The sequence below is a fragment of the Medicago truncatula genome, chromosome 2 (genome assembly GCF_003473485.1).
Source record: "Medicago truncatula cultivar Jemalong A17 chromosome 2, MtrunA17r5.0-ANR, whole genome shotgun sequence".
NCBI lineage: Eukaryota > Viridiplantae > Streptophyta > Magnoliopsida > Fabales > Fabaceae > Medicago > Medicago truncatula.
This window is the reverse complement of record NC_053043.1, coordinates 47,733,488-47,866,770: the sequence shown is the minus strand read 5'-3', so window position 1 is coordinate 47,866,770 and position 133,283 is coordinate 47,733,488. Positions and strand designations below refer to the sequence as shown.

The window sequence follows — 133,283 nt, the reverse complement described above, 5'->3', positions numbered from 1 at the left end:
TATTTGTATGATGTTACTAAATTTTTTCTTATTTATTTTTCTCAATTTATGTGAGTCTGTGTAAATTTCTTTCTTTGCGCTTGTGCCCAAATAACAACTGCTCTAAGATCTTAAAGAGCAATCTGACCATGCATGAAAATACCTTAGCTAGTGCCTCTGTCTTCAATTACTCATTTTCACCTTTATTTTATTTTTGCATTTTTTTTACTACATTTCTGTTTTTTGAAGTTATAATAAACACACCAAACCTCAATGGACAATGGTCCATTCTAAAAGAAAAATGTTACATAGACACATTTTATTCTCATACATCCTTGTACACCCCATATATTAGGAAGAGAGAAGAGGAGATAAAAGAGAAAATGTGCGTTTATGCGAGATTTATGTGGCTACGTGTCAGATTTTTATATAGGTGTCAAAAGGTATATTACCACCTAAAAATGTCCATGTATTATAACCTCTTCTAAAAAAAAATGACCCTTTTTCAAATTAGTCAAAAGAGTTACGAATGAAAAAGACAACCAAGCAACCTTTTTTTACGTACTCCCCTTTTTCCATTTCCATGCAAGTAACTAATATAGGCTGGCATCAAGCTTCGTAAAAAAGAGGCCTTAGTATATATCAATTTAAATAGTCGTATCACTGCCACGTAGAAAATATTTTGGCTTCCTTCCAAAAATGGGGCCCTTGAATTGTCATTTTATCTCAATCGTACTCACAAGGACTACTAATAGATGCGATAAAAATCAGATTAGATTGTTGTACATTTTGTACAATATGAAAACTTTGCTTTGTCGGTAGATGAAATGTCAAATATCACATGAAACTCTCACACTTCTCTAAAAAAAAATGAAACTCTCACACAACTATAAATTTTAAGTTTAATCTAAGATGAATGTGTTCAACTTAATAATATCAATATTATCAGTTGAGATAAATTATAGAGATAATAAGGAAAGTATTTGTTACCATTTATACATGTATTTTCATATTTTCTTAACTGCAAAAAAAAAAAAAAAAAAAAAACATTTTGACCAACCTTTAAAACCAGATATATTTGAAATCAAATGAAACATGTTTTAATATTTTTGTTGCTTATAAATTGGGTATTTCAATGTGCAACTTACTGATTTCTTGAATCAATTAAAATTACAATGGTAAATAAAGTTATCTCTCAAGAATTTTAACATTACTACATTTTCAGATCTGAATGGATTCGAATCCAAAGAGACTTAAATCATTTAATTAATCCAAACTTGTTCGAAATATTTGTAATATTTGATTTGCAGTATAATAATGCTAAACAATCTACCATAGCTAATTAAGTGAAAACAGATGATAGGAAAGTGCAGAAGCTCATTCCTTATGTGGAATTTAATAGTAACTCCTCCACACCTAGAAACCGAAAACGACAATTCTATAGAAAGAAAATGTGAGGTGAATTCGCTAGGCATGGTTGGCGAAAACACATTGCTTCTGGAAGAAGTTACACAAAGAAGATGGATTTGGATATGAAGCAATTGCTGGATGTTCCCACCCTGAGCCCGACGTCAAAGATGAACTCCTACTACCCTCATCTCTATAATTGCTATTCTCTGATTTAAGAGCTTGAAATGTAATGTCTGCATAGATTAATGGCTTTGGAGATAGAATGAGTGGTGATAACAATGGAATAGCCTTTGAAGAATCACCAAAAGGGTTAGAGGGACGATCATCGTGAACCTTATCAATGTCAAGAGAGGTTGGTGCATGCCTTTGTAGCCTTGTAGGGGGTCTATTCCTCTTTACCAATAAATCACCTTTGTTCTCCATTAATTAATTAATAATGTAAAATGAATGTATTACAACAACTCTACAATGTTTAATTTTGTAATCAAGTTTTAAGAAGCTTTATACATATACAACAATAAGAATTTGAATAACCCTCATATATCATAATATTGTTTTTTTGTCCAAATGTAGTTAGATTTGATTTAACGGAATGTGTCAAAAATGGACAAGACAGAAAGGATGGTAGACTTGACTTTCCTTTGTTAACGGGTACCAATTGTAAGTTAACAACAAAATTAACCTAAGTTTGGGTAGTTTATAGCATTTGTAGGAGTATTTATCCCAACAATCTTTATTTGTTCATATTGAAATTAGTCATGGTTTTTTTTTTTAGTTCATTCAATTAATGTTATTTCCCCAGAAAATGTGGAGGAAAACGGAAACGTGTGTTTATTTTATGCTTCTACTTCCTCAGTCATGATTATAGATAAACATTACAACCGGTTACTGTTAATAGGACTGAAAATTTCCAATAAGTTCTATTTATACACTATTTACTTTTTCGAATGGAAATAAGGGTTCCATGAAAATTTAGCTGTCTTGCAATCTTGTCAACGTTTTTACTTGTTTTTCGTTTTTTAACACTCAAGTCATCATAAAGGTTTTTTTAATAATGACTTTTAAAAAAGAACAATTAGTCTAATTATATTTAGTGTCTGACGCGCCTCTAATAAAATTATTTTTATTGGACCGAACTTATGAAAAGAAAAAAAAAAAAGAACAATTACATCGATGACAATAATTAAGTTACAACAACCAAAAAAACTATATCTTTAAATCATTTTTTCTCTAATGAATCATTATTTTTTCCCTTTATTTTACATTCAAGGAGAATAACTATTTGATAAAATATCTGTCAAAAAAAAAACTATTTGATAAAATATCCATAATATATAGTAACTTCAGCATTATAGGATTTTAAAAGATCTACAATATGTACGTAAATATGTGATATTTTTTTTTTTTTAAACAGTCAATGTTATCGTGTTAATCGTTAATTTTGTTAATATTTATTGAAGATGGAAATCAAACTTGATATCACTTTTAACACCCAACTCCTTACTCATCCACACCACCAAGCCAATAACTCTCAAGCAACAACTATTTTCTTAATGTGTCTAAATGTTGCTTGAACCCAACATTGATACATTGAAAAAAATATATCCATAATAATGTGTTTAAATGTTGGGTTCAAGCAAATACTATTTCCTTAGATTCTTAAAAAAACAAAAACTATTTGTTTAGATATGTATCAATGTAATTATGAACTAATTAGTAAGAACCCTATTTGTATCATTAGTACCAATGAGTTGATAGACATGGTTATTTGATGTGTTAGACACGTGTTTGAATTCGAGATTCATCGCTTATCAATCTAAGGTTTGTGATTCCACCATTAGGCTAATTGACATCAACATAAAAAAAAGTAAGAACGTCATTTTGTGGATATGTTTTAAATTCTTTTTCAATAACATATATTAAAAATAACAATTTCAATAAAAAAAAACACACAAAAGATCACGGATCAACCAAACTTAAATCTTCACATGGTTCCTTCGTGTAAGCTCTAATTTCTTCGTAAATCTTGGGCCGAATAAAACTTTCTTAAATATCTTAGTATGTTCTGACCAAGGAAGGATTCAACTCGATTGATACTTTAGGACTATAATGACCAAATATTGAGAACATGGTTCTCACGTCCTCGAAGTTCCTAAGCTTCATGCGTGTGAACTGAACGCTTCCATTTGAGTTGGTCGATGGACAGTGATACTCAACATTGTTCATCCTTCATGTGTCCCTGTTGTTGAGTAAACGATTGATTTGGTCCAGCTGATACTTCAACTCAGCTAATACTCAACATTCCCTCGTTATAGTAAAATGCGGTTAACTTGGTATTCAAATTTACTTGATAAGTGTTCATGGTTCTTTGTTGTCTTTTATAACAAATGAAACAAACACGTCAATTTATAGAAGTTTATGTGCGTCGTGGATTACATAAAGTGTCAGTGCAATGGGAACCACAAAAAAATCTTGTACTCGAATGGTTTGGATTATACAATCTGAAATGTCATAAACCCTCCAAAATACGAATTTTATCACAGTCTTGCACCCGTTTAGATTATATAACATGTAAAATTCTATATGGTTCCAGATCATATAATCTGAACCAGCTTAGAATATGGGCGGTGTCTTGGTCAACAAGACTGGCTCATTTTGACCCCATTTTTTACGTCCCTTGATTAGTTAGATTTTCTTGACCATACCGGTTCAATGAACCAGACCAGTTTGAACCTTGTGACCCTCCTGATATAGAAAACGCTTCCAACCACTGAAGCACCAATTGTTTTAGTGTTTAATGTGCATTCGATATAAATATAATAACATATGTTTTGGATAAAGATCATTACCAATACTAGCATGGACACCCGTGCCAAGCACGGGCTAGAATTTCGTCATCCTTAAGGGAGAGAATGTTGTAAAGTATTAAATGTATGTTAAATCTCAATATTGGATAAAATATTGGAGGTTGAAGAGTAAATAAGTGAAAATAAACTCATATACTTAAGACTTTAAATTTTGGATGAAGATGTAACATCATTATCACTCGTGTGATTGCTCTTTATGCAATGTGTCGATTCACACAAGCGTTGGCTCCCCCATAAGTCCCAATGGTGATATCATATCTGCTTTAGCGTGTTTTGTCCTCACTCGCACGTTTACCGGGAAACTTTCCGGTAGGTCATCCATCCCAAAATTGCTCCAAGTCAAGCACGCTTAACTGTGGAGTTCTTATGGAATGAGCTACCGAAAAGAAGATGCATCTTGTTGATATAGATAGTACCAAACAATTCTTATAAGCCTTCCTTCAACCATGCAGTCTCATACCTGCACGGCCTCAAGAACCCTCTCATTCCGGTGTGATTCAGTTCCTCTAGAAGCTGTCAGGAGCCGCTCATTGTCGTGCCTTGTGCACCGGCGACCACTCCCCGCCCTCGTCATCCTTGGGTGTTACAGAATGCAATAGTAGATGTTGAGAAACATATATATGATATGACTCATGTATCTAATGTATTAAGATTTTGGGTGAAGTTGTGAATCAAATAAGAGTAGATAACACTTGAGGGAAAGACGTTAATGTGTCATGTGTCATTTAAACTTATACATTATATGTAAGAGTAGATATTGAGCAACATATAAGTGAGATGACTAATATATCCAATGTCTTAAGGTTTTGAATTTAGATGTGGTGTGAATTTCACGTGTAGGGTTTTTCTTGATCAAATGCGATGATCAAACCTATTGTAGGCACTCTAAGAACTCTGAACATCATGATTAATAGTTTTGTTAAGTTTTGAAATTATTTTGTTATGTTTTGCAATTCGTTTGCATAATTTTTTATATTAAATATACGTTTTTTTATGTCATTTACTTTCATGCAAATGTTTTTATCCAACCTTTATTATGTAAAATACCTTCACTTTTGCTTTTTGGTGGGATCTAACAATGAAAAAATGCATGTTTTTGCTGAGTTGACAAAGCGACACTTTAAAATCATGTGTCATTTTTTTATTGAGTTTATTTATTTTTTGGGTAGAATGAATACTCGTTCAACTAAACCATAAAATTACCAATAACTCGCTCTATTTTCAATGTTTCCACGGACAAAACAATCACTACTTTTTTCTATCATTTCTCTCATTTTCAAATTACTTTTTCATATTCTTTCATTTTCTAATTTCATTTCTCTCTTTTCGTGAAAGTTAGAATCATAAACACTTCTCCATAAAATCACCATCAATCCACCTATTTAACCATGTTATGCCTCTGTTTTACCTTATTTGATTATGTCACCAAATCACTGACGCAAAAAGTCTCTTACTTAAAAAAGATATGTTAATGTGTCAATTGTGATTTAAAGTTCCATATTAGATACAATTGTATATGTTGAGACACATGTAAATGTGATGATCAATGTAAGAGTATATGTTTAATTTTTATATTAAATTTAAATTTTTTGTTGTTGTTCGTTTTCCTGCAATTTTTTTAATCAATACCTATTATTTTAAATTTTTTCATGTTGTGTCTTTGGTTAGATTTAACCATAGAAAAGTTCTAATGTATTATGTTGAATTAACAAAATACGTGTTTATTAGAATTTCTTAAATGTTATTGTGTTTTTTTTAAATAAATCTAATTTTTGAAAAATTAATTACTCAAAAATATTAGTGAGATGGCCCATATACCTAATGTCTTAAGGTTTTGGGTCAAAATGTGGTGTCAATCTCATTTATGGGAATTCTCTTAGCCGAATATGATGATTCAACTCATTGTATACTCCCGCAGAACTATGAACATTACGATGAATTGCTTTCTTATCTTTTTAATGTCATTTGCCTAAAAAAAAAATATATTAAATAGAAAAATTATTTAAATTTTTACTTTATTTTAAATTCCTTAATTTTTTGTCTTTTGTAGGAAACAAACAATGGAAAAAAGTCAATGTCTTATGATGAGTTGATAAGATGCATACTTATATTATTTTAAATTTCTTCACTTTTAATCTTTGGTAAATGAGTTACATACGTACCCAACAAAAAAAAAATGTACAAATTTTGATCTTCAATAGATGTAATATGTGGGAGTGCAAATAAAGAAAATAATGGTCAGTGTTTCAAATTTAAAAGGCAAGAAAAAATCCGCATCCTTATTTACTTTAAAATACATTGAAATTGTTTGATTGTCAGCCTGAAATATCTAGTTTGAAAGTTATATGTAATATCGAGGGATAAATTAAATAGAAAACTCTGAAGAGCTGGAGACGCTTTTTGACTGAGCAAATGCATCCGAAGAATCATGCTAAGCAGCACCTGCTACTTGTTTGTTCTAAAGAACTTTAGGAGCCAATCTTTGACACTCAATTTGGAGGACTGCCTATACTCGGAATGAATGTAGCAAGCAATTTGTATTTAGTTATACTTAAATTAATCATATATTGATTTTGAAATAGGTTTGGTAAAATAAAAGCATATCTGGAGTAGTGTTTGATTAGATCATTGTGAATCTTACCGACAATCTGCATTTGATAAAAACATAGCTTTATTCATAAATTCAACATCCTTTAATAATTGATTTTAATTAAGGAGAAATTTTATTCACAATTTCTGTTACTAACTACACTTAGTCCATAATCATATTGCTCGTTGATGTAGCTATTAGTAATTAAAAAACCTACCAACCAACCAAACTACCTATATGAATTGCAATACAACAGTTAAGACATTAGAAGAAAAAAGTGTAAAAAAAAATAGAACTAATGCATAAACAAATGGGAAACATCAAAATTTACCGTGTGAGAAGCTGTGACTTATAACACAGCATGAGGTTTCCTCTTGATCAACTCAAACTCATAAATAACTTCATCTGATAGATTGTTTTCTCTTGCAAATCTAAAGAATCCAACGTTATTTGATTGTTGTTCTATGAAGGAGATGAAGAAGATAATAGAAACAGTTTTGTTAAGAGGAGAAGAGACTGAGAGAGGAGAAGTGAGAATGAGAGAGAAAGAACAATTGATAGAGAATAAGAATAGTTTTGTGCTGTAACATGTGCATATGCATGGGAAACAAACAAATATGATGAGTGGAGAGCTTTGTGTTTTCAATGTGGGATGACAATAGTTGGAAATTAATGCAGTTCATTGTATCAAGATGGCAGGTTAAAAATGGGAGGAAAATAAGGAGAATTTTTCTCTGATTCCTAGCATCATATTTTTTACCTCAATTATTGGGATTCATTTTGAAATTCAAATATTTGGCTTTAGAGGAAATTTTCTAGGGTTATCACTAACAACATTTAATGCAATAGATTTAGAGGAAAAATGCAAACTTATTAATATTAAGGAGTAAGACATAAGGCATAATATGTGACTGAATATTTATAAGGGTATTTATATGACTTTATACATTCGTAATCCTTTAGGTATGACAGACAAACAAACAAATGTACCAACATAGACTATTTCCGATAAACATAGAGTAATAAATGTAAAAAGAATGGCACATTCTTTTTATGTGAATGTATAGGGAGGGGAAGTTTAACAGACGTTGCTCTTCATTGTTTATGTGTAGTACTACTTTCTCATCAATTAAAAGCATTTGAAGGCTACTTATTATTGGACTTTGTTATTCTCCTTATTGCTATTCCATTATCTATACACGCATGGTTACAACATGATTCTTCAAAAAAAAAAAAAACATGATGGCTAACTGATGTGTGTTGGATGTATATATATAGCAGAAAATTGAGGTGCTGCATTCGATGCATCTGAGTGGGAAAATGAAGAGTCAGGCTGAGTTGTGTGAAATGTGCAATTTACATGGGTTACCGATGAAAAATATTAATTGCAGTGCATCGTTCAAAGAGAGGAGAAATTTTAGCATAGTTAACCAAAAGGAACGGAATGGTTTTGGATTAATTCACTGAAAATATTTTTGAAATTCAAATTGCAAATGCCTTAGGAGGGAAATATTTTTAGGTTAACCTCATTAGCATTAAATGCTGCAATTTTAGAGCCAAAAATTTAGGGTTAAGTTGTGGCTAACCTAACAACTTTGGTGTGTTTGTTTCAAGTTATAATTGTTGATTCCTAGGAATAAAATGATAGAAATGTATATGCCTATGTTTGTTACAAGTTTACTAAAATTTATTCCTTGGTATAAAATGTTCCTGGGAATAGAAAAAATTTCCCAAGGAAAAGGGTGGGAATAAAGTTCCCATGGAGATGGGAATAAATTCATAAATAGTTTACCTATTATAATCCCTATTTTTATGGTTCTTAGGAATATTATAAAGTTAACCAAACATATTTTTCCTAAATTCCTTGAAATAAAATTCCCATCTTTATATTTCAAGGAATGTTATTCCTAGGAATAAATTTCAAGGAGTAAGGGATTTGAATTCAATTATTTGGTTCATGTATTAGTCATATGTAGTAACATATTAGTTATGTTTACCAATGCTTCTTATCAAATGTACTTTATTTTTTATACTTTAAAGGATAATGTTTAATATCGCGACAATAATTTCCCAACCACTCGGAATATATAGCAGCGCCGTTGTTTAAACTATATATTAATTTTTTTTTTTTGTCAAGTAGCCTAGTGGCTAGAGAAATTCACCTTAAAGATGAATAAGTGGGTGTCCGGGGTTCAAACCCCGACCCCTACACACATTGTGCATTATCCCTTGCCAAATGAGCTTAGCTCATGGGGACAATTTCTTTATTTGCTAGTAAAACAATTCTTCTTATTTTTTTTGTTGATAATTATTAAAAAAAAATGAAACTATATTAAAACAATTCATTAAAGCAGTTTATTTAGGTTCTAGTAAGTTAAAGAGAATTTAAATATCCGTGGAGCTTGCTAGAGAAAATATGCTTATACAAAATGCTATCTTTTTTTTTTTATCTACCATCTGAGTTACTACATCCCCTATATAAGATACTATCTTATAATAGCATTTGAAATTGGATATGAGAAAGGAAAAAAAAAGTCTCTAGTCTAAAGAGCATCAAATGATTTTCGTTGACCAATAAGAAGAGTGAATAAGAAGATTGTCTTAAAATTATCACAAAAATTATTGTACAAATATCATTATTCTTTTCATTATTACCACTCCAAAGTAAAAAATCACTTTGAGTTTGATCTCGATTCAAACGTTTTGTGAAAATGTGATGCATTTCTTCTTGCCTACCGATTTGTTTCCTTCTCAAGTATAAATAAAGAAAAATCAAATCTAAGCACAAAAAGAAAATATAAAATAATAAAATATTAAAAAGTAAAATAACAACATTACAAATAGAAAAAGCAGCGAGTATTAAGGTATTAAAATAAAATAGAAGGGAGCAGAAAGTGGTTATATTTGAACCCAGTAATATAAAATAGAAGGGAGTAGAAATTCGTTATATTTATTGTTAGATTAATTTTTACTAATTCTTTTAAGTTTGAACCACATACCTCAAACTTCTTATAGACATATTTTTTTGGTGTAAATATCTTTACTTTTTTTTAGGGAGTAAATATCTTTACTTATAAGTCTTATTTATTTTTTTGTCAAATATTTTAGTGGCTAAAAATTCTTCTTTTTAACTTATTATGCAATGTCCCTTCCAATTGAGCTAAGCTCATGGAACACTTATAAGACTTATTTAAAAGCCACATTTTCAATCTTTTTTCTTGACAATAAAAAAACACATTTAATGCATATAAATTAATGTGGTTGAACGTGTTTTAATGCACAATATTGTTGTGTATGGTTTGCTGTCTTGAAGCAAATTTAAATGAGTTATTTTACTAATTAATTGTGTTTTTTTAGGAAATTAATTAATTGTGTTTAAAGGGTGGAAACTCAGCTGGTATGGACAATGCATAAAATATGTAAGATCCGGGATTCAAACCCCGACCACCAAAAAAAAGGTAGAAACTCGCCCACAACAACTTAAAATAAAGTAGTGGATAAATATCAAAAACTTTTAATTTCATGGACCAATGAAATGCAAGTTTTTTTGAAGTAAAGTTTCATGATCTTTTTAAAAGAAAAATCAAAATTTTATAGCTACATTCTCAATGAACCCACGTTCACCTATTCTTGACTCAAGTAAATGACAATTAATATCCATGAAGAAAAATTTGAATATGTAATAAATATTATACTCTAAATATTTTTGTTTTTTTTTTTTTTTTGTTTACATCGTTTTTATTTAAAGAATTCTTTTTCGCATTACCTTATATGAATGCAAACAATGCATGGAAATTAATACTCCCCTTATATTTCTTCTATTTTCTATGATGATTCCATGATTCTAGATGTGAATTTCATGTAACAAATAATCGGGTTAAAGGTAAATATTTTTTTTTGGGCAAAAATTTTATGTTATATATGACTTTGGTCATCTCGTTGTTGGCTTTGTGTAATTCCCTAATTGGTTATAATTAAATTGAATTATGATTCATTTATGTCTTGAAAATTAGTAATAGAGAATTCACAGAAAATGCAATTTGAAGCTAAAAACCATTGCTCATTGTGAGTGGCTGTAATTTTGGTTCAAACGGGAACAAAATTAGAACTTCTGACTTGCGAGAGAGCAATATCATGAAGAGAACACACATGAATGATAATAAGTTAATGAGAAAAAAATTGGAATAAAGGAAGGATAAACTCTAACATCTGTAGTAATATTTATTAAGTCGACATATCAATTGGAATAAATTGGAAGAAATGAGAAAATTTATAGATAAAAGCTAAATAAATTTATTGATATTAGTTTTTCGACATATCAATTCATTAAGTAATATTCAATCAACATAAGGTATATAAACTTTAACATCTTGATTCTATATCAAATACAAAACATTGCCTCGACTAAAAATGGTATTGTTGATTTTGAGCGCCTTGAAGTCAAATAATATAGACACATGCTCTTCAATGGGATCCTGAGAAAGTAGAATTAACGATTAACAATAAGATACACAAAAAATAAAATCAACCCCAAAATCTACAACCAAGTGATTAAACTTCTATGTTTTTTTGTTTACAAAAAACTTCCATGCTTTTAAAACACAGAATATACTTTTTTTTTTTATGAATTTGTTTATGGAGGAAGAGATGGGGAAGAGACATATGAAAACAATGAAAAACAAATTGTCAATATATAGGAAAAAAATCATGACATGATCAATTTTGATTGACCGATGAAAAACTATAAAGTATCATGAATCATTTTGATTGACTAATAAAAAATAAATAAGTCATAATTCAATTTGATTGGATGATAATAAAACATTAAATGCACCTTTCAATATAAGGTTGCCACATGTACTATCAAAATAAAATAGGGAAAATGTTTATAATAAAGATACCATCTCGTCAGAATATTTTATTTACTATAAAGAAATTAACTTTCAGTTTTTTTTTTTATAACACCTCACATATAAATTGTATATAATCGTTGTAAAAAACAAGAGCATATATTATTATTTCAAAAATAGAACATAAACATATATATTATTAAGCTCAAATATTTTATTTAAAGCTCATAATAATTAGTTTACGAAATTATGTTTGTTGGATATTTATTTTTTATTATATGTGTTATTATTTTAGTTTTTGGAGTGACCGAGTCACCGATTTAATCTACAAATTTAATCTAAACACTTGGTTATCTTACCGAGTCATCCGGTTTGATCTGATTCAGTCATGCAGTTCAACCAAGGATCCGAAGGTTCGACCAACGACTCAGTGACCCAGTACCTATACCTAATCGATGACCGAGTCGAGTTTTAAAACTATGGTTTCATCTCATCTCACATTCTCTCCTCTTTTATAGTAGTGTTCATGATGTCGATGTTTCACTATACAAAAAGTCCTCTCGTATTGTGGACAATATGAATGGTCAAAGGGCAATGTCCAGAGGCGGATGTATTCATAGGCTATGTGGGGCTAAAGCCCCACATGCCACTTCCCTAATTTATATATATATATATATATATATATATATATATATATATATATATATATATATATATATATATTATAAAAAAGGTAATAGCTATTTTGGTCTCTGGATGTGTAAGAAATAGTCATAATAGTCTCTCAATGTATTTAAATTCTAAAATAGTTCATGATTTTGTACTTTTTTAGACATAATAGTCCCTGAAGTGACAATAAATAAGTATATTGAAGGGCTAATATGACAATATTAATGAAGTATTTTAATGTTAGAGACTATTTTGAATAACGAAGTATACAATCAGAGACAATTTAAAATTTTGATATATTAAGGGTCTATTTTAGCCCCACATATATCAAATGTCTAGATCCACCCCTGACAATGTCCCACTTTATAAGTTGGCACCCTCCGTCTAGATTTAGGTTGCTCATCATAGTCTCCTTCTCCTATCTCAGCCTTCTGAGGATGTGCGAGAGGAAACAAACCTTCCCCTAGTCTCCTTCTTAGGTTGTGCGAGAGGAAACAAACTTCTATCCTTCCTTCCTCCTGCATCTTATTCTACTACAAATTTAGCTTTAGATGTCTAATAATTTATTGTGATAAGCATTACTACTATGTAAATGTATTATGAAATATTGATCAATACTAAATCTGTTCAAATATTGACATTTTGTTTCTTGTCTCTATAAATTTGTCCTGTTTCTTTTTCAGTTATTTATGTCATTTTAATAATATATGTCATTGTTGTTACGAAAAATTGATTGAAAAACTATATAAACAAATTTCGAATTTTATAATCTAAAAATCCTTATAGAGGCATTCAAATCATATAATTCGAACAAAGATATTTTCGAAATTCAATAGAAGACGTGAGAAGAGAGTATGGTGAAAAAAGAAATGGTCATTTAACTTTCTTAATTTTAAAGTTATTGATGTGGATCAGAAATGAATGTACACTCAACGGGAAAAATTGATCCAATCTACACTCCATGGACACCAAAGAAAGTACGACAAAACCCTTACTAGGAAAAAAATTGGTCCAATCTACACCCCCTACTATACACAATATCACTTCCTTTTATTTATTGAGGTATGTTTTCTCACCAACCATTTTTTGACAACCTATGAGACAATAAAAAATATACAAACTTGTATGAGTATTGACACTAAAATCAAGAATAACGAAATTGCATGATGGGTTGTCTATTAGATTGTTTCAAAATGATTGTCAAAATATTTATTTTACTATCATTATCAAGTAGTGCCCTTTTTTTAATTGATTGTTTTTTATCCATGTTATAAGTATTGTTTAGCCTTGGCTAATCTTGGTAAAATAATTTGTTGACACACAAATTGGGTTCCAAATCAAATTGGTGCTCATCTTAAAAGAAAATCTTCTATTTTTATTTGTGTTTTTAAATTTAAAATAAAACTAATTATTCTTTCATTTTTATTTTATAAAGTCAAACGTTGAAACTCGCACATTAAGTAGGAAGAATGACATTGTTGGTAAGAACCTGCGACCTAACACTCAAATCTCCTTGTTGAGCTACATTAGTTTAATACCTTTATCTCCTAAATTAGGGAGAGAATTGTAAAATACACATAGAAGATATTTGAAAAATAACACTCAAATCTCCTTGTTGAGTTACATTAGTTTCATATCTTTAGAAAGAATCGTAAAATACACAGAGGATATTTAAAAAATGCTCCTATATGATATGTATAATGTTTTTAGGCAAGTGCGCATGGTGCACACAATTCTGAATAATCATGTCTGACACACTACATAGTGAGTACTTTATTCCATTCAACCTAATTTTATACAATGATGAAAGTGATCTTTTTAGTCTAATTACTGGGCACATTTACAGAAAAGGCCGGAAATATATGTAAGGGGTACAAATAATGATCTACAAAAAATGTAAAAGTATAATGTACATATATATATATATATATTGCAAGGACTTTTAATTTGTCTGAAGAAGTCTCCCACGGTTCTCAACTCCTTGACCAACTGCAAAATGTGGAACGATCACATGAATTATTGTCTTTCTGTAGTCAAAGTATAATTTCATATTAGGATATAATATAGGAAAATTGTTTAAGAAAACATGTTATTTACCTTCTTGAGTAGTGTTGTTTCTTTGTGAAGAATTAGTATGTGTTATAGGATTTTTTACAACATTTTTCTGTTGTGGTTGTACATCATTTCTTAGAAAAGAATTCACAGCTCCTTTCACCTTCTCTATCACACCAATACCATTAGAACTACTTCTTCTAGGACTCATTAATGCTTGAGAAGGATATGAACTTTTAGGGCTAATAGTATTCTTCGCACTCGATGGAGCAGATGAAAATGAAGATGATGATGATGAATTTTGCATCATTGATGAACTAAGAGGAGCAACAGGGGTTATAGAACAAACACCATATTTTGAGGGTGCAGAATGAGATGATGCATTTGATCCTTCAACGTTGGATAGTGTTGGTTTCTGATTAGTCATTGTCATGTTCTGATTTGAACTATTTGTAGTTATTGGTGCAAGTTGAGGAAATGTTGTTCTTGTTGTTGGGGACTTGATAGGACTAAGTGCATTTTCTTGATCTTGCTCTCCTGGTTTCACTATCTTCAAAACGCGCTTCTCGGATATTACTGGATTCGCTCTTGGATGTTGTCTTGCATTTTCTTTGTATTCATCTGGTGCCAACTCTGATTCATAGACTGAAATAATGGAATATGCATTGTTCACATTAGAGTTATAATATATACATAGAAATAGAAAAGATGATTGTGAAAATTAATAAATTTAAGACTAATTAAGGTTTTAAATCACGGTAGCATTTTGTTTGTGATCCTTGATTTGTTATATAAAATTATTGTCAATCATGAACGATGTGATCATAATTGCAGTCACAATTGGAGATGAGACCATTTTTTAAAATGTTACTTAGAAATTTAATAGTTATGTGTACTTTACTTGGAGCTCCAAGGTACTCGGCATCTTCTTCTTCTTCTCCTTCTTCGTCTTCTAAGCTAACGCCCCAAGATGGAGTGATATTATCGTCGTCCTGTCTTTTCCTGCTGAGGCTGTTACGCAATACTAATTTCCTGGCCCTCTCCTTCACTTTGGCGAGAACAGATTTTCTCTGATAGAGACTTTGATCTTCTTCAGGGTCATGGTTCTTCATCCTCTCAAAGAAAGGAGAAGAAGGGGAAGGAGAGGTGGGAGAGTAGGTTGGTGACATCCTAGAGGAATCCCCTCCTGCACATGGACACATAACATAAATCAATATAATTTGTGCATGACAAAACTTAATTAGGTGCGCACTAATTCACATGTGTTGTTTGCCATGTTAACCAATTCAATTATTATTATTATTTGTACAACCATTTTTTTGCGACAATTACCTCGGAGGAATTGTTCCATGGTAGCAATTGTAGGACTTCGTGGTTTCGTATCAACATGTTTCAACGTGCGTTCCGGGTAAGGCATTTTTTCTGAAAATTTCCTTGGATTACAATATGCTTCAGCTTTTAAAATAACCTTGCTTTAATATCTGTGCTTAAGTTCAATGGTTAATAATAAAAGGGTAAAAATTTAACACAAAATGATGAACCGTGGTGGAGAAATTGGTTCCGGGGTTATAGCACTGAGCAAGATTATCTATAGGGCTATATACCTTGAAGATACATTCGTGGACTCATTTTTTGCACGTGGAGATTCACAATTTTTCTTGCTACTAAACCTCTTAAATAAGTTCTTGACTTTAAATAGTGATTTGACTAAGCCGTGATAACAAATTCAATCTTTTTTTTTCCAAAAGAAAAATAGATTGAAACTTTTTTTTTTAAACGGAAAATATATTAATTATTACAAGGTTATGCACAGGATGTGCTAACCCAAGCAAGAAGACACAACCAACCACAGTAGAAAAGAAACATCAAACTTGATAGTTTTATTTATTAATTTGAGGCACTCAATCTTGAAAGCTGAAACACGTCGTAAATGGAATTTGATAACTTGAACCTTTTTTTTTTTTTAGTAATTGATAACTTTAACCATATAATAATTAAGAATATATAAATTTTAGGTGCTTGCTCGGTGTAAGAGTTTAATCTTGTAACCTCAAATTATAAGTTTAAAATAATTCATATTCGATTGTAAAATGATCATTCATTTCCCCAACGCTAGGAGATTCAGGGTGATGAACTCGAGGGAAGGGATATTCTTCAAACAAGCCATCCATACCTTTTGGCACAAAGGAAGCCCCTGTCATTGTTAGGAATAGGAAATGTAAGACTTTTAAGATGAATATAAGAACACATGTTAGCCTTTTGCCGTTTATCATTGGATTTTTTTATGTTAAAGTACTAGGTGGTTAACTGTTAAAATTAAAACTAAACCGAATTGGAAACTACGAAATTGAATTTTGAAAATAGTGTAGTTATTCAGTTACATAGCAAATCCAATTAGTACATTATCCCATAATCGCTACCACTTCATCAGAAATGTTTAAAACCAATTCCATAACCACCACCGTCCAAAAACATATCCCAAATTGTTCAAGCTTCGGTTAATCCAAAGAAAACCAAAGGAATATAATGGAAGCACATGCCTGGATCGTCACCACGGTCCAATTTTCATATAATATTGAATACTAACGTAATTTTTATACATTAACATTAATTACTTGCTGCACATCATAATCACGAGCATAAAGATCAACCCACTGTTTTGTTAATTAATCTGTTAACCAATTGGAAAAAAAATAAAATTCTGGGTTGTTCTATACATATCAAAGAAAAAAGAATTGCAGTAGTGTATACTTTGAAAACTAATTTTGTGAATCACATTTTGATTTACAACATATATATTTATGAACGTTCTTTGAAACTAAGATATGAGAAATGTTTATTATCCATTGACAAAAAGCAAGCAATCATGAGGAATTTTGAATGGAATGGAATGGAACCATTTTTTTATTTTGAAGTCTCGTATATTTAATTCGTCAATTAAGTCTTTAAAGTATATTTGTCAAAAAAAAAAAAAAAAAGTCTTTAAAGTATATAAAAAATTGTTAATTTAGTCATTACATTTTAGTAACCTGAGGGATGTAGTAGTTATGGTAATATAACATGTATCAATCAAGTACTCTTAATTGATTTGCAAGACAACGCCACTGTACTCTTTGGTGAATTTTTTGTATAATTATTTTTTTTTGAAAGGAAATTCAATATCATTTATGAGTATTTACTCTTTAATTTTTTGTATTGAAAATTGAGATCCGTGTGATTGGATGAATGAATTAACAAATTGCATCTCTTCATTTGATTTCATTTAGTCCATAGTCAATATTTTGATTTTGGGAACCAAAAACCCTTTCAAAACCCTCTTTTCTTCTTCTTCTTTTTCTCTCATAACTCTCTTCTTCTATCTTATGCAGCTATCACCTTCTCAACTGCAAAACATGTCTTCTCTTGTTCCATCCAACAACATCTTTTCCGGCCCTCGCAAAAACAACAACAAACCTTCTCTCCCTAAATGCAACAACAACTACTCTCAACCTTCCCGTCGCCGCCTTGCCTTCAAACCCCTCACCATCATCACCGCCGCTGCCATTTCCGTCCACTGTAACAAACCTGTTTTCCTCTACGGCAACATCACTGGTGGTGGAATTAATGGTGGCAGTGGTAGTGGAGGATGGTGGTTTGGCGGTGGTGGTGGTGGTGGTGGTGGATTTTGGTCTAGGTTTTTTACTCCAGCAGCAGCAATTGCTGATGAAACTAAATCTGATGAATTTGATTCTCATGGTATGCCTGTCAATATAACTATTCAATTGAACAAACTCAGTGGTTTTAAGAAATACAAGATTTCTGATATTACTTTTTTCGATAAGAAACGAAAAACAAAAACTAGTTCTGATGATTCTTTTAGTGAAATGATTACTATTGTTCCGGGCGGAGTTTATACTAGGGCCCAATTACAGAAGGAGTTGGATGGTTTAACATCAAGTGGAATGTTTGAAAAGGTTGATCTTGAAGGGAAGACAAATGCTGATGGAACTGTTGGAATCACGGTTTCGTATAGTGAGAGTACTTGGGAGGCTGCCGAGAAGTTTCGTTGTATGAATGTTGGTATGATGCCGCAGACAAAGCCGATTGAGTTGGATTCTGATATGACTGAGAAGGAGAGGATGAAACAGTATTTGAGTCAGGAGAGGGAGTATAAGAGGAGGATGGAGAAGGCGAGGCCGTGTATTTTGCCAAATACGGTTCATTTGGAGATTATGGATATGATGAGGAAAGAGAGGAGTTTGAGTGCTAGGTTGTTGCAGAAGATTAGGGATAGGGTTCAGAAGTGGTATCATGATCAAGGGTATGCTTGTGCTCAAGTGGTTAATTTTGGAAATCTTAATACGAAAGAAGTTGTTTGTGAGGTTGTTGAAGGTGATATCAGTCAATTGCAAGTTCAGTTCATCGATAAGCTTGGCAATGTTGTTGAAGGCAATACTCAAGCCACTGTGATACATAGAGAGCTTCCCAAAGAGGTATAATATTATACACTGTGTAGTTATGTAATATGTTATGTTGTTATCTGTTATATATATCGGAGATTCATAGACTTCTTATTGTTGTCAATTTAGAGGGGTTGTCGATTTTTGTTATCTGCTGAATAATTGATATTTCTAGTATGGTTAGTTGCTGCTAATTTCAATAATCATATGCCTGTTTAGGATATCGGGTTGTTTTGTTATTATGTTTTTGTGATTTTTTTTTTTTTATCCTAAAACTGCTCATTGGTTTTAGTTACTCACTTGATGGATGTTTGTATTGGATTAACAGCTGCGTCCGGGTAACACCTTTAATATTGAAGCAGGGAAGCAAGCTTTAAAAAACATAAATTCCCTTTCTTTGTTTTCGAATATTGAGGTTAATCCACGGCCTGATGAGACCAGTGAGGGAGGCATAATTGTTGAAATTAAGGTAAAAGAGATGGATCAGAAGACGGCTGATGTCAGTACTGAATGGAGTATTATCCCTGGACGTGGAGGGTATCCGACTCTGGTATTGTACTTCTGTCAAATCAAACATCAATTTTCTACAACCACCAAGGGATTTTTTTCTGCTCGATTAATCTGATTGATTGCTGTTCAATTTTGTCCAGGCCTCACTTCAACCTGGTGGAACTATTTCTTTTGAGCATCGGAATCTGCAAGGACTGAATAGAGCTCTTAGTGGTTCCATTACAACCAGCAACTTCTTCAACCCTCAGGTACTCTTGAGCCAGTCTGCTGAGTTTCTTCATTTTATTCTGAAAATGGTTTTGTTTTGTCAATATTGGTACTGGTATCAGAAAATTTCCTTCATGTTTTCTGCTAGGATGATCTTGCATTTAAGATGGAGTACGCACATCCATATTTTGATGGTGTCGATAATCCACGAAACCGAACTCTTCATGTAAGCTGTTTCAATAGCCGAAAGCTGAGTCCAGTATTCACTGGGGGCCCCGGGCTGGATGAAGTGCCACCAATATGGGTTGATCGCGGTGGTGTCAAAGCTAATATTACAGAGGCAAGTTACTTGTTGTTCTTTATTTTTACATGAACTATTTAGGCTAATGGTAGTGATTTTTTATCTTCATTTTCTTGTTGTGTGCCAAGCAGAATTTCACGCCACAGAGTAAATTCACTTATGGACTTGTAATGGAAGAGATAACAACTCGCGACGAAGGTAATCAAATCTGTGCAAATGGTCAAAGAGTACTACCTGGTGGTGGAATTAGTGCAGATGGACCTCCCACCAGCCTCGGTGGTACTGGCATTGATCACATGGCATTTTTACAAGCGAATATCACTCGTGATAACACACGTTTTGTGAATGGAGCTGTAGTTGGAGCGAGAAATATGTTCCAGGTGACTATCTCATCCGTCACTAACTGTCTTTAAAGTTGCTTACATGGATGCTTTAAGCCTTTTTATTATTTGCTTACATGGATGCTTTAAGCCTTTTTATTAAGCCTTTTTCCTCTTATAATTGTATTGGTAAACCTATCTTGTTTTATGTGACTACTCATCATAAAATTCTCATCTTTGTGATACTGAAATTACTTGTTTGTTAATTCTTTGCTGCCAATATTCAGTCTTATATATCCTTTGGATCAATATAAAAGTTGGCATATAAACCTATCTACAAAGATAGGAGTAGTAGAGGGAACAGGTTAAGGATATAATCTATGTAGTCTATAGTGTGCTATAGCGGCATGTAGAGTGTTCAGAGGCTTCTATAGAAAGTAGCGGAGCCTTTTGCTGTAATGATCAAAATCGCAGCTATTCGCGCCATTACGGCTGCTAAATGCTTCAGGGGGATTTTTTGTTTTTCTTGAATTTTAATATTTAGTTACTGTGAGCTTTCGACAATTAGTTTTTATTTTTTATTTTTACTTTTTTGTATTTTCTTCTATCCTTGATTTCAGACCTATTACTTTTGTTAGAATTTATGAATATTTCATGAATTTTAAGTATTACTTTTATTTCACGAATATTTCCTATGACTACTATTTAATATTGGGTTAATTAAGTAAATGGTCCTTATAAATATTCAGAATTTTGTTTTTAGTCCCTACAAAATAAAATCAAAGTTTTTAGTCTCTATAAAATTTTTCATCAACATTTTTAGTCCTTATAAAATTTTTCCATCAGAATTTTTAGTCCCTGTCAAAAATTTTCATCAACATTTTTGGTCCCTATAATGCTTAAGGAAAATGTCACAGGGACTAAAAAGTGTGATTTTATTTTGTAGGGACTAAAAACAAAATTATAAATATTTACAGGGACTAAAAACTTAATTAACCCTTTAATATTTAATATGCACATAAAATTCAGAATAGCTGTTTTTAGCTTGGCCTCTAGGTGCGGTTATCCATGATTGATAACTATTGATGTTACATTAATTCAAGATTGATATGGTATTTTAGCGTATCTGATCTTTTGAGGTTAACTAATTGTGTTGTTAGAAAATAATACCTTGGCTAGAGTAATATTATAACATGATTCCATCTTTTGGATGTGGAAGCATTCTTTTTAGCCAACAACTAAACCTTTTCCATTATATGATGTCGGCTACTTGGATAAATCAATGTCATTGAGCTCTAACTACACATTTTCAGTGAACACTTCAATTCAGGGTCCAACTTGCACTACCTTTGAGGACAAGATATCTATGTTTTCTATTTAAGACTCTTGAATTATGCTACGGACCTGTGACAATGCTTTCTGATTATACAGTTTTTATATATGCATACTGCAGGTAGATCAAGGCCTAGGCATTGGCACCCAGTTCCCATTCTTCAATCGTCACCAGCTAACTCTGACACGGTTTATCCAGTTGATGTTTGTGGAGGAAGGAGCTGGTAAACCACCCCCACCAGTTCTTGTCCTCCATGGCCGCTATGGTGGTTGTGTAGGCGATCTTCCAAGTTATGATGCTTTTACTCTTGGTGGCCCTTATTCTGTAAGGGGTTACAACATGGGTGAACTTGGTGCTGCCAGAAACATGCTGGAGGTAGGAATTACTAGCCTCGTTTTATGATTCTTTATCAAGATTTTATTGTGGTTAACTTTTATTATCTGTTTACTAATTTCTTTTTCTTTCTACAGCTTGCAGCTGAGTTACGGATACCTGTTAAAGGCATGCATGTCTATGGTTTTGCAGAGCATGGGAATGATCTAGGGAGTTCAAAGGATGTCAAAGGGAATCCTACAGAAGTCTATAGGCGAATGGGTCAAGGTTCATCTTATGGTGTTGGTGCTAAGCTTGGTTTGGTCAGAGCAGAATATGCCATTGATCATAACTCAGGAACTGGTGCATTATATTTACGTTTTGGAGAGAGGTTTTAAGCTGCAAATTACTCACAGTATATTGTTAACAGTTTTTAAACTACATTTTTTTGGTTTGAGTGGGCGCCGTCCTAATACTAGACTAGTAGACTTGTTTTCTTTAGTACTTGGGAGAATTGTTACAAAGTTCTGAAATAATATTGATGTAGCTGATTGTCTTGATATTTGATAGTTTTTATTTTTGCGACTAGTGATCATTGCAAAGTCCACAGGAACATATGACACCGTATATAATTTTTCTTTGATAAATATAATTGTTCGATGATTTTTATTTTTACAGGCTAGTTGTCTGATGATTAAGGGTTCGAATATTGATCTTTTTGTCTGCGGAATATTCTAGATGTATATGGATAGACTCAAACATAGACAGTGAGTTAACAGATGTCGATTTAATAAGAATTACAACGACAACCGGTAACAATTAAGTCATAATTTCAATTGTAAAAAATGAAGGTCATTAACATTTACTATCAAGAGACAAGTTGTCGCTGTTGAAGTCACTACTAGAAAAAGCAAAATTAGCGAGGGAAATTAGTGACGGAAAAAATGAAATTCCTCACAAATTCCTTGATCGCAAAATTTAGTGACGAAATTAGAGAGGGATTTTACATTTTCCCTCACTAAATTTTCCTCACTAATTTTTGTTTTTTTAGTAGTGAGTTTTAAACATTTTTAAGTTCTAGTAGTTCACGGTGGACCACTTACAATCTTACATATTAAAAGTTTTAGTGAAAACAATATATGTGGCAAGATTAATGAAACATTAAACAATTTCCGAAAGTGTACTTAAAAATAGAATACGATGCATTTAAAATTGTAGATTTGCAAATGACTTGTCAATATTTATCCAATGTTCGCATCAAAGGTTTTGCTAAACAAATGAAAATATGTTTATGCTTTACATAATGAGTTTCGGGAAAGTCTAGGGTGGGAGAGCTTGATAGGTCTCTCACCATAGGCAAGGAAGAATATTGTTTTTCAGCCATTAGATAGTGAAGCTCTATGGTTGTTAACATGTACTCACAACACCAAATAATTTTTACTTTCTTTTCGCTTTACCTATTCCCTAAACTCTTCCAGATCCACCATTGTAGCTGCGGAAAAATTATGGGGAAATTTTTGAATTTTTATCCTATGATTTTCTTAAATAGAAATTGATATTGTTAATAATAGGAATGTTTATCTTATGGATTTCCTCTACAGATCCAGATTTGCGCCGTCATAGCCGGCCACTCGCATCACCATCTCCGACAACAATCTTAACGCTGACCTCTTCCTTCGTTCGTCTGACCCATCAATGCCGACCACGAACTCGGAGCGTCGCCAAGATCTTAACCCACCATCACAATTTTGTGTCTTTCTTTTTGAGTTTTCTACAATTTTTTTTTTTTTTTTATGAGATTCATGGAAAAATTGTATCAATTTACTAGATGTGGCTCTCTTTTATCCTCTAATTTTATGAGTTTGTTCGATTATTTTCTTTTTTATGTTTTCTCTCAGAATCCTTTTTTTACATGTTCTTTTACCCTTTTTTCAAGTTTATGCCAAATCTGTGTATTATTGTCTTGTGAAGAAATTTGTGAAGAAAAATATGGTTACAAATAGATAAGAAGAGAGAGAACAAAACATTAGAAATCTTGAACCAGATTGTTATTTAATCAACGATTCCATTGATTATTTTGGACTAAATCCAATTTTACGTTTTTTGTTCTTTTGATGAGAATGTTAATCTATTACTATTAATTTGTTATTAAGAGAAAGAGAGACGGAATGAAAAAAATAAATTAGTGTGAAATGTTAAATTTTGTTAACAAACAAAGATGAATATATGGGCCATTTGTTGTCTTTCATTGAAGATCTTTAAGTTGCTGGGATTTTGCAGAAAGGAAGAGGAGAGAGGTTCATGGAAGAATGAGTTACAGAGGAGAGAGAACATAAATTGATTTGGTGTATGCAAGTGTACGGTACACCTGCAGATTTTTCACTTGCCTACCGTGGGAGACCTATTAAGGACTCTCACCCTAGAAGGTGCCATGAGTTTCACTATGTTTACATTTTTCTTGGTTTCATGTCACCAAAAATACATCCATGATTTGAAGTTGTGGCCTGATTCCGATTCGTATGTTACAGTCAACCCAAAACTCAATAAATGACACAAAACACGGTTCTAATCATCTCTATAATATAATAATATTGAGTTGTTAGAGATACATTTAAAACTAAGTGAATAATGTTAGAAATGCATTTTGATAACAAACTCAAACAGAAGGACAAACTTATTAACATTTTGCAATTCAAAATATCATTTTGAAAAATTGATATATGGAAGACTATATTGATACAGTCCTACAATTTCAAGGACTAAATTACATATTTACTTTTCAATTTGGTGACTCAAATTTACAAGAGCCACCAAAAGATAAATAAATGAGAAGCAATAAATTGGCATTTCCTCTTCAACCAGCTATCATTGTGTTCTATAAGCCTAACTCCTTTTTTAACCTAGCTAGAGTTGCTTCTATTTCATCAAGGTTATCCTCAACGTTAGCTCCACCTTGAGTGCTGTTACTTGGTGTCTCTGTTTCATATAAATTAGATGAATTTCCTCCCTGAGGATTGTCATTTGAATCAACAATATTGAGTTCTTTCTCGAGGAACTCCACAAATTCTTCGCCTATTTCCTGAAAGTAAAATTTCAAAAATTATGATTCCACATGTAAGTCCTTGTTGCATACTAAGGCTTTTCTTGGACATCTAAGATTTATTGAGATTAATTTTGATACACTGTCAATTTAAAAAGTTTTACACTATCAACAACTCACAATCAATATTATATGTGATTTTAAAAACAACTAGGATTGAATCCGATATTGAGTTCTTTCTCGAGGATCAAGATTGATTGACAATGTAAAAAATCTTCATACTGACAGTGTATATAATTGAATCCTCAACTGAACTCCAACACAAACAAATAAAAATGTTAGTGGGAGGTCTCACCGACAACTCCTCCCATAAGCTCTTCGGCTTTCCTTGTGAAGCCGCACTGGCTTCCCAGTTCTTGAATTCTTCTTGAAGATCCTTAAAGAAGTCTCCTGTAATAGCAAAATCATCAGATCTCAAACACCACATGAAATGAAATATAAAACTAAGTTGTAACACTAGTGACATCCCTTTGTCCCAATTGATAGATTGATATGGTACACAATCAATCATTGACCAGTAAAGTTTGTAATGAAATGCAGGCTAAACTTATGGCTGGCTTGATCGCATGTTGTCTACCAGAGAGTATATAGCTACCTATTGTTATTTGAACATCTCTCAAAAAATTACCTGCAGCAGCAAGATGTTGACATAAGATTTTTTTATTTAAATTTTTAAAGAAAGTTGTTAATTTGATCAAATGACAGGACATGAAGCATGTGACAAATTTTTAAAAATACATCTCAGAGTGTTAAAAGTAAATAGTTAGTATTAGAAGAGGTTCAAGGACAAAGAAGAACATGATTAATTATTTGATTGAGGTAAAATCAAATAACTAGCATGTGTCCATAATATGTAAGAAAAAAAATGGGGAAAATCTCCGCAGCAACTTGGTTAAATTAAATCCAGTCAAGAAACCAAAACTAAATCAAAATTTAATATGCATCCTGACAATTTTTAATTGCCCCAAATGAATGAATGGTCTGCTGACTGAAAACTTTTCCGATATAAGTTTCAACACTTGAAATGTATCTGGGCCAGACCTCGCTGAAAACCATTTGGTTGTTGTTAGAGATAAGCCCCCTGCAAAATGCAGGGTAAGGCTGCATACAATAGATTAGTAATGGGTCCAATCCAATCGTTTCCTAGATCCTACTATGACGGGAGCTTAATAGCACCAGATTATCCTTTAACTATATTACCTTAGAATATCTTTTTGGATTTGTTTAGTTGATTGTTCTTGTTCCTTGGTCTTGTACTAATAGTACTAGTACTTAATCTGATTAATAATATAAATAATAGTATCAGGTAAAGGTGTGTTTGCAATATTACATGTTATCAATGAGGGGCGATTGCTTGTATAGTAGAGGGGTAGCTATGGCTACCCCAACAAAAAAAAAAATTGAATGAGTAGTAGGTATGTTTTTATATGTAGCTACCCCTAATAATATATATTTGGCTACCCCAAGTTAGATTTTAGTTGAAATAATTTTTTATTTGGTAGCTTTTCGGTTGAACTTTGGATTATTTGATCTCGTCTCATAGAAATTGAAAATTTAACTGTATGTTGTGAAGTACATTTTATATTTATTGTGATAGTATTTTTTTGTTTATTGGTTAAATTTACTATTAACTTTTAAAAAAATAAATAAATTATATGTGGCCACCTCATGAAAATACGGCTAGCTTCGCCGCTGTTATCAATACTATATTTCAGTTGGGCTTCGACCCTCTTTTTATCCAAAAACCAAATACTATATTGCAGTTTATTAACCACGACTTAAGGTTCGAACAGCCATCACGACACATTCCATCTGACCTCTCAGACAGATGAGTGATCATCACAAGTCTGGTAGCAACAGCTGTCTCTTGTTTCTTGTGATTTTAACCAGACAGAACGGGGTGTCACAAGTTTGGAGCAGGGGTTTCCCAGAATTCGATACTTTTATTGAATGTTGGGGACAGTCCTGATATGTTTCTCTTCTTCCCGTGTTTGACTGGTTCAGGGCTTGCTAATGTGTTAAGTTTCTCTTCTTGGTAACAGTTTCCTGTCAAAATTGTTTCAGTTTCTTCTCTTCTGTCTGCTTGTTTGGTTCTATCATCGTAAGTTTCTGATGAAGTTGGAGAGTTATGTTTAGAATTGATTTTGTGATTCAGGGGAGTGAAGTGCTAGTTGCCTAATTGCCTAAGTTATTTGGCAAGATGAGATAACATTCTTTTTTTTCTTATATTTGTGAGTTAGTTACTTGTAATAGTAAACCTTAGTTTGATATTGAGTGATAAAAATATCTTAATGGATTTACTATGACTATATCATTAGTTGGGTTGGGATTTACTAGTATTACTAGTAGTAGACCAAGTTAATAGCATCAAATAGGAGTATTGGACACCTTTACATCATACTAATAATATGTGCCGGTTTATCACTTTGCACAGTCTTTCTCTGTTTTCCTTTTTCCCTAAAGCTATTATCATAAGGATTTAATTCCATAACAGCTGTGTAAGCAATAGCAAAATTGAAAATGTATTCAAAACGAACTTTTGTCGATAGATATCCAAATAAGACAGCAAATGATTATAAATCTTTACCTAATCCATAAAATTCTTCTTCAACTTGTTGATTCCAACTCTGGCTTCTTTGAGAAGAGTTAGAACCACGATTTCCAGAATCATACTTTCTGCGGGAACTAGAATTTAGCAATGTATTGTATGCATGTTTTATCCTCAAAAATTTCTCCTGTGCATTGTCCTGTGAGAATACACTTTAAAATACATAAATAAGCACACTACGTATTTGTATCTTACGATAGTTAACTATTGATACAATAATTGGAAATATAGGTAAAATCAAGGAATTGTCTGATACAATCTTTTGGAAGAGAGATCACAATCCAAAATAGAGCCGTTATATGACTACATCATTAAAACATTAGATTTCTGCATAACATAAAGAATACACTTTTACAATCCAAACGATGGTGATCAATTTCACATTTTTTCTTCAATTTTTGTTTGTCTATCAGCAGAAGAGAGAGATCAATTATCACCGTCATTTTAGTGCTGGCCCAGGATTTCCTTTAGAAAAATAAAACAGCATAGGAAAATCCAAGATTGGAAGATGATAAACACACTACAAGTGTAAATACATGCAGGTCATAAGTTGTTCCCAGTCTTCTCACATTGTTATTTTCTGATATGACATTCATATTATAACCATGGTAGATCCGCAATTTTTTCCGACTTATGAGAACATAAAATAAATGAAAGAACAATGTGCTTTCCTAACAAGGAAACTTAAAAAGTCAGGCGACACATTTAAGATGGTTCTAGAGCAATAAGTGCCCATTTATGAAAATTTTGTCAAAACTCAAATATCTGAGTTCAGAAAGCAAAACAACCATGACAAACCTTGTGACAATGTGAAAGTGGACAACAACGCAGAACACTCAGTAGAGAGCATTCCGACATGCTGCAACTGTAAGTGTATCTTTCCATTATAGACATAACACAATCAGTGTTGTCAACTGCGGATCGTGGAAAATAGCGGGTTGTTCAAATTCCGGTACACTATATAGCACCACTATAGCCGTTATTTCACAATATATTGTACTAAATAGCAATTTCTTCAATTTATGCTATGCAATAGCGCAACTATTTAACAACACTGAACATTATATTTGAGTTGCATTTTCCGTAGACCAGTCAATATTCACAGGACAATGTGGCAACAACAACGAAAACATATAAAGTTTGCAACCATGAAATCTTTTATCTTCAAACAAAAGCTGGCTGCAGCGTAACAACCACATATCATTCAAAACTACTAGTAATATCCCAACAATGATTAAAACCTCCAATTATCAAAATTTCCCCAAAACATAAACAATAGTTCACATATAACACAACAAAGAATTGGTTTTGCATTCAGCTTTCAATAAGTTATCAACAACAATCATAAAACTTAAAATTTCCAAACCTATACAGAAAAATCCACACAATAGACTACTAAGTGAGAATCCATAAAAGTGTTGAACATAGTAATTACCTCTTTATTAACATCAGGATGATACTTAAGCGCAAGTTTCCTATAAGCCTTTTTGATTTCATTCACAGATGCAGATGGAGACAAACCAAGAACTTCATAAGGAGACTCACCACGCTTTGCTCTCACAATTACCCTCATTCTATTGCCACCTCTTCCATGCTGCTTTTTGTTGGTGTAACAGTTTGAATAATTGAGCACACATCTTCTATGGTTGGGTTTGAAACTAGCCATAGAAATTGAAGAACTCGTTTGGTTTTGGAAGCATGAAGATGGTTGAAGAAATTGAAGAGTGGAAGAAAGAGAAAGGAACATAGTTAATCCATGCATGTTAATTAACAAATCTTTGTTTCTTGTATCATCTCTTATTGTTTTCGTCTATGTTGTTGTCGAGGTTTTTTTGGTTCGGTTGGAACAAACATCAAAGGAAAACACAAACCTTTTAGGATTGAAATTTGGAGCTTTGTCGGCTGTAAATAACCATATAAACGTGCAAGGATAGATTGGGAATAAATGTCTTTACAATTTCACATTGGATTTTTTTTTACGAAGGAAGTGACAAAATTTTATGAAACTAAAACATAGGGTGTGTTTGTTTCAAGTTTACCAAATTTATTCTTAGGAATAACATTCCTTGGAATATAAAGATGGGAATTTTATTCCAAGGAATTTAGGAAAAATATGTTTGGTTAGCTTTATAATATTCCTAGTAACCATAAAAATAGGGATTATAATAGGTAAACTATTTATGAATTTATTCTCATCTCCATGGAAACTTTATTCCCACCCTTTTCCTTGGGAAATTTTTTCTATTCCCAGGAACATTTTATATCTGGCAATAAAATTTAGTAAACTTGTAACAAACATAGGCATATCCATTCCTATCATTTTATTCCCGGGAATAAAAAATTATAACTTGAAACAAACACACCCTATACTTATGAGAACTGCATTTAAATCCGGATGAAAGTGTTCAATCTAACAACATCAGTATTGTTAATTGAGTTGGTCTTATGAAGGACACATTTGATAAATTTTATAGGCACAATTTTTGTGGCCTTTGAGATACATGTAGAGCAATTTACAAAAAATAAAGATAATATCATAACGGATAACAAAACTCTCATTCAAGAGGGTTTAATTTGACAGAAATAAAATAAAATTGTGTTATAGTATATAACATAATTGAAGTTTATGTTATGCCTAAAGTACGGATGGTAAAAAGTATAACTTATTATGGAACGACATAAATTTGGATGTGATGTGGCGCGCAGGTCGAATTCACATGTGAATTTTGTTGTTAGATTCTTTAAAACTAAAAGGAACGTTTTTGTTAATGATTTTTGTATAGAAGGAAAAAAAAAAAAGGCATGGGAAAATGTGATAATATCTTATCTGAACAGGGTCGAGGATCATCCAGATTGGATTTCCTCATCAAATGCCTAATTATATACATTTAACATTCATTTGAGGAGCATCACCACATGATCTTGATCATGCATGATCTGCGAAACATGGCAAGATCTCGGTCTACCCAGCGTCTTCAACGGATTTTTCTGTCATTTCTCATGAATGACTATATTATATAAGTAAATCATTCTTCTAGAAACAATGTATGTATTACTTCAAATATCTCTCACTAACTTGAGCGTTGAAGTGTTTGCATGTACACCACGTTATCAGAGGCATCAAGTTATCGTCTTCAACCACGCTTCATCGGTTTTGGCCACCGTTTGTAATCTTGAACATATCAATATCTAAATCAACAAAATAGATAAAGAAAAACATTTTCAATTTCATTTTATTAGGTCATTAGTTGCTTCCTCCAAAAGAAACCACTGTGAAAGAAGAAATAACACCTTATTTCTTCTTCTTATTAGGGTAGCAACTCTTTTTACGTGCTCGATGTTATATTTTCGTAGAAAAAACTTGAGAAGTCATAAAGATGCATACGACCGGTCATTGTTATTTGGATTGATATTAGACACTCAACATGCTATATTCAAGAATCAAAATGGTACATAATCTTATTGAATATCAGTGTTAAGAAAGTGAAGGGATTAGCATGGAAATAATATGTTAACGGTTAACCTTTTCTTTTGTCTAATAGTCTAGTTGTTAGAAATTCACCTCTTCAAAAACCGTCCAATCTTTATTGAACAATTCATATTCAATCTTAAAATTTTAAATTATTGAATAAAAATCAAATATGCCTTTATGTCAATCGTCTGATCAAGATCAAACGATTCAGATTGTTTTGAATGTCTGACTGCGTGGTTTTCTTGACCGTAGTGAATCCAATTTGATAATGAGAAGTCCATTATATTTTCTCTCTCTAGATATCAAAAATCAAAACAAAAAGTAGCTCATAACCAAATCCTAGGACTAGGAGCATCCTCAATCCCTTTGGATGCTGGATTTCATACCCAACAGAAGCAGCTGTGGGTGGGCCACGTCAGCTATGACAACTGCATTATTTGCATCATCATCTCCAAAGATTGCAACCTTTCTTTCAACATCTTCTTCTTCTTCTTCTCTCCATTTCAACACACGTTTTTACTCTCTTCCAACAACTTCATCTTTCTCTCCCATTATCACTACTACAACCAGAAAATCCATATATTTTCAAAGGAAGTCCAAACTATGGCCAAATCCTGTTGCTGCTACAGCTGTTGAAGATGCTGCCATTGATGCTTCGGAGCAATTGGCCTCATCAACTGCCACTGATGATGGGGTATCTATTATCGTATCAGCTCTTTTCTTCATTGCTTTCATTGGCTTATCCGTTATCACTATTGGGGTATATTCGTCATTTTCTTCTCACTTTTTTATTTTTCAATTCTTTTACGAGTAAATAGTCAATTTCCCCCCTGAAATTGTAAGTTTCATCAATTACCCCCCTGAAATTAACAAAACTTCAATTACCCCCCTGAAATTGCATGACGTTAATCAATTTACCCCCTCCGTCAAATTTTTCTGTTAACTGTTTACGGTTATGATCATATACCCCCTGAAATTTTGCACTTATGTGCAAAATGCCCTCTAAACTTGAAAATTTATATTTTTTTTTATCCTTGACTCAAAATATATTAAAGGCGAACAATTAACAATTATTGATTATATAAATCTTTATGCAATGTATGTTTATGCAGCTATTGGTCATATAAATCTTTATGGAATGTATGTTCCTCTCATGTGTTTTAAATATATACATATATAGAAGAATTTTTTTTACACAAGTTGGTAATTATGTTAGAGCATGCAGTCATAAAGTACACAAGTCTTTGATAATTGTGTGTCCATAAAGAAAATTCATGGTTAATATCTGCAAAAAGAAAGAAGAAACAAGACTTAGGTTTGTGAATTTGCAACTTAATTAATGATATAATTTTTATAATGCAGGAAATGTCATATCTATTAGCTGGAGCATGTTAAATAGATTATGTCATAGACCTTCTGCATAAAGCCGATAGATCACATTGTAATACAAAGTTATGTGATAGATATCCATTTTCTGCTGCTATGGCATTCTTGTCTTGGTTTATTTCAACAACTTGATATCTTTTTAATGTTTGGGTTTTAGTTTTACCTTCTTTGTAAAAAAAATTATCTTGCTCCTTGTTGATAAATATGAAATATGAATGAAAATGCTGCACATGACAAAACCATGATTTCTTTGACATATATTCATTCATTTTCTTGTGAATAGAATTTTTATGACAATAGGTACAATATACTACTTGAAGAACTAAATGTATGATTTTTTGTAAAAAAAAAAAATCTAAATTTTTAAATTTAGGGGACATTTTGCACATAAGTGCAAAATTTCAGAGAGGTATTTGATCATAAACGTAAACAGTTAATAGAAAAATTTGATGGAGGGGTAAATTGATTAACGTTATGCAATTTCAGGGGAGTAATTGAAGTTTTGTTAATTTCAGAAGAATAATTAACAAAACTTACAATTTTAGGGAGAAATTGACGATTTACTCATTCTTTTATTAATATAGAGGCACTCCCTTCGATCTTGCTTATATTTTTAGACCATGGTAGTAAATTATCATCCGAAATTGCAAGCATGTCTCAAAATAATCTTTGATTTTTGTGAATTGACAAGTATATTTGTGAAATTGTAAAATATTAGTTAAAATCACTTGCCCTTTTATAATATGACATGGAATCAAACATCAATGTCACCATACTACAAAGTATAAACTAGTTTGTTTATTGACACTTATATGTTTTTGGGACTAATTTGTCAATAACTAGTTCATGTATATTTGTAATTATTGATAAATTACATAAATTTCATTATCAATTTAGTCCCTTGACCACATGTGTTGGATCAATGTCCAAAGAGACATGTGTGGTTAACATGATATGTCATAGTCTTTAACGATTGAAGTTAACCGAATGATCATTTTGAATAGAATTTTTCAATATTGAGGATGTTTATGTCAATTTGCCAAAACGAGTGACTAGTTTGACAAATGGTCACAATTTTAAGAATCAAATTGACTATGCGCACTCATTTGTTTAGAGCAAACAACCATTGAGGTCTCTAAATATGTGAGGTGTTGTTAGTATAGCCCCTTATTGTATCAAAATCACAAACACATCTCTAGTGACTTTTCTTGTACTAATTTCATGGATTATATTGACTAACCAATAAAAGAAACAAAATAATTAATAAAAAGAAAAACATGTAGATGTGCTTGTAATTCGATTCACTCAGTGACTATAATAACAACACTTCACACATTCAAAGATCAAAATGATTGATTATCCTTTTTATAAGTTTGAATGACTTATTAAGTTAGTAGTTACTTCTAGAATTTGAACTTTTGACCTCCTATCTAAAACTATTTTGGTGTTACTTAGCATTAGTATTCAGGGAGGTTCTGTATTTTTTTTTGTTTGTGTTGCAGGTTATCTATTTAGCAGTAACAGATTTCTTGACAAAGAGAGAGAAGGAGAAATTTGAGAAAGAAGAAGCAGCTAGCGGAAAGAAGAAAAGGAAAAGGAAAGTGGTTAGGGCAGGACCTAAAGGGTTTGGTCAAAAGATTGTTCAAACGGAAGATGATGATTGATTAGGTCCTCCGATGCATTTTTGCATTGAAATCAGATCTATTTTACTTGAACCTTTTTTTCCCCCGATTGTTTAGAAAGTTGTGTAGTCATCACAATGTTTTAACAAAGAGAAGCAAGGGAATTAGTGTGAATGAATACAACTACTGCTTTGCCACACACATTTTTATTCATTATTATTTGAATTTTGATGAATCATGATTCATGAATGTCACTAACCTGCCACCATCCATATATGCTCATTGTCTTTAAACTGTCAATCTTCTATTCAAATCAAATTAGATAACAAAAATAAATTTCAATTACTTTATTACAGAATATTAAAGTCTTTCATAAAAAGGACAAATTAAATTTATTCCGTATTGTGAGTAGCTAGTCTTAGTTATATAGATAGATATAATAGCAGCAAAAGAATTGGTAAAACATGATGTTCTATATTCTTTATGATAAAATGAAGACATTGTGGATTGTAAAGTAAGGTAAAGCAGTAAAACTTTTCCTTATGCCTTCTTCTCCTTCACACTCAACCAACATCATCGAAGAAATGTAATATCTAAAATGTGATGAAAATAAGAATAGCTTGTTTATACTGATTTAGTTGTCCACACACATCATTTTATAGTACATATAGTGTGTGACCCTCATAAACCAACATTCTTTTTGAGCTATTTTGAATTAGAGTTGAATATGTTTTTACCCTGCAAAAAATAGCTTACAATTTGATTCTTGAGAGACGAAAAATATATTTAACCATTTAAATAAAACTACATAATTTCTTGTAAAGTAATAATACATTTATTCAAAATCAATAAAGTTCCACCATGAGACAAGCTAGCATATGTAAGATCAGCGGTCACCCTCGATTTATTAATTTTATTTTTTAAGGAATTTTTAAGCTTACTTGATAAACTTAACATGTTTATTTTATGGCACCATCTAAATCTAGATTTTCTCTATAACCTCTGTTAGTACATAGCATGACATTGCCTCTAGTTGCACATTTGCTCAAATGACAAGGAAAGCCTCCTAGACAGTTCATGATGGTATGGTAGACACCATGTTCTAGACTTTATCTCTTAGAAATGTATTTATTAATCAAGTTGATAATTTTTTTTAATATTTTTCACAATGGTATTCTTTATATTGTGAAACCATTTCGCAGTCTTGGCATCCCTAGAAACAATATCTTGGCTCTGCCACTGTAAGACAGATGCCAACTACACGAGGCTAGAAGACTCGAATTCACAACGATATCACAGACAAGATACGTATCTATATCTAGTAGTAGAAGTAGAAGTAGTAGTAGTGAACGCAAATATAAGCTTGTAGAATTGGGGAATAAAGTGAACAAGCATACATGAAAGAAAAACTCTGCTCTCACCTAATATTAAACATAGACACAGCTCTCCACATAGCAACATTTTGTACAGTCTCGTCAACTTATAAACTACCTCACCGTTTTTATGAAACTTTACAACCACCTTAAAAACCTTGATTGTATGGTCATTTTATCTTCCATGCAGGGACATCAGAGGTGTACCATAATCACACATCTGAACCTCACCTCACTTAAAATCTATGTATAAACTACAGAATGTACAGTTCTCAATTACAAACCGATAATTTTATTACCAATCGGCCACTATCCATCACAGACAGAGATAAATAGATAGATAAACATAACTCTTTGATGCAGGAGAACAAAGGAGGGGATCACACTAGCCTCAGTTAGCTGTACAGAAAACACTCTACGCCCTCCCCTAAGTAGTATGAGGAGACTGAGCAGCAATTCTCCTCTCTACAACAAATTACATGTTGACAAGTAATACATTAGCATATGAAAACTCAATAGAGCATGCAATTAAAAGAATATACTGGAACACAACTAGCAACAGCGGGTATTCAAACATACATATGATGCAGGAATATAAAAAAAAAGTGATAATACAAAATAAGTATAAGTACCTCCGGCAGCAACAAGTTTCTCTACACGAGCGACAATGTGTTTCCCATAGGTGTACTTTTTCAATGCATTCAAATGAACTTTAATTCGAGAAAGAATTAGCTCACGTTGTTGGTCATCACAAGTCTCCAGCACCTTTTGTACAACATAATTAGCAAACTGATCTTTCATCATTGCCTGCATATAAGAGGAACATGATTTATCATTTGCAAGATCTGACAAATTACTATCAATTATGTCAAAACATACTGAGGATTCAATAACTTCAGCATCGTTCGGTCCGCGAAACCTTTTTTTTTTAAGGATGTTCGCGAAATATTTGAAAACATGCCATTCTGTTCAAACATTAAATTACATGGATAAATTGAGATTATTTTTAAGAGAGATTTCACAGGTCAAGATATTTCAATTAGAATAATATCTCTACCACACTTAAAGCTAAAACGAACATATAATTTTAAGTCCTCGGAATAAGCACCAAGGTCTTTGACACTTAAGCAAACCAAATATTCGCCTCTTGGATTATTGCAAACTCTATTTGGACAATAGCCAGCTTAACAAGCTTCAACTAAGCAAAGCTAAAGGAAATTATTAACAGTTATTAAAGGAAAATAAACCTGAAGAGGCTCATTTTCATCCGTAGTTCCAAGCATCTCATTTACAAGCAATAGGCGTTCAGAAGGACCTCCAAAGGTCAAACACTTCTCCACAACATTAGAGGCAAACTTCTGCTGGCTCATTTGAACTATATTGCCTGCTAATTCCTTGATGATTGTAGAGCGCTCATGAGGTTTCCCATGCTCAAGCACATGCTGTTATTTACAAGGAGTGGACGAAAGAAAATAAGAAATCAGCTGACATGCTAAATGTTAATAATTGTGTGTGGAGTACAAAATATTGGGTGGAGAAGCAACTAGAAGTTTGGATCACAAAAGGACAAATTTTGATTGAGCATAAAGCATTAAGGATGGTATGCTATGATATCAAACAATAAATACTAAATTAAAGATATACAAAACAGCAATTAAGAGCAGACATTCTCGATAAACAAATGTATTAACACATAAAAAAAAATCTAAAAACTATTCATTTAATATTGTGGACAGAGAGTACTGTATGTGATGGTGTACATCATAATAAAGGAGACATTCAGATGTTGCCAAAAAAAAAATGCAGTGAAGCAAATCAATAAAACGGGGATCAGTTCCAGGAAAAACATGACGAGAAGCGCAGCTGGGATTTTACTCTCCCAAAAGTGCAGAAAAGCTAGATAGCTCATAGCTGTAATGAATGAAGAAGCAAAATACCATAATGAAGTAAACCTCGCAAAGCATTATGATTGTTAGGGTACCACTTTTAAAACAACAACTCTGGCAAGGAATGGAAAAAAATTTAAGTATTTGTTATGAATTATTATAAACCTGGACAACATAGTTGCCATACTGATCCTGGGCTAACATGCTAACTGCTCCTAAAATCTCATCCATAACTTTTTGTTGTGTGTCAGGATTTTCACAGTGCTCCAATACTCTCTGCCATGCAAATAAAAGGTATTACAGTCAAGGACTTTAAAGTGCACAAAAGGAGTAGCAAAAGCACTGAATATATCTTTACCTGTATCACCCGGCAACCATATGGATGGGTAGATAGTGTCACAACTTGATCAAAAAAAGTTGAGATAATAAAATCAATTGCATCTTCAGGTACGCATTCAATACACTTCTGAATGACATGGTTACCATTCTGATCTCGTACACAGCGCATGATATTACCATCAAGCTCTTGAACCATTTTAATCTTCTGGTCCAGATCAACAACTTCTATGGCCTAAAGATATAGAAATAACAAAAAAATGCAAACATTCAAAAAATTATAGACTAGAAGCTACAAGAAATATCAACTACTGCATTGAAAATTGACAATACCTTCTGGATGACTCGACAACCATACATTTGAAGGCTAAGTGTCAGAACATGGCCATAAAGCTTGTTGGCCAACTCTCTTCTCTGGGATGCAAGTCCATGCTCAAAAAACTGCCAGATGCAAATTGTCACTCAAACAAGATCTATATATTTATGAATGGCCAATATAGAGATAGAGTAATAATTACCTTCTGAACCACATAATTACCAAAGACATCAGTCATCAAAGCAAGAGCATGTGGCGTGATTTCCTGATAAACCATATTCTTTTCTTCAGTGGTTGCTGTTTCAAGCTTTTGTTGAATAAACCGGCTACCATATTGATCAGCACTGCCAATAAGAGAAAATTCAATTATTTTAAAATTTCAAAAGAATGTAGTCAAATAATACAAATAATTAGCCATCAGAACATCAACATGCTATAAAAAGGTATACCTGAATTCAACAACATGACCAGAAATTTCAGAAAGCTCAAAGCACTTTGTTTTATTGCTTTTAAACTCTTCCAACAGAGACGAAGCAAAGTTTTCATCTACGTTTACAGCATCTAGGTGCCATGGTGCCATGACCCCAGCTACATTCCTCATTCCAGAAGCAAAATGCATATTCAGGTCATTGTGCCTAATAGGACTGCCAGATCCAACTGGAGAAGTGGATAAAGAGTTTGCCATTGGACTTCCTGGATAAGACAAACCAACACCATATGTAGGATTTCCATAATATCCATGATGGTTGGAACCACCGGATTTACCACCCAATGGAACATTGTATTGTGACTTCTGAGGTGAAAGCAGAGATCCAAGATAAGCTTTTTGAAGCTCAAGTAAATTCATATATGAGTTGCCCAAGTAATTCCTGTCTACAGATGGGTCGTTAAGAGCAGCAAGTTGTGCAGCAGCATACTCGGGTGTCCTCATGTACTGAAGATACATCGGATCAACATAAGGAGACTGAAGAGCACCGCCTGCAATTTGATTTCCCATTCTACTGAGAACATGCACATCAGATGGAGAAGCAACTCCAGAGGGCAAACCACCTCCAAGAATTCTTGAGTCCATTCCAGGGGACACCATAGCTGATGCTGCAGCAACGTTTTCAAACAGGGGTGGCATATTACCAGTTCCAAGTTGGTTAGCCATGAAGGATGCCACAGCAGGATTTCCAGCATACCCACCACTCAGGCCATAGTTATTAAATGGTGAATTAGAACCATCTGAAGGCTGGTATTGTGCAGGCAAACCACCTCCACCACTATAAGGGGAGCCAGGTGATCCATTGAAATACAAGTTGTTGGGAGAAACGGCAGACTTTTGATGCTCAACCTGCCTATCCAAGGATGGACTTCTCATGTCTGACCCGCTTCCACTTCTCTTACCTGAATCAGAGTGAGCTGTTTTCGGCATGTGTCCTGATTCAGCCTTCTTTAAATATGCGTGCTGCTTGCCATGATCCTGACCACCTTGCATACCAAAAAGATATCTTTGATAATTATTAACATCGGACTCAACTTGTGATGGGAAATGGTTATCACCTTCTAGCGCGTCATCTGTTGACAAATTCATGCCAGACAATGCAGATGCAATATCTGCAGACCCATTGATGCCAGAGACATCAGGACTGGTAATACCTCTCTTCTCAGCAGCAACAACTCTCCCACTACCAATAGGTGTGGGGCAAGGACTGGGAGCCCTAGCAACGTGTTGTGGATCAGGAGTAGTGCTTCGTGATAGGGAAGAACCACCAAGTGCAGCAGCATAAGAATATGAAACCTGTGGACCAGCATTTTGGGATGCAGGTGACCCCTGAACATTTGATCCAAATCTCAAACCATCAGTGGCTGAGGAATCATGGCGCAAATGAGCCAGCTCTGCTTCTGCAGAGGATGTAATCTCAACATTTTCATCAAATGTGTTGCGACTGGCTGGACGAGACGGAAAGCCCGTGACAGAGGTGTTATGTCCCATGTCATCCTGCACAATCACTTGTTATAGATGATCGCTAGAAGAAAAAGGGTCTGGAAAGATCAAACTGAAAGAGAAATAAAGATTAAGCTGAACAGATGTGAGGCTTAAAGATATGAATTCAACAATAGTCACATAAGAGCTGCAGTACCATTATCGACATATGCACATAAGCTTTATTAAAACTGTGATGTTTACAAGTGTGCCAAAATATAGGATTCTTGGGAAGTGCAAACACAGCCAAATCAATTAAATTTATTCAGTTTGTTAGTGGTCTTGTAGGTTTCAAAACATTTCATGTGGTCAAAAGATTTTACAGTGGAAGAAAAGATCAAACTGAAAACAAAAGTGACATAAAATCCAGGGAAAAGGAAACAAATGCAAAATACTGCGAAAGAAGCAAGGCACCTGAAAAATTTCTGCAAGGCTCTTTTGTTTAGTCCCAAGACCTAGTCCTGGCAAACCAATGAGTCCATCGCCACCCCACTCAGCAGAACCTCTAATTTTCTCATCAGCCACAACCTCAGTCTCTCTTTTCCTATTGTTAAAACCCGGAGGTGTAGCAAACACCGCTCTTCCACCATTCTCATCAGCTCCATTAACCTTCCTCCTATCTCCAATTCCACCAATTGCAGAAGCTCCACCTTTTAGTCTCTGCGAAAACCTCCAATCCTCCTTTGATAGCAAAGGAGGAGGAAGTCTGGGATTCAAATTCACATTAGAGTAATAATATTGAAGATAAGCTGGATCAGACCTAAGCTCTTCTTCAGAACCAAAACCATTCCCAGAAAACTCTGAAACTGCAGCAGCAGCAGTAGAACCACCTCCAAACAACCCTCCAACTGCACTCAACGAACCCTCCACAGTTGGAGGAGCTGATCCACTCCTATACATATTAAGTTCAGGTTCATGATCATCAACCTCATGACGCCGTTGATCGCGAAGCAACATCCCTATTTCCTTTTCAAATTCATCTCCAAACGAACCCTCATTACCACCACCAATCACTGGCCTCCTACCCATATCAGACAACATTTTTTTTTCACTTCAAAATCTCAAACTTGATCACTACCCATCACTACCCTCAACCGTTAAATAACCTAAAAACGGAAACTTTTATCATCAAAACGCAAAAGCCCCATATTTACAGAATCAAAAGCACTCACTTGTAACTACCATTAACAAAAATTAATCATAATTATAATTATAATAATAACTATAATTAACTAACCCCAACAACGCTACGAGCTGGAACTAAACTATGTTCGAAGAATCAATCATCAAAAGGGTATTGAGAATTTGAGAATTTTATGCTTAATTCCATAATTGCTGATATGAAATTGATGATAAAAATCTAGTCTTGATGAACGAAATTGAGGTGATAAATTGTGGGAAATGAGAGAGTGATGTAAAGGGTGAAATTTTTAGGAGTGAGATGAAAATGAGAGTGTTGATGACAGCGATGAATTTGGCGGCGATTGGTTGCTAGAAGAACCCCTATTAGGGTTTTGGTCTATTTAGAACAAGAGGATTATATACACTCATGAATCAATACAGCAAAAGCAAACCCAACACAACACATATGGTTCTTTTTGTGTTTTAGACACCAGTTGAGTCGTTAACTTAACTCGGTTGATAAAGATAATGTATAATATACGTAAAGTTTGAGTTTAAATTCTCAAACACCATCGAATAAAAGACACTGTATAAAGAAACAAATATAGTATAAATATGTTAGTATATTTTTCTTTTGAAGGAAAGTATTTTAGAACTCATATAGTTAAAGTTTTAGGCATATGTAAAACATGATATTTTTGATCTAAAATGCTTTTTTTTAAGAGAAAATTAAAATGCTTTTTCTTATTTGTATATTTAAAATTTTAAACATGTAAAACATGATCTAAAATGTTTTATATGTTAGAAAATGTTTTTATTAATTGAGATAAACTTATGAGAAAAGAATAAATTTTTCTACATTTTCATTTTTTATATTCATCATCAAATGTGTGAAATTGTGTAAAAAATACAGTAAAATAAAATTAGGGGTAAATCAACCGAGTGACGTAGCAGTGGTGTTGTAGTCATGGCTAAGAAGAGAGAGAATATATTTATTTTCCTTTTATTTGTTGAAAGAAAGATTTGTAATCAAGTGACACATAGGGCTAACTATGATTTGATAATGACACGTAGTGTTACTAGATTCGATGTTTGAATGAAAATGGGGCACAATATAGTGGTACTATTACTAGTACTAGTGTTAGCTAAACCAGTTAAATTTCTCCAACTGCCCATTACTCCAAAATTCCACATTTGGCTTATTTGGGTAGGAGCCAGGAGGGTTGGTTTCTAAGTTTCATCTCATTAGGTGAGGAAAAAATTAGGGAGCAATCTAGTTTGTTTTCAAGGCCAATTTTTATGGTGTAAAAGTGAGATAAATTTTAATCATGCGTGTGTTAGTTTTTATTATTGAATGAAATAAAAATTAATACTATTTTTTTATTTATGGTATAAAAAATTTATTTGTGCCATGATCTAAGAGTATTTTGTTTGTATATGTTAGATAAAACTTATTTGTGCACGGGTTTGTTTATGCATGTGTTGATTCAATGGTGAATGTACAATTTTAAAAATAAAAAAAAATGTACAAAAGTTTATGTTATAATGTGGTTTTTATGAAATTGTGGAGTTAAAAGTATCCCAACAACAAGTCTTCAATATTAGGGATGTCAAAAAATTGGTACACATAGATAAAATTTACCACACAATGTACGAATATTTTGATGAATATGGATGACTAAAATACATAGATATTTACAAGTATTATTGTATGTGTGTATGTGGATATTCAATTTCATTTTCATTCAATATGGACCACTATGAAAAGGTCAAAATGTGAACACGTTTTTATTCAATATGCATGGACCTTTATATGTTTATTATTTTTTTAACACGTTTATGTTATTGTAGAGTTTAAGGGTTAGCTTCGTTAACTACAGTTAGCCATTATTGAAACAAAGATTTGTACCCAAGAAACTAACAATTGAAACAAAGATTATGTTGCCAACTGACTCCACCTTCACAAACATGTTGTCTTGTTGTCAAACACTATGCTAGCATCCAACAGAGCATCCAATCACCGTGTTTTTCCCAACATATAGTTTCACACCATGAAAAAAGATATCCTAGTTTCACATTACACTTCTAGTGATTCATATGCACCCAGCACAAATCACATTAAAAACAACAAAAATATGCAACAACAAATCAAAAAAAGAAGGAAAAGGAGGATTTACGCCTTTTTCTTTTTCTGAAGGAAAGGAGGAATAACGTCTTGAAAGTCAAACAAATTACCCAACCTTTTATAAGGTTTTTGTTACGTGCCATGCGATATTAATTGGGTTGTCTTTTATTTATGGAAGAAATAAATATTGGAGTTGAGATTGGTGGAAAAAAAATCTGCCAAAATTGAGGACAATATAGTACTCTTTGGGGGTTCCTTTCTTAAGTGAGAGTGAAGTTATTTACTCTTCCATCATTTTGTTCTAGTGATGAGTTGAACTGGGTACTTCTTTTTTGACAAAAGTTGAATTGGTAGTACTCCCATTTGTTTATATTTTTTAGAACAAGAATTCTAAATGAGAAATGATATTAGTACAACCGATTTGTAATAATTTTTTGATAACTTTCTCTCATATACTCACGTTATGTTCTTATTTTCTCTATCTTTTTCTATCTCTATTGATTTTGACCAATCAAAATAGAGAAAAACAAAATTGTCAAATAAGTTGTTCATAAAGAGTAGTGCAAATATCACTACTCATTCTAAAAAGTATGAGAAACTATGCGAGAACAAGGACACACGGCCACACCCCTTACACCAGTGTAGTCAGATCGAGTGATGGCTCGAAGGATCGTACGATTCTACGTCCCACATCACCTCGATCGTGCTTCGACTTTACTCTGATTCATTTTTACTTTGTTTTCTGTTTTTTTTTCTTCCATTTTTCCTTTGTTTCCTCTGTTTTTTGTCGTTTTTCCCTCGTTCCTCTGTTTTTCTCTATTTTGTTGCTTGGTTACTCTGTTTCCTATATTATCTTTGTTTTCCCACTATTTTCTCTATCTATTACTTTCAACACTATTAACAACCTACCAATCCTACTTACAAATCGTGTTATGTTCCTTGTGTTTACGTTCTTTCGCCGAACAACCAATCATACGTAGGATCTCGATCCTGAGTGCATTGCCCTACGCTACACTATTACTCAACTGCTTCATGCAATTTGATAATAAATTTAAACAAAATGCATTAGATTTGCATATGCATTCTGTATTTTTCTAGATGTCTTTTTTAAGAAATTTTTCTACATGTTTTTAAAGTTAACAAATAAAAAAATTTGACATTTGCAAAATATTTCAATGCATAGTTATTAAAACCACGTGCTTTCCATACTCCTCCCAGGAAATAGGAATAATAATTTTAATACGGTGTTGCCATTTTTGATAGCACGTGATTGTATAAATTGCTTATTGTCTTTTTTGATAGTTACATTTCATGTAATATATTCCCTTTATTGAAAAAAAAATGTAATATATTCCCTTGTCATCCTATTTTTAGTTATATATATTGATACTCTGAAATAGTTTCCCATAAATTTCTCACGAAAATGATAAACAACCAAAAGTAAGTAAAGTATGATCAATCATAATTCAATTGGTTTTTTTTAAGAATAATTCCAATTAGCTAAAAACAACATATTTTCATTTTAAATAAATTGACGTTTTTTCTACTGTACTTTTTCAACGTTTTTTTAGAATGAAAAATGTTAGTAATTAATTATTAAATTAATATTTACTTTTTCGTTTGAGTTCAAACTTAGGACCTCAAACTCTTTAACCTTTCAAAATTTAGTACGTAAATTAATAATTTTTCTAGACTTAAATTTAAACAAAAATAAAGTTATAAAGGAGGTTAGTGTAAGTTTTAAAATTAGAGGAGATGTTGGTGTCATTTGAATACTTATGAGAGGTGAGTGTAGTTTTTCCTTAAATATGAATAAATTTAACTAACATTTGTTTTGGTGGAAAGTTAACTAACATGTTTAATGTGTGTGTAATTTAATTCTTGGATAGAACAATGTTTTGTCAAACTTTACTTACTTCTCGACCAAACTTTGGATTACTAGGACACATTTCGCCTAAGAATTGGATGATTAACAAAAAAAAATCAAACAACTTGCAATTCAATAAATTAACTAACAAAATAAAGATATTTTTTTTAAATAGACGAAATGACAATAACCATTAAAAAAAGTCGAGGTTCAATCTATCATGACGTTCAAACTAATAACTTTGACCTTTTGACCAGTTAAATTAAGATTTATAGACAAAAATAAGAAACAAATTTGTTCCTCAAGTTAAATGCTTTTTTTTTTTTTTACGGAGACTGGAGTTAAATGTTGGGTAGGCAATTTATTGTGTTGCAAGATCTATTTTTTTTTTTTTTTTTTTTTGTATTAGGACAAGGATCTAACTTCTTATTGAAAGAACTAAAATATCTTCTTTACATTTACTCACCTAGTTAAGGGGGCTTCTACGGTGAAGTCATCAAATTGATTTTTTTTGAAAAAGTTATTTTGTTTAGTCAATAGTATAATTATCAATATCATGTCAGCTAGTGTCATGTTGGTGGACCACTCTAAAACTAAGTTTTATCTTATTACAAATCAGTCCTCACACAAAATATAAGGGGAATTTCATTTTTAGTGCACAAGTGAGAATCTATGTTTAATTTTGATTTAATTAGGGAAACAATTGTAATAAGTATACATATAATGACACATCTTATGGGCAAATGTGTAACACACCATATAATGACGTGACATGAATTAAATACATAAATATTCAATGATTGGTCATTTAATTTCACCAGAAAAATCATTTTCATGATTTCACTATAGAATTTTCCCCTAATTAAATGATCATAAATGTTGTGTCTCCGTATAAACAAAAATAACCATCAATTCAATTCAAGACACAATAGCTTTGTTAATAAAAGAATTTGGACTTAAAATAATATTGAAAAACAATCTTTCTCACTCTCCAATAAGCCGACCCTAGTTTTCTCTATCTAGGTTTTCTCTTACAATTTCTTCATTGAGGGGTGGTTTTGGGTTAATTCTTGACGTGAAATCACCCATTTTCATCATTTTCTCTCTATTTTAATCTAAATAAGTGATTTTCACATAGATTTAGGTTTTTTTCTCTGTGATTTCCTCATCTAAGTGTGGTGGTTTGTTGTTCGTCGTCTTCTACGTTATCTAAGTGCGTTATTCATTTGATTCTTATCGATTATTCATCAAAGATTTGAGCGTCAACGTTGCAGATACGGAGGCCATGAATATTCCGGTCATTTTAATTTTATCATATATTTTTGTAGGTATTATGCAGTTATATGTTATTAACTTATATATTGTGAGTTTGTTCGCAGATTTATCATTTACATTTTTAGTGATGTTGAATGATGTAATTTTTCAATTTAAATGAATGAATATCATTTTATTCTTGTAAAAAATAAATGAATTTGGACTTAGAAGAAGGATGTGTATATCGATTAACTCGCCCTTTACAAACCTGAGAGGTTCAGATTTAACTCCAAACAACTTTATTTGATGAGCAGCACTCCTCCCAAAACGTCTTTATATTCACATTCACGAATGAGGTAAATTCATATTAACTATTAAAGGAAACAAATGGAATAATCATCTCACAATGATAGTACCATTTTCAGGGGCAGCGACTAAGGAATTTTATTTACCCCATTGACGAGGTCAAGACTGATCTCCAAAGATATCAAAGATTGAAACTCTTTGCAACAGTTTTTTTTACACATAAAAAACACATAATTGTTTTTTTTATTGTGTTGAAATGATGAGTTGTTTAGAGAAAAAAAACGGGTTTACGAGACCAAATCAAAATAAAGAATTAAGTGAAGGGACCAGTGATTCCATTAAATCTTTAATTAACCAACCTAGATCTCTTCAACTAATAAACATATGTTTTTTGTTACAAAAAAGATAGGAGAGGTGCAACACAAAAACTTTTTAAGATGTCAACTCATCAACATATGTTTGGTTTAAGGTTGTGTCTTTGGTTGACAGTAAAAATATGATTAGTCAAACATTCTTAAGTATATTGCAGTTAATAGCTGGTTAAATGTGGATACCTATTCTTTTTCTTTCGTGCCTACATTTCTTAACTTGGTGAATAATGGGGTTAAATTAATAAAATACTAACTTATAATTATGTTAGATTTCTGAGGTGGTAAATAGAGATACAATATTTTTTTTCCTTTTGTTTTCAGCACTTTGGTTTCAATTAAAATCGGATAAATAGGTACCGTGAGCATAGCTCTGTTGGTAGGACAATGCATTATTATATGTAGGAGTCGGTGTTTGAACCCCGGACACCCCACGTATAAGGAGATGAATTCTGGCCACTAAACTACTTGACAAAAAAAAAAAAAAATCAGATAAATAGGGATACAATATTTCCGGTTTAGTTCCCGGTTTTCAGACTGAGCGGTTTTCATGGTCTTCTACTAATTATGCTAACAGGTAACATTGTTAACATTTGGTCATAATAAAGATGTTGACACCAATGCACAATATTGTTGGCATTTCACCTCTGTTAATACCACCGCCAGGTACGAGATTTTTTAGCAACTTAGGTTTTTGAAATGTGTATTTTAATTTATATAAATCATTCATGGATATTTTCTCTCGTATGCAGTTAGTAGTGCAAGTCGGACCCAGGCACGTCTTAAGCATTCCAGACCGAACATTGTTGCGATGAGACGCTTACCATATAACATAAAAAAAGGACAGCTTCAGACTTCAGCTTTTCAAACTTATATCACCTCGATTAAAATGTGATGCTGCTATGGTATGGTTTTTTATTTTGGAATTTGTTATATTCTGTTGATTGTTTGCTTTCGTTATGCTATATGATATTCTTGTCGGAAAGTATTAAGAGCGTTTTGTGTTATTGCAATGTCAAATCAGTCTTTTTTTGATAAGTTGGTAAGGTTCCAAAATAAAACTGTTAAATGATGAATAATTTTTATCTTGCAAGGGGAGCTTAACTCCTTACCGGTGTTGTCAAATATCGGCCATGGTAAATATTGGTGGTGGCTTTTGGGCTCACCGCCATGCCCAATTTCTGCCAATATGGCGGGATTTTCTGTCATTATCCAATATAACGGCGCCACAAAGTGGCCGGTATGGCAGGATTTTGGCTCTCCGCCATTGGCAACACTGCTCCTTACTATAGAAGAAACCTGATCGAAAACCCAGTTAGAATAGGAAAATAGATTATAAAATGATACCTAGCAGAGACTGCAACAAGCAGGCAGTCTGCAACCAAGACCGGTGACCATTCAGATCTGTTTCTGATAGGAGACCTTTTGACCTTTTTTGGAAAAGGTCTATGTTAGGAGGGGTAATGTATTATGTAGAGATAGAAATGTAACTAACAGTGCGATTCTTGTTATTTTCCTTTGACTTCTGTACCACTCTCATACATATGAAACTTTTTTAGAGAAGTTTAATGTTTTTTTTGTTGACTGTTGATTGATTCGCTGCATGTTCCATTGATTTTTCTTTAGGCATTTTTTATAGGATGGAATATGGAAGTAAATGTTGTTTGATCTTTTGATATTAGAAGGTTGAAATAAATAGTTTCAAATCTGTCTCCTTAACTGAAGGGAACAGAGGATTTTTATTTTTTGGTGCTCCTACAATCTTAATAGTTTTTCCCTTCTGTAGATGGTGTTTTGTAGTCTGTTTCCTAGAATGGTTTTGTTTCAGTTTTGTTGGCTTTATTTGTCCAAGGTATTTTGTTTGATGGTTTCTTATGGAGGTTTCTTTTCAAGAACTGGAAACATTTACTACAAATTGCACGACTTGAAATTTTGTAAATAAATAATATATAGCATTTGGCATAATATGTGGACGGATACTATTGAAATCCACAAATCAACTCTATTCATTTACCTTTTCTACAAAAATAGCAATAATGTACATGTAAATGTTGTTTCACCCTTAATTGATCTTTTATTCTGTGTTTCGAATAATTATATGTTCCTTGTCTATGTATACAAATATAATTTGCTATCATCTTCCTGAAATGACAGACAAAAAGATTAGACTTGATGACAATGGGCCTGGATTGCCACCTCGCGACGATGATGGCAATGGTGGTAATGGAGGAGGCGGTGGTGGTAATTTTTCAGGTGGACTAGTGCTTTTGGGTATTCTTGGTGTCCTAGACATTCTTAAAGACATTGAGAGTGAAATTCAACGCAAAGTCAAAGATAGCAGATTTGATCAAGCTTGATAATGGCAGTGAAATTACTTGATAGCTTATATACATTTTATCAAAAAAATGGACAGTTAAACTTAGTTATCGATTCAGCTTATGATAAAAGGGGTGATATATGGTTTTAAATAATGAGATGTGTAAAAAACCAAATGCCCGATCGTTATCCTAAATGGAATGAACTTACAATGATGGAATTCGATCATCAAATTATAGATTAGTTCCTAATCTTAGCCCACTCCACTGAGCAGATCTACTCATTGCTATAGTGAAATTTTGTATTCGATATATTGGTGTCGGAACTGCAGAAAATTGTAACACGGGCATCTGATATTGGACAAGCACGTCATACAAGCGTTCAGTTTTCTATACTGAACACGATATGGGTCCAGTTTTCTACACTAATATGGGTGCTGTCAAAATGTTGACAAGTGAACTAAGTTTAATAATAGTGGTAGTACTTGTCAGTTTTTCTTAATACACAAGCCACCTTAAAGTGTCTATACACTCTCAATTTCTAAGCACATTGCAGCCTGTGTTATAAGAAACATGGGGCATAACTATTGAAGAAAACAATAATCTGCTTTAAATTGTGTTGCATTTTAAGCTATCTCCACAGAAGAAATTAACTTTGAGGAAAACTGGATTAAAATCAATCATTGCATCTGTCTCAGTCATATTGAATTACATCACTGGAAATTTATCATTGCGAATATTATTTAAAACGCCATCTGTGGTCTGTGGCTCCCATTCTAATAGGTACTACTGATTTATATTACCTATTTCTTGTGGTTTCGTAATCCATATAAATTTGCTTCTATGATTTGTTCACTACATAAAATAATTATTAGTTGAGACAATTGGTTAATGGACCATATATAACATACAATTTACTAATCGTGCATGCACCTGGTGAACCTCACGTGTGCTTGGTAGGATGTTTTGTTGTGTCACCAATAGGTTATACCCACCACTGTTTTGGGTGGGATTTTGTTTTGTCACTCTAATTTTCACAATCATGGTACAGGCAAAATATCTCACTAAAATGAATGTATGAAATACATACAGCACCATAGGGGTATAAAGTGGGATCATGTACCGTTTTAACCAAGTAGAATTTCACAATACTCTTTTACCATTGTGTCATGTTTAACCCGAACATAAACTATTCATTCGCTGTATATAGCACTATCGTAAAATTAAGTAAACTAAATATATTATATTATTAAATAGAGTGAATCATCAACTTAGTCTCTGAATTATCACGGGTCGGCCAAATTCGTCCCTCAATTATGCGAAATATCAATTTAATCCCTGAATTTGTTAATTGTCAATCAATTTAGTCCTTCTGGTCAAACGGGCCGTTAACGGGGCTGACGTGGCCGTTAACCTCTTACATGTCATACGCCACGTAGGCAGGGACTAATTTAGCCGATAATTCCAAACATTTTGAAGGACTAAATTGATTGATTTGCAGAAATTTTTTTGATTTCTTCCTAAACAACTCTTTTCTTCCCCAACGACTTTGTCTTCCCCAATTGTATAAAATTGGAACCCTAATTACACAATCTATAATCTACATTCTAATATCACCTAAATTTCCTCCCATAATAAGTGGTCCAGTTCTTCCTCAATTCAAAAAACTTAAAACCCTAATTTTTTTTGTATTGAAGCCAAAATCCACAAAATTTCTTGAAGCAAAACGCTTGAAATTGAATCTGAAATGATGGGGGGTGGGAATATGGGAAAGTCGAGCTTCATCTTCAAGCTGCAAGTTTAATGGTTATGAAAAGAGGTTGAAGATGATTCAGAAATGTAACCTTCAAATACATCCTCACATCATAATAAAAACCATCAAATAAGTCCCTGAATATTTTAATCATATATCAAATTGATCCTTGAAATTACAGAACACACAAATTGAAACTGAAATATTACATAGGCAAAAGTCATAGGTAATAAGTCATAAGTCTGAGAAATTACATAAGCAGGAGTTGGATGAGCTGGTGCAGGACCCCTCATTGGTGTATTCTTAGGCTTATCAGCTGAAGGAATCGGTCCTCTAAGGCCATACCTCCTTGGTGCAACACTCTGAAATTTCAAATTCAATCAAATTAGTCCATAAAATCATGACAGAATCAATCTTATCAGTCATTCAATTAATATACTAATTGTTGCCCTTGCACACTCCCATACCACCCCTCTCAATTCCTTATCCTTCCAATGTTTTGTGAAGTTCCTCCATAGATGCATTACACAATATCTATGTGGCACCCCTGGCATCGCTTCTTGCATAGCTGGAATCAAACCCTGCCAATTTTAACAATTACAGAATCAATATTCCCTGAATTATATCACTATCCATCAAAGTAGTCCCTGAATTATACTACTTACTATCAAAACAGTCCCTGAATTATATTTCTAACTACCAACATAGTCCCTGAATTATATATTAATAAATATCAAAATAGTCCTTGCATTATTTTACTTACTATAACATCAGTTCTAAAACTATAACATTTTCAGCTATTACTATACATCAGTATGCATGCAAAAAAGGGACATAACATGAATGAGAAAAAGACTAAGATGGTTTTTCATACCTTTTGCATGTCTGAGATGAAGTTCCATCCATTATGCTCATAATTTCCAAGATCTTTATGTAGTAATTCCAAAAACCATTTCCAGTTATCTTTATTCTCCACATCCATAATGGCATAAGCAATGACATAAATCTGGTTATTTCCATCTTGTCCCACAGCAGACAAAAGTTGCCCTCCATAATACCCCTTAAGAAAGCATCCATCTAACCCAATCAATGGAGATGATGATGATTTTGGAGGGGTGACAATGGAGAACGTTTTAGCGGGAAGGAGAAGAGTCAAGGATGTTTTTGAGTAAAATGTGAAGAAGGAGGAATATGAAATGCAGGGGCAAAATGAGAAAAGCACGAAAAAATTAAATTGAAAAATGAAAAGTGAACTTTTTCCAAATCAATCAAATTCGTCCCTGAACACGTGACTTCCTTCTTGCCACGCGTACAAGACAGCACAGCATGCAAGGCGACATGTCAGCATGGCTAACGGAGCCCGTTAACGGAGGGACCTTTTTGATGGACGTTCGATAAATTCAGGGATTAAATTGATATTTCGCATAATTGAGGGACGAATTTGACCGACCCGTGAAAATTCAGGAACTAAATTGATGGTTCACTCTTATTAAATACTTATATTAATTAAAATAAATTAATATTAATAAAATAAAATTGAGTTCAAATAAATAAGTGTGGTGATCGGAGGGTTTCATAAAATTCTTACCATTAAGTAAAATATGAGTTACTTAACTATAACGTGCCATTGTGATGAACACCGAGACAGTAGTAATGGAATCTAAAGTTCCTTACAGACTTAGCATTGATGTTATCGGTAATGTTGAGTCAACATTACCGACTCAACATTACCGATAACTTTGATAAATTATAAGCTTAATAATTTAACATCGTTGCCTCAAATATTGATCCAAATCAATAATCTCATCACTTTTGCTGCCTGTATTTTGATGGCCAAATAAAAACATAGTATGATAAAATTACAAAATACAACTAGCGTACTTTCCCATGCCAACATAAATTAAAATTTGGCATTCTCTCTAAACTCATTCGAGGAGCTAATCCATTATACCTAACGACCTACTTAACTGTCTGTTTCTGTTGATTTTTTTCCTTTCTGTGACCTCTTCCTTTTCCTGCTTCTCTTCACTGTGTTGTCTCCTTTGGTTTCCTACATAAGAGTCAAGTCAAGGAAACATCTAACAGATCAGTAAGAAGCTTGCAAAATATAACTTCCAGCAGATAAAACACATTTAAAATATGCTATATACTATACAATAGCTGAACTAAACTAAGAGATTTGGAATTCGTTTAATGCGCATGCATAAACAAAACCAGAACAGCTAAGTATATAGCATCTAAACTGTTTTGCAAAGTTGCAACAGTCAATGCTATCTAAAATTGAAAAGGAAACTAACATTACAGAATTCACATTTTCAGGTTAGACAATATTTTGAAAAAGACATGGTTAGCAGAGGGTCGGAACTATTGTCGACCTACCATAAGCAGCCTTAATTTGCATTTGTAAGAGACTGAATCTGATTCCCGAGATTCGAGTCAGACAGCAGTAACTTTTAGCTGCTGTGTCATGACCCACCTTCGGTCCAAGTACTAAAACTATTAGAGACAAAAACAACCGAAATTTTCACCATACAGCTTAGCTATTTAGGAGATTTGGTCCTTAAGATGAAATTAGGGCATACGTGACCAATTGATCAAACGATCTCAATCTTTCTAGTGCCTGTTCTTTAATATCAAGTTGAATTTTAGCACATGGTAGAATGCAGGGGTGTATAGTGTGACGTTTTTTACACTATCATTTAATCATATGTCAGCACATAATATAAAGAGTTGGACAATGGACACCCTATGCAGTTGTAAATTTAAGCAATAAATGAAGCTTTAATCCGACAATGAATTAAAATCTAATCCTAAGTTAACAGATTAGTGTTTTCATGTTCAAATTGTAAATACATTTAAATTTTGCCAACAACCCTACCTTCGTAGGATTATTTTGGTTCTCACGACTTTTCTTCTTCTTGCACGAAAGTGGGTTTGGACCCTGCAAAGTTCACAGCAATATCATCAAAAAGTGACACAATACAACTGTTACAACAACAACCACCAAATATTATCCCACCAAGTATGGTTGGCTAAATAGATCAAATTACGTCATAATCAATACAATAACTGTTAGAAACAATAAATTAATATGAAACATCCCAGCATACATATGAACATGTTTATATTTAAGTTTCAAGAAAACATCATAGAACGTTAAAATCAAAACATAATACATGTGCAGAAAAATCTAACTCTGGGACATCATGATCAATAAATGTTCTTAACTATTTGACCCATCAAATGTTTTCCAAATGCAACAAATTTTATAGGTACCCTCCAAACACCCGTTAACATGACCATATTTTCACTTTTACAAAATCATTGTAGAATAACATAGAATAAATGGAGGGAGAGAAACCATAGCTCTTTTATTTTACTAACCCACAGTTCATCATGATATAGAAAATTTAACAAACTGCATCAAGTGCTGCAAGTAAGAGAGAAAAAGAAATTAATTTGTGGCAAAAATTTATCAAGTCTGTATGAACAATTAATTGCTAATTGGCTGCTACCAACTTGTTTAATCCACAAAAAAAAATACTGCCAGTTAGTTAACAATCACTTCCATGTGGTAGTTCAAGCTGGAGTCTTTTAGTTCTGTCAGCATTATGTGCCTAAAATATTCAGTTACATAGTTACTGTTATAATCAGCTAAATATCTCAGAATAATAGACCATCTCTCTCAAGTTAAATCATTTCCTTCAATTTCTAAATTTCCTATATGTTTCTCTCATTACCACTATCAGCTACAAACAAAATGGTAAGCTATAAGCCTATATATGTTTAGATATATGAAAATCAATAACCAATCAAGAAAAAAGATACAACACAAAATTAAAATATAACCTTTGCTTTTCTTCTCTTGAACTGAGGTTTATCCTTGACGCCATTATGATTCCTTGAAATTATGCTTCTTTTTATTGCCTGTGCACTTGCAATCGAATCTCCTAAATCATTGTTTTCCACTATTTCAGCGTTGGAATTATCAGCTTCACCATCGGCCAATCTTTTCATAGCCCTATCCTTAAATATCTGGTACTCTTTATCGGTCATATGCAATCGTCTTTCTTCAGAAGTTTTGACATACTCCTTCTGAAATGCAGATGGAGATTCGAGGAAAAGAGCATTTCTGAGACCAAATATGAGAGGCACACCAGGTACCTGCAACAAGCAGATAAAAACTAAACATATGTACAACGGGACAAATTTACACAAAGTCAACAAATTTTTAGATGTAAATACGCAGAATTTCACTGGCACAGAACATGCCATTGATGCAAATAACATTTTATCATGTTTACAAAGTGCCAGAAACATATCAAATTGTCACAATTAACATTACAAAATAATATTCCAACCTCTTCCAACTTCTTCCGTAGGTCAGTGTCCTGACTAGCAACAAAGAAGTGCTCGGAATTATTTTCTCCAACAACCTCCATGATGCAGGAATCGGCCCTCGCACATTTGTCATGCTCGCATCTGCAAATCGGAGTTTAGATCAAATTATAAAACCATCACATCACACAGCAATACTTGTGCTCAAATATCTCAACCCAAAAAACAACGATCCTTTCCAGTCTAGTGGACTAATCGAATATTAGATAATGATCATTAAGACATAAGAAGCTAAAAAAACAGCTTCAATTCTTCACATTAGGCAGCTTTTTAACATGTCATTTCAGTCAGTCAAAAAAGTGATTCAACTTGGGTACCCTCAAGGTTAGATCTACATGTATATGGGTCTATAAATTTTTAATTCTCAATGCAATTATAATGTATAACAGAACTCAATGAGGGTATCAAGTAACAATGGTTTTAAGTTTATAATTCCAAGGGACAAGAATAGTCTTATAAGAGGCCATCCTATTAATATTGGTTCCGAAAGGAATCCTGCTTTGTCCAGGTTTCAAAAAGTTGAAACCAATGGGCCAAAGTGAGAAGGCATTGGATGAGGAAGTTATTTAAGCGATATAAGTGGTTTCGGCGATCCACAATATTATACTGATGATTAATCAATTGGGCGAGGAGCTAAAGGTGGCTTTCCTTACCAAATAACAATATTAGGGGTAGAAAAAAATTAGAAAGAACTTCAAATATGAGCAACAAGAATAAATGAAAACCTAAAGGATTTAAAATGCTTAGATTCTTCTGAAACTTCAAAGTTGTTTCTTTGTTGAGGCAAAAGGAAGTCTTGCTTTGTGTCTAACAAAAACTTGTTGGACTGAATTAGACAAACCCATTTTCTTCAAATTTGTGTTTTATCAACCTAACATAGTGTTGCCAATGGTGGAATATGGGAAAAGGGAAAAAATTTGTCATATAAAGATGTCATTGCAGCCTACGGTGCGGCCATGGCAAGAACCCCTTCACAAATTGCCTACGGAAATTGTCAAAAACTCCACAATTGCCAGTGGCCACCATTTAACAACACTAACCCAACCTAACCTAGCCTTCCAAAACTACATCACCCAAACATGCTGATCGAATTATTCGGAAGATACCCATTTGACCCCTCTATTAAATAAAATTGGTATGATAAATTCACATTTAAAGGGTGTCAGCCTACTCGATCCGGTATCATTCATCATGCACATCTAGCATCTATCATAATGACACACGAAAAATTTGTTAAAAACAATAAAGCCCTGTTTGGATAAACAGCTTAATTTTCAGCTTATAGCAAAAACACTTATCATGATAAGCGATTATAGATAACTGATTCCTGTAACAAGCGTTTGTAGTCCAACGGTTAGGATAATTGCCTTCCAAGCAATAGACCCGGGTTTGACTCCCGGCAAACGCATAATCTTTTAGGATTGGTTTTGCCATCCAAAAAGGCCTAGTGGCGCAGCTTGTTGCCCACTTGCCTTCTATTCATGTGTAAGTAATCCTTGATATAAATAATGGAAAAAAACAAATTTCTATAAGAAAAGCTAAAATAAAGTTAATTGTCTTCGTGTAAGCTATAAGTTGTTTTTGTAAAAAGTGCTTATATCAGTAGATAAATCAATCCAAACAGACTTAGTTTAAAAGCATATGCGCTACATCAGAAACATGCACGCGTATATCGATGATAGAACATGGTTTGACCTTGCAATTATAAGATTATTAGCTGCATCAAGAGCCTCCGAATATGATTTACCAAGCCGTTTCAACTCCGCTAGAACACATCTACATCAGCAATATCCAAAACCCAAATCAACAACACAAAAAACATCAAAACAAAAACAAAAGCACCCAAAACAAAACAAAAACCTTGTTGTGTAGAGCTTGACGGTGGCACTAAGAATATTGGCAAGAGCAGTATCAGCAGGTGTTATACGATTGACAACAAGGTGATGAACAAATGTTCCATCACATAGAACTTTGTAAGGTTTCCGAAAACCAAAACATGCAGTGTAAAACGTCAAACTCTTCCTATGTCTCTTTTGTTTCTTAACTTTCATCTACATAAAAAAACCAAAAAAGGGTGTTTAAATTAAACAACAAAGAAACTAAATTTGAAGTTTGGTGTTCAGTGATAATAACAAGTTCTTTCATAATATACCTTATGCGAAAAATCTCAATGGGTAGTGGCAGGGGCGGAGCTACACTATGTTGAGGGTGTTCAAGTGAACCCCTGAACTGGACAAAAATACCTGTAAATCCAATATAATTTACTTTTTGAACCCCCTCAAATATTGACCTTGCACCTTAGCTCAAAGAACCTAAAGAGAAGAAACAACACAAGAGATGGTAAACAGAGAAACGCTGATTTGAAACAATTCCAAAAAGGAATGGAGGTAATTACCGAAGGATAACATGCAGAAATCGGATAAATGAAATTGGAAAAAAATGATAATTTATATGAGAAAGGAAAAAAGCATGGCTCAATGAAAGATGAAGAAAAGAATAAAGCAAACCTGTGATAACTAGAGTAATGTTAAACGACGTCGCTTTACCGGAACGGAATCGAGTTTGTTTCGATCAATATTTGTGTCACACTCTAATGTGCTTATATATATATATATGAAGAATCAATTTTTCATACATCCATGTGAGAAAGTTTTGAAAACTCATAACTATTTTCAAACATATCAAATTAATTTAGTGTTTTTATTAAATATTTTTATTTTATATGCAAAACAACGTCAAATATTTGCAAAGAAATTCACATTCATCTCTTGAATATACAACCAATAAGCAAAATCGAATACCTATAAATTACCAAGCTAAAAATTTTACGATAAACACTAATTTAAAACAATTTCAAAAGGGCAGTGGCTGGCTCACGACCCGTGCATCCTAGTACCTGGTATGTGTGCCTAACTACGAATCATAATTTTTAAGGTCAAGGACTAGCACAATCTGTGCGTTGAGGCACACGACTCGTGTGCCTTGTATCGAACCAAATTGGTTGTTACAAATCTTTGAAATTCTCTTTTTATGGCTTGTAACTCAAATTTAATGCATTGTGTATGATTTTAGTTTGTAAATAGACTTCATTTATGAAAGAGAATCACTTCATACTTGTAAACTTACTTCTTTATACGTGTAAACTTACTACAAAGTTGAAAGGAGAATCCTAAAATTTTCTTAAGCTTTTATTTTTTACTTGTATTCCTTTACTTTTTTCCACTATTTTCTGTATTTTACATTTCCGACAATTTATATTTCAAGTTCTTTTTTGACAAGGATATATCAAGTTCTTTATCGCTTTGTTTTCATTCCTTCATTTACTTTTATGTATCTTACAATCTCTTGTCTATTATGATCATGTCTGAGTAAATTTTTCTAGTCTTTGGGATTGTGTGAATGATTTAATGATGGATCCCTAAACTCAATCCTTAGGAACAAACTTAGTATACAACAGAGGATGGATGGGGAATGTCAACGATTTATCGTTATGATTAGAACCACAATCCTATGACACTATAATTTATGAGTTTTTAATCAAACAAACATTCCTCTTTACCATATTAGATTGGTAATCACTAAAACTCCATGTAGGATCGATACTTTTTACTACTCAGTAGAACCGTGCATTTGCGGGACTATTATCTTGGGATTGTGATTTTATTAGGAGTGTTATGCGATGGCTGGTGATTTCGAGCGTGCACCCCTCTGATGTCAGTATGCATGCTATTTAATTTGTGACTCTCATCTTTTTAGGAATGATATTTAACTATGTTTTCGATTAATTTGGTTGGTAACTAACTAGATATGTTGGTTTACAAACCGAATAATTTGGAAGGAGCGGAACCTACGGGTTTCACAAAACAAAAAAAAAAATTTGAACGCTAAATTGATTGATTGATAGGGTGAAACTTCATACTTTGTTCAAGGCTTCCAGGCCCAACTCTTCTTAGATCTTCATTTTTTGTGCATTAATATGTTTGTCTAGGGTATTCCAACTTATCATGTTGTTGATGACTTTTGGATTTTTGTTTTGTCTATCTTGTAAAACTCTTTTAACTTTTTCTGATTTTCTATTAGACACATCTTATACTTAATTTAGACTATGTTGTTTCATTTTGCAATTTTTTTTTGTCGGTAGTCTAGTGGCTAGAATTCACCTTATAAGGTGAATAAGCAGTGGCGGAGCCAGAAAAAAATGTCTGGGTGGGCCACTAAAATTAACTATTGAAAAATTGTTTAAAGTCTCGCAAATTAGACCTATAATTGAATTATTTAAATTTTTCGGGTGGACCTCTACAATTTGCGGGAATTTGGATCAACCAAAACATAAAACCAACACAAAATTGCATAAAATCTCGCAAAATATACCTATAATCGTTGATTTTTTAATTTTTCCGGATGGGCCGTGACCCACCCGAGCCCATGGAGGGCTCCGCCACGGTGAATAAGTGGGGTGTTCGGGGTTCGAACCCCGACCCCTGCATATAATAATGCAATATCCTACCAACTGAGTTATGCTCACGAGACGCAACTCTTTTTCTATATATTGATATATATATTTTTGGCTTCTTCCAAAAAAAATTAATCAAAATTAGTCTCTAATATTTTTATACGAGATATAAATTACAAGTCTATCTATTAATTTTAACTTATTTCAACCAAGGGACTATATCCTTATAGAAAAATGTTATGTTGGAGATTAATAAATATTTTTGTGTGAAATATAGAATTAGAAGGAATACAAATTGTGAGAGATCAATTTTTTTTTTTTTATTCATTTGTCAATTTATTTAATGGGGTAAATAATGAATGAACAAACCTTGCCACTTGTCTCATTTCTCTCCACCTCACCGTTTCCATTTCAACCTTCAAAATCAAAATCAAAATTGACATCTCCTTCTCTCTTTTTATGTATTTTTTTCATCCATTCCATTAGCTAGGGGTCATCCACAGTTTCATTCACCCCAGTTTTCAACAATGAAAATATTTAATTAATCAACTCTATTTAATCCTAATCCTAGTGTAAAAAAAAATTAATCCTAATCATCTCAAGAGCCTGCTGCCTGCCATATCCTAATTCCCAACTCATTCCATTCCAACTGGTCCCATGATTCATTTTCCTAGTACTTCTTTATTCAATTATTGATACTCAATCAAGCCATTTAATCAATTAACTATACAAATATAAAATCAGAAATTGCCATGTATTTTCCAGCATAGACAGTGTATACACAGTACACTATAGTAGGTCTCCTAGTCTTGGTATTCGTAGTTGAAAAACGCGTACTTCAAATTTTCCTCTTTCTCTAACCCCCTTATATTTGAACCTTTCTTCCTTTATCATTCAACCCACTTACTAAAAAAAAAAACTTCATTTCCTCTCCGAGTCAACAAAAAAAAAAAAAAACTAAATGAACTCGGAAACTGAAACACCATCCTCAACGACGTCGTTTTGGTGCTACAGCTGCACACGTTTCATTCACATCTTGAACCAAAACAACGTTGTTTGTCCTCACTGCCAAAACGGCTTCGTTGAAGAGATTCACGCCGGTCAATCACCGGCGGTTTCTCTTTTCGCCGACGGAATTCAGTCCTCCAGAAGACAAACCTCCCGCCGCAGACGTCGTAACGCCGGCGGCAGCCGTTCGCCTTTTAATCCGGTGATCGTTCTCCGTGGACCTAGAGAAGACACCACCGCCGGTGTCGGTGCAGACGCCGGCGGGGGTGATAGCGAGGGGAATACAAGTAGTTTTGAATTATACTATGAAGACAGTAATGGCACCGATCTACGTCCACTTCCACCAAGCATGTCGGAGCTATTACTCGGTTCCGGCTTCGATCGGTTGTTAGAGCAATTCTCTCAAATTGAAATCAACGGTTTCGGAAGGTCGGAGAATCCACCGGCGTCAAAGGCGGCGATAGAGTCAATACCAACAGTTGAAATCACCGATTCAGAAATGGAATCCGAAATTCACTGTGCAGTTTGCAAAGAACAATTCGAGCTAGGTTCTGAAGCGCGTAAGATGCCGTGTAATCATCTTTACCATTCCGATTGCATTCTCCCATGGCTTTCAATGCGAAATTCGTGCCCGGTGTGTCGGCACGAGTTACCGTCCGATCAAAACGCGTCGGAGAGTAGAATTTCCGGTCAGATTGATGAAGAAGCGGTTGGATTGACAATATGGAGGTTACCGGGAGGTGGATTTGCTGTTGGAAGATTTGCCGGTGGGCGGAGAGCCGGTGAGATTCAGTTACCGATTGTTTACACGGAGATGGATGGTAACAATTCAAACGAAGATTCTAGAAGAATTTCTTTGACTGTGGGAAGTAATAGAGTTAGAGAGAGACGTGGAATTAGGAGAATTTTTCGAAATTTTTTGTCGTTTTTTGGGAATGTTAATTTAAATCGTAGCTTTTCTGGTTCGTTGTTTCGTAGAAGCTCAAGAAGAAGAAGCAGAACTTGGGTTACAGAAGAATAATGATTTGGTTTTGTTTGGATTAAAACTTGAAAGCAAGTTATTCATTTAAATTTTAAATTCTTAATGTAAATAGCATAAAATTGTGCTATAATTAAGTTTAGTAGATGATTATTGAAGGGTGCAAGATAAGGATTGTTGTTCTTGCTGATCAACAAACATATATAGTTGGGAAAGAAGCTATAAGTGATGCTTATTTAGTTTTTATTGTTGTTAATTAAATTTAGTTGATTCTTTTAATGTTTTTGTAGTATTATGTCATACACACATTCTTTGTAAGAATCCCTCTAAGATTTGTTAATGTTGTATCCAATCTGATGACCATGTTATACCCAATACACACATTCTTTACAAGAATTACTTTACATTTGTGTTTGGTATTAGTGAAATAGATGAGAGAGATTACATAACACTATAAAGGGAAGACTTGGCTTCTAAGGCAAATATTCGATATCTTATACTATTTTTCTCATGTTATTTGTCCTGCCATAATCTTAACCATTTATTCACCTTTTTTCTATCTCTTTGATGTTGTCTTTTGTTCATTTATGAACCAATCAACCATTCGATCAGAAAAGGAGGGGGTTACACAAAAAAAGATCAGAAAAGGAGAGGGGGTTACACAAAAAAGGCAGGAGATAATTCAGTTCCGTGAAACCCTAGGATTGTATTCTAGACAAGAACACCAATATTATAAAGAGAGGAGTGTTGGGTGTGTGATGCAAATGCAATGCAAGTTGTACATGATCAACAATAACAAAATTTTGCTAAAAAAAAAACAATAACAAAATTATTATTATTTTAGTACTACTAATATTGGTTATAAATTCAGAGCAACCTAAAAAAGACCAACTTCTATGACCATATAAGTTGGATTTTCATTTAATGTTGGAATGGAACTTGGAAGCTAGCATTTGGATTCTAATTTCTAGATGGTGCTTGTTGGGAATGTGGTCGGGTTGGTGGCTAGAGCATGATGACACATTGACACTCCATAAACCATGCGTTTCATGATTTTGTCCATCCTCTCTGTCTATGTTTTTTTAACACCTACTTGCTTAATTAATCATGGACCTAGTAGTTGCTGAAAGATAAAGGTTGTTTTCCATGTTCCTTGGCTTTTAGCTTTACTCTTTTGGTTCTGAAATGTTTGATTGAGCCTTACCCTTAACTACTTGACTAGTTGGCATCAACCTTTCAACAAAAGGGGGCCTCTCTGATTTTTCATCTGTCGTTGTAACTGCATATACTGTTGTTGACATTTCTAGAACATATTCATAAGGACTTTGCTAAACATTGTTCACAAATTGTTGCTTGGAACTTGGAAGTATTGAATCTAACAACTGTCTCGCACTCCAACTAGTCGATTAATCTATGAATTTGGCACGCCTGGTTTAGGCGTTCGGCTAACTTATAGTTGAACCATTTCCTACCACTACATAACCAAAATTTAATTAAATTACACATATTAAAAAAAGGTATTTTGATCATCAAGTAATCTCGATAACGATATAAGTTTATTGTCGGTACCAGTCTTTTATAATAACCAATAAATTGGTTAATTGAGTCTCAACAAGTTTAGCTCAGTTGATAGAGACAAATGCATAATACATGTAGGTTCCGATGTTCGAAAAAAAAAAACTGGTTAATCGCAAAATACAAAAAGTTAGATTAAAAGGTTCCACCTATCATGGTGTCTTTAGAGCACATATGGAATGAAATATATGTGTCATATTGTCCCTAATTATAAGACCATTTACAATTATTATTTTGTCTCTATCCATAAAGGGGAAGTTAATACTACTATTAATGTGTCTTAAAATATGAAAAGCTAACCTTAAATATAGGTCAAATACCTTTACTAGTCCTTTAAGTTTGACAAAAATACTGAATTAATTCTTTAAGTTTTTAAGTTTCAAATAGGTCCTTTAGGTTGTTAATTTATTACACCGTTACCCTTTTATTAACCTATTTGAAACTTTAAAAACTTCAAATAGGTGCATTAAATTAACAACTTAAATGACCTATTTAAAACTTAAAAAAACTTAAAGACTAATCCAGTATTCTTGTCAAATTTAAAAGATCAAAAATAGTATTTGGCCTTAAATACATATATACCAAAAGGACACCTTGGTAAAACATGCATACATTTATAACAAATTGATTACTTCAACATGTTGAACATATGAATTAATATAGTATATCATATGCAATAACAAAACAATATTTATTCATTCAAATTAATATAGTATATCATATGCAATAACATGTTCAACATCGCTAAAAACGTAAATGATGAATTTGTGAACAAACTTAAACACCAAAGTTAATAACATATAACGACAAAATGCCTATAAATAATATGATAAAATCTAAGTCACCAGAATCTACATGCTTCTGCATCTGCAACGTTGATGCCCAAATCATTGATTGAATATGTAATTGGCTGAAGCTGATCTTTCAACAGGAACCAAGAAACACCGCAACAAGAGGCGAAATTAAACAACACCGTACAAGACGACAAACAACATTGTGCCGCGCTCAGACGGCGATATCACGAAGAAAAAAAACACAAAATTACAAACTTGATAAATGTGAAACTACTTATTTAGATCAAAAGTAAGGGGAAAAAAGATGAAGAATGATGATTTTAAATCAAAAAATGACCTAAAACTACATCTTCTCGATGAGTGAAGGAGAGAGAAAGCTTAGAGAGAAGGTGAAGTTTCTCTTACTAAAAACTAAGACCGGTAACAACTTTTCTTAATATCCGCAATTTTTATAAAGAAATCTTATAAAAAAGGGGTGAAGAGACAGAGAGTACCTCCATGTTTTATTATAAGTTAATTTGAAAAAAAAAAATGTTTTGGTTTTATTGAGGGATACGCCTCAGAATTAACTTCAATCAGCGGTGGCGGAGTTAGAAATAATGTTTGGAGTGGGCCAATTTTTGTAATGTGTGTGAATTTATATTAGTTAATTTAGTGGCTATTAATTTTTATTATAAAACAAATTGTGCTTTGTTAATATATATTATTAAAAGCAAAATCAAACTTTGAAACGTTGTTACCTTGGTGGAAAAGAATTTTTGAAGGCAGCAGTGTGCACCAGTTTGAATCTTGATGGCCGTTTTAATTTATTTTTGGCTAAAATATGATTTTAGTCCCTGCAAATATGCCTCGTTTTGGTTTTAGTCCCTGTAAAAGAAAAAAATTGTTTTTGGTCCATGTAAAATTTTTTGTTTTTGAAAATAGTCCCTGACCCCACTTTTGTGATGATTTGCATACGTGACACATTACAACTGAACCAATTTTTTAGTTTTTGGTCCCTGCAAAATATTTTATTTCTAAAAAAGGTCCCTGCAAAATTTTTTGTTTTTGAAAGTAGTCCCAGGGACCAAAAACAATTTTTTTTTTTACAGGGACTAAAACCAAAACGAAACATATTTGCAGGGACTAAAACCATATTTTAGCCTTTATTTTTTTTAAAAAAGAATCGTAAAAAATTAAAAAAGTGGCAAAGCATGAGTCGATCTTGAGACATAATGCAACCAAAACGCTTGCCTAGCCGGGGGTGGACAAAAACCAGACCCCCGCCCGAAACCGCTAAAACCGAGTGAAAAAATGGACACTCGAGTGGGTTAAAACGGGTTCTGTGTGGACTGTTATGGTCGAGTCCGGATGTCTAGACTGAACCCATGGGTAACCCGAAACCGTCCGACATGGGATTACATTGAATTGATATATTCATTTTTATTCAAAGTTTAAAGGATTTCTGCACTTTTGTTGGGTGACATGACCATTCTATGTGTCTTAAGCCTCACAAAAGCCAGTTGTGTCTCTCATAGATCATTGAGAAGTGTAGATAAATAATGTTTTTTAGTTCATTTTTATAGTACTAAATTTTGAATGCTTTAATAAAAATTTAAAACTAATATTAGCGTAACTTTAAACTACACTAAAATTCATTCATTGTGGGCTTTCCACCTTGTTCAACTTTATTATTCTTTCCCATTTTTTCATTAACGGTGTGAGTTTAAAAAAGTAAGTTTCAATGTTTCTTCCCCTAACCTCACCTCTCACCATGTTCACAACACAACAACAATTGATGAGTGTTCCTTCAAAAATATTTTTTTATGAGCGTGATAGTGTAATTGCTTTTGTTTGTCTCCTTCGACCTCCAACTTGCATGTGTCATCTTCCAAGGCAGATTTGTTGCTTCTTTGGCAAATATGTTTCTTCTTTGACGGATTTAAAAAGAGATTATGCAATATGACTGATCTTCTTTGATTTGTATTTTTTTTCTCTAAATCTAGAGCTTGACTGATTTGTTCATGAGATTTGCTTCATCTCTAAAAAGTTGAACCTTTACCGAATCACCAACACTTTTAAGCAAACAATGGTTCCTTGTATTGGAAAAGTAGCATTTTTCTTTTTAGTCTTTCTCTCTATCCCTTATCATTCTGAACTCGAAAAAAAAAATTGTTTTCAAACCTATAACCGATAGAAACCATCCGAGAAAACCGTCACCCGTTGAAACCGCAAACCGACGAAACCGAATGCAAAAACGGACGGGAATGGGTGTAGTTACTGCAACCGTGGGTTCAAACGAATTGGTGGTTTCGGTCCGTCGCCGACAGAAACCGACCGTTTGTCCACCCCACTGGAACACGCTGCGGGATTGTTATTTCTAGTGCAACAAAAAATATATAATATAAAATCATACTATAATTTTTGTATATATACCTATTAAAAATTATTTTTTTAGGGTTTGGGGTGGCACCCTGAGCCATGAGTGGCTCCACCACTATCAATCACCATCACAATGACACATTTCTAGTTGGAATGATCAGACAACAAAGACAACAAAGTTTTTGATCAAGTATTTCCTTTATGAAAGATTAGATGAAAATAACAGGACACAATTTAAAAACTCATTAAAATATTAAAACAAAACGATGAAATTAGTCTAAAACATACTTAAAAAAATAAAGATCGCATAAGGTATAGAAGAACACATAAGATTCATCGAGGAACAATATCTCCTACATTCTCATCAAGATCAATCTCATTACTATGGTAATGTTGAATGCAACAACAAGTAGAAACGTACACAACTTTTTAAGAAAGAAAAACCACAACCTTCTCATCACTATGGTAACGTTGAATACAATCACTTAAATACTATTTGTTACAATTTTTGTATGAATTTTTTTGAACTTTTTTGTAACCAAAGAACACCTTCTACCAAAAATCAATTTTCATGACTGATTCTTTTAATAAAATTAATTTTTATTATGATAAACAACATAAAAGATTTTTTTTTCAATATTAAAAAAATTTGATATTGTTCAACCTAACGTTTTTTTTTACTAAAGTTCAATATAACGTTTGAAACAGTCTAAAAGGCTAAACAACTGTATGAGTCTTGGTATAGAGGGTTGGAATATGTTTAGAAGGGGGTGGAAGTAACAATATTCCATTATTTGTACATAAAACATTATTAGCGAGCCTTAATTTTATTGGTGGGACTTGATATGGTTCATTATCGGTAAACTAAAAGAGATTTTATTTTCCCACCATCTGTCCTCTTTGTGCACCCTTCAAACTTACAATTATGTCATGTTTAGATTATATAATCTGAACCTTAAAAAACACGCTTCAAATTATATAATCCGAAACATGCCTATATATAAGTATGATTCAGAACCCTCCCCTCATTTAACCTTTATGAGTTTTAGCCGTAAAATTCTCTCAAACCACCCAAAACCCAAACCACCACACATTGTGTAATTCTTGAAGTGAAGTTGGACGATATCATCGCATTGCAACCCTTTACCAATAAGTGTGCTTTCTGCACAAGTACATGTTCTCTATGCGGATACTATTCAAATTATATAATCCAAACACATATTTTATTTATTCTTATTATACAATTTGAAATGTATCGACATATAACCACCATTGTGATTAAAACCTGGTATGATGGAGAGTTAATCATGTTTTGGATTATAAAATCTAAAATGCTAAGTTCACTTTTGGATTATATTTTCTAAAAAGTTTTGAAACATGCATTACAGTGATTTAATAGGAAAACACTTGGAGTTGTGAGTTTTTTCAAATTATAATTTTCAAAATTGTATAAAATAAAACGCTTCAAAATATATAATTCGAACATATGAAATGAAAATTTTGAAGGGTGTACAGGATGTTAGAAGGGTGGCTAAAGAAATGTTTTAAACTAAAATCTACAAGTATTTATTTGATGTCTATGATATGAAATTTGATGGAACAAAAAGTTCAATAATTCATCCATCGCCACTTAATAAATTTAAAAACAGCTTTAGTTAACTCTCAATGCGTGGAAGAGTTCAACATCCACAATGGCTCTTTAGTGGTTTTCGAGAAGCTGTTAATGACTGTGGCTTAATTGATATGCCTATGCAAGGACACACATATACTTGGTCTAGAAGAATGGGATCGAATCATGTTGTTGAAGAGAGACTTGATCGGGCTTTGGTTAATAATTCCTGGATGACTATGTTCCCTCAGTGCTTACTTAAAAATTTAGTAACGGGTGCATCTGACCATTCCCCTATCCTCCTTTGCACTGAACAAAAATTCTATGATTTCAAAAAGAGACAATTTCGCTTTGAGAATAGTTGGCTTGTTGAACCTGAGTTGGATTCGGTGGTTCATGACGGCTGGTTTCATGATGTGAATGAACCAATGATCACACGACTCCAGCATTGTACAGAGGAGTTGGACCAGTGGGGACGCTCACTTCGTAAGAGGTACAAAGAGGACATTCAAAAGTGCAAGGACATAATTGAAGAATTACAAGGGTTGGGTGATGTGGAGACCGATGGTGAGATAGTTCTTTTGAAGGAAAAGTTGAATCTTTTGCTTATACAAGAGGATACTTTTTGGAAACAGCGAGCTAAGATTTTTTGGATGAAGGATGGTGATATGAATGCTAAGTTTTTTCATGCAGCTGCCACTTCACGAAAACAAAAGAATAAAATTACAAAGTTATTTAATGATGAAGATGTGGAAATTAGTTCATAGGAGGGCCTTTGTAATTTGAGTATGGAATACTTTAGCAATATTTTTACAGCCATTAGTTGTGTAAAGGAACCAGTAATGCAGGCTGTGGCAGAATGTTTGAATGAAGAAGATAATCAATTCCTCATAGCTCCATTCACTGACGAAGAATTTCGTGATGCTATTTTTCAAATGCAGTCTGATAAGGCCCCTGGACCTGATGGTTTGAACCCTACATTTTACAAAAGATTTTGGACTCTTTGTGGTGAAGAAGTAGTGGCGGCTTGTCGCAGATGGCTTCATGAAGGTAATCTTCCAACTGCGCTTGGTGATACTAATATTGTTCTAATCCCCAAATGTGATCACCCTCGCACTATGAGGGATCTTAGACCGATATCTCTTTGTAATGTGGTGTATAAAATTTTGGCCAAAACTTTGGCAAATAGATTACAAAGAGTCTTGGACAAATGCATTTCAGTCGAACAATCTGGTTTTGTTGCAGGAAGGACAATCACCGATAATATCCTCATTGCCTTAGAGATAATTCATTATTTGAAGTGTAAGACTTGGGGTATTAAGGGTGAGGCAGCGTTAAAGATTGACATTAGTAAGACATATGATCGTGTTGACTGGAACTATCTTTTTAGCATTATGGAGAAGATGGGCTTTAATCCTATTTGGATTAAATGGATGCGCATGAGCGTCACTATGGTCAGTTATCATGTTCTTGTTAATGATGATAGAGTGGGTCCAATTTATCCAGGAAGAGGATTAAGGCAAGGTGATCCACTTTCACCTTATCTTTTCATTCTTTGTGCTGAAGGCATGTCGACACTAATTAAGCAAGCTGAGAGAAATAATATTTTACATGGAGTGAAGGTATGTAAGAGAGCTCCGACTGTTAGTCATCTTCTCTTTGCTGATGATAGTTTTTTATTCTTTAGAGCAAATGAAAATGAAACTCGGGCTCTGAAAGACATTCTTGATACTTATGCAAATGCTTCTGACCAACTTATTAATATGCAGAAATCTGAAATTTATTTTAGCCGTAATGTTCCAGTCACTAAGAAGAATACTCTTTCTAACATGTTATGGGTTTCAGAGGGTATAGGCATTAGGAAGTATTTGGGCCTCCCTTCTATGATTGGCAGAAGTAAGAAATCCATTTTTAATTACATCAAGGATCGTATATGGAATCGTATTTCTGGTTTGAGTAGTAAGATGTTATCCCAAGCGGGGAAAGAAGTTCTGATTAAATCGGTGGCTCAAGCTATTCCATCATATTGCATGAGTGTGTTCCTTCTCCCTCATTCTATAGCGGATGACATTGAAAAAATGCTGAATTCTTTTTGGTGGGGTATGAAGAATGAGGGGCGTGGGGGTATTCGATGGATGAGTTGGGAAAGGCTTACTATGAGGAAGGAATGGGGCGGAATGGGCTTTCGTCATATCCATGGTTTCGATTTAGCAATGTCGGGGAAACAATGTTGGAATTTCTTAACCAACCCGGATGCTATGGTCTCTCGAATCTTCAAAGCTAAATACTTTACGAATGAGAATTTTTTAGGAGCGTCTTTGGGACACAATCCTAGTTATGTTTGGCGTAGCATATGGTCTTCTCGAATATTTTTGAAAACAGGTTACCAGTGGAGAATTGGTGATGGTTCAAGTATTCCGATTTGGCATTCTCCTTGGCTCTGAAATGAGGCGAATCCAAATATATCAACTCTAACAATCCAACCTGCAGCAACCGCCACTGTAAGTCATTTAATTGATGCTCAAACTAGGTCTTGGAATGAACCGTTGATTAGGAATAATTTTAATTTGAGGGATGTTGATGAAATTCTTAAAATCCCTTTACTTCACTGTGAGCAAAATGATGCAATTATTTGGAGGTTTGATAAGAAAGGTGTTTATTCAGTTAAAAATGCATACCGTGTTTGTGTAGATGTGTTGATTAATAGAGATGAGTGGAAAGTAGAAGGTGATAGGAATAAGTTGTGGTCTCTACCGATTCCTCCAAAGGTTAAGCATTTTATGTGGCGCCTTGGAAGGGATTGTCTACCGAATAGACAAAGACTGAATTGTAAAGGAGTGGTGTGCACTTCAAATTGTGTAATTTGTCAGTCTTATACATAATATAATTGGCACCTATTTCTTGTTTGTGCGGATAGTATTACATGTTGGAGGAAAGTAAATCTTTGGTCTTTGTTGGAAGAATTGATGGATGGGGCTGAAAGCTTTGGTGATGTTTTCACTCGCTCGCATGTGGCAGAGATTATCACTGAAGCAATTGGTGAGTTTTTCTATGACTTCTTGGAGTATATGGAAAAGACGAAATTTGAAATTGTGGGAAAACAAAATTGAATCACCCGATCAGATTTTGCAGCGTGCACAAGCAGTGCTCAATGCTTGGTAATGTGCTGGACGAGTACATCAAACTCACACCATGACTCAGCAGTAGACACATGCCACAATTTGGTAGCCTCCCAGGGCTGGTTTGTTAAAATGCAATATCGACGCAACAATTTCCACCACTGATCAGACAATTAGCATGGGAGCGATCTTACGTGATAGTGAAGGACGGTTTGTTGGGGCTATGACAAATGTTTTAAAGGCTTCTATGTCTCCGGCGGAGAGTGAAGCTTGGGGGCTGCATCAAGGCCTCAAGTGGATAACAACATTGGGTCATCAAAGGGTTATCTTTGAATCAGACTGCAAGATGTTAGTTGATGATGTGCACTCCAATAATGTGAATCATTCGGAGTATGGGTTAATAGTTAAAAATTGCAGAAGTTTACTCCAAATTTTTAACAACCATGAAGTTGTGTTTACTAGGCGTCAAGCAAACGGAAGCGCTCATGCTCTTGCAAAGACAGCTTTATCTCATGCTTCACACAATATTTTTGATGTAATTCCAAGTTTTATTGCTACTATTATTTTTAATGAAATGAGATAAGTTTTGTTTGTGTCAAAAAAAAATTAACTCTCAAGTAATTATTTCAATTTACGACCTGTTTGATACACGTGATAGGGTGATATGATATAATAAAACGGGAGAAGATTCTCTCCTGTTAAAGTGTTCTCTGGAATCTAGGCCACTTAATTTTTTTCATTGCAGGCATTAATGATTATTAAAAATGTAATTAAAAGTTCAGATCTACACTGGACAACATCATGTGAAATTCTCATCGAAGAGGATCCAAACCCTAATCCAATCCTATTCACTCTTTATTAATTTTATCCTTAGTTTTTGATGGATTATCAACCTAATGGTAAAACCTTTCACGCGTACCAATACGTTCTCTGTCCATTACCCAAACCTTCATGTTTCATTATTTCTTGAGTCCTGATACATGGACATTCTAAGCTGGCATACACACTTTAGACCACCACACACAAAATTGACATGTGGCTAAGTGGCCCCACACACAAACACACTCAGCAAAATTCTGTCTTTGACCCTCTCTTGTCTCTTCCGTCTCCCTTCCTTCAACCTGTCCTTTCTGCCCCACCACCGCCGCCAACACCTATCCTCATACCCATCATTCCTTCATTTAGTTGTGGTATCATATTTCCTTTCACTACTACAGAACTTCAGGATTGTGATTTATTGCCAATACCTAACTGTGATGGTGATCCATTGAAGCCCAAAAAAATGATCTAATTTCAGAACAAAGGAAAATGGTTTGAGTTTGAGCTTTAGATTGTAAGTCCTCCTGAGTATCACAGTGGTAATGCTACTCCTAATTGTGTTTTTAGAGACAATAATCTCTACAAACTGTTTTAATCCAGAAATTGTGAAACTTTCAGATATAACTATACTCTTCCCCCCACCTCTCACTTTGTTTCTTTTCATTTGTTCATGTGCAACCGTACTCTCCATATCAAACGTCCAACATATATGCATAATTATACAAAATACCCTCACTACGATCCCTACTATCAGCCTCACATCTATTTCGAAAATGGGTCTTGGAGTTATTTTTCAGCTTGTACAAATGTGCTGCTTCCGATTAAAGACGTCGCTGATGCTAACGACCCTTTTACTTTCATAACGGCTGATGTCTCCATCGCAGTAAAAGTAACAGAGGGAAAAGGAAAGAAAACAAAAAAAAAGTTGCAGAGAAGGTTGCAACGTGATGTCGCCGGTGCGCCGCCGCCGACGATTAAAACGTGAGGTCACCGGTGTTATGGCGGAGGCGCGATGTAACACCCCGACTTCCCAACAGTCATATTAATAAGTAAAATCAGAGTTAAATCAACAACGGAGTGTTACACTGCTTTTCAAAAATTCTTGAATAGGATAAAATGCTATTCATTAAATAATAGTTCATTAAAACATATCAATTCATCGCAGCGGGAATAATTTTCAACATTAAACATCCTTCAAATAAATCCTTGGCACTTGGCCTCAACAAAATATCTTTAATGATTAAAATCAATATCAGCAGGTTCATAATGATACATAAGGAATGAAAACATGACAACGATATCCCATCCCGTTACGTATCAGAGCCCTAAGACACTTGAGCCACCACTTCTAATATTCTTCAATACCTGCAAGTTACCCATACGAAGGGCAACAATTCCAAGCAGAAGGGGTGAGATTCACAAACAATAATAATAGATATATATATATATATATATATATATATAAATCATCAACTTAATTAAATAACATAATTAACAACATATACCCAATGATAATATTCATACTTCTTCAATTTTAATAACACTTACTAATCCAATCAACAACAACGACACATCAGTATTTATCAACGACTACAACAGCTCATTCAACAACACTCAACGACATCAACCACAACAACTCTCTCAACAACATCTACAACACCAACTCGCTCAACAACATCTACAACAACAACAACGTGGTACTAATTTCAACGGGTTGAATGACTAAGCATTCCGGGGCATAAGCCCCCAACAATTTGAATGACAAGGCATTCCAGGGCATGAGCCCTCAACAGTTTGAATGACAAAGCATTCCAGGGCATAAGCCCTCAACAGATTCCTAATCATAAAGGACTCAACTTGTGTATATCAGCATACAACTCAACTACGACAACGACAACATAGGCAACGACAACGACCGTGCATAATAACTATGACTCACTCCCCAACTTGATCAACGTCAACAACCTATGACTCCGTTACCTAGAACGACAACTCGCCACTTACAACTCGAACCAACACATTGTACATTCTAATTGAATGTAGTTAAGTATAAACCAGCGATCATTAACAATCATAATCAATCAACAGCAACACAACAATATACAACAGCATGATATAACAATATCTTATACAATCCAACGATGTCTAGCATTTTCACATAATCCAAGTATTACTTATACAATTTTTATCACATTAATAACCTCAATTTACCCTATCCAGCTTCACAGTTCATCGTTTAAATCCTATACATCTTTCATTGCTATCTCAAGGTTCAACTCACAGCCTCTCGTGCGACAAAGTCACATGAAATCCTAAACAACGCAGTCTGTCAAGCACTAGCTCGCGAGGCGAGAGCCTCTACTCGCCACGGCGAGTTAGGGTAAAACACTCTAGAATCCATTCTGACCCTATTCCGAGTTCAAACTCATTCTAAAACTTTGCCTAATCATTAAGGTACATGTTCAGGCCCTCACAAACACCTAAGGTTAAACTCACAGCTCAAAAACACAGAATCTTGCAAGCTCTCTGCCCACACTCGCCACGGCGAGTAAACTTGCTCGCTATGGCGAGCTGCGAAATGCAACTCGCGAGGCGAACAACTCCTGCTCGCGAGGCGAGCGATGATCTTCATCACTCGCTATGGCGAGGATCGTCACTCGGGAGGCGAGCGATGAATAACAGTACGGCCAGGTTACAGTTTTTCTCAAAAATTCACCCAAACCCATTGTTCTAACCTTAAAACTGATTCTAAACATCAATATATGAAACATTTAAGGTCTGTTCATCATTTCTACATCAATTCACCCTAATTCCATCATTTAATCATCAATTCTCATCATAACCCTAATTCCCAATTCTCCAAATTTATTCATAACTTTTGTTAAAACATAATCAGAATCATATACACTAAAATTAATGTAAGTTAGCCTCACCCTTACCTTAGATAATCAAAATCGCAGCCCTTCTTGATTCTCTTCCCTTTTCTTGACTTTTCTCCCTTTTCTCTGTTGTACGTAAAAACTGCTTCCCCCACTTCTATTTTCTAATTCTTTAATAAATATAATCTCTCAATATTCACTTTACTCCCCCTAAGTTTACTTAATTCTCATATAACCCCCAAACTCCAATTAAATCCTATTTCTCACTTATTCTATTAAATAATAAAATAGTCATTTAATAAAATATACCACACCACAAAATCAACGTAAATCATTTAAAAATCATATAAAAGACTTTAAATCAACTAAAAATAATTAAATAAAAATGGGGCGTTACACGCGACGGAGGCGTTGGTGTTGATGGTGGAGGCTTGGTCTCTACCTCTGGGATGACGGAAGAGAGAAGGAAGTGAAAAAGGAAGTGGTGTGATGAAATTACTCAAATGTCCTTAGTGCCACATGGAGGTGGTACATTAGTGGTATGGAATAAAAGGTGTACATGAAACATTGCTCTTATTTCTTTCATGGATTGATCTTCTCCACCTCTTTCTCTCGTCCACCTCTTTTAGGTCCCCCTTCATCTCTCTCATTTTTTCTTTCATCGTTACTTCTTTCATCAATTGATCCTTGTATGTGTTTTACAATTATAACTATCGAAGAGAAAAATTCAATTTGTTAATTGAAAAATTACATGTAACATTGAAGATAAAATGCTACCATAGGATTGTGAAAGGTTGATTTTGCATCAATTGGTCTTCTAAATATTGTTATGAACTTTTTTATCATATGTGCATCAAACACATGATATGATAAGTGACTATCACATCAATATCTTTTCCTATTTTTATCCAATTCATTATCGTATTATGTCTCTATCATATCTGCGCACCAAACAGATTCCATGAACCTAATCTAGGTTATTCCACAATATATTTTTTTCTTCTGAAAGACACAATATTTTCTTTTGGTGGTGAGGTTACTCCACAATTGACCATATATACAATTTTAACCTCTTAATTTATTTCAATACTTTTTTATTTGGAAAATAGTTAATAATCTTATCTTTGCTGGCTCTCCAAGCATACTTAGTTGAAGCGGCAGATATTGACATCCTCTCTCTATCTATCTCTTTCTCTCCTAATATCAATAATGGAAAACGGTGTGCTAATATATCCATCCAATTATTACACCATCTTCTTTTTATTTTATTTTATTGTTGGTAGAAACATTAATAAAAATTATTACACTATCTCTCTATTTAGACTACTTGACCAAAAAAAAAAAAAAAAAAAAAACACATCATCTTATCTCTCTGTTTCGTTTTTTTTGTTGATAAAGATTATCTCATATCTGAGATTAACATATAAAATAAACACGTAAAGCAAGAGTCTGTAATTAATGATATATTAGGTTAAAGTGAATTTTTAGTTTTTCTTTTTCTTTTTCTTTTTAAAAAAAAAAAACATATTCACCTGTGTTGAGAATTTGGAATGTATTACAAGAGAGTGATTTGTTGTCCTTGTGAGCTTAACTCAGTTGGTATAAATAATGCATAATATATGTAAGGTTAGGGTTCAAATCTCAGCCACCACAAAAAAAAAAAGTGATTTGTGTCATATTACCTTTTCTTTTTCTAGAATATGTTTATCCAATATGCCCAAGATCATCTACACTGAGGGTAGCTTAATACCATAAGCTTAATATGTACTTCTATTGTTGAGAAAATAAAAGTGATACTTTGTTGGAAGAGTAGCTCAAATAAACATATATCTTTTCGTGGGTTTGACTTCATTTAAATATTAAAATGTAATGATATAAAATAATCGATGAAATGATATAAAATTATTAATGAGATTATTTAAAACTCTTTTAGAGATGTTGAGTTAAAGAGGTTAAATGATTATACTATATAATAATTAAAAAAATATAAATAAATATGTATATGTTCCACTTAGATATTCAAAAGTGAATATCTTTATTGTGGTTACTCTAAGGACCTACTTAATTTATTTTTTTGTTTTTATTTTTCACTTCAACTAATAAATATAAGATAATAATATGGGTTCAATATTAAAATGACCATTTTCTTTTACAATTTTGAAAACATATCTACCATTTTTTAGAAACTTTGAAAATGCCAAAATATAGTTCTCATTGTTTTCGAAAATGCATTCTTCCTAATCTGTCTTCCATGTTTCTCTATGACAATTATTTATTAATTATATAGTCTTTCATATTCTTATTAACAATTTAAAATACACATAAATTTTAGGGAAAATGAATTTTCTCCATTGCAATTCTCTAACAATTATTTCATCCCAACCATCAAATATGAGAGAGAGAAAGAAATATAAATTATAAAGAAAAGATTAAATTTGTAGTTGAGATGTAACAATTGTAAAAAATTGAGAGAACTCCAATGGAGAGAACCCATTTCCTTCACAATATCATTGTTGTCATCCTCTATTGCACAATAGGAATGAGAGTGTGAGTCGAGTCATATATACTTTTAGAAACGACAATGTTGTTGTTGACGTCTTTGTTGATATCTTGGCCACCATAAGAGTGTTAATTGCAGCGTAAAATTACACGAGTGATATGGACATCCTCTATCTAACCATCTCTCTAATACCCATTCTTTTATTGGCTGAATCCATATGAGTACCACACTTTGAAAATGAGTCCCACATAAGTAGAAAGACCAACATATGTTTCACTTAATAGGAGAGTGAATGTTAAAGAGACCGTTAAAAATAGAGTGTTTATATCATTTCTCAAATTACCTTTTGCTTCATAAATCTCCTCCATACATGACTTTATTCTTCCGCATTTCAAAGAAGTTTCATGTTAGAAACACACATACATTCTAGTACACTCTCTTTTATTGATTGAAATTCAAACAAACTCCATCAAATTATGTGGTTTCATATAATAATTTTGATGTGACTTATAAAAAATGTTAACCAATAAAGGAGAATATATTGTGATATGTGTGCTAAGGGTTTATTACTAGCAATTCGACAATCTACCTTAGTTTTTTTTTTTTTTTTTTGACAACTACAATCTACCTTAGTTCTTTTCGTTCTTTTTGGTTTTATCTAACAAAGCAAAAAAACAATACTATTTTTTTTTCTCTTTCTATAATGCTGTGTTAAAATAAAAAGGCAACCCAAGCGATGGTGGTGTAAGTGTATAGTACAACCGCGGCAATAAACGTTTATTAATATTTAAAAAGTCAAATTTGTAGTACAAGTAATACAACGTACTACAATGTAGTAGAATATTATTATTGTACTAATAACTCATATAGTAGTACAAAATATTTCCATTAGTTTAATTATAGCAAATACTACTGGCATATAGACATGAAAATGAATACTACAAAAATGGAACTAGATAAAAAAACATAACATACAAAAGATAATAGTTCTACGTTACATACATGGCTTCCTTCAAAACCCTAAAGTCAACGTTCCTTATTTTGTGTCTCTTAGCCTCCTTCTTCTTGAATCCAATCAAAGCTCATGGAGGACACGATGATTCCGACCATGATTCCGACAACATAAATATACGTTCGAGGAGTTTGGTCCTTGTTAAAATATGGTGTTTGATCATCTTGTTTGTTTTCACTTTCATAGGTGGTGTGTCTCCTTATTATTTCCGTTGGAACGAGGTTTTTCTTCTATTAGGGACACAATTTGCTGGTGGTGTTTTTCTTGGAACATCAATGATGCATTTCTTGAGTGATTCAAATGAAACTTTTGAAGATCTTACCAAGAAAACTTACCCTTTTGCCTTCATGTTGGCTTGTTCTGGATATCTTTTAACCATGTTTGGTGATTGTGTGGTGGTTTATGTAACAAGTAATAATCAGAGGGAAGCTAAAGTTGAGGAACTTGAAGGAGGAAGAACACCTCAAGAAGAAGAGGGAACGACCGAGTTGGCGATGGATGAGAGCAACGTTGCATTCATGAAGACTACTAATGTGGGAGATACTATTTTGCTTATTCTTGCACTTTGTTTTCATTCGGTTTTTGAAGGCATAGCCGTTGGAATTTCAGGTTATTTCGCAATCCATCGTTTATTTCATCCTTTCTTTGTAGTCTTTTTCTTTTTTCTGGTGTGTTAAAGTAAACCTAGGTCACCAATCTTGGAGAGAAAATTTTCTATCAAGTGATTATAGGGAAACCAACATTTCTTGGTAGTCTATTGTTAGATGAGAAGTTTTAACAAGAAACACAATAATATTAAGTGCTAGCATGTATAACACTTACAAATAATAATCATCACTCTCCCATGCATATATACGATTAGTCGAAATTTGATTAGTTAAATATCATATTCATGATACATTTCATAACTTAATTTGTTTAAACTAATGCTAATATACAAATCAATGATCAGGTACTAAGGAAGAAGCATGGAGGAATTTGTGGACAATATCATTACACAAGATATTTGCTGCAATAGCAATGGGAATCGCATTGCTAAGAATGTTACCAAAAAGACCATTAATAACAACAGCAGGATATTCATTTGCATTTGCTATCTCTAGCCCAATTGGCGTAGGAATTGGAATTGCAATCGACGCAACAACAGAAGGAAAAACAGCGGATTGGATGTATGCAATATCAATGGGCATTGCTTGTGGTGTTTTTGTCTATGTTGCTATCAATCATTTGATATCTAAAGGCTTCAAACCGCAGAGGAAGAGCCGTTTCGACACTCCATGGTTTAGGTTTCTGGCTGTGCTTTTTGGTGTTGCTGTAATTGCAGTTGTCATGATTTGGGATTGATATCATTTTCATCATGTTTTTCTATGATATTTCATTGTTTGTTTCTCTATATATGTATGTGTACATGTACGTATACCTCTTTGTGTTCAATATTGATGTTCTATATTTGCCAATGTCTGTATACTTTTTTTATGAAAACCAATGTTAATTTGGAACTTTCATGTATCATAAATCCTTCTATTATATTTCATTTTATAAATGATAGAACACTTTTTCATTATTGAATTTGGGTTTTGAGAGTTTATTGAATTTGGAACACTTTTTCACTTGATGTCTTAGAAAGTGAAACCTTGTTTCTATATGTTTGCTCCGATCATGAGCAATTAGGTGTTTAGCCAGATCAATTGCAAACTTATTGTCCCCTAGTGGCTAGTAGCCTTATTTTTTCATCTTCCTTCAAACTCAACTCCTGCATCAGCATGCTCAACCATTGAGCTTGACAAACAGTCATTGAAGCTGCAATGCATTAAGCCTCACATGATGATAAAGCAGCAACGACGATACAAGCAAGTATTTGCGGGCGGCTAGTTCTGTTGCGAAGAAATTAGCACGGCGGTACAAGCAAAATACTCGTGGATTAAAGAGCTTCCGCTTGAGGAGAGAGCATTATGAATTGATGGACTCACACTTGAAGGGGAGTGTTGTGTGCAAGTGTGAGTTATATATGTCTCACATCAGATAGAAAAGGGGAGGTTAAACACTTTATAAGTGAGAGGACCCATAAACCTTTGCCTTAAGGTTTTGAGTAAGAGTGTAACGTCTCTCTCACTTGTATGGTATGGTTGCTCTAGTCTATATGTGGGTGGTCCTCCCCTGGCTCCCCTCATGATCCAACAAGTATAAATATTAGGAGTAATGTTTGTTATTGGATTGACTTGCAATGGAAATACTACATAATGAGTTATCTAAACATAGATGAAGACCATAAATTTGAAGATTGAATTGTAATTTTGCCAATTAAATAAGTAGAACTTATCTATTATTCGATGTTGTGATCATACAATGCACTGACGCAAATTAGAGAAACACGATACACCGTAAGATACAATGCATTTAAGTGAAAAATGATACTTCGGTACAATATGTGTTTAAGTGGAACTATGGTCGACAGTAAGATACGATGCACATACATTGTTTTATAAATAGAACTCTTATGTTGAAGAACTAGATAGTTCACACAATTCACTTTACAAACCCTACCTGCCACATAGGTTCTAAACAATTCTCTCTCAAAAACATAGGTTCTAAACAATTCTCTCTCAAAAGGTCACGGTTCAATCACAATTAGCATTATTGACGAAGGAACTCTGTTTGTGTGAACTGAATAAAGACATTGTCGTTCGATGATGCTCGTGATCATTCTTGGATCATTTCTCCTCAATGCTTCAAGAGGTAAACACATGAATCATTTTATTGAAATTTTGTGCTTGCGAGATCCATGACAAAGGGTTTATTCCGTTGAGAACAAATTTTAAATAGTTTTAAAACTTTTATATCTAGAAAAAACTAACAATGGTATTAATGCCATGATTGTTTATGCCTTATTTTTATGTGGTTGTGTGCCTAAATGTGATTGAATGATGTGTCACTTTTTTTTAGGCAAATGAAATTTTATTCTTTTTTCATGCTTGATATGATCTACATTATTAGAAGAGAGAATGAATTCAAAAGGGGTTTTGAATATAATCATAGATGATTTAGTAGCTTAGAAGAGAGAATGAATTCAAAAGGTGTTTTGAATCAATCATGATTTAGTAGCTTAAGCATCCCATAACTATTTGTAGTTTATTGTTAAGACGAAATTAGAATAAGAGATATGATTAATATAAGTAGTGCACTCTCTAATACATCTCAACACAGTTTCTTCTATTGATTGAAATTTTTATATATTCTACTGATTATGCGAGTTCCGTATAAATTTAATAGAACCATATAATTTTTAACTAATTACAGAGAATTGTTAAAATACACGTGTTAGAAAGTGTATTGCTAAAAAAAAAAAAAAAAAGACAGAGAAAAGAGAAAATGTGATGGATAAAAAATTAGGTGTGAAATGAAATAAATACTCCAAGTCCATTATTGATGAAACATTAACCAAGAGGTGGCATTTAGGGTGGGAATGGAAAAGAGTTTCTAACCAAGATGTTGCTGTGCCATCAAACTCCACATATGGATGACACCTAAGCTCATGCTTTAACAAGATCTCACTTCAAACTGCAAAATTTCCTATCCCAATATATCATTGGCTTGATTGAAGAGTTAAAAGAAAAAAAGTTAAATAAGTTTTTGATTCTTATAAAAGATTATTTAATTTTTTTAGCTTTTATAAAGTTTTTCTTTCAATTTTTTTATTCTTTATATGTTTTTTTATTACCATTCTTGGTCTCTGTTTTTAAGTCAGGTAATATGTATTCTTCATATTTTATAATGAGTTTTTTAAAAATTATTTACGATCTTTATCAAAAAAATTAAAATATTATCAGAATCTCTTTGCAAAAAAAAAAAGAAGATTTTTTTAACAAAATATGAATTTTTAAACATTAAAAACTTTAAAATATATATTTAATTCATCATTTGTTAAAGAATTCTAAAATTTTACAAGAAAGAATTCTATAATATACTAGACATACTGCAAAACGAAATTCATAATTTTAAATGACACATAAATTCACTTTAAAAGCAGAGACTAAAATGAGAGATGATTGTCTCATGTGACAGTAGAGTCCAGTGAATTTCCATCCCTTAAATTGCAATGAGAGAGAATTCTTTAAGCAGGTATGTCTCAAGGTAACCCAAACACTTGCTTAGATGTCCCCATTTACCTGATTTTTTTCATAGCAGAATCCTTACCCCCTAAGAACACAGTTTTATCTCTTAAATAATCCCCATTTATCCACTTCATTATTACTTCAAAATCCATCTTGTAAATATTCAAATGTTTCTTGGAACAAAATACACTATAAAAATTTGATCATTTCAAACAATCAACTTAAGAGAAAAAAGGAAAAAGATGCATTTAAGGGTGGAGATTAAAACAAGAGAGTCCAATGAAAATCTCACGGAGGGGATCCATTCCCGACCAAAAGAGTTGAGGAAAAAATATTTGAAAGACAATAATTGAAGAAAAATCGAAGACGGGTAAAAAAAAGAAATTTAAATTTTTTATAAAGATAAAAAGTTTATTTAACCCTAAAGTGAAATAAAAAAAAAAGGGTAAGTTGTACTGTATGACATATGCAGTAAACAGTTAACGGTCACAGAGAGCAAAACAGAACTATAGAGAGAGACTCTAGACAACAGGACTTACCACATGAAGGTTGTAGGCTTGTACGTTTTCCAATGTAGATCTAAAACTACTTAAAATGGTAAGTTGAAGCCATTGAAGAGCATAAGCTATTAAGCTCTATCAAAAAGTAGACCCTTTTCCTTCACAACACACAGAGAGCAAAACAGAACTATATGTATATGCAACATATATAATCAAACATAGAATATGATAAATATTAATCTGAAGTTTACTTGGATGTGTATATAATTTTTCACCAATGTATAAATCTAATAACTCACTTTAGTTAACTCTTAATTACAATCAAATCTATGATATTAAAGTTATGAAAAAAAAATGATCTTAGATCATAACTAAAAATATAAAAAAAATGTCCAAGATGCAACAATACATGTGAAATCTAAACAATGAATCCATGCAATATTGCAATAGACATGTTCTTCTCTAGCCTATGCTAATTATCTCCATGTTTATGCCAACAAACTAACATGGCAACACACCTTCTCATTATGTAAAATCTTGCTTTCTGTTCCTTAGCTAAATTGGTGCATTTTCGACCTATTGAAGAAGGGTTTTTCTGTGAGAAGCTTCTTTGAAGATTGCATTTGGAGGAAGAAGAAGAACTCCTTAGGAGTGAAGAGTTTGAAGTAGAGCTTCTTGTTGAGGAACTCCTTGAGAACAATGACTTGGAACTTGTCTTTCTCTTCTCATCCATAAGAAATTGTATAGTAATATCCAAAACTAGCTAGCTTTCACACTATGCAACTGATTCTTTATTTGTGTGTAGGGAAAAAAAGGGTACTGTGATAATAAGAGAGAAGAGAAGTTAGTGAGAGTGTGTGAGTATTCAAAGAGATCATCAATGTTTGCTAGTATATACTGTCAGCAGTGTGTTTATATATAGTCATATACATGTCCACTTATTGGTCCTCACTTCTCATTCATACATTAGTTTTGGTAATGAAAAGTTTGAGAGTTGGTCTCAATGGTCCATTAGGGAAGGGCAGTGGCGGAGCCAGGATTATCATAAAGTCTGAGAAAAAAAATTTGCAACACATTTATAGGGATTTATATAAGAAATTGCAAGCAAATAGTTAAAAAAATCTAAAGAAATTGTCCAATTTATAAGGGTTTATATAAAAAATTCAGAGAGATTTACATAAGAAATTGCATAACATTGGGTCGGAGCCTCGACAACTGCCCAGGCTCGTCGGGCCTTAGAACCACCCCTGGGTAAGGGAGGGTCTCAAAGTTCAAAGAATGTTGACAAGATATTTATATATTATCCATCAATGAGATTCTCACATTGACGAGAAGATGCAAATTCAAATCCTTAATATTTAAGCTGAATTCTTATTAACTGGACCAACTTATATCCACACTCATACATGCATTACACACACCACAATTATTGTTATTTTTATAAAAAAAGATATGTGGTAGTAAACTGTATGAGAACATTTTAAAAGACCTTTAAATAAATAATTTAATTTGTTCCTTATAGCATAAACATTTATCATGTAAAAACATTTATTATGAGTTATTTCAATAATAAAAGATAAAATAAAATCAGATTGTTTTTGTATAAGCTATTTTCATAAATTATGATGGAAATAAGTTCAAAATAGCTTATGAACATACTATACACTATTTTCATAAGGTCTCTCAAACTATATTACAAGTGTTTATACCTACATATGAACTCAAATAAGGCAATCCAAAAAGCTCAAATTCAATATAGAATATGGTTGAACCTTTGTAAACACTAATTGTGATCTAGATTTGAATCCGAAATTTCGCTCTTAATAGACTACACATAAATATTAACGTAAAAGTTGGTCATTTTATTTTGCATCAAGTGATGTGAATTTTTCCTAATCTATTTATTTCTAGGCAAGAAGCACTTTCTACTTTTTTAGCTTCTTCCTCATTTTAACTGTGGTGGGATTCTTTTTGAAGACACATTAATCTTGTACGGTTCTAAAATGGGCAGTCACTTATTAAAATCGTTTCCTGTAGACAAACTTTAGCTGTTTCTCATGTGGAGGGTTGTGCTTGTGCCTGTTACTCCACCACTTCATTAAATATATTTCTAAAAGATAAATTACCAAAATAATATTCATTTTATACGTAGACGAAATAACAATAACCATTAAAAACTCACATATAAATTAAGGAGTCAGAGTTCAAACTCCAGTTACAACATATTCGTTGTTACAATTTTAGTTTTTTGTCGGTTAAGTTACGACTTACGGACACTAAAATAATATTTTAATTAACATATTCAAACCATGCATTTTGTTTCTTTTATAATTTCTACATTTGTTTTGGTGTGTTGAAAGAAACAATTGCGAGAATCCTAAGTTGAATGGTTGATACGTAATTGATTCCACAACTCTTATGCCGAATTTGTAGTTAAGATGCTTTTCCTTCAGCGGAAAAATATAATGTGCACGTGGATGACACATGACAGTATTCTGCATCATTGGTATAGTCAAAAAATGTGTCTAAGCTTTAAATTTAGAAGATTATGAGACTAGTGTTCAGATTCACATCTTATTCGTATGAACATGATTGTTATTTGTCACTTGTCTCATATGAAAATGATTTTGAATTTTGTCGCACTTTAATTAATGATATTAAGAAAAAATAATTATGCAATAAGAAAACAAAATATTATATTCTTCTTTGTTAATCATTCTCTTTCAAACTTTGAAAACGACATTTGTGAGAAAGGAGAAGGATGATTAATAGTCAAGTGGCTATGATATGATATGGTCAATCTTATGATTAACTTTTTCTTTTTGACGAAATTATATGATTAACTCGATAACATAGATGATACTACTAGATATAGTAGTACTTTACCCTTTGCATCTTGTTTATGGATTCGGTGCTAAAGCATCATTATCTCCCTTTTATTGATCTAGATATAAACACAAACAGGATATTATCTTTTTTGAGAGGACAAATAGAATATTATTAGTATTAGCAACGTACTATTTAATATACATTATTTATTAATATTTTTTTATTAGGTGAAATTTAAACAGATACCACTTTTATATACGAAAAAAAATATATAGGATGAAATAAGGTATGATCATAGATTTATGAGGTGGGGACAATCATCACATTATAATCCGATTTATCAGGTTAAATTAAATCAAATCCAAATATTAAGATGATATTAAAGCTTATACAAAATATGTTGGATCAGCTGTAATCAGGTCGCTGCTATCAGCCCATTCATATAATGTTGTAGATGTCCTGTTCTAGACGTAAGAAGTTGTGTTAAGAGTCTTTGATTGGATGAGATAAGACTTCTACTACATTTTTATATGGGAGCAATTTTCACATTACAAGTCGGTTTTATAAAGTTAGGTTAAATCCAATATAAATATTAAGAAAAGTTGTTGAGAAATGTAAGTTATAGAGACTTTTGCTAGCATTTTTTTATATGAGTATACATTTCTATTTTCGGTAGGACTAATTAGAAGAAAAGTTCCCCTAGTTTCAAACAGCTTTATTTTTTTTTTCTCGTTAGTTTAGTTCAGTTGGTATAAACAATGCATAAAATATGTAAGGTTTAGGGTACCAAAAAATATATTTCAAACAACTTAATGGCTGTAAATTTGGTAGAGATGTAATGTAACTCATTTTGTGGGGGATGAGTTTAACTTTTACAAAAATGTTTTTCATACACAAATGTTTTGACAAAGACATTGTATAAACTACGGTTTTGATATTCGAATTTTAATTTTAATTATTATACTTCAAGTTATCTCACGATCCAAAACACACTACTTCAGTATAAATGTCAACATACATTGTGAGAACTGAGAACCTACTATGAACAACGGTGAATGGGTGTGATAACAGGTTAATTGCTTGACATGATCTATACCTAACCTATATTAAGTTCATATATAGTAAATTTTTTTTTTTTTTTTATCTTAAGTTTTCCCACCAAAGAACCTATAATTAAGTCGGTCTTGCTGAGACTGAGATTTAAATAGCACCTATAAAGTTGTACTCATTAACTCATGTATTGTATAGGCTTGAATTCACATGCACATGGCATTGCAATTACGTCGCTAGAGCAGTAGTTAGAATAGTAAACAATATAAATCAGATTTAATTTTTTTTAATTAAATCTGGCAGTTTTGTCTGAATTTAATATTTCCAACAGGACGGTTTGCTGAAGATATCATGTGAAGGAATTGATTTGTGTTTTTTCTTTTGTAGTAATGTACTCTTGGAAAATAATATTCGGATACCATACACTGGTTATACAACTTGAGAGAGAAACAAATATAGGGAATGACACGATAAATATGATATATTAATCCTTAAAAAATGATACAATGATGATGTGATAAGAAAAGAAATATATAAAAAAAAAGGTGTTGAGTGAGTGTTAGAAATTAAGACCGTTCAAATATCACGTATCATTATCTTAAATACTCTTAATTATTGTTGTGTAAAATAAACATTAAATATTATTTTAACCGCTAGAGTACTTCAATTACACAATAGACAATTAAAATTTGAGAATTGCTAATGAATGCTTTCTAAATACTTTTTAAGAACCTTAAATATTAATATTTTACAAAAAATTATCTATTTAATACAATGAAAATCAAAATATTTATTTAAAAAAAAAAATTCTTAATTTAAAATTCCTAAAAGTCCTTAAACTATAGATAGTGTATCACACTTGTAAATCAACATTAACAAAAGTAAATTGGAAGAGATATGAAATACACATCGAGAAGGAATCTAATGATTTGGAAAAAAAAAAACTTTAGTTTTGAAGATTATTTGACTGGTCAAAAATATAAACTTTGCAATCACATGCGTGTAAGTAACATTATCATTGGTAAACAAAATTAGTGTAAATAGTAGTACATATATTCATCAATTGTTTTTGCTTAGTTGGGCACATAAATTTGAGTCAATGTGAAACAATCTTTTTGAGGGCTTGACTAGCTTGGACGTAAGTAAAATGCGAAACTGTGTAAATTGTGATGCTTGTCCCTCTTAGTACAACACAAATTCAGAGTATGGTTGTAAAATTTTAAGGTGTCCAGAAATGCAGTCAATTAATTATTATAAGTTATGATGTGCAAATGCAATCAAATTTAGTTTAGTCAAAAAGGTGACGTGGACGGTCAAAATCATGTCACGTGGTCTTCTGTGGTTTGTGTAAATCCCCATTTGTTTGTTTTGAGTAAATCAACACCTTTGGTGTGAAATTGGGACGATAGAGGGATTTAGTCCTCAAATTTTCCAAATAGTAGTAATAGACTAGTTATATGATTTTTTTATCAAAATATTTCTTTGGTAAACATTCTTTAAAATCAATTACAGACATAATTGGGGTGTTTTGTACCAAAAAGTATAATATGGGTGGGGTTAGGGATACCAAGGGCCTGTTTGTTTTTTTATTTAAAAATATAAATATAAATTCTTTGTATTTTTAAAAATAGATTTTTTTTTTGAAAATTTACTCAAAAATAGTAGAAGTTATTTCAAACTCATTTGATATAAGTTAAAAAATAGATTTTGACATTCATTAACTTAAATATTCATTGTTTGAAATTTTACATAATAAAAATCACATATTTTTTTAAAATGACATATTTCAAAAATGATTTTTATGAAAAGCTATTTGAAATAGTTTTTTTTTTTAGAGATTTTTTCAAAATTTTAGTATCCAAAAAAAATTATAACAAAATGATGAAATACTTAGAATGACATTTTAATATAAGCTATTCAAACAAAATTTTCATTTGAAAATTTCCTTGAAAATTTCTTTGTTAAAAATTTATAACAAAAATCTATTTTTAAAAAAGCTATAACAAAGAGACCCTAAATTGATTGATGTTTTTCAATTTGACGGACAAAATTTTTAAGAAAATATTTCTTCCAATCTTAGAATTTTATCACATACTCTCTCTTATCTTAGTAATCTTATATACACACAGTCCTATCTCGTCTACTTTATCAAAGAGAAAGAATAAAATTCAATATGTAACGTTCGAAAAAGTATGACCAAAAGTATCTTCTGAAGCCTCTTGTTTCTAAGACCGGATGTATTCCCTAGGCATGTCGCATTCCATAGGAATCCCACAAGCATTAAGAGATTTGCATTAAAAAATTAAACAGACCTCATATAATAATTGAATAAAAGACTTGAATTAAAAAGATTCAACAAATAAATAGAGGTTCATCTTACAATTTATCCAATTAGGGTTTAGTTACTCATGGTAACTAAAAATAAAATTATAAAAGAATAAATCATACCATATAGACTAAGGTTAAGGAGAGACTCAGTCCTTGAAGTTTCCAGTGTTTGCCTTTCTCTTGAACTACTTCATTCATAATGAATAGTTGTAAATGAGAGAGGTTGTATTTATAGGCTGAATTATTGGTGGGTTTGAGCTAAAAAACAGGGATTTTCCCCAAATATGTATATAAAAACAACAAATCCCCGAGTGCACATACGCGCCGCGCGTGGAGGAATGTGCCTCGCGCATGGTACCTGTTTCAGTGCATTTTGTGCACTATTTTCCACACTCGAGGCGTAAAGACTGATGCTTGAGGCGCATGGCACCTTACTCCAACGCGTTTTTGCTTTTTTCTTACTCATTTTGAGTGCTTTCTTCTTTGAAATTAAACTTGTCTTGAGACTTGAAACAAAATTTCTCCACTTCGTAGCTACTGAGCTTGACATGCAGTCATTGAGGCTGCTATATACTCAACCTACCAGGAAGATGATACTACTTAGGGCGCCAAAACACAAACAAGAAAACATATGAGAGACCAATTAAATAATCAGCAGGGTTGATGTCTTTATCTAATTTTAAAATGGTATATAATGTAGTTTATAATTTGTCCCTAAAATAATTGAACATTACAAAATTTATGTGATTATTTTTAAAAAAAAAAGTTATTTGATAGATAATAGACATACTACATAAAGGGGTTAAAATTTAAAATCACATTGTATTTCTAACATATATAAATGTATTCTCGCGTGACATGTATGACTGAAAGAGTCGTATTTAATACACAAAGAATGAAAGTGTATGTGTTTTATTCAAAATATATTGATTGTTCGTGTATATGGTTGGTGGTGGTTTTTTTTTTTTTTTTTGTGGCCGAGGTTCGAACGCCAGACTTTGCATATATTATGCATTGTTCATACCAACTGAGCTAAGCTTATGTGGACGGTGGTGGTGTTTATGCGTCTATTTCATTCTTTTAGAAAATTATTTTTTTAGTACTATAAATGGATAATTTATTTTTTATTCAATGTTCAGATGGTGACAAAATTTAACGTTATGATTAGTTTTTTCGAGGATATCTTTGATTTACTAATTGTATTGTTTGAAAATCATTGTGTGCGACTACGCATACGTGTTGACAACGTGTGTGGTGCTAACCGATGCGCGTGCACCTGCACTCGCGGGTCGACCTGCATTATGCTATCCGATGTGTGTGTGTCCGCTCGCGCGGCTTGAGCTGTATTGTGCTGTCTGACGCGTGTGCACCTGTACGCACGGGGCAATGCATGTCACGGTACCTGAAGCATGTGCGCCTATACGTGTTGTTTGACGTGTGTCTGTGCTGCTGTTGTAAATCAAAAATAAAATCACCCGCGCGTCCGTTGTAACGCCCACTTTCGTTTAATTATTTATTTAATCGAGTTTAAGCGATTATATTATATTTTTATAATATATGTGTGAGTTTTGTTGAATTAAGATGATTTAAGTTGATTTGGATAATTTGGTGTGTTTTGATAAGATTATGAGACTTATTTTATTGTTAAATAAAATAAGATTTGATAAGAAAATAAAAATATTTAGTTGATGGCTGTTTTGAGATTTTAGAGAGTTTTGGAGGAGAAAGTGAGATAAGATAAGATATTAGGAAGAGATATATAAGAGATAGACCTAGTTTTAGAAAAACATTGTTGTACGTACGTTTTTGGAGAAAAGGGAGAAAAACCAAGAGAAGAGCAAGAGAGACCTTGGAGGGCTGCGATTTCTACACAATAAGGTAAGGGTGAGACTAATAATTCAGTAATGTTAATTGTTGTAATTCTGATGATTAATTGACAAGGTTAGGATTGATTTAGAGAAGTTTTGGAATTAGGTCAAAACCCTAAAAATTGATGATCAAACGATAAAATTATGTTAGATTGATGTAGAAACCGTCCTATAACCTTAGAATATGTTTAGGATGAATTCTGGATTTAAAACTAGGCTTAGAACTATGTTAGATGATGATTTTCGTGTAGAAACTGCATTCTGTCCGAGCCGAAATTCATTGCTCGCTATAGCGAGCTATGAATCTCGCCTCGCGAGTGATGAGCTTCATCGCTCGCCACACGAGTCTTTTTGGTACAGCTCGCCACGGCGAATAACCTTACTCGCCATAGCGAGTATGACCAGAGAGCATGTTGATTTTTCGAGTTTTTGACTTTTGAGTTGAACCTTAGATGCCTTTGAGTACCTTTAGGTACCTACTAATGATTAGGGAACGAATGGGAATGAGATTGAACCTGGAACAACCTTAGTTGGAAAGTTGGCTTGTACTCGCCATGGCGAGCAGATGCTCTCGCCTCGCAAGCACTTCCAGAATTGAGAGTTTTAGTGCATTGTGAGACCTGAGTTGTTTGGATTGGTTAGAAAGGAGCTTTAGGTACTTAGTGTGACCTATTAAAGATAATGATCATGAACTGTGAAACTTTATGAATTGTTAAATGATTATGAAGTGAATTATGAATTGAATTATACTTACTTGAATTGTTGTTGAATGATCAAGAAACTATTGAGAATGATTTGTTATTTAACTTGATGTGATTTGATTATGCTGCAATTGTTATTTAACTAAGTTGCATGATTATGAATAAGTTGATGATGAACTCCAAATTATTGGAAGTATAAGTGATAAGTTGATTAAGGTATTTTGTTGTTAAAGTCCATGCATTAGCATTCATTGAGTTTTGTCCTCACCATGATTAGGAGCTTTGTCCTCCGCACGTTTAGGAGCTTTGTCCTCCGCACGATGAAAGTATATTAATACTTATGATGACGATTGGTACCACATGCATATAGGAATCTAAGTTGCATTGTCGAATTTAAAGTTGTTTATGCCTTTGATGAAGATTGAAGTTATGATTATGTGATAAATGTTTATCAACTATGTTATGTTGTTTAAGTCTGATTAAGATGTTGACTATGAATTGAAATTACATTGATTAATGTTATTGTATTATGAAATCTCACCCCTTCTGCTTGAAAATGTTGCTCTTCGTATGAGTAACTTGCAGGTGATCGTGCTTAAGTGTGCAATATGCTGTTGTGAGTGGCCTTGCCTCACTGTGTCGTCTAGGTCGCTCTGATACGTAACGGGATGGGGTTATATGTTATGCATGCTTCATTCTCTTACGTGACTATTATGTTATTTTTATAATATTATGGATTATGATTTGAAATATTTTGATGGGGCCTGCGTGCCAAAACGTTTTATGGATTATGAAATAATTTCCGCTGCAATGTTTAAGTTATTTGGTTAAATTGTTATTTAACTGGTTTTGATTATGTTAATGTGATATCCCGTTTGTTTATGCTGCTTACTCTGATAATTGTTTAAGGAATTTTTATATTGGGAAAACGGGATTTTACATCCGTGCGCGGGTTGCACACTAGTGATATATCATAAATGAAACATCTAAACATTTGTTTTTTATTGTCCTATATCTTGTAAGTTATGGTCGGATATTTTGTCTTAACCAGACGTTAGTCATGCTTTGTCAAACAACAATTACAGTCTTGTTATTCAATTTATAGATTTGGTTTCCTACAAGAAAAAAGTGAAGGAGTGTCCTCATTTGATAAGGATGACATGCTTGTGAAATACTTCCTCCGTCCCTATATCTAAGCTCCCATTTGACTTTATTTTTGTCCCTAAATGTAAACTCTCTTTCAAATTACTAGATGCTTTTATTTTTTTTCCTAAACATACCCCTAATTAATACTATTAACTTGTCTTGAAATATGAAAAGTTAAATTTAATACACATACAAACAAAGGACAATTTGATACTATTAACACACAAAACAGACACATTAATTACACTGACAACATTTCTTAAGAAATGTGAAAAAACAATGAGTGCCTACATTAAGGGACGGAGAGAGTATTTGAAAGCATGATCAAGTTATTTTTATTAATCACAACAAGTTAAGATTGAAGATGGGCAAATTAGACTCACAAATAAATATTTGATTCATAAAATTTTCATTAATTTATTATCTAAGAGAAAAAAAACTATGTAACTACATCTCAGAAAAGAAAAGAAAAAACTATGTAAAAACTATAGTATATTGACTGGAAGTGTAGTGGAGTGTGTATGAAGGTGGAAACATAAATATTTTCAACTAAAATTGATTCTCTTTAGAATAAATTTTAACTTGAAAATTCGATTCAACGTCGCATTTTTGCATTGAATAGTCATGTAAGTGTGTGTTTAATCAAATCTCCAATTTAGAGCTTTGATACTTTGGTGCTGACACTTATTGTAACGCAAGAAAGACCGAAAAAACGCGTAGTCAATCATGTCTACAAACGGACCCTTAAGTTAGTTCTAAGGAAATACTTAATTGTCATTGTATTATATGTCATATTTAACAGATGAATGACATTATTATTGGAATTGATAAACGTTCATAACAAAGCTAAAGTTCTGCTACACTGGTGAAGGGATTTAAAGAGGGCTTTTTTAAAATTTTAATCCTCTTAGCGTAACAAATATCATTAAAATGGATCTTGATTAAATCATTAATCACAAATCAAACACATACTTAAACAATTTAAGGATTCATATGTGTTTACCTCTTGAAGAGCAGAACATTTGTAGTAGAATTGTTTCTGATCACGAGCATAGCAACGTAGCGATGCTTCTACTTAGTCCACACGAACAGAATTCCCCGATGATCGGTGCTAGCCAATTCCAACGGAGATTCGGAGAGAACAAGGTTTAGAGAACGACGGCTAGGGTTTCACAACTTTTGTGAATTAGGTTAAATGTTCAACATAAATTTAATAATGCTTCAACACAAGGGTTTATTTATACTAGACTTTCCACCCGTGCTGCCGCACGGGTCATATACATTGTAGATATAGTAGACAAAAACAAATCTCAATGCATATCAAAGAGAATGAAATATGTGGTCCCAAATATATGCAGATGTTGGAATTCGAACCTCAGACACCACGCTTATTCACCAAAAAAATATTAATTTTTATCAATCGTGTGTTACTTCATTCTTTTGTTAAAATTATATGTCAATATTATATTATTGGTATGTTACTTCATATTTTTCTTTTTTTTTTTGAAAAAATGTTACTTCATTCTTTTATAAAAATTATATGTTAATGTTATATTATGTACCTAAAAATAGTTCATTCTTAACCTGAACATGTAAAATGTTTTATTTAAATAATTTTCCTTTTATCGAATATTTGACCTTTACCGTAAATGATACCCTTTAACTGTTTGTTGAAATGTTTCTTCCACCTGTTTATATAGATTGCAAAATTCAGGTGCATTTTGTGGTAAATATTTAACAAAGAGGGTTCAGTTCTAATTTGGATGAAAAGTGTAATATTAACAAAAAAAAATGTTGCTATAATCTTTCAAAACCCTTTTATTCCAATAGGGCGATTTGTTTTGTTGAAGAAATAGGGCGATTTGTTTTGAAGAAATAGGGGAAATAAAGCGATGCCGATTTGCTTTGTTCATGAAAATAGGAGATTAGGTGTGAGCATTAGCGTTGTTCATGAAAATAGAAGATTAGGTGTGAGCATTAGGGTTAAAATGGTAAAATTATGCAACAGGGTTTAGGTTAAAATTAGGGCTCATGAAAATATGAGATTAGGTGTGAGCATTAGGGTTGTTCATGAAAATATAAGATTAGGTGTGAGCATTAGGGTTAAAACGGTAAAATTATGCAACAGGGTTTAGGTTAAAATTAGGGCTCATGAAAATATGAGATTAGGTGTGAGCATTAGGGTTGTTCATGAAAATATAAGATTAGGTGTGAGCAGGTTAAAATTAGGGCTCATGAAAATATGAGATTAGGTGTGAGCATTAGGGTTGTTCATGAAAATATAAGATTAGGTGTGAGCATTAGGGTTAAAACGGTAAAATTATGCAATAGGATTTAGGTTAAAATTAGGGCTTACGGGTTACCTTTAATATATAAGAAGATAAGAAGATTAGGTGAGAGCAATAGGATTGTTCATGAAAATAGGAGATTAGGTGTGAACATTAGGGTTAAAACAGTAAAATTATGCAATAGGGTTTAGGTTAAAATTAGGGCTTACTTGTTAACTTTAATATATACTAGACTTTCCACCCGTGCTGCCGCATGGGTCATATACATTGTAGATATAGTAGACAAAAACAAATCTCAATGCATATCAAAGAGAATGAAATATGTGGTCCCAAATATATGCAGATGTTGGAATTCGAACCTCAGACACCACGCTTATTCACCAAAAAAATATTAATTTTTATCAATCGTGTGTTACTTCATTCTTTTGTTAAAATTATATGTCAATATTATATTATTGGTATGTTACTTCATATTTTTCTTTTTTTTTTTTGAAAAAATGTTACTTCATTCTTTTGTAAAAATTATATGTTAATGTTATATTATGTACCTAAAAATAGTTCATTCTTAACCTGAACATGTAAAATGTTTTATTTAAATAATTTTCCTTTTATCGAATATTTGGCCTTTACCGTAAATGATACCCTTTAACTGTTTGTTGAAATGTTTCTTCCACCTGTTTATATAGATTGCAAAATTCAGGTGCATTTTGTGGTAAATATTTAACAAAGAGAGTTCAGTTCTAATTTGGATGAAAAGTGTAATATTAACAAAAAAAATGTTGCTATAATCTTTCAAAACCCTTTTATTCCAATAGGGCGATTTGTTTTATTGAAGAAATAGGGCGATTTGTTTTGAAGAAATAGGGGAAATAAGGCGATGCCGATTTGCTTTGTTCATGAAAATAGGAGATTAGGTGTGAGCATTAGCGTTGTTCATGAAAATAGAAGATTAGGTGTGAGCATTAGGGTTAAAATGGTAAAATTATGCAACAGGGTTTAGGTTAAAATTAGGGTTCATGAAAATATGAGATTAGGTGTGAGCATTAGGGTTGTTCATGAAAATATAAGATTAGGTGTGAGCATTAGGGTTAAAACGGTAAAATTATGCAACAGGGTTTAGGTTAAAATTAGGGCTCATGAAAATATGAGATTAGGTGTGAGCATTAGGGTTGTTCATGAAAATATAAGATTAGGTGTGAGCATTAGGGTTAAAACGGTAAAATTATGCAATAGGATTTAGGTTAAAATTAGGGCTTACGGGTTACCTTTAATATATAAGAAGATTAGGTGAGAGCAATAGGATTGTTCATGAAAATAGGAGATTAGGTGTGAACATTAGGGTTAAAACAGTAAAATTATGCAATAGGGTTTAGGTTAAAATTAGGGCTTACTTGTTAACTTTAATATATAAGAAGATAACCACTTGTGTGGTCAGCAAACTAAGCACTTAAGTACACCGTATCTTACGGTGCACTATATTTCACTTAAACACACCGTACCTTACGGTGGATCACGTTTGTCTATTTTGTAAATTAAATAATAAGTCATATTTAATTATTTAATTACTAATAAGTCTTACTTATTATTTTATAAATAAGTCTTACTTATTTATTTCTCCCATCTATCTGCCCTTTGTGTGATCCTATAGGTTCCCGTAACGTTGACAATAATATTAAATCACATATTTAATATTATAAACAGTGAGCGGTATCTAGCAACACATCACTGCTACACAAGTGACGAGAATGTCATGTGATCTGACGAAACCTTTCCGTGATAATGATCACATGTATAATTACCATTTTGCCCTCATGTATATATTGAACACAAGGTATAATATATGTCACCCTTGTTCAGTTCAATATTGGGCCGTAGACATTTCTCCTGTTATGTAGGAGGGACAAATCTATCTAGGTCACTCATGTCCCTCAACATGTTTCATGGAGTACCCATCAACCAACTTTATGATCATCTTATTATAGACAACGTTTGAATGGTGATTACTCCTACAATCTCCCACTAGCACTAAAAGTCAATCAAATATTAACTCAATATATATTGGTCAAGTGTCAGCATCAAGCACACTCTGGGTATGATTTTATTCTAGTAGATAAGGAACTATTTCCTAAGTTGGTATGTTACACTTCTTTAAATTTCCACTTTCGATCTTCTATCGAAAAGAAATTGAAGTGGACGGACCAATTTTGTACTACCTATCTAACAATCACTTTTTCTTTATTCTTATTGGACAAAAACAATTGAGAGAGAAAGAGAAAGAGGGAGAATGAAAAAGCATGTGAGTATGAGAGAGAAGGTTTTTTCAATAGTTGTCAAAAAGTAGTTGTACAAGTATCATCTCTCTTTATTAAAACATCTTTGTTAATTGTAATTAATGAAATATTTATAGATTATTATTGAAATGAAATAAAGAAAAAAATAATAAATATTGTATTGGTGTCGTAAAAAGAATAAATAATTTGAGATAAGGAAAATTCAAAAAGAGGATGCTAATTAAAAGTGGGACGGATGAAACATTATTGACAGTTATGATAAAGGGTTAATAAGCTTTTACCAAAACTTGAAGATTCCCCCTCTAAAATAAATATCATTTGGTTTACCCTCCTAAGACCATCTGACTGGATAAAAGAGATGACGTAGCTTGCTGACTGTGTATTTATTTATTTTTTGATTTTTTTTTAATTTCCACGTGGCACACATAATAAATATTTTTTACAAAAATAATACAAAGATGTGAAATACCTAAACTACCTCTAATGCTTAAAAAATAAGAAAATTTCCATAATTTTTTTTTGGAAATTATAAAAAATTAATTTAAAAAATTTAATCCTCGTTCCTCTTCTCCTAATAAAAAAAACACTTCATCTTATTTTCTCTCTCCACCGTTCCCTTCTCTTACTCCCTCATTCTTCTTCTCTTCATCCTTCTCTTACTCACTTATTTTCTACCATTCTTATCAAAATTCATCTACTTCTCCAAATTATCTTTTTCTCCTATTCTTCTTACAAACATTAATCTTCTTCTCCAAATCACAAACACCCAAATTATCTTCTCTTCTTCTCTATTTTCAGCAACAAACACAACACAACATCTTCTTCTCAAACCAAATACAACAAAATATCAACATCAACCACAGAAGAAAATGGGTCCGAAAAAATCCATAAAAGCAAATGGGTTGAAGCTTGTTTGATTCGAGTATTGTTCATACCCTTATATTCCCTTCTCCTGAGTATTGTTCATATCCAGAAAATGGGTCTGAAAGTTTTGCTTGTTTGATTCGATTCAAAAATGGATTCTTTGTCGGTTGTTGTTGTTGATTGGATCCAAAAGTATTGCTTGCTATGTTATTGTTGTTGATTGGTTCCGAATGTGTTGTTGTTGTTTGTGTGTTGATTAATTGGGATTAGAAGGGAAGAAGAGAAGAGAAGAGATGAGAAGTGAGAAAGAAGAATAGATGGATGGGAGAAGAGAGAGAGAGGGGGAGTTGAAGAAATTTTCCAAAAGAAATGTTTTGTTTTTTTAAGTTTTTTTTAATTGTAAATAAAAAATAAAAGGTTAAATTGCATTTTTGGTCCTTTAACTATTTAATTAGTATCACTTTGGTCTCTTAATTAAAATTTAATTTATTTTGGTATCTTAACTTTCTCTGCTTACACATTTTGGTTCTTTCTGTTAGTTTTAATTCAAAAACGTTAGATTTTCTTCTCCTTTTCTTCATCTTCATATCATCTCCATCAACCTTCAACAACAAAAATCCGAGAAAAATTCCAGAAGAAAATGAAGAAAACCTAACGTTTTTGAATTAAAACTAACGGAAAGGCCCAAAATGTGTAACAGAGAGAAGTTAAGATACCAAAATAAATCAAATTTTAATTAAGGGACCAAAGCGATACTAATTAAATAGTTAAGGGACAAAAAATATAATTTAGCCAAAATAAAAAAATGACATATAAGTGAGATGTAATAAAAAAAATTAAAATTAAAAATAATTATACAATCAGCATGCTACGTAATAAAAAAAGCTGACTCACCACGCCACATATGCTTAAGTGTACAATCAGATGCACCGAGAGTTGAAAATCAAAGAATCTTCATTTTACAGGGGGGAATCTCCAAAAAAAATATTTTTTATAGGGGGGTATACCAAAAGACGTCCATATGGCAAGGGGTAAAAGGCATTTAACCCTATGATAAAAAGCATGTTTCGATGTTCGACATATGTGTTTGATATTGTTGCACACATCCTGACTTTTTCTTTTTAATTTTATGTGTTGCGTCTGTATCGTATTTGATGTCCATGACGGGAGTTAGGATCCTCTCCAATTATGATTCTCTCCATTTATTTCATTTGAAGAGATACAAAAAAAATTGAAAAAAAAAAAAAAATTAATAATTGTGGAACTCATTTTGTAATAAGACTCTACATTTATTTATTTTTTGTCATCTTTAGAATAAAATTGATTGTCTTTAGAATAATTTTAACTTGAAACTTTGATTCAACGTCGCATTTCTGCATTGAATAGTCATGTAAGTGTGTGTTTAATCAAATCTCCAATTTAGAGCTTTGATACTTTGGTGGTGACACATATTATAACACAAGAAAGATCGAGAAACTGCGTAGTCAATCATATCTACAAACGGACCCTTAAGTTATTTCTAAGGAAATACTCAATTGTCATTGTATTATATGTCATCTTTAACAAATGAATGACATTGTTATTGGAATTGATAAACGTTCATAACAAAGCTAAAGATCTAACACAGAGCTTTGGAATTATCATAATTCAAATTATATATCTGATACCAATCCAATGTCACAACCCACAACCTTGTGGTTGCACCGCTGGTATGTTTTTTTTTTAATCTTTTCTATAATTCGTCATGATATTTTCCATCTACTGTTGGCACCTCTTGATTTAACTTGGTAAGATACCTAGTAGCTAATGAGACGTGAAGTGCAACGCCATAAGGAAGTACATCTTCGTTGACTTTGAAATAGGGCGAGTGCCATGACCTAAGACGTTCAACAGAGACATCTTCCATTCCGACGATGAAGACGTATCCAGGCATAGCCTCTTGATAGAATGCAAAGTCTTCTGATCCCATCAATAGATGATGGCCCTTAACTTTATCAACGCCGAGCAAACTCCCAGCAACACTTTGAAAATAGTCATGCAAGCTATCATTGTTTATAGTAGGAGGGTATGACGATATCTTGTCCTCAAGGAAGCTCACTGTTGCGTTGCATCTGTGCACAGCAGCTTGTCCAATGATAACCTACAAGACCAAAATAGCCTTAGCACGTAACAAGATCTCAGTGAAAACTAAAACAGGATAAATATAATTTGTATCCTAACAATTCGAATATTAACAAATAAGAATAAGACACATAATTCATGATGTGAAAAATATAGAGATTATTGTGAATTTGTTCTTCTTTGTAACAGACCTGCTCAATACGTTGTCTTAGTTGCGTGAAGCTTTCTCTCAAAAATGCTCGGAAGGTGCCACCAATTGTGACGAAGTTTGGAATAACATTGAATGCACCACCTCCTTGAATATTTCCTACAGTCACAACCTGTGAGGATATTATGTTGGGAAGGCATTCAGACCTCAGGTTTTCGTCATATTCAAAAATCGTTGTAAATAAACAATGTTGCACTATGGTTTCCAACATTTTTTCCTCAAACAATGATGAGTTGCAAGTTTTTACCTGGGTGTCAAGGGGATCAGCCTCGCGAGAAACGATATGTTGTAAGCTAACAATCACATTCGAAGCCGCCAAAATGGGGTCAATAGCATGTTGAGGATTGGCTGCATGGCCTCCCTTGCCTCTTATTACTGCTTTAAAGAAGCCACCTCCTGCAAGCATAGGACCTGACCTAGATGCCACTTCACCTAAAGGTATGTTAGGTCCGATATGCAATCCAAATATGGCAGAAACATTTTCTAAGGCTCCAGAATCTAAAATTTTCTTGGCCCCTCCACCTCCTTCTTCTGCTGGTTGAAAAACAAGAACAACTGTTCCCTATACCAAAAATAAGGAATGATATCACAGATCCATAAAAGGATGGAAAGAAAAATATAATATGCAGGAGTCATCTTGATTATGTGTTTGTTACAATTAAAACAATAATAGAATGACGGTAACATACAAATTAGTTGGCGTAATGAGAACCCAAAATTTGGCATCAGTTTGCCAATATGAAAATGTAAGAAATATAAGTCATGTTTCACTTTGGCATGATTGACAGATTGGAACAAAAAACATCTTAATAAACAACAAAAGTGCACACCCTAAATTTAAGTAGTTAAAACATGGGTGACAATTTAGATTTGATCTATGTAATTTGGATTAAAAAAAACATAATATGCGTATATTTGAATTGTTTGAACTGAATCTAATGGCCACCAATGCACTTACTTTAAGGAATCCATTTTTGTGTTTTAAATTGTGATCCACAACTATTATTGCGACTGCAGTGTTAAGGTTTCAAAAATTTCTGCAACTATAGCCAGCCCAATTGCACGTAAGCCAGATTCATTCGCAATTTTTAACAATCACAATTCACAAGGATCGCAATGTTTGTAGTTTCTGCAATTCAATGACATGCTTGGTTTGAAGACAACACACCTTCTTAACTTTATTATCTGTTTTTATTTTCTCTACACAAGTAAGTAATTGAAAATAATAAAATAAAGCAAAAACAATATAATATTTTTGCAATTTAAAATGAAAACTGAAAATGCAAATAGAATATTTTTTCTCAAACCATAAAAACCTCGGTTAAAACTTAAAGCCTTTGTAGTGTCATGCATGTTACCTCCTTAGGCTTTTTTTCGAGTTTTGAGGGGAAGGGGAGGGATTTGTAAAAAAGAAATGAGCAAGTGGAAGAAATAGGAGACAATGGAAGGGAAGCGTTTTGTGGGTTAATTTTTCTTCATAATACAAAACTCTCCTCATTGGGGGAACTCAAAAATTGTACGTGGGGGTGCAAGATGGAGTATTGGTACAGGTGATTCTATTTCTCTCCTTAATGAACCTTAGCTTTTGAATGGTAGGCGTATTGATGGAAATATTGAAGGCGCACAACTTATTCAGAATTTTGCTGTCAACAGTTTGATGGAGGAAAATGAGAAAAAATGGAATGAACCTCTCATTAGGCATATCTTTAGTCATGACATTGCTGCTGTCATATTAAATATGCCTCTGATTGTTCAGGTACAGCAGGATAAGCTCATTTGGAAAGCGGAAAGGAACGGGAAATATTCTGTATGTAGCGCGTATAGACTGTGTGTTGAGGAATTAATTGATACGTCTCATTTACGGCACCCGGGGTATTGGTCAGGTATTTGGAGGTTAAAGGTTCCGCCAAAGGTTAGAAATTTAATTTGGCAAGTATGTAGAGGAGTTCTGTGGACTCGTATACGACTGCTTGATAAAGGAGTGCAATGCCCAACTAATTGTGTCAGCTGCGACTCCGCCAATGAAGATTTATCGCACCTTTGCTTCCATTGTACATTCGCAGTTCAGGTTTGGAGCATGACATGCTTATGGCACGCGATTCAGTCTGCAACCAGCCAAGAGAATATGGTTGCTGAAGCAGTTTTCCATCTCCTGCGTACGCTCAGTGCTGCTCAAGGTCAAATTTTCGCAGCTACCCTTTGGAGTCTATGGAAGCACAGAAATTTAAAGGTATGGGAGGACAAGAACGAGTCATGTGCTATGACTGTTGACAGAGCCTGGATTATGATTGAGGATTGGCAAAATGCGCAGGATACTCGAAATGCAAACACCAATGCTGCGCTGCCAGTTATGCGCAGGTCTCATCAGCTTTCTGTGCAGAATGACAGTGTTGTTTCTCGTCCGGCACACCAAATGCAGTGGCAGTGGCCTCCCCGTGGACGAGTTGATTGTTGGTTTTTCGGCCTCTCTGACAAGAATAGGCATAGGAATTTCTGTGAGAGATGACGACGGTGCGTTTGTGCGAGCCAAAACTTTGAGTTTTGAAGTTGTTCATTCGGTAAATGTAGGAGAAGCATTGGGTCTCAGTGGTTAAGTGACATGCAACTTGATAATGTCGACTTTGAGACGGACTCTAAAACCACCCATGATGCTTTTCACTCTCGTAAAGACAATGTTTCCGAATTTGGACAAATTATTTCGGCCTATCATTCTCTCTTTAGTACTCACTTCACAAACTCTCGGGTTGAGTTTACTAGACGACAAGAAAATGAGGTTGGTCACGCACTTGCAGGAGAAGCCACATTATTAGCTAGTCCCGTTATTTATTTTAATCCCCCTCGATGTATTAACAATATCATTTTTAATGAAATGCTATAACCATATTTCCTTCAAAAAAAATGTGAAAGATTGTTCTATTTTCTCCTATATTTTTCACCCCTCGAAGCCTTCCCACCCCCTCCCCTCCAAACTCCCAAACAAAGCCTTAGATTCTAAATTTATTTCAAACGTAGTACATCAAGAAAGCATAATAACACTAATAATACACTTTCAAGTTTTAACGCACAATTTAAAAACCATACCTGTAACTGTTTTTCATGTTCCTTGAGGATCTTAGCAGCACCAAGAAGCATAGCAACATGAGCATCATGGCCACATGCATGCATCTTTCCAGGCACTTTACTCTTATGCTCCCACTCCACCAATTCCTAAGGTTAACCAAAAAAAATTCATCAATGAAATATAGATGAAACAGTATATCCTAATATAAAATATATGACAATATATGTTTAAAACCAAAACACTCGGAAAAAAAAAATGTAGACCTGCATGCATGTGGAAAGTAATAATAATTGAAAACCAAAACATTCAGAAAGTAAAAATGTGGACCTACGTACCTGCATAAGAAGAGCATCCATTTCAGCTCTGAGAGCGACAAAAGGAGGAAGACCAGTTCCTATGTAACCAATAACACCTGTCACTGCAACTGGATGTTTATATGTAACACCCAATTCATCCAATTTTGTTCTTATAAGCTTACTGGTCTCAAATTCTTCATAACCAAGTTCAGGATTCTCATGAATCTTCCTCCTTATATCAACCATCCAATCAAAAACTTGAGGTTCCTTGGCTAATTCCAGGAAGTTGGGGATTGCATTTGAACTGGTGGAAGAGTCTGAGAAGATTGGTGTAGCAGATAAAAAGGAAATGAAAATGACGATGAACAACTTGACACATTTGAAGAAATCCATGAATTCTTTCAAAGTGTTGGAGAAATGAAAAAGAAGCTAAACTAAAAGGAACAACAAAATACTCACAATGCAATGGGACAGTACTGTTGGAATATTTTTTTGGTAAATTAATAGTATTTTTTTTTTATAGTAATAATAATTTGGAACAAAAATAAATGCATGCTTGAATTGACTTTTTTTTGGAGGATGTTTGAATTGACTTTTGAGACGGTCAAAAGTGATTATGCGCATTCAATTATTAGAGACAACCATGTGGTCAATAGATATTTATCATATTCAACTTACTTTAAATAATGAGTTACATAACATTCATCTTATCACCTATATCGTTGATGAGTCAATAATTAGTATTTTTAATATAATATTTGAGTCCGTTTTATTTATATTCGAGTTTATTTTATTTAAGTTTATTTCCTTTTTAGAACTATTTTACTTCAATTGCAAGTTATTTAATTTCAGAAACAAATATTCTAAAGATTGAGTCTTGGAGCAAAAGAAAGAGGATTTGGAGCTGATTCGTGCCTAAAATACGAATATTGAAGACAAAAATATGTTTCCCTCAAGTCAGAGACTTGACACGGCCCGTGCCACTAGCCACACGGCCGTGCCAACCTTCAGGATCCACTTTTGCTGCTTTTGCTTCCCGGACAAGCTACCTATTAGTTTATTTCTGACCTAAAAGTCCGTGGTTTCTTGTGGAACATTCTAGTGTTATATTTCTTAGGGCTTAAGTCATTGTAAACTATAAATAGAGTAGCTAGCTATCACAACAATTCATCTTTTGTTCTTGGAATTCAATAGTGACAATTGTCTTTCTTAATAAAAGTTCTTTCTTTTACGTTCTTGTTATTTTATGTTCTTCTTCTCTTCTATGTCTACGATGAACATGAGTGAGTAGATTCTTCTTATCTTGGGATTGTTGGATAAGTCTAATGATGTAATCCTAATCAAACCAAACCATAAACCCTAATTTTATATAAATCTACTTTGTAATCTAATTTCACCGTTTTTATAATGAATTAATAAATACAAAACTCATAAAGCGAGCACGGAGGGTTAGTATTTGTTAATTCATCATCACAAATATCAATTCATAAAGCGAACGCGGAGCTTTGATATTGGAACAAGTGAAATTAGACAAGGGTTGTGAAACATGAGAATAGTCTAGCAAACCTTGAGAAATATAAAGTTTCGTTCTTCAAGGATTCTAATAGCAATCAACCATGAGAATAGGTGTGGTTGCTAGAGGAACACACTCAATGATTTCGAGAAAAACTTTGATACGCTTAAGAGAAACTTGTCTTTAGAAAGTAGGTCAAATATAAAGTTAGGTTTAGGGTTTGTTTGTGAAGGGTTTGTCATTGAGATGAACCAATAATCCCAGGACGCTTTTTATTATTATTTTCTTTCATTAAAAATCAAACCTTTACAACTGAACTTTCTTCTAATCAACTTCTAAAAGTTAATTAAATTAAACAACTCCATGTTGAAACGATACTCTCTTTTTACTACTTCGATAGGACCGTGCACTTGCGGTTTTACTCATCAATTATGTTCTTCTTTTTGACAACTATTCAGTATTAATCTTATTATGTTTTATAACATAATGAGTGACTTATAGTTAAAGATTCGCCACACAAAGATCACCACATTTAAAGATTTCAAACACAAAGAGCTAAGGAATTATAATTTAAATGATAATTCATCTACAACAGATGGGTCCAACCCAATGTCCCAACCTCGTGGCATCAATTATATGCCTTTTTCTAAATAATATTTGCTTATAATTCATCATGAATTTTCCTCTCTACTACTGGTACCTCCTGATGAAGCTTGACAAGATACCTAGAAGCCAACGAGGCGTGAAGTGCAGCACCATAAGGAAGTGCATCTTCGTTGACTTTGTAATAGGGTGAGTGTCCCGACGGAAGACGTTCAACTGAGACATCCTCCATTCCGAGGAGGAAGATGTATCCAGGCAAAGCCGCTTGATAGAAGGCGAAGTCTTCTGATCCCAACATTGGCTGCTGGTCCTTAACTTTATCAACACCAAGTAACCTCCCAGCGACACTTTGAAAATGGTCATGCAAGCCACCATTGTTTATAGTTGGAGGGATGAAAGGCTTCTCTTCTTCAAGGAAATTGACTGTTGCGTTGCATCTATGCACAACAGCTTGTCCCGTGATAACCTGCATAACCAAAATTTCCTTAGAGCCTAGCAGGATCTCAATTGTGACAGACCTGCTCAATACGGTGTCTCAGATGCGTGAAGCTTTCTCTTGGAAAAGCTCGGAAGGTGCCACCAATTGTGACAGAGTCTGGAATAACATTGAATGCACCACCTCCTTGAAACTTTCCTACTGTCACAACCTGCGAGGATATTATTTGTTAGGAAGGCATTTAGGCCTCAGGTTTTCGTCATATTAAAAAATCATTGTAAACAAATAATGTGGCGGTAAATGACAGAATCAAACAATGGTGCAAACAATCATGAGTTGTAAACTTTTACCTGGGAGTCTACGGGATCAACCTCGCGAGAAACAATTTGTTGTAAGCTAACAACTACATTGGAAGCCGCCAAAATGGGGTCGATAGCATGGTGAGGAATGGCTCCATGACCCCCCATGCCGCTTATTACTGCTTCAAAGAAACCGCTTCCTGCAGCAATAGGACCAGACCTAGAAGCCACTTCACCTAAAGGTAAGTTATTTAGGACATGCAATCCAAATATGGCAGAGACATTTTCTAAGGCTCCAGCATCTAAAATTTTCTTAGCCCCGGCACCTCCTTCTTCTGCTGGTTGAAAAACAAGAACAACAGTTCCCTATACAAAATAAGGAATGATGAAAAACAGCAGAACAAGATAACTCGGAAAGAAATAAAATTAAGATATAAAGGAGTCACTTTTTTCAGTTTTATTTTCCAAGTCTTCTTCATTGTGTTTGTTACAAGTACAACAATAATTGATGCATTGAGTTATGTTCTAAAGGCTTGGTATGCCATGTGATAGAATAATTGTTACATACAAAATTGGCATAATGAGCACTCAAAATTTGGCATTAGTTTGCCAATATGCAAATGTAAAAAACAGAATTCATGTTTGATTTTGGCATGATTGAACTAAAAACACAGAAATATCTTAAACATTTAAAATGCATAACCGTCAGAAAGGAGTGTTGAGCGTTGCATAAAGATCGGATTGTCCGCATTTCAAGCTCGGTAATTTTGATTATAACAAAATCCACATATTTTGTGAACTATTTGATCTGAATCTAACAGTCACCAAGGCACGGCTAACACTCACCAATTCACTATGGCAACCCAATTTCACTTCAGCTTGAGACATTCAGAATTTTCTAGAACACAATTCACAAGGATCATAATGTTTGTAGTTTCATCAATTTAACGATGCTTGGTTTGAATACATAACACTACTTTTTTTTAATTGAAAATAAAGTAAAAAAACAAGATAGCATTTTTGCAATTGGAAATAAAAACTGAAAATGCTTATAGAAACTTTTTTCTCAAACCAAAGAGGATATTGTAGTGACTTCGTCGCATTTCAAATTTATTTCAAAAGCAGTACATTAAACAAAGTATAAAGATTATAGCAGAGCATGAAGAAATCACATATATTGAAGAGAATGAACTTAAAAAAATTAAAAATAAAAAGAAGTAAAAAACCATACTTGTAACTCTTTTTCATGTTCCTTGAGAATCTTAGCAGCACCAAGAAGCATAGCCACGTGAGCATCATGACCACATGCATGCATCTTTCCAGGTACTTTACTCTTATGCTCCCACTCCACCAATTCCTAATGTTAAAAAAATCAATAAAATATAGATTAAACATTATCCTCATAGAAATAGAAATACATCACAAACCAAAAAATTGCAACAAAAAGGAAAAAACTTAATTGCAATTTTGGTCTCACCATTTTGCGGATTTAGTCCTTCTATTTTAAAATATGTCAGTTTTGGTCTCTGTCTTATTTTTCAACTAAAAAATTGGTGACATGATATATTTAAATTATGTGGTATATGATCTGATGATTGAGTAATATGAACGTCAATAAAGTTGTTAGAAAATTCTCTTGAAAACTTCATTTAAAACATGTTACATTCAAAACCAAGATAAAAACCCATAATTGGAAACCAAAACACTCAGGAAAAAATGTAGACATACCTGCATGAGAAGAGCATCCATATCAGCTCTGAGAGCTACAAAAGGAGGAAGACCAGTTCCTATGTAACCAATAACACCTGTCACTGCAACTGGATGTTTATATGGGACACCTAATTCATCCAATTTTGTTCGTATAAGCTTACTAGTTTTAAATTCTTGATAACTCAGTTCAGGATTCTCATGAATTTTTCTCCTTATATCAACCATGAAATCAAAAACTTGAGGTTCCTTGGATAAATTTAGAAAGTTTGGGATTGATAAGTGGTCATTTGAAGTGGTGGAGGAGGAATCTGAGAAGATTGGTGTTGCAGATGAAAAGAAAATGAAAATGATGATGAACATGTTGAAATATTTGAAGAAATCCATGAATGTATGCATGCATTCAAAGTGTTAAGGTGGGAAATGGAAAAGAAAAAAAAGAAGTTAAATCAAATGGAACAACGCATATTCATTGCTCACTAGATGTTACTATATATAAGCAGTGGACAGTAGCGCAGGTGGTAGTAGCTAGTAGGATTGGTGGTAGTACCAAATTTTAAAAAAAAATGTTATATCTAATAAAAACAAATGATTTGTAAATAAAGACACAGGTACCGTCAATTGAAATAATCTCAAAAAAAAATATAATTTGTTATCATGATATTTGTACGAAGCTTCAACAACCATTTATCAATAATTAATATTTGTAGAAGAATGAAAATTTCATTCAAATTTTTCCATACACATGAATGAATCTAAACTCTAACCACTTGATAAAGAGGCATAAGTCTTTTACCATTTAGACAAATTCATTGTTGATCCCATAACACAATTACTCACGCATACTTTCTTCTTATTATTTTTCAATTCAAATTTAATTTTATAAATAAATATTTCTTTAACAATATGTCTAAATCAAGTAATCAGTCAATTTTATTTCAAATTTAAATTGAATGATAAATTTATAAATTCTAATTTATAGGGCGGTGAATGTAGACATATTAACTTAACCTTAAATATCTACATAAATACATTTTAATTGTGTTTGATGAAAGAAGAATTATAATGTATATATTTTTCAACTTTGTAACAAAAATAACTTAAAAATTAATTTATTATAGACATCTAACTTTTTTTTTTTAGAGAATTATAAACATCTAACTTGAAGCATTTCAATGGTATTTGGTCTATTTGGCTCGAACATAATTTTTACAATTACAATGTAAATGCTATACGGATAGTTTGTTGAATGATAAATTTATAAATTTTAACTTGGGAATTTTAACAATTATAAACATCTAACTTGAATGATAAATTTATAAATTCTAATTTAGAGAGCGGTGAATGTAGACATATTAACTTAACCTTAAAAAGTTTGTTGAATATGTAATTCGATACGAACCGAACTGAATTGGGAATTTTAAATGAGCCGAACTCAAGCTTAAAAAAAGATTTGTTTTAAACTCGAGTCGAATTTTGAGCTGAACCAATTTTTATCGAGTTAAGTCAAACTCAGACAGTTTCGACTCGACTCGACTCATTTTCAGCCCTAATGAAATGTATTGCTATATAGTACAATCATATGTATTGTTTCATTCATATGGTGGTGTATATAGAAATATACTATAAATTGATTTTACCATAAAGACACACTAAAATAAAAATAGCAATTTGTGACATGATAAACATATGCATTTGAAAGTGTTGGTTGTGTTATGTCAAATCAAAATGTCCTAATCGCAACCCCATTACCAGCATGTGAATATTTCCATTTCTCCACGTTTTTTTTGTCATATCAAATACACTTAAAAAAATTGGTCGGTTGTTTTTTACTCTATTGTGTTAGGAAATTATTTATATTGAGCAATTTGTTTTTATCAAAAAATAACTTATTCCCTACTTTAATTTGTATTGGTTTTTATCGAAAAATAAGTTATTCCCTACTTTAATTTGGATTGGTTAGAAAGCTTTTATTGCACAAAGTACTATTTTTAGGATTTTTCTTTATAATATTATATACTATTTTTAGATTATTTTAACTTATTCTTTTTATCGAGGATGGGAATAGTGATATAAAGTCCATGAATAAAGAAAAAGTGATATTAACCTATATAGATTTGTTGCTTTTAAAGGATGATATACTATACCTGGAGCCAAAAATAATAATATTATACTGTATTTTAATAAATTTGAGAAACATTTTTTAAATAAGAGTTTGTGTGGTACATTAACAAATTGAAGATTTTTTATACAGCCACTTTCTTAATTAACAAATTGATGATCATTTTGTTTATGGAAATTTAATTCAATTGATATGAACAATACATTATAATATGCAGGAGATAAAGTTCGAATACTAAATACTTCATTTATTCACCTTTAAGAGATAAATTTTCAACAACTAAACAACTTCAGAAAAAAAATTGATTGACCATTTTGTGAAGTTCATACATACTTTAATTAAAATTATCTCAGAAAAAATATAATTTTATTATTTATGAGCATTATGCTAATGTCTAAGACATGTCATTGTGTTAACGAAAAAATTGACTTGTAACCTCAATTGATAGAGTTTAAGTCTCGCATGATACAATTATAAAATTGTCATTATTGTCATCGTTTTTAACAATAATTTTCACTTTTCAATTTGAGACGACGGATCACCTCTTCACCGGCTGCAACATCTTTGGTAGTATTTGGTATCTTGTCTGGCATTGGCTCGGCATTTCCTTGATTCCTTCAGGAACAATTTCTGATCACTATGCTCAGTTTTCTTATTTGGCAGGTATGCCGCAATCTTCATATTTTATTTAAGGTTATTTGGTTGGCTTGTGCTTGGGTAATATGGAAGGAAAGGAACAACCGCGTCTTAAAAAATGCGACTTCTGATCCTCACAATCTCCTTGAAAAAGTTAAGTAAAATTACTTCTTATGGTTGTCATCGGATCAGGTTTCAATTGCTTTTTGTTATCATGATTGGTGGCAACTCCCGCTTCTTTGTATGGGTGGCATGTAATCTTTTTAGTTTTTGGTGGCTGGTGGCCTTTTGTTTAAGTACCATTGACATTGTAACAGTTGTGTGATTCACCACTTTCAGCACACCTTGTGCAAGGTGAATCACTTTCGGTTTGAGTAATATATTGCATTTTAATTTGTTGAAGAAAAAAAATTCACTTTCCATTTTTTTTTTCAAAAATCATCCTAGTTTCCTTTTTTTTTTTTCCTTAACAACACCATTTACAATTCACTATCTATCTATCTATGTCTATCCATCTATCTATCTATCTATCTATCTATCTATATATATATACACACACACACACACACATGTATTATAAGCTACATTTTTCCTATGTGTCACCTTACCAATGTCCCCCTTTTTTAACTAATCTCTCATACTTATGCCATGTGGCTATCTTTTGTTCTTGATTCTTTACTAGCCATTCCTTACTTATCTTTCATTTTCCATCGGTTGCAAAAACACTCCATTTACTTCATTTCATGCAAGTTACACAATGAATGTATTTTAATCCATTTTATTAATATTGAGGGGTTACATTTTAAAATTATTCATATTCTTAATCAATCCTCTTACACACACAAGTTTATTACTATAAAGCTCCTCATTTTTTTTCTAAGCTTATATATATGTTGCTTATGTTGTCCTTTTCATTTCTTCTTCCATTTCATTTTTTGATAGTTTTGATTTTCTCTTCAAGCTTTGTGTGTGTGTGTGTTTCTATTTCTATAATTTTTCGTATTTTCTAATGGATATTTTTTCTTTGATTTCAAATACACAGGTTTTGGGAAAGGAGAGAGTTTTGTTGAAAGGACATTTCATATATGAAATGGTGATTGTATTTTTTTCATTGAAATTAAAGTATTTTTTCATTATTATTTTTTATTTAACATTGTTATGAGATCAAGAGTTCACGAAACATGTGGAAGGAAAGATATTAAAAATGCATAAAAAAAAAATGAATATTTTTTTATTCATTTTTATTCCAAGCTAACATGTGGTTGTTGCTATAACTATTAGAGATTTTTTCTTCTCAATTAATTTTCATAAGATGGACGAGGATTTGGTTGGATCTTACAAGAAACTCAAAACTCTCAACACCAAAAATCCTAAAGGGTCGAACAAGAGAAAGTAAGAATCTTTATCCATAGGTGTTAGTTTAATTTGATCAAGTATCCGTGTCTTTGTAATAAGTGAAAATACTCTTATTATATTTTTAATTGAATAGGTTCTTATAAAATCAAGTATCATAGGTAACTAATTGTAGAAGCACGCATCTATTCAAGGCCTAGGTAACTAATTGTAGAAGCATCCATCTATTCAAAATTCTAATGGAATGTTCTTGATCTTTCTGAAATTGGAGAGTCAAAATCATGTTTTGATGATTTACATGTGAATTTAACCTTTGATCATAGAATTGGCTGACCTTCATACTTTCCATCAATTGAGTTTCCTACAATTAAGAGTAAATTTGGATGCATCTTATGAAATTGTCTAACTATACTCACATTATTTTGGGGAAGTTTTATTATTACTTTATTTTAAGGATAATTAAATGACATTATTGCCATTTAGTTGTTTTCTTTTAATTAAGGTTTAATAAATTTATTAGCAATATTTTTAATAAATTGAGATAAATTGAATAACATTTTATGAGAGACAAGTTAGGTCTCATTGGGTGTTATAGGATTATGGATTAAAGGGGTGTATTAGTTTGTTATTAATCCATAACCATGTTTAGTAGAGTTAAGTGTGTTTAGCTTTACAATTTGGATAAGTTTGTTAGTTAGTTACAAGAGACTCGCACTCTAAGTCATGTATATAAATATTTTGTAACTTCTTTATTCATTAATTAATGAACATAATAACTTTTCAATACTCTATTATCTCTCCCTAACAACCTCTAACTACTTTCATCTTCTTCCTCCATTAATCTCGAAAAACTGTGATTGCTTGAAAAGCAAGAAACAAGTGCTGCGTTAATAACCCTGTCTGTCACTTTAAAAAACAACTCCAATTTAGAATGAACTGGGATTTATTGGTTCACCTCTTCAACCATGTTGTCTAAGCATATCTCCTTGTTGAGAAAGATCTTCCCATTCCTTGCTCAACTATGAACAATTTCAAATTAAATCAATAAATTAAATGGAAAATTTGAGATTGTCACGGGTTTTTGCCATTTAATGATCATCATTACAAATCTGTGGCCAACAAATTATCAATAAATGTCATTCACAAATTCTACCATTTACTCCAATCCAAATCTTCGAAGGTCATGCCACAAGGGATCTACAATATTTCAGTGGGGGCTTCTACTAGAGCTGTCAAAACGGACGGCCCGGCCTTAAACGGGCCGGTCCTAACGGGCTTCGGGCTTTATCGGACCGGGCTAAAAAGTCCGGTTGAAAAACGGACTTGAAATATAGTACCCGAGCCCGGCCCTACACGGGCCGCGGGCTTAACGGGCCGGCCCGTATTAAAAATTATATTTTTTTTTTTAAAAAGTACTATAAAATACTCCTATAATTTTTTTTTATAAATAATATTTTTAATATGTTTAAATAATGCCTAGAACAAAAATAAATTGTAAACATTTTCGTACAAACGTCGTAAACTAAAACAGCGAGGAAAGCAAATTTAAATAAATTAGATACGTTATGGTTATAGATATTTATATATTCGATCTTTAAAATTATAAATAAAAAAACGAGTAAATATAATTTTATATTACATGTATATTTGTGTTAATTCATTGAATTTTCATTTTTATTTATTACTTTGATAATCAACTAAGTAAAGAATTATTTGAAAAATATATATAATTTATAGGATTTTTTTTTGTTATGCGGGCTAGCGGGCTACCCTCGGCCCGTTCGGGCTACCCCTAACGGGTAGCGGACTTTTTAGGGTCGGGCTAAAAAGCCCTATTAAAATTCGGGCTCAATATTTAAGGCCCAAGCCCTGTAATTTATCGGGCTAAACGGGCCGGTCCATACGGCCCGGTCCGTTTTGACAGCCCTAGCTTCTACGGTGCAGTAAAAAAACTTACTTTTTTGAAAAATATATTTTGTTTAGCCAATAATATAATTGTTGATGTCATGTCAGCTAGTGTCATGCTGGTGGACCACTCTAAAACTAAACTCTACCTTATTACAAATCAGTCCTCATACAAAAATATTAAGGGGAATTTCAATCTTAGTGCACAAATGAGAAACTATGTTTAATTTTGATTTAATCAGGGATACAATTGCAATAAGTAAAGATATAATGACACACCTTATGATCAAATGTGCAATACACCATATAATCTGACGTGACATGAATTAAATACACAAATGCTCAATGATTGACCATTTAACTTCACCAAAAAAGTCATTATCATGACTTCACCATAGAATTTTTCTATTTCAGTTTATATATTGACATATACTAATATTTATTGGCAATTTTCAATGCATATTGAGAATTGATGTTTAAAAAATTACAAAGAGCTGATGTATATGTGGAAGCCACTTAGAAACTCATTTTAAGAGTTCCCTATTGGATATGTTGCGTTGGTAGTAAGAGAGTAACTTTTCAACCTCACGAAATGCACGCGTCATTGTATTTTAAACAATCGTAAAATAACATTTAATGGATACACGAGTGAAACTATAGAAACTAGATAGAGATGTGGCCGCTCGTCCTAGCACATGAGTAACATCGTTGACTTGTTTCCAAAAAACTTAAACACAAGAGTTTGTAAAGTAAAACATATATAAATGTTGGCACTCTTTGATGATGGTTCAAAAACATCGTCACATTTGTGGAGTGTAGTAACATCGGTTTGAAAATCGAGCTCAAAATCTACATTTTTCAGCTCTAGATCTTGAAGCCATTGAAGATCAAGTAACAAACCTAGAGTTTTTATAATGCTTTTGTTCCCTTGAGTTTTGACTTAGGAACCCAAGTTTGTTCATTTTTCTATTATTTAATAAATTTTCTATGCATATAATATGTGATTGAACTTGGATGACAATATAGTTAGAATGTCAATTATTCTTATGTGTTACTTTTGCATTTCAGTTTTATCTTAAAAAATGTGATAGATGCTTATACGTTATACTCCCTTCATTTTTTTTTCTTTTGATGTTTTAATTCTTGGCACACATTTTAAAGAGTAATTAAAGTATATAAATATTTGTGTGTTTTTTACTAAAATGTCCTTATTTATCATTAAATTAACATGTGATAAATCAAAGGTCACAACTACTTTAATAGTTTATGGTGTTTTCCAGAAAAGGTAAACTTGAGAAAACAATAATAAATTCACTAAAACATCAAAAGTTTTGGAATATATAGTTGAAATTCTAAAAACATCAAAAGAAAAGAAATGGAGGGAGTAATAATAATGTGTCTAAATATAGTCTTTGTCGGACTTCTTTCTACCAAAATGGTGGACTCTTGCTTGAGTTCAACTTTAAGACCTAAACTTGCATCCAACAAATTTTCAATTTTGCCAATATCATCACCCTAGAATGCAGACATTTAATACTTTCAACGTCTTCACGTGGGGTTAGCATCTAAAAAGTATAAATTCTTTTTATTGAAAAAATACATTTTTATCATCATTTACTTACTTCAAATTCAATATTCTTCAATTCAACGTATACGTTCATCTTCAATGGTCGTTGCCGCGTAATTGGAAAGAAAAATGTAACCGACGAAAAGAAAGAACTATAAAAGGAAAATAATAGCAACGTGTCAAGAGGAGTGTGGACAACGTGGCATTATTTATATATTTATATGCTATATAGTTCTAAATCATCGACACGATCACTGTCACATCATAAAACAAAACAACCACTCACACAACTCCTCTTCTCTCAACACAACAGCTTCTCTCCACTTTTTTGCAATCTCTTCCTTCAGACACACTTCACTGTAAGTTTATCTCTTTTTTCTGCATGCACTTTTTTCATATTTACATTTTCTAAGTTTTGCAACAAATGTATGTATACTAATGTTGTTTTTTGTGATTTAGCTTACTACTGCAGCTACTAGAGTATAAAATGGAAAATGGAGATCAGTTTCAGCAATCAAAGGCCAAATATGATTGCCTTTTATTTGGTAAAATCACTATTTAAATGACTTAATTAATTTGCTTCATTAATTAATTAAAATATTTTTGGATTATATTTATAACTTATTTAATATCTGCAGATCTTGATGATACTCTTTATCCTTTGAGTTCTGGATTGTCAGCTCATGTGACAAAAAATATTCAAGGTAATTGAAATCATTATATATGTGATTAATTACTTTGATGTGTCATGTGTAATGTGTCTGTGGAATTTATTTATTTTTCATGGATCCATTGTATTGTAGAGTACATGCTTCAAAAGCTTGAGATAAAAGAGGATAGAGTTCCTGAATTATGTGTTTCTTTATATAAGATTTATGGGACAACGATGGCAGGTCTCAAGGCAAGTATAAAATCAATTAATTAAACTTTCACTATATTAATTAATTAAATCTAATAGTTTATTTTAAGGCTATGGTGAAAGAATCATCATTTTTGTCTCTTTTTTATCTCATCAGGCAATTGGCTATGACTTTGACTATGATGACTTTCATGGGTAATCATGTCTTTACATGTTTGATTTGTTCATCTTTTTTTATTTAAATAATTAGGATTAATGTGATTTTTTTTTTTTTTTTTGACAAGGTTTGTTCATGGGAGATTGCCATATAATATGCTAAAACCTGACCCTGTTCTTAGGGGAATTTTGCTAAGTCTGCCCTTTCGAAAAATTGTAAGTTTCTTTGTACTTATTTGATGGCTAAGTCAGAGTAGTACATAAGCACTTGTTTTATTGGCTTATTTAAGCTTATATGCTCACATAAACACTTTGTGACATTAACATTTCTGAAAATGTTTAGGAAAGTTTACATAAACAACTTATGACATGTCGTTAAGCTGTTTTCCATAAGCTTTTTTTCAGCTTATTTACATAAGCTTTTTCAAGCTAGCTTATGAAAACATTAAACAACTTATGACTTATATGAAAAAACTTTGACTTTATTTTATCTTTCATTAAAGAAACAGCATATAAACAATTAAGTTATAAACACTTATGCTATAAGCTATGGTTTCAAATTGCAGACTGCGTCACGTGATGTGGCTGCAATGTTGCAATTGCGGTAGTATCCGCAACTTGTTATTTTTCGCAATGGCTTCAACCGCATCCGCGGCTGCAATTTAAAACCATGTTACAAACGCTTTATTAAGTTGTTTATCCAAACATGGTCATAATTCATAAATTATAGCTAACAATATTTTTTATTTTCCAATAGGTTTTTACAAACTCGGACGATGCACATGCAAATAGAGTGCTTCAAAGGCTTGGACTAGAGGATTGTTTTGAGAGAATCATAAGCTTTGAGACACTAAATTCCTCCAAGTCCAATAACATCAATTCTCCTCACAACAAAGATAGCAATGAATATAAACAAAGTTCCACAGAAATATTTGATTTTTATGAGTACATTTGTAGGCCTGATGCTAATATTGTGCTTCCAAAGACCCCAGTTGTTTGTAAACCCTTTCAAGATGCATTTGAAAAGGTTTTTAAGATGGCAGACATTGACCCTCAAAGAACAGTAAGATTTTTGTTATGAGCATATTTTTGATTATGTGCTATCTAGTCAGATCATCAAATTATGTATTTATTTACTTTGCTTTTTGCAGTTGTTCTTTGATGACAGTATCCGCAATATACAGACAGGCAAATCCTTGGGCCTTCACACAGTCTTGGTTAGTAGTTCATAGTATTTTATTTTCGAGTTAGTAGTCATTTTGACCCTTAAATGTGTGAGAAGCTGTCGCCATAGTCTGAATTTATCAAAATTGTAAAAACATACTCAAACACGTCTTGTGTTATCGAACGTGTTTTCGCTAGTAAGTTTGATCTTCAAATGTGAGTTTCATGAATCAATTTGGCCAAAAAATTATTAGCAAAAACATACTTGAAAATGTTATTGTAATTTTCATATAATCAGAGATACATTAGTGACAGACTGACAATGCCTCACACAATTAAGAAACAAATGAATATTTGCTCAATTTTTTCTTTTCAATTTTATGTGGACATAATCATCCATTTACAATTCAAAGTTTTTATGGTTGCCTTTGATTTGGTTAAGTTGAATGAAACTTCTTGCCTACGTTTGTTGAACTTAGAAAAATATATGCATGCACATATTCTTATTCTTAAATTAGGACTTTGTCAATGTACTATTTGAAATTTGAATATCACTTAATATTTGACCGAAATGCATCATATAAAATCATATTAAAATAATTTATGATGCCAAATGATTTTAAATGTGAAGTCTAAGTATAATACTTGTGCAGGTGGGTACTTCCCTTAGAACTACAGGAGTGGATCATGCCTTGGAGAGTATCCATAATATGAAGGAAGCATTTCCAGAACTATGGGAAGCAGATGAGAAGAGTAAAATTGTCAAGTATTCTAGAAAGGTTGCAATTGAAACATCAGTTAAAGCTTAACTTATATACATTTGTGGTGCCTAATATTGTCTTGGCATCTGACTCTGACTAATGTACTTTTTATCAGAATACTAATAACTGATATATTAATTATATAAATAAATGAGTTTTTTTTATTAGATAACAGAATACTCTGCTTCATCATATATGAATTCAAGCAAAAGGAAATCTAAGTTAAAATAACACAGGGTACGTACACTATCGTGCAAAGATTATGGACAACATTTTTGGATCTAGCATAACACTCTCCCACCGTGGAAGGCGCCTAAGACCACTTCTGTCGAAAAGAATGAGAAAAACACCATTTTGTTCGAAGTTACCATCCGGATGCAAGAAAAAAAGAAGTTAATTCTCTGCCCAGATTGCCAAATCCAAAACTGCATGGTTTTCAAGAAATCTGTGGAAGGGTTTGAAGTAGCTCTCTTAACTAAATAACTGGTAGAAAACAACACTAAAGCGAGGAGAAGAGACAAATTACAACTTTCATTTAACAGAAACACATTGTGATACAGTAATCCTGTAGAAGAAAGGTTATGCTTTTGAACAAGAAAATTAGTAAAACATGACATGACAACTCTAGGCTGCTAGGGAAGAAAAAATCGAAATCCTTTTAATATTCTTCATTGTATGTAAAAAAACAATGTGTACTCCCAAAAAATTCGGTGAACTAGGCTTGAGAAGTATGCGTCAAGTTAACGTTGCGTATATGATGAGAGCTAATTGGCGTTTTTGTACGCAACTGAAGCAGATGTGGACATCAGTTATTCTTAAGAAATACAAATGTGGTTCTAGTTTGCTTCCGATGGTAAATGTTGATAAACCGGGGAGCAATTTTTGGCGCGGCTTGTGTGCTAACTGGACTAATTTCCAAAATCAGATCATATAGAGATTAGGTTCAGGTCGAGGAGTTGAATTCTGGAAGGATAGATAACTGGGCTGACACTGATATGCCCGTTATTGACTATACGGTTAGTCAGATTCAGCATTTTGAAGCAACAAAAGTGGTTGCCGATTATGTTGACAGTTTGAGGAAGATGGGACCTGAGTAATTTGATAAATACACTTCCCTCAAATATAATTGATGACATCAAGAGGTTGTCTCCCCCTGATCCTCAAAGTAGTGATGACTGTGTTTCATGGAGGCTTGCAAGTGATGGTGAATTCACATTGGCATCAGCTTACAAGGCCGTAGCGATATCAAACAATAGCAACGCGCGTCAGATTTTTAGAGCAATCTGGAGTTGGAGAGGACCACATAGAATTCATTGTTTCTCCTATTCTGAATCAAGCTGATCAATACAAATCTGATGTAGTAATTAGATGGCAGCCTCCACATGACAGTTTCATAGCTCTTAACATTGATGGTTCCGTGGTTGAACACGGAAGAAAAGCAGCGTGTGGAGGGGTTATGCTAATGGAAAATTTCTTGTTGCTTATGTGGCGCGTATTCATACTTGTTCAGTGCTTAAGACTGCACGGAGTCCTGGATTCTGTAGAATTAAAGTTGGTTAAAGATGGTTGTCCACCAACTCATCCTCATCCCCTACATATGTTGGTGGAAAATATTCATCAAATCCATCGCAACTCAGGTTTGGTTGTTTGAAATCATTGGCTCAGAGAAGCCAATTAGGTGGTTGATCGTCCAGCAAAGTTTGGTTTGACCATCAATCTAGATTTCAAGATTTTTAAAATAATTAAGAGAAGAGACATTTTTCCCAGCAAACTTACATACTAAATCTAAACATTTTGATCTCAAGAAGATGTGTGATGTGAAACCACAGCCAAGTACAAGAATATGAGGGAAAATAATTTTTTTATCATATTAAATAAACTCCAATTCTATACACATAGTAATCAGCCAACGAATAAACAAGATACAATTTGATATTTTTGTCAAATCAAACAAGCTTAACCCACCAGTGATGTAGTCGCCTTCATGCGGACGGAAGACATATACACTCTACATGTCACTACTAGAAAAAGCAAAATTAGGGAGGGAAATTTGTGACGGAAAACATAAAATTCCTCACAAATTCCTTGGTCGCAAAATTTAGTGACGGAATTAGAGAGGGATTTCATGTTTTCCCTCACTAAATTTTCCTCACTAATTTTTGTTTTTTTAGTAGTGTGTGGTGATGTTATGTGTTGTTAGACCATTGTTTTACTTTGTAGCGGCCACCATGGCCACAAAAGTAGAACAATATGCAATCTCCATCTTCCATGGCTAAGATCATGTCCTCTAGTTTGTTAAGAACCATTGGTGAGGTTGGATTCAACCTCTCATCATCAAGCATAATGACCACATCGCATCTTCACTAAGACCGTATAGTGATTTATCCCCTACCAACAATTCGTTCATGGATTTCAGATTATCAGAAGTAGAACTAAGATAACGTAAGGATTTTTTATTTGAATATCGATAATCCAAACACAGAAGAAGTGAAGACTTCCTCGTTCCAAAACAGTGAGGAAAGAAGAATGGAACTAGTTGAGGGTTGTAACATAGGAAAGAAAGTGTTGGTTTCCGTATGAACTTGTTTGATTTTTTTGAAAGGTTATTTGGTTTTGCGTCAATATTAAGAGATATTTGGTTAAAGAGAAAGGAAGGAACAAGTGAACGGTTAGAAGTGGAAAAGAGAAGGAATGGAGAGTTGATGTTGAAGAGTGAAAGAGTGTGGAATTGCTTGTTGTTGAAGAAAGTGTTGTAAGATGAGTTAGTTTTGGAAGTGAACTTTTGAATTTTGAAAGACAGTTTGAATTAGGTAAATGATGTTCAATATATTTGGATGAAAGGGTATTTGAAGAGGCTATTTGAAAGAATTTTAGCGGCATTACTCTCTATTTGAAGTTTGAAGGGAGCACGTGTAAGAAAGTTTGTTTAATAATGGCATTGTATTTTGTTACTTTCTATTTGTAATCATGTTATTAAGAGATTGAAATTTTGGTAAAATTTCAAAGGGTGGATATTGAAGATTGCTTGAATTTATTTATGATTGGTTTGAGTTTTCTTACCTCTTAAGAGACTCTCATGCTAAGAACATACTCTCAAGCACATATCTTTAACGCATTCTCAATGCTATTGTTGAAGTTTTAATCGACCCCACGTAATTATATGGGTCCCATCATCACACATGTAAATTTGGTTGGTCCTACACCGTACACTTTGACATAGAGGAGTCAAAGATCAGTGTTTTTATGAATAGACTGCGTTACTTTCAAACTAAAAAAGTGAAACTGAAATTGTTCACGTGTTGTGTTGTTTGTTCAACACTTCAACAAACGTATAGTTATATTGCTTTCAATATAGAGTGAATGAATGATTCGATGAACACGTGTCTTGTTTCTTGCATCTTAGAAAACTTTTAAAAAACGTAACAACATCACTTTTGATAACGATTTAGGGTTGGGTTTTATCGGAGCTTGAGAAGGAAAACAATGCATCGCTAGGGAATCATTTGATAGAACCTCATCCAAGAAGAGAAAAAAAGTGTGTTTCTTTTTTACTTAAGTTGCTTGAAAACGAGGCCTTAAGTTTTGCAGCTTGGAATGTCAAGTGAATTATTATGTGGATAAACATATGATGCAGGACAAGTAGATATGTTTGGTGTTTGCATGCAACGTTCAATTCTAATCTTATTTGGTTCATGTTTTCTCATCTTACACTAATCTTAATATTTCTTGGACAAACGCGCAGGCATACATCTAATATCTTTGTTAAAAAATATGATTAAAATATATATGTATTGGTTTATTACAATAAGAAAGTGTAAAATAGCTATACCTATAATTTTAATCAAAATTAAATTTATTTTAATCAAAATTTTACAAAAACTATCATTTGTAATTTATACACACTAGCGCAATAAAAAAAGCGGATAGACAGAAACAGAGTACCGTCTAAATCTTAGTTTATAATAGTACATGTTATTCCCTTTGTATTTTATTATAAGTCATTTTGAAAAAATATTTTGGTTTTATTATAATTGCTTGCAATATCAATGCATCATTTAGTAAAAATAAAAATAAAAAATATCAATGCATCATTAATGAATTTTTCCTATCATACTATCTACCATTTATTACTCTATTTTCTTCACATTTTTTTTTTTTGACAAAACATTCTTTTAACCTCTTTTTCCCATATCATTAATAAAAGATAATTTTGTAAAATCACTCGCAATCCATCTTTCTAATACAAAATTAACTACATTTTTTAATAAATATAAAAATATCAAAACGAATTATAATAAAATACGATGATAGTAATAGTTAGACGAATACAATTTTTTTATGCTTGTGCATTCACAAAAATATGTTTTTATTTTACATATTAGTCCCAAAGTACAGAAGAAATAAATAAATAAATAAAATACAAAAGAATAGATAGAAAGAAATGACAGACTAAATAAGTAATTAATGTTTTTTGAATGATTAAAAGATTACTCCTTCTCGTCATATTGGGAAGCATGTTTGGGCGTGAGTTAAGTCATGTTGAGTGCTCAACTTGAGTTAACTCACGTTGGTGGAAGGACAACGTGAGCTAAGTCATGTTGGTGTCTAGAATTGAAAATTTTGTGCCATTTTTTTCTTTCTTTCTTAGGCTTGTTGCACAAGTTATTTATATTTTTTCCTTGTTATTTTTTATTCTATATATATAATGATGGTTGAAAATGCGGTGGATGATGGCGTTGAGCCGAAATCAGTCATAATTGCAACTTCCAATGTTAAACCTACTGTTGAAGTGAAGGTTAATATCAAAATTCCCTTTCAAACTTACATTGAAGCAAAACCTAAACCTACCAGTGTTTCCAAGCTTCGTGAATATGAAGTAAACACCACCTCTTTTTTTAACAAATGATAGACGACTAAAGCGATATGATTTGCTTGGTTGGGTTCGTCGACATGCGACAAGGGCTGGATTTACTATATCTATAGGTAAATCTAGTATAAAAAATCAATGTTGACGTTGCAATGTGAAAGGAGTAGTCTATACAAACCACCGAAAAGGATGATGAAATTGAATCTTGAAGGCAGAGGCTCAAGGAAATGTGATTGTTGTTTAGGTTGCGTGGTTCCTTTGAGAATAATACAAATGATTGGTGGTTGGTCATGCTTAATGGAATTCACAATCATGAGTTGGACCCAAGGTTAGGTGGTCACCTTTTGTGGGTAGACTAAAAGAGGAGGAGGAGAAAAGAGTTGTTGACATGACAAAGAGTTTGTCATTGCCTAGAAATATTCTAACGGATTTGAAGGAAAAAACAAAGAAAGTGTGACGAATATAAAACAAGTTGAAGTTAAAGTTCATGTTCGATACTCCGTTGTGAAGAAGATGATTAAGGTCTTTTTAACCCCCACCGATAAGTTGGATGAGTTGAAGACACAATTTAAAAGATACTTTATCCATCTTGGTGAAAATAAAAAACATCTCATGTATTTGTACAAGTATTATACGTGAACGTTATGTTTGGATGACTACACTAAAAAAGCACTTACGAAGTGTTGAATGTTTATTATATAAGCATTTTTAAAATACTAATATGATTTTAATTTAGAAAATAGGGAGTGTTCTAGTTATGTAATCCAGAGTGTCTTTAAATGTCGTAAAAACAAAAACTATTCAATTATATGAGCATTTTCGTAAGGAAAAAAAAAAAAAAGGACGCGCAAGAAATAATTAGGGTGGAAAAAAAAGTAATAATCAACAAAAATTGATGAATTAGGTCAGTTCAATTATAGATACTAGCGGAAAGACGGACACTCATGTATCCGTCTTTATACTCTTTTTATTACACTTACATTTTGATTAAAAGTAAAAATATAAATGTTTTTTGTTTTCAAATTATAACATATCAAACTATTAAAAGTAAAAATATAAATGTCTTTTTTTTTTTTAAGGAAAAATATAAATGTCTTTTGTTTTCAAATTATAACATATCAAACTAATCATGATTATCTATTTTAATAAAACCAACAATATAACAAAACAAAAAAAAATTAAATTCTTTTTTTTAATGACACCAACACCAATCTTTATAATAGGAATTGTTTTTGTTTAAGGGTATAATTGGGATAATGAAAAATTAAGTACATATACACTCCTTTAGTTTGTTACACTTTTTAAATGATAAATCAAAAAATATATTTTAATATATAAATTAAATTTATTCTTATCTATTTATTACATGTGTTATTTGTATTGAAAATTGAGGTCATTTTTGAAAAGAAAAAACAAACCCAAAAGAGCTGAAATATGTTGTTTTCCTCATACTAGCGAAAAGAGTGGGCACTCACGTGCTCGTCTTTCCGCACTTTTTATTGCGCTAACGTTTGAAAATTATGAACGGTGTTTTTTTTATGAAATTTAAATTTTGATTAAAATTAAAAATATAAATTTTTTTTGCTTTCAAATTATAACAAATCAAACTAACCATAATTATCTATTTAAAAAAAATTGTTTTTTTAAAAAAATAATATAATCTAAATTCTTATTTTCTTAATACCGACAACGATTTTTTTGTGAAGGATGCAACAACAATCTTTATTATTGAAAAAATTATTGTTTAAAGGTATAATCGGGATAATGAAAAAGTAAATATAATTACACTTATATTATTTGTTACACTTTTTAAATGATAAAGAAAAAACTGAATAATTGTATTTATTACACTTTTATTTTAATATTTAAATTTATTATTATTTATTTGGTACATGTGTTATTTATATATTTATATACAGTATAGATATAATATAAATTTGTCTTAAATATTTTATTGAAGGACACCTTAGTAATTTCGCGGGTTGAATTGAGACATAACAAAACAACAAAAACAAATAAAACCTCGTTCACAAATCAGATTTGGCGAAACTAGGTTAAGATTGTTGGTCGCATCGCAGTGTTTTTTAAGAGAAAGCGAAAAATTTGAAAGCAACTTACAATGGCAAAACGAGAGCTTTCAAGCGTTTTGAAGAACTTGAAGGTAACAATCAACCAAACCCAAATCGTTATTCTTGATTTTTTTTCCTGAGGATTTTTCTCACTAGTTTGATTCAAGTTTGAAAGTGAAAATTCATGTTCTGATTAATGATGTTGTTCTTTGTTTTCTTTTTTCTATTGTTGGATAGTTCATGCAAAGAGCAGCTGCAAGAGAAGAGAAAGTTGAGAAAGTAGAAGAAGAGGTCAAGCATGATGTTAGTTTCGGTTCAACCCCAACAATTTCTAGAAAATGGTATTTTTTTTTTTCATTAAATTCAAATAATGTGTACTGTTTTTATTTTTTAATGCACATGGGTTATGGATTCTGGGTCTGTTTACCAATTTTGAGTTATGACTGATGTACATGTTGGAATTGAAATTCATGGTCTTCTGAGGATTTTAAATTGGTCATTTCAAAATTGTTATATGAAATTTTGAATTTATCTTGGTTTTGTCAAATAGTAGCTTTGCGAGCGGTTTAGTTCAAATTTGATTTGTTGTCCTCTTGAAATTAACATTAAATTTTGTATCTAGCGTTGTCAATTAGTGGCTATAACGGCGCTGTTTATTCCAAATTGGATTTGTTCCCAAGTAATGGCTATAGCGTAACTGAATTTGAACCGGTGTTATCAATTGCGGATGATGGAAAATAGATGTCTTTTCAAATTCGAATATACTGCCGCGCTATTTGTGCCACAATAATGGCTATTTAACAACACTTTGTTCTAAATCTCGGATTGTGGAACGACATCGATCAATTCAAATTCTGCTATGCTATAGTGCCACGGTTTGACAACGCTGATTTGAACAAATTGCTATTGTTTTGTGATATGCTATTTAGTACGAAGTGTTGTCGAATAGTGGTTATAGTGATGCTATAGCGCTGTAGCATAGCAAAATTTGAAACTGCTGCTATTTTTTGCGATATGCGATTGACAGCATTGATTTATCTCTCTTCTGTAATCAAATGTTGCTATGCAAATTTTGTCAAGTGAAACTTTATGATATATTTCTAATGCGAAAATTTATCCCCCAATATCAATTTACAGATTTTGTATTTATCTTAACAATGTCAAATAGCATCTATACGGTGCTGTTTGGTACACATTTGATTTGTTGTCCACTCGTCCTCTCAAACTTGTCATGTTAAGTTTGTATTTAATTTACTGTTGTCGAATAACGGCGCTATTTAGTGTACAAATTGTATTTGTTCCAAAATAGTGGCTATAGCGTAAGTAACTGCATTTGAAAATTGCTATGTGATAAGCAATTTAATACAAGTGTTGTCAAATAGCGGCTATAGAGGTCCTATAGTATTGTAGAATAGCAAATTTGAACCAACCAGTATTTTTTGCAATCTGCGATTGACAGTACTGATTTATTTCTCTCTGTAATTAAATGTTGATATGTGAATTTTGTAAAGTTAAACTTTCTGATTTATTTCTCATGTGAATATTTATCTCTCAATATACAAATTTCTGCAGTCTTCTATTGATAACTTAGAATAATTAATGTTTTTAAATGTTGAGGTACATCGTTGCAATCGTTTGTCATGTTATTGGTGTCCAGTATTGCTTATAGGCTACCTGTTCAACGTTCAGAGTTTGAAATTTTGATATGCTTGATGTAAAATTACACCATCTGTTTCTCTTTATTGCTGTTAACTGAAAGATTGATTTTTCAATTAATTAATGCTTTGTTTCTGAATTTCTGAATTGCGAGATTGTATGCAGGAATTATTGCTGAAATATGGGCATCTAATGTTTACTTCACATTCATATAGCCCCATATATTTGACAAATCTTTGCCTTTTTACACTATAAAATAGCAAATATTAAATAAATTTTGAAACCATGTCTTCAATAATTTGACAGTTCTGATACACAACTGTCTCTTATCTACAATTATTTTCTTCATCTTTTGATTTGTTTTCTATCTCACGGCTTTCGACATATATGTAGTGTGGTCATAGTGGAAGGTGATCCCCATCCTGGAGCATTTAAAGGTCGAATGTCATTTCAAAGTTTTAATCCAACTGTTGATGTGAGTTTGAAGATAAAAAATTTAAAAGCCTGTTTTCTTTATCTTGTGCTTCTTATTTTGATCATATTCCGAATTCTAATGCTGTAGCCTTGCCTTTGTAGAAATTAAATGAGGAAGAAGTAAAACTTAGTCAGCCCGTAGCCAAAACTAGCATTTCTAGTAATCAAAATGCAAATGTGTCTGTTAGGTGGGTTTCTTGGTCCAAACTGCAAATTAGATATCTGATTTTGTTCTTTTTTTCCTCCAAGGGTCCGAAGATTCTCTATCTATTTTTTTACTTTCTAATATACTTCATGGCTTCATCTTTTATTAAACATTATCATACAAATATTGCAAATACTTCTTCGCACATACTGTGTATAAATTTATTTCTGTTTGTGCTGTTTCAGAGAAAATAACTCTTCAGCAGAAGGTTCAGAAAGTGCTAGCGTGAACAAAAAGAGTTACGAGGTTAATGGAAATGGTAAAAGGAAACAGTGTGAAGATAATGAAGCACAATATCCTAACAAATCACCAAACAATGATCAAGGGAACAAAAAATCATCGTCGAACAATGGTTTGGGATCTTTCAAAAAACCGTCTGGAGATAAGCTAGACTGGAATGTTCTTAGATCATCTAGTGTCAGGCAAAATAGATGAGTTTATTGATTAATGTATTTCATACACAAATTAAGCTAGCTTTGGTTTTGTTTCTGGCCCTGAGCTTTTAGCTTTTATGTGTCTGTATCTGTGGTTCTATTAGGCTGTTTTCTGTGAGATTTGACTTCTCTAAAGTGAGGAGTGTAATTTTAAAGGTAAAGTGTAAGGTTTGAAGCATTTCTTTTTCGACATCTAAGGGTTGAAACATTCATTTCAAATGATATTCTGAAGAAGAAAAAAACTACATATGTATGACAAACTATCGAGATGTGAAATTTCAATTCAATAACTTCGCAATCAATGATTTTAATGTTAAACTTGATCATTTAAAATACATTATTCGCGGTAGAGGAGTCAAGTCTTTTTATATGTTATAATCACATTCAGAGTTTGTTCCTATGGTTTAGGGTTTACCTAATCTAGTTACAATACCTTTTATATGGCCAAAAGTCTTGTCAGTGTGTTTTTTAGTATCATATGTTATACTTAAAGAAACTGTTTGGCTTCATAGAAATTTGATTTTAGCTATGATATTTAAGTTGTTTAAAGTAAAATATAATCCATTTTCGTTAAAACTGCATTTTTTGCGCTTCTCTTTTAAACTTTCCATGCACACCTTCCCACCACCTCACTACAGGTGCACTGTCTCCTAAATGGCTAAACACCAGAAGTGAATCAAAACCTAGCATCCTGTCACAATTTTCTTCACATAATCTTCTAAGCTAATTCTAAATCTGTGACATAATCCACAAAGTTTTGAGATTATTGGGCAAATTAAAACCTACAGGTTGTTCATGAAGTTGGAAATAATGAGTCTTAAAGCCCTTTACAATTATTTAAGGAGGACATACTTGTACTTCAGGAATATTTAAAGTGGCCACTGATGTTGTACTTTGGTGTGGTCAAAAGTTACTACAATATGAATATCATGGTCGTTAGATTAAGATCAGACAATCAATATTTTAACTTTATCAAATCACATGTTAAGTAAAACATCTTGATCTAACAATCGTGAGTGATCTTTTGATTGTAGTGACTTCATGGTGTTCTGATTGCACCCAATCCGAATCCAGTAGTTGAGATACTACTTAAACTTGAAGACACACATGGGAAGATGTGAGACAGAAAGTTGGAAGTTGTGATGCAATTGAAGTAAAGATGAATTTAAGCATTAGATCTTGCTGTTACTAAACTTGCTGTATTTGAATTTTATTGAATGTCTTTTAGATGGATCCTGCCACTGATATGTTAACTTGAAAATATTTGATCTTTAACAACAAAAAATAACAAAAGAGGGCAATACAGATTCGTAGTGCAGAATTGAGGTGTACATTGTAAGTTCTGACTTGTTTCTGCAGAGCAAAACATGGTACCTCTCAACGAAGGTATGCTTATCTATCAAGTAACTTTTAAGAAAAATACTGTTTTTTACTTCCAAGTCTTCTAACCATATAACTGCTGTTATTTTCTTTGATGTATTACTGCCATTTCTTAGTTCTGTTTTCATTCTGATGTTCTTTTCCTTTTTCTTTTCTCATGATTAGTAGAAAATTTGTGTTTCATAAAAACAAGATTGTCATGCTATATAACATCTAGGAAGTGAATTGTACATTAATATATGAAATAAAAACTCAAATGGAGAAAGAGAAATAGAAAAGGAAAATTTCAATGCATATTTTTCAACAGGTCTAAGAGTGGATTACATATACTACCACAAGACACCTTTTGGACATTTTGCTTAAGCAGGAACCCAAGCTGATAAAGCATTTAAAATGCGTCCCTTCCATCCCTGCAAAACCCACTTACCATCCACATCGACTACAAAATCTTTATGGTATTCCTCCTTCACGATTGTTTTCGTTTCATTCACTAAATCCGAATCCAACCTGATTTGCTTGAACCCAGCTCTCTTATTCCTGACCTGCCACTGCTTGTAGGTCTCAGGCCTTTCAACCCTTTCTGCACCCTCACAAGCTATAACATTTATGGCATCTCTTCCAAACAACCCTCTCTCAAGCATCGACCTCTGCATGTCTTCACGAGGCACGTTAGCCTCAAACATATCAAACAACGATGAGAAGTGGTAGAGTGCTTCCTTAAACCGAGTCGGGAAAAACGGTGCGCTATAACTTCCATTGGCAACTCCATGGAAGAAGACTTTTGGATTAATCTTCCTGATCAGCTTCAACACAGCTTCTCTTGGACAATTCAATGCCACAGTTTCATCAGGAAGGTTCTTCAGTCTGTACAAACAGCTAACAAGAGTTATTTCATTCCTGTCTATCTTTAGATCCTCGAGACAGACGGTTTCCCATTTCTGTGCAATGAAGTTGTATTCAAATGGTACATTGAACTTCTTGCAGTATTTTGCTAGACGCCGTCCGGTTTCCTCCACCCTTTCTGTAGGTCTAAATCCTGGTTGAGGAAGCTCAATTCCTGTAATTCGAAGCTTTGGAGGACCACCAGGTCTTAATGATAGTCTTCTGACGAGGCACGGCCACTGGAAACCATAGCAAATTCCAAAATCAATAACATGAACGCTGCTCTCGTTCTTCACTATTTTGAAAATCGTTTTGGTTAGCAAAGTATTTGTCACTCTCTGCAAAGGAGACGCGGTAACAAATAGTTTGTAAGCTTTCAACATATCTCCAGCAGTTGCCACATCAAGAGGCTGATATGATGGCGTCTCAGCAGCCAATCTTATCTCAAGACCATTAGCAAAGTAATGAGCTAAACGTTGGAGTCCATCGCCGAAAGGCGAAGAGTGATGCCTAATCTGTTTGAGTAGCTCATCTGTATTCCTTTGATCGTAGCTCGCCACAGCTTGTGCACATTGATTTAGCATGGTCCACAAATCCACAGCCGCGGCATTGTTTGTCGTAGATGCTTTCTTCAAACGCGAATGTGTTTCCTTTGCCTTTCCTCCTGAATCAACATTATGTGATGCTTGTTGGTATTGAGTGAGAGTCTTTCCTTTCTGATAAAGCAGTACCTCATCTAAAATCTCTGGTGGCTCTAATTCATCAGAGAGAATAGCTGAAACCTTGCTACCTCTTCCCTCTTGTTCATTACAAGTATCATTATCTCTATCCATCTTACGACTTCTTTTTTCTGGTACTGTTGAAGGTAAAACTTCTTCCAACGTCACTGGTTGAATGTCATTCCAACTCCAAGTTCCGTTGTGAAAATGGTTAGCACCTTGTGTCTCGATGACAACTGGATCAGCTTCTGTCAAGTCATAGTAGTTTTTTTCTATTAAAGGACTTTTTAGTTGTATGGGAAAAGATTCGAATTCGACGACATGATTGACCCAGTTAGATTCATATGAGTTATCAGCGATGCAGCTGCTGCCATTTCTCTCAAAACTAGCAGCGCAATTGAAATTTCCATCTGGGTCAGTGCTATCATTCGGTGAAGGCTGGTTATGGCCAAGAACATCATAGAAGGACTTTTCAGCAGCCTGAAGTCTTAAACATTCCTGCAACATGCAAGGTTTTTGCTCCAAGTCATCTTCTTCATCCATGAGGATGTCATTTATGTATCTTAGGATGTTATTGGAATATCTTGTCGGTTCCAAGAATTGTCCATTTGAGCTTGTGCCAGAAGAAGAAGGTGAAGATGGTGAATCTTCTAATTCAAACCCATTTGTTACTTGGTTTACTGAGTTTGGAACACTAAAATCTTGCAGAAAGGTGTTTGGAGAAAGCATATTGAAACAAGGCTAATATCAAAATTGAAACAAAAAATTCAGACTCTTACAATATATGTTTTGGAAGATTGTGTCTGAGAAGCCAAGAATATTCATCTGATTAGGAAAACTTTGATGAATCAACTAAAACATAGACAGAACAAAAACAGAAGCAGGAAAAGATAGCATAGTTGATTGATATATTTGATAACAGCAAGAAAATAAGATTCATAAAACTACATAGCCGACTCTATTTTGGATGATAATAATGATTTTGATATTTAGAATAGAACAAAGAAGAATGAATTAGAGTAAAAATATTGTAGACACTAGTGAATATAACCGTGGACAAACCTAGGAAAAGTTGCTATCTAACAACTGAAGAGGAGCTAACATTGTTTGATGAATTGGAGTCACAGCTTTGTTATATAGAATTCATAAATGATTCTTTCTTTGTACTAAGGAAGATGCTAGGAAGGAGTATCATAGCCGCCAATCCCTCTTTCTTATTATTTTATCTTATGATGATATATGATATGATATTATATCGTAATAATACCAGATTGATTGATAAGTGCTGGGTGATCTAGTCTTTGATTTTTCATGTTTTAGAAATATATGA

At 32.8% G+C, this 133,283-nt stretch overlaps 16 protein-coding genes and 1 non-coding gene across 23 annotated transcripts; 9 read left to right on the top strand and 8 right to left on the bottom strand.

Annotated features, from left to right (window-relative positions):
- Positions 1-1,446: 1,446 nt before the first annotated feature.
- Positions 1,447-1,812, bottom strand: LOC11422169 (uncharacterized). Its single transcript, XM_003597355.1, has one exon. It carries the CDS (start codon positions 1,810-1,812, stop codon positions 1,447-1,449), a length of 366 nt encoding a protein of 121 aa, XP_003597403.1.
- Positions 1,813-14,307: 12,495 nt separating this feature from the next.
- Positions 14,308-15,834, bottom strand: LOC11414017 (putative protein TPRXL). Its single transcript, XM_024777180.1, has 4 exons — positions 15,744-15,834; positions 15,319-15,600; positions 14,463-15,062; positions 14,308-14,354 (listed from the first exon to the last, which is right to left on the bottom strand). The coding sequence occupies exons 1-4, from the start codon at positions 15,832-15,834 to the stop codon at positions 14,308-14,310; spliced, it is 1,020 nt and encodes a 339-aa protein (XP_024632948.1).
- Positions 15,835-17,648: 1,814 nt separating this feature from the next.
- Positions 17,649-22,427, top strand: LOC11418084 (protein TOC75, chloroplastic). Its single transcript, XM_003597352.4, has 7 exons — positions 17,649-18,889; positions 19,185-19,406; positions 19,507-19,614; positions 19,722-19,913; positions 20,006-20,254; positions 21,648-21,902; positions 21,998-22,427. The coding sequence occupies exons 1-7, from the start codon at positions 17,780-17,782 to the stop codon at positions 22,235-22,237; spliced, it is 2,376 nt and encodes a 791-aa protein (XP_003597400.3). The 5' UTR covers positions 17,649-17,779; the 3' UTR covers positions 22,238-22,427.
- Positions 22,428-24,495: 2,068 nt separating this feature from the next.
- Positions 24,496-29,484, bottom strand: LOC11417602 (dnaJ homolog subfamily B member 8). Of its 2 annotated transcripts, XM_039830864.1 has the most exons (5): positions 28,983-29,484; positions 27,527-27,686; positions 25,535-25,567; positions 25,235-25,329; positions 24,496-24,918 (listed from the first exon to the last, which is right to left on the bottom strand). In XM_039830864.1, the coding sequence occupies exons 1-5, from the start codon at positions 29,307-29,309 to the stop codon at positions 24,715-24,717; spliced, it is 819 nt and encodes a 272-aa protein (XP_039686798.1). In that variant the 5' UTR covers positions 29,310-29,484; the 3' UTR covers positions 24,496-24,714. The 2 variants fall into 2 exon arrangements, with proteins under 2 accessions (XP_039686798.1, XP_024631390.1); XM_024775622.2 differs by lacking the exon at positions 25,535-25,567 and having other exon boundaries at positions 24,517-24,918; positions 28,983-29,479.
- Positions 29,485-31,315: 1,831 nt separating this feature from the next.
- LOC11427773 (uncharacterized) lies at positions 31,316-34,268 on the top strand. The gene is made up of 2 exons (XM_003597349.4): positions 31,316-31,779; positions 33,908-34,268. Exons 1-2 carry the CDS (start codon positions 31,390-31,392, stop codon positions 34,067-34,069), a joined length of 552 nt encoding a protein of 183 aa, XP_003597397.2. The 5' UTR covers positions 31,316-31,389; the 3' UTR covers positions 34,070-34,268.
- A 1,102-nt stretch (positions 34,269-35,370) lies between these two features.
- On the bottom strand, positions 35,371-41,475 carry LOC11417387 (pumilio homolog 2). Its single transcript, XM_024776774.2, has 10 exons — positions 41,145-41,475; positions 40,322-41,013; positions 38,388-39,922; positions 38,141-38,282; positions 37,956-38,063; positions 37,645-37,857; positions 37,452-37,562; positions 36,648-36,842; positions 36,033-36,207; positions 35,371-35,865 (listed from the first exon to the last, which is right to left on the bottom strand). Exons 2-10 carry the CDS (start codon positions 40,946-40,948, stop codon positions 35,828-35,830), a joined length of 3,144 nt encoding a protein of 1,047 aa, XP_024632542.1. The 5' UTR covers positions 40,949-41,013; positions 41,145-41,475; the 3' UTR covers positions 35,371-35,827.
- Positions 41,476-47,521: 6,046 nt separating this feature from the next.
- On the top strand, positions 47,522-49,436 carry LOC11412821 (uncharacterized). Its single transcript, XM_039831132.1, has 3 exons — positions 47,522-47,615; positions 47,702-47,840; positions 49,024-49,436. The coding sequence occupies exons 1-3, from the start codon at positions 47,558-47,560 to the stop codon at positions 49,304-49,306; spliced, it is 480 nt and encodes a 159-aa protein (XP_039687066.1). The 5' UTR covers positions 47,522-47,557; the 3' UTR covers positions 49,307-49,436.
- A 3,229-nt stretch (positions 49,437-52,665) lies between these two features.
- Positions 52,666-58,513, bottom strand: LOC11422669 (rRNA-processing protein UTP23 homolog). 5 transcript variants are annotated; one of them, XM_039830862.1, is made up of 8 exons: positions 58,312-58,513; positions 57,568-57,727; positions 57,276-57,466; positions 57,111-57,191; positions 55,379-55,499; positions 54,867-55,181; positions 53,896-53,958; positions 52,666-53,067 (listed from the first exon to the last, which is right to left on the bottom strand). In XM_039830862.1, the coding sequence occupies exons 3-8, from the start codon at positions 57,464-57,466 to the stop codon at positions 52,981-52,983; spliced, it is 858 nt and encodes a 285-aa protein (XP_039686796.1). In that variant the 5' UTR covers positions 57,568-57,727; positions 58,312-58,513; the 3' UTR covers positions 52,666-52,980. The 5 variants fall into 5 exon arrangements, with proteins under 5 accessions (XP_039686796.1, XP_039686797.1, XP_003597392.2 ...); XM_039830863.1 differs by having other exon boundaries at positions 57,568-57,658; XM_003597344.4 differs by lacking the exon at positions 58,312-58,513 and adding an exon at positions 57,923-58,074.
- Positions 56,752-56,823, top strand: TRNAG-UCC (transfer RNA glycine (anticodon UCC)). The gene has a single exon. It is a non-coding gene; the product is annotated as a tRNA-Gly (tRNA).
- Positions 58,514-60,633: 2,120 nt separating the features above from the next.
- Positions 60,634-62,254, top strand: LOC11419123 (E3 ubiquitin-protein ligase RDUF2). The gene has a single exon (XM_003597342.4). It carries the CDS (start codon positions 60,830-60,832, stop codon positions 61,895-61,897), a length of 1,068 nt encoding a protein of 355 aa, XP_003597390.1. The 5' UTR covers positions 60,634-60,829; the 3' UTR covers positions 61,898-62,254.
- Positions 62,255-68,250: 5,996 nt separating this feature from the next.
- LOC112419459 (uncharacterized) lies at positions 68,251-68,961 on the top strand. Its single transcript, XM_024777178.1, has one exon. The coding sequence runs from the start codon at positions 68,251-68,253 to the stop codon at positions 68,959-68,961; it is 711 nt and encodes a 236-aa protein (XP_024632946.1).
- A 9,454-nt stretch (positions 68,962-78,415) lies between these two features.
- On the top strand, positions 78,416-80,092 carry LOC11414774 (zinc transporter 2). Its single transcript, XM_003597339.4, has 2 exons — positions 78,416-79,132; positions 79,476-80,092. The coding sequence occupies exons 1-2, from the start codon at positions 78,514-78,516 to the stop codon at positions 79,865-79,867; spliced, it is 1,011 nt and encodes a 336-aa protein (XP_003597387.1). The 5' UTR covers positions 78,416-78,513; the 3' UTR covers positions 79,868-80,092.
- A 19,925-nt stretch (positions 80,093-100,017) lies between these two features.
- On the bottom strand, positions 100,018-104,654 carry LOC11422168 (IAA-amino acid hydrolase ILR1-like 4). The gene is made up of 5 exons (XM_003597336.3): positions 104,226-104,654; positions 103,911-104,036; positions 101,077-101,391; positions 100,813-100,941; positions 100,018-100,640 (listed from the first exon to the last, which is right to left on the bottom strand). Exons 1-5 carry the CDS (start codon positions 104,577-104,579, stop codon positions 100,233-100,235), a joined length of 1,332 nt encoding a protein of 443 aa, XP_003597384.1. The 5' UTR covers positions 104,580-104,654; the 3' UTR covers positions 100,018-100,232.
- Positions 104,655-106,230: 1,576 nt separating this feature from the next.
- On the bottom strand, positions 106,231-109,285 carry LOC11416100 (IAA-amino acid hydrolase ILR1-like 4). The gene is made up of 5 exons (XM_003597335.3): positions 108,766-109,285; positions 108,269-108,394; positions 107,089-107,403; positions 106,821-106,949; positions 106,231-106,768 (listed from the first exon to the last, which is right to left on the bottom strand). The coding sequence occupies exons 1-5, from the start codon at positions 109,141-109,143 to the stop codon at positions 106,361-106,363; spliced, it is 1,356 nt and encodes a 451-aa protein (XP_003597383.2). The 5' UTR covers positions 109,144-109,285; the 3' UTR covers positions 106,231-106,360.
- A 7,274-nt stretch (positions 109,286-116,559) lies between these two features.
- LOC11414016 (uncharacterized protein C24B11.05) lies at positions 116,560-119,434 on the top strand. 2 transcript variants are annotated; one of them, XM_003597334.4, is made up of 9 exons: positions 116,560-116,686; positions 116,787-116,872; positions 116,966-117,031; positions 117,131-117,228; positions 117,344-117,381; positions 117,471-117,558; positions 118,100-118,405; positions 118,494-118,559; positions 119,160-119,434. In XM_003597334.4, the coding sequence occupies exons 2-9, from the start codon at positions 116,815-116,817 to the stop codon at positions 119,313-119,315; spliced, it is 876 nt and encodes a 291-aa protein (XP_003597382.1). In that variant the 5' UTR covers positions 116,560-116,686; positions 116,787-116,814; the 3' UTR covers positions 119,316-119,434. The 2 variants fall into 2 exon arrangements, with proteins under 2 accessions (XP_003597382.1, XP_039686794.1); XM_039830860.1 differs by having other exon boundaries at positions 116,579-116,686; positions 116,807-116,872.
- Positions 119,435-126,139: 6,705 nt separating this feature from the next.
- Positions 126,140-129,274, top strand: LOC11417386 (uncharacterized). The gene is made up of 5 exons (XM_003597330.4): positions 126,140-126,295; positions 126,441-126,544; positions 128,253-128,334; positions 128,436-128,521; positions 128,724-129,274. Exons 1-5 carry the CDS (start codon positions 126,254-126,256, stop codon positions 128,971-128,973), a joined length of 564 nt encoding a protein of 187 aa, XP_003597378.1. The 5' UTR covers positions 126,140-126,253; the 3' UTR covers positions 128,974-129,274.
- Positions 129,275-130,530: 1,256 nt separating this feature from the next.
- LOC25487898 (scarecrow-like protein 30) lies at positions 130,531-133,224 on the bottom strand. The gene has a single exon (XM_013609964.3). It carries the CDS (start codon positions 132,680-132,682, stop codon positions 130,712-130,714), a length of 1,971 nt encoding a protein of 656 aa, XP_013465418.1. The 5' UTR covers positions 132,683-133,224; the 3' UTR covers positions 130,531-130,711.
- Between the last annotated feature and the right edge of the window lie 59 nt (positions 133,225-133,283).

What these genes read in the sequence shown, in the direction of transcription:
- LOC11422169 (XM_003597355.1), bottom strand. Translation starts at nt 1,812, where the DNA reads ATGGAGAACAAAGGTGATTTATTGGTAAAGAGGAATAGACCCCCTACA.
- LOC11414017 (XM_024777180.1), bottom strand. Translation starts at nt 15,834, where the DNA reads ATGCCTTACCCGGAACGCACGTTGAAACATGTTGATACGAAACCACGA. An exon ending in ACAATTCCTCCGAGGTAATT is followed by an intron (nt 15,601 to 15,743) that starts GTCGCAAAAAAA and finishes CATGTGCAGGAG; the next exon opens with GGGATTCCTCTAGGATGTCA. An exon ending in CGAGTACCTTGGAGCTCCAA is followed by an intron (nt 15,063 to 15,318) that starts GTAAAGTACACA and finishes CCATTATTTCAG; the next exon opens with TCTATGAATCAGAGTTGGCA.
- LOC11418084 (XM_003597352.4), top strand. Translation starts at nt 17,780, where the DNA reads ATGCAGCTATCACCTTCTCAACTGCAAAACATGTCTTCTCTTGTTCCA. An exon ending in GCAACTTCTTCAACCCTCAG is followed by an intron (nt 19,615 to 19,721) that starts GTACTCTTGAGC and finishes GTTTTCTGCTAG; the next exon opens with GATGATCTTGCATTTAAGAT. An exon ending in GAGCGAGAAATATGTTCCAG is followed by an intron (nt 20,255 to 21,647) that starts GTGACTATCTCA and finishes TGCATACTGCAG; the next exon opens with GTAGATCAAGGCCTAGGCAT.
- LOC11417602 (XM_039830864.1), bottom strand. Translation starts at nt 29,309, where the DNA reads ATGCATGGATTAACTATGTTCCTTTCTCTTTCTTCCACTCTTCAATTT. An exon ending in AGAAGAATTTTATGGATTAG is followed by an intron (nt 25,568 to 27,526) that starts GTAAAGATTTAT and finishes TTGCTGCTGCAG; the next exon opens with GTAATTTTTTGAGAGATGTT. An exon ending in AGATGTTCAAATAACAATAG is followed by an intron (nt 25,330 to 25,534) that starts GTAGCTATATAC and finishes TTGCTATTACAG; the next exon opens with GAGACTTCTTTAAGGATCTT.
- LOC11427773 (XM_003597349.4), top strand. Translation starts at nt 31,390, where the DNA reads ATGCTGGATTTCATACCCAACAGAAGCAGCTGTGGGTGGGCCACGTCA. An exon ending in TATCCGTTATCACTATTGGG is followed by an intron (nt 31,780 to 33,907) that starts GTATATTCGTCA and finishes TTTGTGTTGCAG; the next exon opens with GTTATCTATTTAGCAGTAAC.
- LOC11417387 (XM_024776774.2), bottom strand. Translation starts at nt 40,948, where the DNA reads ATGTTGTCTGATATGGGTAGGAGGCCAGTGATTGGTGGTGGTAATGAG. An exon ending in GCCTTGCAGAAATTTTTCAG is followed by an intron (nt 39,923 to 40,321) that starts GTGCCTTGCTTC and finishes GTGATTGTGCAG; the next exon opens with GATGACATGGGACATAACAC. An exon ending in ATGAAAATGAGCCTCTTCAG is followed by an intron (nt 36,208 to 36,647) that starts GTTTATTTTCCT and finishes TCTTATATGCAG; the next exon opens with GCAATGATGAAAGATCAGTT.
- LOC11412821 (XM_039831132.1), top strand. Translation starts at nt 47,558, where the DNA reads ATGTTGACACCAATGCACAATATTGTTGGCATTTCACCTCTGTTAATA. An exon ending in TCTGTTAATACCACCGCCAG is followed by an intron (nt 47,616 to 47,701) that starts GTACGAGATTTT and finishes TCTCGTATGCAG; the next exon opens with TTAGTAGTGCAAGTCGGACC. An exon ending in TATATCACCTCGATTAAAAT is followed by an intron (nt 47,841 to 49,023) that starts GTGATGCTGCTA and finishes TTAATTGATCTT; the next exon opens with TTATTCTGTGTTTCGAATAA.
- LOC11422669 (XM_039830862.1), bottom strand. Translation starts at nt 57,466, where the DNA reads ATGAAAGTTAAGAAACAAAAGAGACATAGGAAGAGTTTGACGTTTTAC. An exon ending in TACGGAAGAAGTTGGAAGAG is followed by an intron (nt 55,182 to 55,378) that starts GTTGGAATATTA and finishes TGCTTGTTGCAG; the next exon opens with GTACCTGGTGTGCCTCTCAT. An exon ending in ACCAAAATAATCCTACGAAG is followed by an intron (nt 53,068 to 53,895) that starts GTAGGGTTGTTG and finishes ACTCTTATGTAG; the next exon opens with GAAACCAAAGGAGACAACAC.
- LOC11419123 (XM_003597342.4), top strand. Translation starts at nt 60,830, where the DNA reads ATGAACTCGGAAACTGAAACACCATCCTCAACGACGTCGTTTTGGTGC.
- LOC112419459 (XM_024777178.1), top strand. Translation starts at nt 68,251, where the DNA reads ATGCGTGGAAGAGTTCAACATCCACAATGGCTCTTTAGTGGTTTTCGA.
- LOC11414774 (XM_003597339.4), top strand. Translation starts at nt 78,514, where the DNA reads ATGGCTTCCTTCAAAACCCTAAAGTCAACGTTCCTTATTTTGTGTCTC. An exon ending in CATAGCCGTTGGAATTTCAG is followed by an intron (nt 79,133 to 79,475) that starts GTTATTTCGCAA and finishes ATCAATGATCAG; the next exon opens with GTACTAAGGAAGAAGCATGG.
- LOC11422168 (XM_003597336.3), bottom strand. Translation starts at nt 104,579, where the DNA reads ATGGATTTCTTCAAATGTGTCAAGTTGTTCATCGTCATTTTCATTTCC. An exon ending in TGGATGCTCTTCTTATGCAG is followed by an intron (nt 104,037 to 104,225) that starts GTACGTAGGTCC and finishes GGTTAACCTTAG; the next exon opens with GAATTGGTGGAGTGGGAGCA. An exon ending in TAAGACAACGTATTGAGCAG is followed by an intron (nt 100,641 to 100,812) that starts GTCTGTTACAAA and finishes TTGGTCTTGTAG; the next exon opens with GTTATCATTGGACAAGCTGC.
- LOC11416100 (XM_003597335.3), bottom strand. Translation starts at nt 109,143, where the DNA reads ATGCATACATTCATGGATTTCTTCAAATATTTCAACATGTTCATCATC. An exon ending in TTGATCCCGTAGACTCCCAG is followed by an intron (nt 106,950 to 107,088) that starts GTAAAAGTTTAC and finishes ATATCCTCGCAG; the next exon opens with GTTGTGACAGTAGGAAAGTT. An exon ending in TGAGACACCGTATTGAGCAG is followed by an intron (nt 106,769 to 106,820) that starts GTCTGTCACAAT and finishes TTGGTTATGCAG; the next exon opens with GTTATCACGGGACAAGCTGT.
- LOC11414016 (XM_003597334.4), top strand. Translation starts at nt 116,815, where the DNA reads ATGGAAAATGGAGATCAGTTTCAGCAATCAAAGGCCAAATATGATTGC. An exon ending in GACTATGATGACTTTCATGG is followed by an intron (nt 117,382 to 117,470) that starts GTAATCATGTCT and finishes TTTTTTGACAAG; the next exon opens with GTTTGTTCATGGGAGATTGC. An exon ending in ACATTGACCCTCAAAGAACA is followed by an intron (nt 118,406 to 118,493) that starts GTAAGATTTTTG and finishes TGCTTTTTGCAG; the next exon opens with TTGTTCTTTGATGACAGTAT.
- LOC11417386 (XM_003597330.4), top strand. Translation starts at nt 126,254, where the DNA reads ATGGCAAAACGAGAGCTTTCAAGCGTTTTGAAGAACTTGAAG. An exon ending in CCAACAATTTCTAGAAAATG is followed by an intron (nt 126,545 to 128,252) that starts GTATTTTTTTTT and finishes ACATATATGTAG; the next exon opens with TGTGGTCATAGTGGAAGGTG. An exon ending in AATGCAAATGTGTCTGTTAG is followed by an intron (nt 128,522 to 128,723) that starts GTGGGTTTCTTG and finishes GTGCTGTTTCAG; the next exon opens with AGAAAATAACTCTTCAGCAG.
- LOC25487898 (XM_013609964.3), bottom strand. Translation starts at nt 132,682, where the DNA reads ATGCTTTCTCCAAACACCTTTCTGCAAGATTTTAGTGTTCCAAACTCA.